Below are 115,824 nucleotides of genomic sequence, written 5' to 3' on the forward strand. Positions count from 1 at the left end.
GTGTGGACAGTGTATAGGTTCACCTTACCTTGTGCTGAAATTTTAACTTTTCACCTTACCTTGTGCTGAAATTTTAACTTTTATTTAGAAGAATGAGGATAACAAGATTTGAACTCTATAGTCTATGCTAGTATAATACATGGTTTTAGGGGTTTCGATACCATGTTATGGATCAATTAACCCAAAAGCTTAAGTTGGGTGAAAGCACATGAAGGGTTTTATATCTAACAAAATTAATGAGATTTAGTTCTGGTTTCTAGTGTTAAAATTTGGCACCCTTTTTTTATAATTTTTACTTGTTACTATTCTGTGCTTGATTCTACAAGGTTTTTGCGTACATCTGATAACCCTTCACTTGATCCTGTTGTAGGCAATTTTCCTTTCTAATCATGTAGAAGTTCTATATTTGGATGGAAGGCTACTTGCTGTTTGTAATTATTGTTAAAAAGCTATATGATATGATAAAGATTTGCTAACTCATTGATATAAGTATTACCCACAAACACAAATAGAGAAATCATACAAAACAAAGAAAAAGAACGAATCTTTATTAATGATTGAATATCAATCAGAAAAGGAGAGAAATCTCCTCCAAGAGTTTTCCCCTTACACTGAGCCACTGCTCTGTTTTTCCAGATTAACAAATCTGAATCCCCTACTCTGAACCCACTTCTCCTATTTGAGATAATTCCCTACACCTACAATTTTAACTGCCTAACTATTCTGAGTAACTACTCTTTGGCCCTATCAATTAAGCTTTTAAGTATTGTACTTTGCATGACAGCACCAGATCGAAAAGATTTATGAAGATGTTTCTTTATCTACTTTGCTTTTACATCTGAACATGTCATTTTCAGTTCTATACACAGTAATCTGAGACTTTGGATCTATTGCTATATACTGATCATATCTTTCTTTGTTGAACGTAACTTCATCATTTCAAAGTTAACCATGTAGGACTTAGATGAGGTAGTTTATGAATATTCAAAAAATTTCTTGCCATTCACATCTCATCTTTAACATTTTTTTTCTTTTTTTTTGTGGATTCTAGAAACTAGAACAGATTGTTTTGGAGGAAGTGGATATTTTCTCTTTTCAGCCTATGCATTCTCGGGATTGTTCACAGGTGTGTATCCTTTCCTATCCGTATACCGGTCCCTCTTATGAGCGTCCTAAATGGTATGGCCTAAAAGTGTTGCTATTTAAAAAAGAATAAGCACACCAAGAATTATTCATAAGCTTATTTCACATCAGTGCCTTTTGAATATGCCAGAAAGAATTTTTCATAAAAAAAATAAAAATTTGGGGTTTGTAAAAAAATAGTCATGAATGGATTCAGTGCTTGATTTGTGGTTTGATCTTAATTGATTTTGGGAAGTCACATTAGTGGCATAACTTTGGAACATTGGAAGAGTTTGGGATGGTAAAAGTAATTAATTTGTCCTGCTCTGGTGTCGGATACAAATATTACTGATTTTCAAGATTTCTGTGTGTTAACCACAACCATTGATTTTCTCCAAGAGAACAGTTGTATGTCAATTGTTTTTGCTTTCATATAATAGTTGGATTCAAGATCTTTAAATGCCATGTTGCTCACTTGACCTACCGTCAGGCTTTCATACCTGTTTCATGATATAATTTTTCATTGTTTTTCGTGAACCATCTTAGTCCTGTATTGATCTCTGTTCTGAATGAATATAGGTACAACGATTAGCAGCAATTTATCATTTGCAAAGTAGCAGCCAAGGTTCTGGGAAAAAAAGGTGAGGATGATCTTCCCACCTTTATGGAATTTAATCTAAGTGTCTGCAAATATAATAAATCTAGTCTGGATTTGTGGTGTCAGATTTGTGACAGTGATGCGAACGCAGACTACATCCATGCCATCCTCAAGTGGTAGACAGCGCCTGGAAAAGGTTCTGTAGTGTCACTAATTACATCGTGAAATTCATTTGTGCATTGCATCATTTATGCTTTTCCTCCTGTTTTCATCCCTGTCCTTGAGAAATAGAGTGGCCCATCCTCCTCTCATTTTTTTTCCCACTCTTCCAGGTCAATGGGATTGAAACTTTGAAATCTTAATTTGAAGCTTTTGATCTTTCAATCATTGGATATTTCTTTCGAAACTTGAGATTATTTTACTTGTGCATTACATACATGATCTTACATATTTGGTATAATCTGTACTGTAAGTTGCTATAGTTGAGACTGATTGTTACATGAACTTCAGTTGATGGGGATTGATGATGAGGATGCTGATTTTTCTGTCACTGACTATATAAATAAGAAGTCTGTGAGTGGAGACACAAGACTGGGAAAGAAAAAGGCTAAAAGGAATGATTTCAGACGGCAAGAACTTCAATCTGCCCAGAATAAGACATCAAAGTACTCAGCCAGCCGAGGCAGCAGTAATGTGAAGGACAAGAAAGGGAGTGGACAAAAGGGTGTATATGCTAATCAGCCTGTGTCGTTTGTATCGAGCGGCATAATTGATTCAGAAGCTGTACAGGTTACAGCTGTTGATTCTGAAGAGACTGATGATATTTATAAAAAGGGTATCACCAGCTCTGCTAATATAGGCTCATTTGAGGTCCACACTACTGGTTTTGGTTCAAAAATGATGGCTAAAATGGGATACATGGAGGGAAGAGGATTGGGGAAAAATGGTCAAGGTATGTCAGAACCCATTGAGGTTGTCCGAAGGCCTAAATCACTTGGCTTGGGTGTGGAATTCTCCAGCAACCCTGCTGAGCCACCTACTGAGCCAGCTACCGAGCCACCTAGGAGTAAGTCTTCAAGAATTGGTGCTTTTGAAAAGCATACCAAAGGCTTTGGATCAAAAATGATGGCAAAGATGGGCTTTATTGAAGGTGCTGGATTAGGTAGAGCATCACAAGGCATTACTGCTCCATTGACCGCTGTTAGGCTACCGAAGTCGCAAGGACTAGGGGCCAAAAGTTAACTTAGATGTCGTTTGTCTTCTGTGTTCCTATCTAATTGTATATTGGCTCAAATCTTATGATTCTCCCTTAGTCACCATGTTCAAATGCTGTATTTATTGGCTCTATTTTTTTTTATTTGGAATAATAAAAAAACTCAGTCCTGTAGATGACATGTAATTATGTTCAAGAAAGATACCTATGTTGAATATGGCCAGCTCTTGGATGACCACTTGGAATTTTATCTTTCTTTAATAGCTCGAATGATACTGAAGCCGTGCATATTGGATTTGTTCATCTTGTAACAAAGCAGGCATTTTACGTTGGAATATAACGGTGTAATAGGACCAAAGTCATGCTAATTGATCTCATGATAACTAGTTTTCGCATTTGTTAGAGCTGATTGAGGAGCTTGAATTAAATGTCATTCTCTTTATTCCTTTTTCCTCTATTTGATGTGGGCCTATTTCTTTATTCAATTGATGATATTTACCACCAGTGCTCATCTTCAATCGTTATTGAAATAAATGAAAACATGGGACATAATCATCAGACTCATCACTTGGATGAGCTACGAAAACATCAAATTTTGTGAGACTCAGAAACAGGAAGGGTCTACTAAACCTGTGGATCCAAATTGAGGAAAATGTGAGATAATATGACCACATCGGTTCTCAAATCATGAAAGCTACTAGACACCATGAAAATGATGTCATTAAAGGCATTCTCTCGTAAACCTTAATTCTTTAATGCTTTGGTTAATCTCTCGTTATCATAGGGTCTTTATGTCTTTCAAATTTCAATTTAAACCTGTCTTGTTTTGGATTAAATTAGAGAGAGGAAACGAAAACTTCATTTGGAAAATGGTACCACTCGGCTGTTTGATTATCGTTTTCAATGGTAATTAGTATGGCATTGTGTATGGTGCATGATATATCCAATTCAACAGACACAAAAACTAGAAGATTCCTTTTTTCTGCCAGATAAGTTATTTGCAGTAAGTCTAATACAACATTGTTTTGGGACGGAAATCATGATGTTTTTGTAATTTTAATTTATTTCAGAGTTATAACATTCTTTATATTTATAATTTTTTAAGATTTCAACACCAAAACGACATCGTTTTGGGAATAAATGCAGATAACTTATCTGCGGAAACATTTTTCCCTTCCCTTTTAAAGGATTTAATTATTTAAATGGCATTGGTGCTCTTTTTAATTTACTCTTACATATTTATAATGTAATTCACTTGGTCAATAAAAAGGGTTAGATCTAAGATCTTTCTCCTTTATTGGTATGGAAGCACTATACGAATGGTCAAATAAGATAACAGGGTGTCACGTTTACCAAACGAGCATTTTTTTAATTTGTCTCCATGTTCTGGTATTCCCCCATTTAGATCTAGAGTTAAGGTATTTGCATGCTGAAGTTTCGTAAGGCCTACCCTTTACGTTAGTGTCCCTTCAAAGACATTTATCAAATAAAGGGATGTCCAGGATCACGATGCCGTGAAACTTAACCACGTTCTGTAACTTGAATCACAATTTTTTGATGCTAACTGGAAGCTATAATTTGTGCTAAATAATAGCATACTCAAACATATACATCAATTTTCATCAGTACTTTTTTCTTTGCTACAATGTCTACGTAAAGGTATTACATAATGTTTCTGTGCTCTTTTTTATTATTCTCCATTTTAATATGGTATTAGCTTTTGTTTTTTAGTTACGGTGGAAGCTCTATGCACAAGGCTTATAAAAGTACGTCCGTGGCAAAATATAAGGCAAATGTAATTAAGTTTAGCCACTAAATTTGAACAACAAATAAAAAAAATGTCCAATTGCAAAGTGAAGTTGGTGTCAAATTTTTCCGACTAAACCGTGAATTCAGATGCATATGTCAAATTCAGGTGTTCACGGATTTGTTTGTATTTTGGATTACACGGCTCAGATTTGTGGTAAGAAAATATTTAAACCAATAAAGTTTAATTAGGTTGATTTAGTTTGATTTTTGAAAAAAAATTCAACAAATCCGAACCAAACTAATCTATCCAAGATCGGTTGTCATGTTAAATAAAAAACACAAATTATTATTTTATTTTTATTCTCATCTTTTGTTTTTTTAATCTAAAATTTTGAGTATTTTATCCATTAAAAGATAAAATATTAGTTGCTTACTTATCCATGATCTAAGATAGTAAGCAAAATAATTCTAAACTTTAATATTACATTTCAATAACACTTAAATTTGTTTACATTTTAATTGTTATATTTCAATTTTTCTTTACCCAAAATATTAAGTTAGATAGTAAATATAATCAAACAGATTTGGTATGGTTGGAGCATAACGTGAATATACTAGAATGAATGAAGAAGATGTGGGGGAAAAAAAAAATAAAAAAAGAGAGAGACCTAATTGTTAAAGTTTAAAACGCATAACTTTAAAAGTTCAGAAATAAATAAAAAAAAAAAATCAGAATGATCATATTAAAAATTGAGGTTTCCAATTGAAAAAAAGAAAAGAAAATATGAATTCAAGAATTGAACCAATAATAATTGATTTGATTCGGGTTTGAAGTGAAATAAACAAATCAAATATCATGGGGTTTTTGAGTTTTTTATTTTAAGTCTATTTAAACCAATAGAATCAATGGGTAAATCAAATATGATGTTATATAATATGATATGATATTCTTACACATACAGTTGAGAAGGAAGGCGGTTCAAAGAATCGAACCCATAGGAATACTGAAGAATTCTAATTCGCCTCAAAGAGATAATTAGGATCAGTTTCAAAAAAAGAAAAAAGGAGAGAAGAGGGAAAAGAAATCAGAAAATGGAATCCACATATAATTGTGTGTAAAAATATCATGTTATATGATATAACATGATATTTGATTTACCCAAAATTAAATACAACTAATGATAAAATGGTGTACTAGTATTACAAAAATAATTTAAAAAATAAATAAATTATGTACCAAAAAATAAATAAATAAAATAAATTGATGGGGTGTTATAGTCAATTGAGAAAAAGAACATGACTCGTCATAAAGGCAGTGAAAGACAAGCTATGAAATGTGCAGTTCCCAGCTTCACCGCCTTTATTACACGGTTTCCGCATTTCTTTTCCATCAATTTTAGATTCCCAGTGCTCGAAGATCTCTTTTTATGCCCTCAAACTCAATTCCCACGCAGATCTTCTTTCTCTTCCCTGAGGTGAGTAAAATTCACAGAACCTATTCTCGAAAACGCTTTTTATTTGCTTGTTCATTGCTTATATCTGCATTTTGTCTTTTGAGTTGTTTAGTTGCTTCCATGTTTTGCATCTGCATGCTACCTGAACTGAGAAACTAGTTAGAGCTTGCCCTTCCTTTTACTTTTACTTTTCCTTTATTGACATTTTCGCTACCTGGGTCTTTCAGATCTGACGCAAATCCCATATGAATCGTCCAAAGATGGAATCTTTTCATCAATTTAGGTTGTGGGTCTTGGCTTTCTGCTTGATATTTCAATCTGGGTATGGATTCTACCTTCCGGGTAGTTACCCCCACAAGTATGCTATTGGGGATGACTTGTCGGTTAAGGTGAATTCTCTTACTTCAATTGAAACAGAGATGCCCTTTAGCTATTATAGTTTACCCTTTTGTAAGCCTGAGGGTGGTGTCAAGGACAGTGCTGAGAATCTTGGTGAGCTTCTCATGGGGGATCGGATCGAGAACTCACCTTACAAGTTTAAGATGTACACGAATGAGTCTGAGGTATTCTTGTGTAAAGTGGATAAGTTGTCAGCAGATCAGTTCAAGATCTTGAAGGAGAGGATTGATGAGATGTATCAGGTTAATCTGATACTTGATAATTTACCCGCCATTAGGTTTACCAAGAAGGAGGAGTACTTTCTGAGATGGACTGGGTACCCTGTTGGTATCAAGATTCAGGATGTGTATTATCTGTTTAACCATCTCAAGTTCAATGTTCTTGTTCATAAGTATGAGGAGACCAATGTGGCTCGTGTTATGGGAACTGGTGATGCGGCTGAGATGATCCCGCCAGTTGGTAAGGAGGGATCTGACAAGCCTGGATACATGGTTGTTGGGTTTGAGGTGATACCTTGCAGTATTATGCATAATGCTGACTCTGTTAAAAGCTTGAAAATGTATAACAAATACCCATCTCCTATCAAATGTGATCCATCCACTGTGGCAATGCCTGTCAAAGAAGGCCAGCCAATTGTGTTCACCTATGAGGTCACCTTTGAGGAGAGTGACATCAAGTGGCCATCTAGATGGGATGCCTACTTGAAAATGGAGGGAGCCAAAGTGCATTGGTTCTCTATCCTCAATTCACTTATGGTGATCACTTTTCTTGCTGGTATTGTTCTTGTTATCTTCCTGAGAACCGTTAGGAGGGATCTGACCCGTTATGAGGAGCTTGATAAGGAGGCTCAAGCACAGATGAATGAAGAGTTATCTGGTTGGAAGCTTGTTGTGGGGGATGTTTTCCGTGCTCCATCGAACCCTGCTTTGTTGTGCATAATGGTTGGGGATGGAGTTCAGATTCTTGGGATGGCGGTTGTGACAATATTGTTTGCTGCACTTGGATTCATGTCACCTGCCTCTCGTGGAACACTTATCTCAGGTATGCTGTTTTTCTATATGATACTTGGTGTTGCTGCTGGTTATGTTGCAGTTCGGCTATGGAGGACAATTGGCTGTGGTGATCAGAAGGGCTGGGTTTCAGTTGCATGGAAGGCTGCATGTTTCTTCCCTGGTATTGCCTTTTTGATCCTCACAACCTTGAACTTCCTATTGTGGGGAAGCCACAGCACAGGAGCCATTCCAATTTCACTCTTTGCTATACTGCTTTTGCTTTGGTTCTGCATTTCTGTTCCACTTACCCTTGTTGGTGGGTACTTTGGAGCTAGGGCACCTCACATTGAGTATCCAGTTCGAACCAATCAAATACCTCGAGAAATTCCCCAGCAGAGGTACCCATCATGGCTTTTAGTTCTAGGTGCTGGCACACTTCCATTTGGTACCCTGTTTATCGAGCTCTTCTTTATCATGTCCAGTATTTGGATGGGTCGTGTTTACTATGTCTTTGGATTTCTCTTCATTGTTTTGATTCTACTCGTGGTGGTTTGTGCTGAGGTATCTCTTGTTCTAACCTATATGCACCTCTGTGTGGAGGATTGGAGATGGTGGTGGAAATCATTCTTTGCCTCCGGTTCTGTTGCCATATACATCTTTTTATACTCCATAAACTATCTTGTATTTGATCTCAAGAATCTGAGTGGGCCTGTCTCTGCAACTCTCTACTTGGGATATTCACTCTTCATGGTTCTAGCAATCATGTTGGCTACAGGCACAGTTGGGTTCCTCTCTTCATTCTGGTTCGTGCATTACTTGTTCTCTTCGGTCAAGTTGGATTGAAGACTTAAACAGTGTCAAGAATTAGCTCTGCAGAGTACAGTTTTTATCGGGAGGACCCTTGGAAATGTTCAATTTACATGTTACTTTATTTCAGTTCATTTTGTTAGGGAACGTAGTAAATTTTATAACAAAATAATTTTATCCAGTTTTGCTTAATTCATTGTTAGATGTAATATCATTGCATTCTGAATACTGTACTTGGCCGTTGATGTTGGGGAATGTAATTCAGATCTTCATGGCCTTGCATTCCAAAATTACAATTTCATTTTATTCATACGGTTGGTTTACCCCGTTGGTCATTCTGCATTCTATCGCACTATTTCACAAATAGTTGCCCCTTTTTTGGCACCAATTATTATTGGAAACCTAAAGTTTTCAAAAATAATCATGGGCAACTAGCTGCAATGATAACTATATGGTATGGTGGGTGTTTCTGGAAATCTTACACTACATCATATGGTACGACTTGGTGAGTAGTGATATTATTATTATTATGGTGTATTGTGCGACGCTGTTTTCATATATATGAGGTAGTAGGATCAACTTATAAGAAGATAAGAATAAGATTTGAACCGGATGAATTCATGCAGTGCTAAGAGACAACTTCATGATTTGCACGGTTGACCGAAATACATGTGTATGTGGAAGTCATGTGATCAGCTTATGTTATCCTTGTTCCAATTAATTATGGTTTTGAGTATATTTATCAATATTATATGATACATGATACAATTCATATGATAGGATATGATTCACAAGTTTAGCGATATGTATCACAAGGTGTATCAGTAAGGAGTTCGTATCGGATGATATGATATTATATCATAATATCATATGATACTATATGTATCGTGTATCATACGATATAGAAAAGAAATAAAATTTTGATTTGATTTAAATTTAAAAAAAAATTATTAATAAGAAAAAGAAAATAAAGATTTGATTTGTGATTTAATTTAAAAAATCAATCTGAAAAATTTGTATTAATAAAAGAAATAATTAAATATATATTTTCAAATATTTTTTATTATATTTTTGTATTTTATGATTTGATACGATATATGATATAAAAAATCGACCAAATTAAACATAATACATATTCTGATTCAACAACTTTGATTTCGAGGAAATAAAGAAAAGATAATCCATCTCCTACCTAAACTGCAACTGGGACAGCACCTAATCGTTTATATAATGATGTAAATATGAGAAACCTTTTTTTCATGACTTTTGTGGTGTCCCCCTATAATTGCTGTTTATATACATGAGAAGTTGAAGGCTTTGTATTTAGAGAAAAATAAGTGGGGTTGACCTTAAAAAAAATAAAAAATGAGTGACACGGATATTGAAACGGGGATGGTAGAAGAGAAACTTTTTATGTAACATGAAAAGTTTTTATATATCTCATTTTCACACTATTGTTTGAAAATAAAATAAAAAATACTCATTTCAACACCCGCATACTTTCTTTTTTATTTTTTGAAATATTTCAATCGGTTTATTGCTTCGCAACTAATCCGATTCTAGGGGGTCTAGGATTAAAACTTTAAATCCCTTCCAAAGGTAGTACTGGAGAGATTTGAACACATGCTATCATCTCAACTTACTTAACTCACATGCACTAACTGAGCTATCACCATTCGATCACGCATACTTTCTCTTCTTTTTATTTCCTAAATAAGATGTAAATACGATATAATTATTTTATTGAGCAAAAAAAGCTAAAATTAATGCTTTCATTAGACTTTACGCATGTACTTGGTTTATCTTAAATTATTAGAAATTATGGGTTTTTTAAAGTTATCTCAAATTGCTGAAAAATGATTAAAGTGTTCCATACTTATGTGCTTTTCATTTGTATTCTGAATTGAAACTAAACCACACTGCATCATGCCAAACATGTGTTGGTATATTCCGTCGCAAATATATAATTGCAATGGAATTTGATATTAAAAAAAAATATGGCAACACAAAGCATAAGAGTGACGAGATTTAAAGATAAGTTCCTTCACACACACATATATATTTATTGACTTCACTCACTAGAGTATACCTTGCCTTACAAATGATTATAATTATAAGTAAATGAGAATTTTTTTAATTTTTTTTTTGGTAAAAATGAGAATTAATTTTAATACATTGTTATTCTGATTTTTTTTTCCGCATTATTATCCAATCTTTTAGTGTTAAATCATTAAAAATCTTGATTATTACAAGAGATATTTAGAAAATCTTAATTTTTAATAATTAATATCCTGAATAATAAGGTAAAAATTTTACATAAAAAATATGTAAATTTTAAACTCAAATGAATTATGTATTTTGTTTACTCTTAAATTATATTATTCACTCACTTATTTATAAATCACTATAACAACTATAATTGATTAAAATAATTCAATACACAATATTATCTTTAAATAGATTATATCTGAATACATTTTTACAAGATCAACTCTTAAAATACGATTATTAAGATAAAATATACGGGTGTAAGTGTGTAACATCTATAATGAACCTTAATGGTGAGTCGAATAAAATGAGTTGCGTCGTTCAGAAGAAAATTCTTAAACAGCAAAATCTTACCTTAGTGTAATATGAGCTATCCTGAAAAAAGATCCGTGTCTCGGAAAAAAGGATAAATTCCTTTTAAATGGCCAATCGTTGCGGCATTACTCATTTAACATGTGAGAAATAATGGTTCGCATTATTTATTTTTATTAAAGTTACATTATTTGTATGGACTTGGATTCCAACGTCCTTGATCTTATTTGAGACATTATTAATTGTTTATAGACAAATTTAATAAGAGACAAGACAATAAGTATTAAGATAAAACATTACCTTTATCTCTTAGTTCTTTGGATCAAGATCCTCTCATATTAAAAAAAAATGTGAGAAATCATATTCATATAAAGATGATTTAATGATGATAAAGAAAGAGAGAAAAAATATTTAAACAATTTATTATAAAATTATAATCTTTGATTTACTTTTAAATAGTTATGATTTATTCACATAATTATATTATATTTTTTTCAACATGAGAAAATTCATATTTTTTTTATATTACTTTAAAAAAAGTAAGACGTTATCATTTGAGTTACAAATTCAATATGAATGAACTGGCTTTTTATTCTAAAAGTTGAAAATGTTTCTTAAGTGGGTTTCTAAAATTAAAAAAAGAGTAAATACCATTTTGGGTCCCTAACAAAAAATATAGTCCCCAAATTAGTCCATTACAAAAAAAAATTAGTCTCGAGGTCCCTAAGAAATTCAAAGTACACCCATTTTAGTCCTTTTGAGGGACTAATATGGACCTTTTTTGAATTTGTAAGGGATCACGATTTCAACTAAATGGGTCCACTTTAAATTTGTTAGGGGACCTCGAGACTAATTTTTTTTATAAACGACTAAAGTAGGAACCACATTTTTTGTTAGGGACTAAAAATGGTATTTACTCTTAAAAAAATTGGCGTGGAATATTATTATTATATATAAGCATATGATTCTCCTACAATAAAAATGAAGTTCAATTGCAACACTTTTAAATATGGATGATAATATTGTCAAAATATTAATCAGACAAATATGTTTGCAGTAACAGTTATCTGCATTTACTCCCAAAACGACATCGTTTTGAGATTGAAAAATTAAAACATTATAATTATAAAGAAGATAATAATCCTGAAATAAATTAAAATTACAAAGATACCAAGATTTTCGTCCCAAAACGACGTCGCATTGGGCTTACTGCAAATAACTTATCTGCAGTAACTGTAGAAAAAGTGAACCCAATATTAATTATGATAATAATTATTTCACAAGTTAAAAAAACACCAATGCCTTTTATATAAATTATTGAAAAATAAAATATAACTTAAATCATATTTTAACATCAAAGTGAATTACTCAATAAATATAAAAAAAGTTAAATATAATATTTAAATCTATTTTATTTTAAAAAATAAGGAAATGTTAATTATCTTTTAATTTGTTCATGTCGATTAACATATCTATGTAATAAATTTAAAAATATTAATAAAATAATAATATATTGAGTGCATAGAAAATATACAATCTAAGGCAATTATATTTTCTTATACTTAAATTTTTTTCAGAATATGAAAGTATCAATCATTTTATATCGATTCAACTTTTTTTATTAAAAAAAATAATAATTAAAATCTTAGTGAAGTTTGATTTCAAGCAATAATGTAAGCACACGTTAGCCATGAGGGCCCTGTCTCTGCTAATCCAAATACATACAAATTGCTTCCTAAAAACAGAGCTTCAACTTATCGCCCTATTTTCTGTTTGTAAATCAATATGGTTGCTTCCCTATTTCAACTTGGGAATAATGGAGAAGGGACCACAGATTCTGAATCAAATTAAGAAGCAGACAAATTGGACCTGACTCATATATGATGCCAAAAGTCATTAAAAGCGAGTAAATCCAAACCGAAGAAGATAATTAAACGCATTATCAAATTGGGTACCGCCAAATAGATTATTTGATATATTTCGACATCACCCAAAGACTACAATTTAAAGAAGAAGAAAAAATATGACTCAAAAGCATTCTTCTTAAAAAGAATCAAACTCACTTGCAAAAAAGAAAAAAAAAAAAAGAATCAAACTTATTTTGACATAAAGATACCTTTTACATTCTTTTGAAAAGCTTAAAAGAAGTAACAAAAATGATAACTAAAGGAACCAACAAAGAATTTATTTTTTATTTATATCTCTGTATCATTAAAAAAATTATTGCTATTATTATATTATTTTAATGGCACGATACAACATAATTAAATGACAATATAAAAATCTTAGACTAAAAATAAATTAAGTATATTCATTTATTTGTATATTCAATTGAAGTTTAATTTTAATCCACTATTAAATTATTTTTTTAACACCATTATTAGTTATGCATTTTAATATTAATATTAACCAATTTAGTTATATTCGAAATTATATTTAAATTCTTTTGAACATAACAATAATAATGATAAGAACAAGATCAATTTACACTATTATAATTGTTATGCAATCTTATCCATTAATTTTACTTACATCTCAATGCTAATTAGGATTTTCATTTCGAGACCCACGTAATGAGTCTCATATATTTTAGAAGATAAAAATTCAAAATAATCTTAATTCTAATACGAATTATAAATATATATTTTTTTTTTTGTATAACCTGGAGTATCTCCATTCAACCTCCTCCGGTCACCTTGTTCTTGGGATACGGCCATGTAAGCTAGCTCCTCATTGAATGCATTGAGCTTTGCTACCGGAGGAAGGATGAAACTAATCCCCTCGAAGAGAGAGACATATTTTTTTCCCATTAAAGAGTTTAAGTCTTATCCAAATTTTCTCATTTATTCTATTAACATTTATCTCCTACCTAAATATCATCAGTTTCACCTTCAACTTCTCGTTCTTCTAAAGGGTTATTATTATTATAATCCATAATAATATAATCATACATCAGTTAAGAGGCGGTCATCAGAATAGGCAACCTTGCAGGTAATAAATTCCCCTATTAATAGGAAGGAATTTTCTAAAGGAGGTAAATATTTTGTTTTTTTTAAAAAATAATTATCATCTACCATTATTGGAGCAAATAGGTTGGTAGTCTCATTTAGCTTGAGATATTTATAAATTCCAAGCAGCATGGCATGGTGCTGAAGGCCAAAAAGTACTCTCCTTTATATATATGCCTCTGAGAAAGGAGAAGAATTGAGGAAATGGCAGGTGGATCTTTTACAACAGGTACAGGTGGTGTGGCTAAGGCGAGGGCTGAGCAGTATAAGGGAAGAGTCACAGTCCATGTCATCATCGCATGCGTTGTTGCTGCTACTGGCGGGTCTCTCTTCGGCTATGATATTGGGATTTCAGGTTCTTCAATAATCCATACTCTCAATCACTATTTTCATTATTTTGTAGTTTTCACCTTCTTCTACGGTCGGGTTTCAGATACTTTTTGTCACACCATATATAGCAACTCTCAGTGTGATTGAAAGCTCAAAGAAGAAATGCATGTGTAGCACAGCTACAGCTACTGCATGTGTTGAATTTATCTAACAGAAGACCAAAAACTTAAAATTTCTGAATCTCTTTCATGTCTGATAACGACATGAGATCATGTCTTAGAAATTCAAGAGTACACAATTTTTCAATCTGTTATGTTCTGTCTCACTCTGCACTCTTGTTTATTTTCTAATCTGAAGTGTTTAAACCCTCCCTTCCCTGATTGTAAGATGCAATTCCCAATTATTATCTCAGTAATATAACTGAAACCGGGTCCATCATGTTTTTCTTCATAAAATCTCAAATGCCTAGCTATAACTTTGTAATGGTAAATTTATATCCCCACATTGAATTGCATTATCTCAGTTAATTTGATTCTGTTGCTCCAAATCGAATCACATCCCTCCCTGCCAGTAAATCATAAAGTCTTGTTATCACCCAACCCTTGCGCTCCAACTGAGATAGCAAATGTTCTGAATTAAGTTTGGTGAGAAGACGTGGATGAACAACTATCTCAACGACTCATGCTTTTATGATGAGTCATTATAGACTTACATTCTTTGTTCAAATCGACTACTCACACTCTTTCTTTGTTATCCATTGAATAACAATTGGAACCCACTTAAACTCTCTTTTTAATCTTCCTTATCAGAACATGTAAACAATTATAATATTTTTAGTCATTTATCAGAAAATTTCTTTGATGCATGTGTAATGGTTAACAGGAGGAGTTACTTCCATGGATGATTTTCTTCAGGATTTCTTCCCTTCAGTATATAAACAAAAAATACATGCACATGAAAACAACTACTGCAAGTATGATAATCAGGTCCTTGCAGCATTCACCTCTTCTCTATACATTGCTGGTTTAGTTGCATCCCTGATGGCATCTCCAGTTACAAGGAAGTATGGTCGACGAACAAGTATCATAGGGGGTGGCATCAGCTTTCTCATTGGATCGGCTCTGAATGCCTCAGCTGCTAATCTGGGAATGCTTATCATAGGTCGGATCATGCTTGGTGTTGGCATTGGATTTGGAAATCAGGTAGTAGCATTTTCCTATAACCTTTCATCAATTTCTTACGCAAATACAAGCTTTTTTGGTAGAAAAGTAGCAAAACAATTGTTTCCTGTTTAGAACCAAGCTCCAGAGTCTAGTTAACCGAAGTATCAAATGGCTTTGAAAAGTGAGTGACAACATTAATAATGTAAATGTTAACGTAAGTTCATTAAATTTTACAGGAAAAAAAAAGGTAGTAATGTGATGGAAACAGTCAATGGTCCAATAAAATATGTTTTGAGATAGAAGATAATCCAGTTATATCTTAATGTTGAAAAATTACTATAGCTACTCCTGATGGTTCTTTTGAAGGCTATTCCGCTTTATTTGTCAGAGATGGCACCAACCCACCTTCGAGGAGGCCTGAACATGATGTTTCAAGTAGCAACCACTTTTGGGATTTTTACAGCAAATATGATCAATTATGGAACACAAAAGATTAAACCATGGGGGTGGAGGCTGTCCCTTGGCCTTGCTGCAATACCTGCACTTTTGATGACTGTTGGAGGAATATTTCTTCCGGAGACTCCAAATAGCTTAATAGAACGAGGATCAAAGGATAAAGGAAGGAAGCTCCTTGAAAAAATCAGAGGAACGAATGATGTTGATGCAGAGTTCCAAGACATGGTTGATGCAAGCGAGTTGGCAAACTCAATAAAGCACCCCTTGCGGAACATCCTTGAAAAAAGAAACAGGCCAGAGTTGGTTATGGCAATCTTCATGCCTACGTTCCAAATACTGACCGGCATAAACTCAATTCTCTTTTATGCTCCAGTACTATTTCAAAGCATGGGATTTGGCAGAGATGCGTCTCTCTACTCCTCAGCCTTGACTGGAGGAGTTCTTGCCTTTTCAACATTCATTTCTATTGCAACAGTAGATAGATTGGGCAGGAGACCCCTACTCATCAGTGGTGGAATACAAATGATCACTTGCCAGGTAAAAAAAACAAAAATCTGTTTAGTGCAAATTCCAATGATGCTTACTTACTAGAAGCATAACCTTTGGAAATAATGCTAAATCAAACCAAATGCACCATTCATTTTGTCTGACTCATAACCACAGAAATCATGTAGATGAACGAACTTGTTTTCTTAAAAACGTAGTTTCCCTTATAATGAGTATGAAATTTCGGGAGGAAATGGTAGTATTCAGATACAATTTGCAAAGCAGAGGAGCACCTTACTTCATATTTGCAAACCAATTGATTACACTTTCATTCTTCACATGAGCAGGTCATTGTTGCCATAATTTTGGGGATCAAGTTTGGAGAAAATCAAGAATTGTCGAAAAGCTATTCAATATTGGTTGTAGTTGTAATTTGCCTATTTGTTCTAGCTTTCGGATGGTCATGGGGCCCACTTGGCTGGACTGTCCCAAGTGAGATATTTCCATTAGAAATCCGATCAGCAGGGCAGAGTATCACAGTTGCTGTAAACCTTCTGTTAACTTTCATAATTGCCCAGGCCTTCCTTTCCCTTCTCTGTTCATTCAAGTTTGGGATCTTCCTGTTTTTTGCTGGCTGGATTACCATCATGACCGTGTTTGTTTTTGTGTTCCTACCTGAAACAAAGGGAATTCCCATTGAAGAGATGACATTCATGTGGAGGAGACACTGGTTCTGGAAAAGGATACTGCCGGATGCAACAGATGGTATGGTAAAAAGTTCCAAGGAGTCAGGTGATGCAGTTTAACTATGACAGGCCCCAAGAAGTGAATAACTTAAGTAAGATGAACTGAAAATTTCATCGAGACCAATAAAGTTTCCCCTCCGTATGCAGTAATTAAGTAAACTACACAGCTACAAAGCAAGTTAGTTGTTCAGAAGGACAACGTAAAAAAGTCTAATGTATTTGTGAAAAATGAGAATAGTGAATTAGTAGTTATTATGCAAAAAAGAATCTCAATCTAAAGTTATCTATATCGATTGTTTTTCTATTCAACCTAAAAATAGCAAAATACTGAACCAAGCCATAAAATGAATAAAGCAGACACCCAATTACTCAAGTACTCGGCAATTATACACAAAAAGTTGGAGAGCTCGCCTGGTCAAAGGACAGAGCTTATGGGTCCAGTTTAATTTCCCATGCTCCTAGCCTTTATGGCGCAAAACAGCAACTTTGTAATGAATTTTCTGTGAAGATGCAATAAAAGACAGTGATTAGCTGAAAATTCTGCAAGATCAATGCAAAAGCAATATATCATTTAACTAGGAATCTAACTTCACCTATACCCAGGTAAAATAACCAAAGGAGGAGGAAAGAAGCGAAAGTTGCATACTTAGATACTTCAACTAGTATTTCCAGCGAGGAACTAAAGCTCTCTAGCAACAGGAATCCTGAAAAACTCACACTATTAACTTTTACAGAACAGAATCCAGTTACCCTCCATACACCGATCACATATGAATTAAATCAGGCAGATGAAGAAGATAAAATGAGAAACCAAACTGTTCTTCGCTGGTAATACCACAAAAGAGATGTTCCGCGATAAAGGTTCACCATCTGTATTCAAATCTTTTCTTCTTCTTCTTCTTCTTTTTTCTTTCACTTCCTTTGGATTTAGCAATTCAGGTAGAGAAGTCGAGTGGCAACGCCAAGTTAGGTTCGTCTGCTCCAGCAGATGCAATTTAAAATGCCTGTGTTGCGAAATAAAATCAAAAGCATTAAACATGAATGACGTCCTCTTATGGTAATTCCAAAAACACCAAACTCACTAATCAGATCTTGTGTTGTATGTCTGAAAATCGGTGCCTTCAGAGTTCAGACAACCCTGGAAATAATCGAGCAATTCAACATGCATTTGAGATTAAAACGCGATGTGTAATATTCAGACAAAGGATGATAATCAAAAGGTAATAATATATAAATATCTGACATTAAAGCAACTAACAATAGTGTTGCTGACACAAGTTTTTTTATTGTATTACAACTAGTTGAAAGAAACAACACACATCAAACTTCCTTCTTCCATATGAAAATCCAACACCGACACTACAGAAACAAACATTCTAAATTCAAATACTAGATAGATTCGCGTATATAAGACTGGCAAGGGGAATTTACAAGAGATTCATTCTTCTCTCAACCCTTCTGTCTTAAACATATGAACTAACGGTGGGGTACCTAACTGACTAAGCCCCCTTTCAGGAGCTGAATATCAAATCTTCATATTCCTACAACTTCTGCTTTGCTTTCAAAGTTTTCTTCATGTGCTTCGCACCTAACGGCTATCCTCTTGAAAAAATAAAGGAAGCGCGTTAGAGACCATGCGAGCAATTAACCATCCATCATCTACTTAGGAAGAAAGTAATCAAACTCCAAAAACAACGAAATCAACTAATCATTCCAAATCAAGCCTCAGCAACCGCCTCAAATCACTGGTGGCCGCGCCGTTCTTCCCCAAAAATCCAGGAACCGGAACGGAGCTCGGAGGCGGAGACGCAACAAACGCTGATCCAGCATAGATCCCATCCTTCGAATCCGAAACCCTAACCTGCTTCTGCACGGTCACGGGATCCGGACCCAACCGATGCGTCGAGCCTAAGAACAAATGGAGATCCTCCTCGCTCTTAACCTTCGCCTTGCGGTTCTCCGCCGGAACAGCAACCTCAAGTCCTCGGTGGCTATTCTCCGGGCTCAACTTCTCGCCTCTTTTGAGAATCCTAACTTGTCCCATGACAATATTCGCGGTGGCTGGAACTTTCGTCGGTGCCGTAAATCGATCTCCGGATCGTCTCCGACCGCCGTAATGACAGTTGGCCTGAACGGCGGCCACCGGACTTCGCTTTCGCCGGCGGTTCTGGTAGGCATAGGAATTGAGAATAGGGTTATTATTGGAATTTCTCCGCGATCTGACATGTGACGTGGCGATCGCTAAGGTATCGTTGCGGAAAAACCGACCTTGGAGGCAATCGTGAGAACGAATTATTGCAGTTCCCATTTCTAGAGAGAGAAAAAGTGCAAACAATTACGAAGAGATAAAGAAGATTTATTACAATTGAATGTGGATAAGAGGGAAGAAATGATATCGTATTTATAGTGGTGTCAGAGGGTTTGAATATGAATTCTTATTAATCACGTGACCCGAACCGCTCTTAATCGCGGGTTAGGTTCTCGGTTACGCTGGTGTGATTTGATTGGACATTTGAAAGGGTCAAGCTTATATTATTGGGGACATTCTTTGGGTGAAATAACGATGGCACCCTCACTGTGGACACGTGTCGGTAACTTGAAAAGACGATTTGTTAGGTGGTTCAAGTCTGAACCGCCTTTAAGTTTGTTGCTTTCAAAGGTGCATGGGATCTGAGCTGTACCTGCATATAAAATTGTTGCCTGCACCTAACTCATGCTTATCTTGTTTTTCTTTGCTTGTTTCTTATTGGTTTATCACTCCTTTTTTTTTCTCTTTAATATATTACTTTCATATTGGGAATTGTCGGCCATTTACACCAACCAAATGCTGATATAGCGTGTGGACTATATAACAATTTATTACTTGGAAATTAAGTTACTTTTTTGCATGAGAAGAGGGAGGAAGGACTAACTAAACTGCAGACGAAACGACATGGATTAAGTAACTTAAATTTACCTGAGTTTAGGATGCCAAACGAATGAGGGTTTTTTTTTAGATGTATTTGATATATAAGTCAAAAATTGATGGTTGAAACTAGGTTTACATTTATATAATAAAAGTTCGTTTAATAAAAAAAATCAGATTCCAATTCAAAAGTCTAGTATTAAACCTCTCACGCTGGCCTAGTCTATGAACTTTTATTTTTATTTTATATTTTTTATACTACTCATAATAATTCTCTTTTTCTCCTTAAGACCTTAATTCATTTTATTAGTTAAACAGACTTTTTGAATGATTTTGTACTATATTATGTTATTTAGATATACATTGAATTTATGAATCTTTATGAAATTATTAGTGCTATTGATCGTATATTTTGTTTAGATAACTTTTTGTTGTCTTCATTTTTTTGAAAAAATATTTGTCCTTTTAAAGATATAACATTGTGTCATTTTATATCTAACTGTTGATTTTCGTCGATCAAAACGGTTATAATATATTGGATCAAACTTATTATTTATTTGACCCAATAAATTATTACCGTTGATTGATGAAAATCAACAGTTTGAATCTAAAATGACACAATATTATTTACAAAAAAAAAGGACAAATATTTTTCCATTTTTTTAACAAGCTAAATCAGACTTTTATTTTTTGTAAATAAATTAGGCCACAGACCAATAATTATATTCATAACAAGTAACAAGTTAGACCAGACTGACATATTTAAACACAAACTTAATCTTTTAAAACCAAAATCCAATCTGGTTCGGTCCATTAACACCTTACTTGAGTTGCACCGATTAATTGCACAAATTATTTTATACGTATAGAAATTTCTTAAGTTTTTCATTTGATAAATCTTGTCTACCTTAAGATTGTGTATATCAATTTTTTAATATTTATAATCTACCATAATATGCAAATCAATACTCTTCCAAAAAATTAAGAAATTGGATTGTGCAATAATTTATATGTTTGTGCTCCGCCACAAACAATATTAAATATTAAAGATTTACTAGCGGAGCCAGAATTGTTTATCACCAGGGGCGAAAATAGAGGGAATGAAAATAAATTTGGGGTTGCTGTTGGTTTATGATTATGTCCCGCACCGAATCTAGCAAATTGCTTCCATGGCAAGAAGCTTAAACGGAACCTCGATATTGCTCTGCAAATGGCGATTGCAATGGAGTACCTTCACTTCTCGATGATAGTTCCCAGAGACATAATCTCATTAAGAAAAAAAAAAGTCTTCAAATTTATTTATTTTTGGGTGAGGAGTTGGTGGGGGGCGGGCCATCCCCCTTCGCCCCTGCAGTGGCGGCCTTGATGCTACCGGATCCTTTTATATATATATATATATATATATAGGGTCAGGATCATTTTACACCAGTGTAAGTTACACTCTCAATCTTGACCCTTGATCTCACTTACTTATATGTAAGAGCTCTAATTTTTTAGTAACTAAGTCATTAGATACAGGTGGATCAATGATTAAGATTGAGTGTAAGACTTCAAACTCTTACACTGATATAAAAATATCCTGTCATATATATATATATATATATATAGAGGCAGGATATTCTTACACCAGTGTAAGAGTTAGAAGTCTTACACTCAATCTTGACCATTGATCCACTTGTATCGAATGGCTCACATTACTAAAAAATTTGAACTGTTAGATATAAGTGGAATCACCGGACAAGATTAAGAGTGTAACTTACACTGGTGTAAAATGATCCTAACCCATATATATATATATATATATATATATATATATATATATATATATACACACACATTTACGACAATAACCTTAAAGAAAAAAATCACCAAATATTAATTAATTTAGGGGATAAAGTTATACTTATTATCATTTTAGTATACTACCCTTATTATTCAATTAGTTATCGATTGATCAATTTAAAATCAATAATAATTAATTTTTCCTATTTTTTAAGCATTAATTTTAAATTAATCAAATAGTAAGTAATAAGAATAACAAACCTAAAATAATAATAAATATAACCAGTCGTAATTTAGTAAGCAAAATAACATATAAGGATAACAACAACAAAAATAACAGACAAATATAAAGAAAGCTAAATAAAAAAGACACGTATTGACAAATAAAGAAAAATGATGGTGCTGCTGCCCACAATATAGCCATGATGCCTTTAAAGTAATCAATCTACCCTCTTCTTAAGCGTATTTAGGTTTTTGTTATATATTTTTTTTTTCTAAAACACGCGCATTTAACATTATTTAACACATTTCTTTTGCTTTTTTTTAATAAAAATTCAAATTATTAACCACATTCAAAAAAATTATGGGATGGGTTATATTTATAAATTAAATTATTTACAAATTCTTACAACCAAATTTTAATCGTTGATTTTTGTCAATCTATATAATGGTTATAATTTATTGAAAATTAACAATTAATTAATAAATATGATCTAATAAATTATAACAGTTAGATTGACGAAAATCAACAATTAAAATTTGGTTGTAATAATTTATAAATAATTTAATTTGTAAATATAACCCTTCTCTTTTTTTACATTCAAATACTTTAACTTTTAAATTTCATCAATTATACTCTTTAAATAATGACGTTCAGTTTTTTACTTTTTATATTAAATTTTTCTCAAATCCTAAAAATTTATGTTCTAATTTGTTATTTTTTAAATAATGATATATGTAATTTTTAACTTATTTTCTTATAAATTTTAAATTGATTTTTTTGAGTTATATATATATATATATATATATATATATATATATATATTGTTCAAATGTGAATATCAATGTCTAGCAAGATAGCTAGTATTTATTTCTATGGGTTTAATGGAATAGATAACTGACAATAGGAAGTCCAATACCTCAAGCCAAAGTCTGATGGTATGGATAGGAGGTGTGTGAGTCACCTACTTAGTGGATCGAATGTGCTTTGGGCACAAATGTGGAGGCTATAGTCACGGTGGCAAGCCTTGTGAGTACTGAGATAAGTTATAAGATGATCCACTCATTAGTTATAGGGTGTCTGTAATATATAGATGAAGTGCACTATGAGGTTGTGTATATTGTGGGTAGTTTAGTAGGTGGTTTAGTGGTGTTATACAATGTTTAGTGAGTGGTTATTTATATTGGATGAAGGTTGGGAGAGAGTAGTGGAATGAGACGTTCAGTGCATGTCATGTAGTGGTGGTAGGAAGTGGGGATTAGGGGTGGTAAACGAATCAGGGGCCTTTGACCCGACTTGTAAAGGTCTGGACTTACACGTCTAAATTTAGTGTTTAGAACTAAACTTGAACTTGTATAAAAGCTCGTTTAATAAAAAGGCCTCAGACTCCAATTCAAAAGCCCGGCCTTGGAGCCTCTCAGGCTGGTTTAGTATACCAATTTTTATTTTTATTTTATATTTTTTATACTTCTTTTGATAGCCCTCTCTCCTCAACCAATTTCACTTCATTTTATTAGTTAAACAGACTTTTTGAATAACTTTTTTCTATATTATATTGTTTGGATATACATTGAATTTATGAATCTTTGTGGAATTATTAGCGTTGTTGATCATATATTTTGTTTGGATAAATTTTGTTATCTTATTTTTTTTAACATGCTAATAGGCTAAACTAGACTTTTATTTTTTGTAAATAAGCTAGGTCACAGACCGATAATTATATTCATAACAGGTAACAGGCTAGTCTAGACTGACATATTTAAACACATGCTTAGTCTTTTAAGATCAAAACTCGGCCCGGCTTGGCCCATTAACATCTCTAGTGAGGACCATTTAATTGGTCCATAACATAAGCCCCCAGCCTGGCATTGCGAGAAGTCGGAATGCCTGGATTAAAGTAAAGCCCTTGTGCCTATCAAATAGTGTTTAATGTTGTGCAAAATGATATGAATGCTGGGAAAATTCAGCTTGTGACTGCTTCCGGGGTCCAGGTTGCTTTGTCGAGTTGTTCGTTGCTCGTAGTCGTCTCTGGGTTTGTACTTGCTTTCAAGTTTGAAGTCAGAGATAATAACTTAAGAAGTGACTTAGACCTATAAACAAATTAAAACAATAATTGTTTATTGCATACCTGACCAGAGTATAAGAACCCTATATGATGATTTTTTATGTGTTGGTCAGGATCATTCAAAATCATAAGGACTTAGGTGTTCGACTTCTGATGAATCTCGATCTTTTTTCTTTTATTTTTCATTCATTTTTACTTTATTTACCCGGATGCATTTATCCGGGTAATTATATATGCTTTATGATCGCGCTTCTGGCTTATTGAAGTCAAGTGCCCTTTGTGCCTTTACCCAGGCAACAAAAAATCTTTAATTTTCCTGCTTCTGACTTGGAAAAAGGATGGGTGCCTAATGAGCCATAACTGGCGACAAAGGATTTTGATTTTCCTACTTCCGACTAGGAAAGGACGGGTGCCCAAGGAGATATGGCTAGCAATAAGGGACTTTGATTTTCATGCTGGGACTTGATGTTTCTTGCCAGATTGTGATTGCTTTGTCATTGAATTAAGAACTTGATAGATGTCTTGCACCCTAAAAAATATAAAACATGCAAACTTGCAAGGAATATGTCACCTGTAGATTGTTAAATGATTGTAAAATTGTTATGATAAAAATAATAGGGGTTTTAGAAAGAACCGTGTATATAGTGCTTACAAACTAATCTTGTTGGTAGTCGAGGTGCTTGCTAGTAACCAAGATGGTCCACCGGTGGTTGAGATGGCTTTATGGGGTTGAGATGTTTCTTGGCTGAGGTCCTAAGGCATTGATGTGACTTTAGGAATAAGAGCCTAAAACAAAGAAAATTATTCTTGCCTCTTAGGGCATGTTTGATGTATAGTATATGACAAGGCCTGATCGTATAAGATCTGATAGTATAAAGTCTGATTGTATAAGACTTGATTAAATTTTAATACTATCCATTGTTTGGCATGCCATTGTATAAGATAATGTATTGTGTAAGATAATACTATCTAGTGTTTGGTAATGCATGGTATAATACTATATAAGATAAAAATAAATACTTTTGACAAAAGTACCCTTTAATAAAAAAATTATATAATTTTTACAAATATGTCATGTGATATTAATTTTTATAAAAATCTATTGATCAGTATGTCAAAAAGATAAAATAATTTTTGTAAAAATAAAAATCTTACAATATTAAAAAAATTCACAATTAATATATATATTAACTTAAAACAAATTTATTGTGGTTTCAGTGTTCATAATGTGATTAACATTTTTTTTAACTTAAATAAAAGGGATGAAAACATAAGAAACACCAAATATAACAAGATCTTTCTTATACTCATCAAATTCTCTTAATGATTTAGATGTTATTTTCTTAAACATAAAACAAAAGTACAATATATGGGAATACATTAGCTCATAAGACATTATGATCTTGACAAAAAAATTACCGAAGCACAAAACAAGTAAAATCACCAAGTGTACAAAACCAACAACTGGTAAAAAAATTGTCTATATGTAATAGCAAAATTAAAAATTAACATCAATTCTATATTATACAAGTACCACTTTTGAATTGCCCGCCATTTATCTCTTTCACACACAATTTGATACGACCATAATACAGCTGCAACAACTCAGGCGAATTGTCTATATGGCATACAAAAATTATCTACTTGAACAAATGAGCAATATCAGGATCATCTAAATCCACATCCAACCACCCATTCAACTTCATATATTCAACATAATGATATGGTGGTTTCACTGCACGAACACATCTTGGAGTAAAGCCTTGAATTCCTGCAACATCTTTGGCAAGCCATTTAACATATGCTTGATCCAAAGGAGGTACAATCTTAAGCAATATCACATATTCCCTTTCTTGCTTCCCCACTTTGTTTCCCATGGCAAAATAACCTAAATCAAGATTTGAGTTGTAAATGGCAAGAAGATTCAAATGACAATTTTGAATAATAAAATCCCCATTCAAATCAAAATCAGCCCTAATATTTTCAATTTGGGAGTGTGATAAGACAAGTCACAAGTTAATTATTCATAGGTCCCAATTCACATAGTTTCCTTCGCATAAATCCCTAAATTAAAATATCCATTTTCTTAATCGAAAGCAAAGCAACAATTGAAAGAAATCAATTTCAAAATTAAACACGAGGAATTCTGAAAACATGTCAAGTGGATACTCAAAAAGAAAAATCGAATTCGAATGGTGATTTGAAAACATAGCACGAAAAATCAATAGCATCTGTGTTGATATAGAGCGCATACCTAAGCTGCCACTAAAGCAGAGCGAATTGGGTCAGTGTAGGGTTCAGCGATCTACTTGCCAAGGAACTATTGAACGACAGAGATCTTCTGGCAACCCTCAATCTGAAAAAATCGTACATTTTCCTTAAATCCTTAACCGAATACAAACCCTCACCGCACAACACACTATCGGGTTCATCCAAATCATCGTCCCCTCCGTCCTATCATCATGCACCCCTCTTCGCCATCCGACAAGCTCACTCCCCTGGTCGATTTCTCGGCAAGGAACAGGTCCAAGTCCTCGTTGACCACGATCGATTTCGGTGTCGTTTGGAGGAGGAGGAATTTCAGATTCAAATCGCTTGGAACCTTGGACAAATAGACGTCGTATACGTCGTAGTAGAGGAAAAATGGAAGGGTTAGACTGGAAAAAAAATAAGGGACCTAATACATCAAACCTTATCAGGTCTAATCTCACCTCTCTGTACCTGTTTAAGTTATACATCAGTTTGATGTATTAAGTAATCTTTGTACTATATAATGGTCATGCCAAACAATTAAAAATGTCATAATATATAGTATAAACTTATATTATCAGGTCTTATACATCGTAGCAAACATGCCCTTAGCTATTAATGTTCCAGCCAGTCAATGAAGTTATGGCTGAAAAGGATGCATCAACTTTACACTAACATAATTGTTATTGCCATCTATTATGTTCACATGCTGCCACGAGGGTTGGTTCCTTGGGCTTGCTGCTACCCACATATTACTGGACAAAGAAGGAGAGCTCTTCAGCACCCTAGCATCTCTATATATGCTCCTCAACATGGCGGTAACGCTCCTCCCTGAACAAGTCAAACCTGCAAGAAACAAAATGCACACCTGCTATACGAAGAGAGGAATTAGCAATTTATTTGTAACAACATAGAGTTGCATCAGAGCATGTAACGCAACATTGGAATGAAAAGTTAGTGTGTTGTGCAAAGCCCAACATTTGCTACCTATATGGCTCATGATGTTGAGAGACAACACCAAGCCAACTAATAGTTGTTGCTATTAGAGATATAAACAGTGATTTTCATCTTGCGCAGTGCTTCAGTTTAACAGAGAATATTTACTGGTAGAAGATATGCATTGTGGGGAATGGAATGAAAAAAGCATGAAAAGAAAGTGATTTAGTGTCCATTGTATAACATGAATCAATCTCGGTAAGTCAACTTTTTTTTTTTTTTTAGAGTAAATACCCTTTTTAGTCGCAATATTTACGAAGTCCTTTTTAATCCTTGGCAATAAAAAAGGACCAAATTGGTCCCTAAAAGTACAAGAAAAGGGCCACTCTACATATTTGGGAGTTGACATAAGGACTAACATGACCCTTTTTTTGTAATTTCAGGGACCAATTTGGTCCTTTTTTATTGCCAAGGATTAAAAAGGACTTCGTAAATATTGACAGGGACTAAAAAGGGTGTTTACTCTTTTTTTTATATGTTAAACAAAAAATCTCATCATAAATAGTGCATAAGTGACTAAATTTTGGTTTGTTATCGTTCCGTAGATAAAGGTGGTCTCCACATAAAAGGGCTTTGTACCTTCTGTTAAAAGTATAATAGTTACCTGATAAAAAATATTAGCTTTTCCTTATTTTTTTTCACCTTTGTATTCATCGATTGCTTGGACCGGCTCCCTTTGGTGGTTTGTGAGGAATTTTTTGAGGTTGCTGTTAGTGTGGGACTAAGTGCATTGTTTTAGAGGTTGATGTTGTATCCCCTCTTTCGCGGCTCACGTTCTCAAGTTTCCCCTAGCTCACCTTCTATCTCTTTGACGATGAATTAATGATATTACAGAAAAATGAGTTCAATTCAAAAATAATAAGAACTCACTAATATCCACCAACCAATTATAAGTATAAATATAATTAATAGGCCGGGGTTTGAAAATCCATCTGTAATAACATATTCAAGTTTCAACACACATGTACATTCATTTTGCATGTAGTTGCATGTGGCAACAGTTTCAACATTGGCATATGGTTGAATGTCATTGTGACCATTGGCAGACCCACGTGTGGGCAAATGTAATATTTTGATTTTAGTTTTTTCTTCTTCTTATTATTATTATTATTTGTTGTAGGTTTTTATTTGTCTTTTGGTTCAATATTTATATTAGTCACTGTTAATTTTGCAATGCAGATGTTAAATACCTTTTTTCTGTTAAGATTAAATGTCAATAATTCTTATGGCAGAATACTATTTTTCAGGTAATAACTGAAGAGATAGGATGGCTTGATTTTCTGAGTTCGCACACTTCAATCGCTCAACTCAACAATCATTGGACATGCTTCATTGTCATACTTGCTTCATGGGTAACATTTAATTTATGGAAAATGTGTTTATTCTTTTAAATGACACAACTTGTGTCATTTCACTCCCACAAAAAGGTGGGACCCACACCTTTATTTTTTCAGTCCACTCTCTTTCCCATGATCTATCACTTTCTCTAGCTTAAAATGACACAACTTTACATCTTTTAAAATGACACACTCTTTTCCCTTTATTTATAATCATTTTTTACTAGTTTATGTTTCTATCTGCCTAGAATTGTTATTCACCCTATATGTTTCTCCTGCATTGATAAGTCAACTCCTCCTAAGTTATATCAAAATCCTTTTCCTTTACCTTTTCATTTTCTAGAGAAAGGGAAACTGCCAACAAGATGAATGGCGACACAAACACAAAACATAGGTGATGATGGTATTGTAGTAAGAGAATTATGTGTCTGCTTTCTCACTACAACGGAAAAAAATGGGGAAGGATATTGTAACAACCAATTAGTGTTACTATCAATGTTAGTACCAATCAATTTTACCGTTAGATCGATTATGTTATAAATCCAACGGTTATATTTATTTTCATCTTTATATGGTTATGATTTTCTGGATTTGATACTTTATATTTATTTTCTCCTTTGTATATGATTTCTCATATTTAATGCTTTCACATTAAATATGAGGAATTATAACGATACAAAGATGAAAATAAATATAACCATTAGATCAACATATCGATATAACGGTGAAATTGATTGATAGTAACATTGATATTAACTATGTAACACCGATACAACATGCGACACGTGACACAACACGACACGACACTCCGACACGTCAATCCTAAAAATTTATGGATTTCGACACGTTAGGACACGTTTTAATATTGAATAATATTTTTAATTTATATAGTGTATATTTCATTTAATATTTAATAATTTAACAAAAAATGAAACTAAATTAATAATACCCATCAACACGTTATAAAGATGGAAGATTTAATAAAAAAAATAAGAACTGGGATGGCAGAGATATATAATATCAAATAGAGAGATCAAATCATATTAGAGAGAGATCAGAGACAAGGAGATACAATAAGAGCGTTATAGGAATTGACAACAACGATGCTGAGATGATCTCTTATCTACTTAAGGAGAAAAAAGACAAAAAAATAAAATTGCTATGATCATGTGAAAGCTTTATTAATATATTTTAATTTTTTTTTTAAAAAAATTTAAAAAAAAATTACGAAAATGCCATTTGACCGTGTCGGACACGATCAAATTCGCGTATCGAAATGGTCAACGTGTCGAAAAAAGTTGACCGCGTGTCCGACACCGTGTCAGAGCGTGTCGCCGTGACGGAGCGTGTCGGACACGACTCTCCCTGTTTTTACAAGTGTCCGTGCTTACTTGGATAGTAACACTAATTGATTGTTACAATATCCTACCCAAAAAGAATACCATGTATTGGATGACATTTTAAAATAGGAATGGGTAGTGTAAAATCAAATCATGGGAATAAATTTATCTTGGCAAAATTTTAGTTTTCCTTATGCCAAATGCGGAAAAATAATTTTTCAATCTCATTTTTCGAGAATTCCTAAATAATACCATGTACCAAACATCGCGGTGACAATAAAAGAAAAAAATATAGTTTACTTGCTTCTTTAAAATACACGTGTAATTTTTATTAAAAAATATTTATATTCATTGAAATCTAGATGCTTTCCTCATCTAAATTCATTGCGATTATTAGAATTATATTGAGAAAATGAATTTTTTGAAAGTGTGATTAAAAAATTATTAATAGGTCAAAATATCATGAGAAATGTTGACTTAAAATTTTTGATTTTATGTTTAATTGTTTGTCAAATATTATTTAAAATATAAGATAATTTTAAAAACCACACTAAAAATTCTGTGTACGCTCGCTTTACATTTTAGTAATACGTAAGCCGAGGAAAGGTTTGTAAAATTGCTTCTTCCTTTCTACCAAAGGAGTGCCGTGATGATTTTGGAAGATATTCACACTGATTTCAATCAATGTGAATATTTATTAAATTAGACTGCTTTTTCAAGTATCACTTAATATTTTATTTTATTCTCGCTCAAATAATATCGTAATTATTCTTTTTGTTTTTATTTTTTATTTCAAATTCAAAATCTCTTCTCATTTAATATTTTATATTCAACATTCATTGAAAATAAAAACCCTAGATTTTAAATAAAAAAGAAACTTTGCAGATCCGCATGTCAACTGAAATCGTTGTTTTTAATTTTCTTTCCACTGATCCGTGCCCGGTTTGTTTTGCATTTACGGAGGCTGACTGAAATGTGATTCAACAGTATTTATAACTCAATGCAGCTTTTACTCTTTTACTGTTCAAAATTGATTTTATAGTTGACTGTATTACCAGATACATCTTTTACTCTTTATTTTTACATTGTCTTTTTTATACATTTTAAAAATATTATTAGTAAACACAAATGATTCCACCTGGAACAAAAATTATAGTTATTTTGAATCTAATTAATTTGAATTGGGTTAGCTAGATGGTGCCAAATATTAGTTCATCCTTCATAATGGTACCAAATATTAGTTCATCCTTCATAATGGTGCCAAATATTAGTCCATCCTTCATAATGGACGTTAACCTTAAAACCAAGGAAACTCGAGGACCACTTGCAACAACCTAACTATACAACTTATTTATTTTTAAACAATATATTCGAAGAAGTGAAGAACATACTTTCTTAGTAAAAAAAATCACCTCCCTTTTAATTTTACTCCAAAAACAAAAGGCCAAAAATGTTCTCGTTGAAATTTTCTTAAATTTTTAAAAGTTTGTTTTCCCTCTTTTTTATTTTTCTCATCCAAATTCAAAGCAAAAGTCACTTTACACAAGCAACAAGTTATATGCATACATTAAACTATTTATATTAAACAAAACAATTTAATTTCATTGATTTTCTTGTAGACAAGAAGAATCACTCCACTAACAAGGAAGCACTAAGCAGAATAAGAAAAAGCTAATCATAGGTGGCAAGTGACAACTACCAACTGGCAATGGCGTGGTTAAGCTAATAAGCTCAACCTCAACTAATTCGGACTTCACTATCCAAAAAGTAAAGTGGGACCCACTCACACCATCAAACTCCGTGTGCACTGAATCGGAGAAATTAAGGCAAAAAATAATGACAATAAAAAGAAGAGAGAAGAAGAATCAGATGAGTTTGATCTAAAGCTTACGATGGAAGCAGCAGCAGCTTCGTCGTTGAACAATTCCGGTAGTGGAAGTTCTGAGCGCAGCGAAGATAGAGGGATATTTGAGTACTTTGGTTGGGTTTATCACTTAGGAGTCAATTCCATTGGCCTTGAGTACTGTCATCTCCGATACCTCTTCATTAGGGGGAAATATGTTGCCATGTACAAGCGTGATCCTCACGATAACCCTGCCATTGTATGTTCCTTCTTCTCTTTCTTTTACTTGCAATTTTGTGTACTTCATCTTGCGGTCCTGGAATTTACGGTTACTGTGGATTAATTATATAATATTCTTTTCACTTTTAAAATTAATAAAATAAAATCAGCTCGAGTTCATTTGTTTCGGTAGATGCAATTTTGTGTGTGATGACTGCTGTGCTCATTCGAAATTAGAAATTATTTTTGATGAAGAACTGGGGAACTTCGTAATTTGATAAATTATTTGATAGTATGTATCAGTGGCAGAATGGAGATAGAAAAGAAAACAATGTTGATTATCCCAATTTAAAACCTTAAGGCTTATGCTTCATCCAGTCAGCTAAATTTTGACAAGGTTATTGGAAATATAGATCACAAGCTGGATCAAAGGCTAACTACTGCTGTATTTCACTAGTTGTCATCAGAAGGAATTTATGCTTCAATTCTAAATAGCACGGTTTTCATCAAACTTTCAGTTTCTTTTGTGCTAAAGATACTGCAGAAAGAAATAGGAGCAGGTCTTTATGTAACACCGCTCCTGTATGAGATCTATGGTCTCAAATCATTAACAAAACTAACCTTCTTCAAGTTTCCCAAGTAACTAAAAAAGATAACCCTTCTAAGAAGACCCAACTAACTTAGTTGCCAAGGCCTTTTTGTTGACTCTGTTCCCTGTTTGATCCTACCAGTTGAGCCAAGCCTCATTGTCACTCTTACTTTTTTATTTACAAAAGATTATTTAGTTTGACAGATTATGAGTCAGTAGTTTTTAATTGAACAATCTTTTGATAATTTTACAGTTTAGTTTTTTTCAAATGTGGGTTGTAATGCCATTTCACTTGTTGGTTTTCTGTTTTTTCTTTTCTTCTATCATCTCTATGTTGATAATAATAGTTAAATATTTAATGCTAAAACTATCCACTGTGCAGAAACCCATTAGGCAGGGAGCTGTAGGGCCCGCACTTATGGTGGAGGAGCTAGGTCGTCGAAAGGTCAACAGTGGGGTATATATCATCGCATATGTATTTCTTCGTGTGTACTACATTAGACTGATTGTATATTAGTTTTGATGGAATATTCTCTCTGAGGTTCAACTCAAAATCTGGTGTGATTTGGGTGTACATGTTCGATTACCTTGCAAATTTAACTGAAGCTAAGTATATTTTGTTTTCTTCCCCAGGATCTTTATGTTGTACGGTTTTACAATCGATTAGATGAGGCCAAAAAGGGAGAAGTAAGTTATAGTTTTGAAGTACTTATTCTAATTATTATTGATAGACATTGAAAGCTACTTTCCTTGCAGCATGGTTTTTAACAGGTATAACTAATGAAGAATTCAAGATTGATCTTGTAACTTGTTACACTCGACTAAATATAAGACAGAAGCATAAGCTTCCATCTTTTGTAGCTTGTAAATGTTGCATGCTAAGTTATTATAACTTTTTAAGAAAACGTGATTCTAGTTGCTTAAAAATTTTATTAAAAAAAAAAAACGCACACCCCTACCAAAGCTCTTTATACATAATTTATTGATTTATTTATTTTTTAATTACTTTACTTCCATTGCATTTTCCAGGTTAAATGCTAGTGAGGTAATTTGTTAATATACTATCAAGCAATAAGTGCAAAATCCCCAACCGTAAGGAGTGGTTCAATAGGCAAACTGAGTTCCATTTAAGGTGAACTTTACCTGCAATGCAGGGGTTCGGAACTCATTGGAAGCACCTTGTGGCCAAGGGCTAGCCAACATCCGATGGAGGATTTGTCCCAAACCTTGTGGTCTTACCAAAACAAAAAAAAAGTTGCCAAATCTCACAACACAATTTAATTCATGTAGAAATCTGTAAAGAACCAATTGGTTCGATTCTCTTTCTCTTGTGAGGGGGCTTGTTAGAGATATATAAACCATTAATGTAGCCTCACTCAACAATATTCAAGTGTGATGAGTCCCACATTGGTTGGTAACAGGCTAAGTGAGCCCTATGCTAGCAAGTGGATTCGACATCATGTCTTAATCCAAAACCTTAAGGCATTGGGTTCATGGGCCTATCCACTTATATCCACTTCACTTAGCCCATTACCAATCAATGTGAGACTCATCATATTTGAATATCCCAGCAATCTCTCCCTCAAGTGTGAAACCTAACATTGATATGCTCTCCCTCTTTCCGAGTACCCAGGTTCAAAGTACTTAACCCGCCTCCTAACCAAATATTTGGCTAGCCTGAACCCAACCCGACTCTAATACCACTGTCAGGAGAGTCTAGGGGAAGCCTGTGGTTGGGGACCACCACCAATGGGCTAAGCAAGACCACCATATCAAGTGGTTCTGACACCACATCTTAACCCAAAACCTTAAGGTATTAGGTGATGACCTTTTTAATGGTTTATATTATTCTCTAACACACCCCCTCACGCAAGAGCCCTTTGGGTTTGAAGCGTGGATATTGCATCAGGCCCAACTTACCTGTGCTAAGAAATTTCACAAGAGAAAGTGGGGGCGGTGAGTATCGAATTCGTGACACCCAAGCTCTGATACCATATTAGAAGGTAAAGAGAGACAATAATGATTAAAATTATGAAAAGAGAATTCAAAGGGAATATTGATATTATTAATTGGGTTATTTATATGGTATCAGAGCCTCGGTGTCACGGGTTCGATCCTTACCGTCCCCCATTAAATTAATAATTAATCAAGCCTTGTGTAATTTCTCAGCACAAGTAAGTGGGCCTGTGCTTTATCCACCTTTCAAGCAAAAACAGGAACTCTTGATAAAAGTATTACCATGAAGCATTTGATCACAACTGCCACTCAGAGTCTTTCTTTAAGCCAATTTAAGTCCAATATTATACTTTAACTAATAATCACTTCAAGTTGTTATTTTCTCTTCATAGTAAAATTTTTAGCTGGAGTTCCTTATTTAGAATTCTCCCTTGATTTTATCGTGGGCATTCTATTTGTTACCACGCCTGTTGTGGGGAGTGTCATCAAAATGGTTAACCAGGTTCCTGGAATTAAAATTTATAATATAAACTGGCCCTTGAATTTTGGTTTGAAAGGCTCGATATAGTTTTTGGATTCAACAATTGCACTTGCATGCAAATGTATCTGCATCTATGTGTCTGTACTGGGGAGCTTATTTATTTAGAATTTAATGAACCCCTACATACCATGAGTGTTATAAATTTTTTCCTTTTTTCCAGTATAAAAATAAGTTTTTTCATGTAATTTTCTTCAAGATTGCTTGCGCTACAGCTGGGGAAGCCCGAGGATGGATAGAAGCATTTGATCATGCCAAGCAACAGGTACGAGAAAATAACTGGAAGGTTGCGTTTGTAATCTGAACATTGCAATTTTTATTGGTGTTAGTAATTTTTATAACCCAAGTGTGATTGAGATTTAAAGTTTAATCTGTGGCAGGGGGTTTGAATTGGTGTTCCTATTATGAAATTTTCGAACATATAGGTTTTCCTTGAATGTAAAGAATGTGGAGTAGCCATGTTGCTAGCTAAAAGCATAGGGATATCATGGAACTATATTGGTATTTAATTTGCGTATTATTTTAAGTTACTGGATATATACTCTTTGCAGGCTGAGTATGAGCTGTCAAGAGGAAGTAGTGCCAGAGACAGACTAAACATGGAGGCCGAGTATGCTTTTCCCCCCTCCTGAAGTACACTCATACTAATATTTGCTAGTGTAAAGAACCATTTTAACCCAAAAGTTTAAGCTGTTGGGTGAGGTTACACTAATAGTTTTATATTTCTTTAACACACCCTCTACCTGTACTAAGAAACTCCACAATACTTAATTATTTATTAATTAAATGGGGGGCGGTGAGGATCGAACTCGTGACCACTTGGTCACAGAGGCTCTGATATCATGTAAAGAACCATTTCAACCCAAAAGTTTAAGCTGTTGGGTGAAGCTTCATTAATGATTTTATATTTTTCTAACAGATAGAATAACATTAGATGAATGGTCTTGTTTTCAATGCTGATTGGTAAATGATTAACAATGGTTTTTGTGTCATACGTAAGCAGGGGATTCCAATGCTTTTGGTCCTTTCAATTGTCTCTGTCTTCTTTTTTTCCTTCATTTTTTTCTTACAAAATTTAAAAATAATGATAGTTTTCTATACGTTCAAGGAATATTGCTTCCAGTTAGGTAATACAGCTCAGATTAATATTTTTGTAAGTTATGCTGAATGAGAGACCTGCATAGTTGTTGTTGGGATCACTATTAGGTGTTCTGCCTTAGACGTTGTCCTTTTATTAGATGATTTATCATAAATTGACATATCATTGCTCTTTATGTTGAGGAAGGATCAATCTTGAAGGACATCGGCCTAGAGTGAGGCGGTATGCCCATGGATTGAGGAAGCTTATAAAAATTGGCCAAGGTAAAAAAATGGTTTGGTCAATTATATTCATGAGGGGTTGCTTTTGAGGCATTCACATGCATTCATTTGATAATTTGTATAATTTGACAACAAATCCACCTGTTATGCATCTTAGCAGAGTATAATGGAGTATCCATTTTGTTTCCTATTTCAAAAGGAGAGACAAATTTCATAGTGTTGATATGCACCAGAAATTGTGGAGTGAATAGTGATAGTTGTGAAAGCATGATTCTGAATCAATGTTCGTTGTATTTTTGCAAGGAATCCCATGTTTCTTTTCTTTTTTCTCTGAGTATGGTGGGGGGTCGCTGAATTAACATTTTTAACCTTATATGAGTCTCTCTCTTTATCACTAGTTAACTGTACTCTTGCTCTTTCATTCTGAAAGGCCCAGAGACACTGTTACGGCAATCATCAAGGTTTGCTTGTAGGCCAGATGGGTTGGAAGGGGACAGTGGCGATGCAGTTGAAGCACATCAATGGAAATGTGTTCTTACTGTGGCTGGTATTTTTCTTCCGTCACAGACATACACTATGTTGCAGCTTATTAAAGGCAGTGTTTTGCTGCTCTAATACCCTTTTCCTTTTCAGTAATTTCTTAATATTTATAAATTTATTTAATTTAATAGCAAGTCTATCTTGACCATGTAATTAAAGATCCTTCATTAATTTATCATGATAACTTTTGGGTTAGAATAGAAGATGATGTGGTGGCCAGGGTCCTCTGAACTAATAATGGGACTGTGTGGCAATCAATTCAATTGAGTTTATCATGGGAGAAAACATTGGAGCGTATTATCCTTAACTCTTGTAGTCTTATTTTCTTTGCCTCATAAAAAAAAATTCATTTATCAAGAAAAAGAAAAGTAAAAGAAACTCTACAAAGTAAGAAAATCATTACTATATTTAGGATAGGGCAACTTGAGTAGCATCGTACGCTTTATCCTTTTCTTTGCATGATTTGGTTAGACTCTGACACAAACAATAATGCTTTTGCTTATGGTTTTTCCTACTTTTAATTCTTGTTTATATTAGTTATGATAGAATAAATTTTAGTTGGATCTATCTTTATCCTTCTTGATGCTTTTTGTTTGTGTTTTCAGGTATTAGAATTTTTGAGGATGTTTCTCATCACAAGGTGTGTAAACAATTCATTTCTTTGGGTGGGCGTGGGCTCCTCAGTGATATTGATTATCAACATATTTCTTGAAAACTAGTTAGATTTCTGTTCTTGTCTGTTATTCTAACAGAAGTCGTAAGAGTATAATACTTGACATGTTGCTGATTCATTTATTACCTAATACTTGTTTCCCTATGTTGATAGTTTGCTTGTAATGCCTGAACGGCATAATTTGCTGAACACAGATTTCTTCTGGTGCATGGGTGTATGTGTGTATTGACAACTGTTTTTTGTACTTGTAACATAGATTGTTAATTACCAGAACCATATTTGTAAGTCATTAATAGTAAATCAAGCAGATCCCATGACCAAAAGCAATGGTGAAATTTGATATGGCTAAAGGAATTCAAAGGAATGAATTCCTAAGTCAGGAGTCGTATGTGCAGCTGTTCTTCCTCAAATAGTTAACAATAACAATGTTCTTTTCTTCTTATTATGAAACTCGTCGTTGACATTGAGAGTTTTTCAAATAGTCAGTGTCGGAGCCAGCATGGCATTTTAGCAAGTGCCAAAAAATTTCAGCTAGTGCCAAAAAATTTCAGCTAGTGCCCAAATAGCCACGGTTGTATGGCTACGACCAAAACGTGGCTAATTTTCAAAAAAATTGAAACAGAATTTGCTACGTTTCAATTGTAGCTAAACGTGGCTAAATAAGCCAGTGCCAAGGCAACCGCTGACTTCAACGTGGCTCCGCCACTGCAAATAGTGGTATCTGTTCATAGCGGTGCAAGTACTATCATGATGTTTTCACTAGGTCATTTTTTTTTTTTTTTGTTCTGTTGGCTTTTGGTTAAAGGACACCTTTGTGTTACTGTTGTCCTTTATTCGGAAAATGGAGCGGCTTTTTTTTGCCATGCAAATAGGAAAATACTGTCAATAAAAGCCTTTCTTTCACGATAATGAATCATCTGATATTCATTGCTTGATTATGTTAAAATCTAACATATTTAAGTTCTTGTTTTGTAGTTCCATTCTATTTTTGTCACATTTATAACTATTGAAATCGGTGCTTTAATTCATTATGATAGGACAGATAAGTAACTCTGGTTTCTGCTTTTGATACTTTTTGTGCTTTGTAGAATGGTAATGTCCTTGCAAAGTCTGTTGGAGTTATTGATGCAACTGCAGATACCGTTTTTGAAGTGCTTTTGAACCCTGACCCACAAAAAAGAAATGAGTAAGTTGCCAATAAAAAGGGCTTGAGAGTCTTGATGACATATTGGGAAAATTAGTCTCTCCTATAATTATTTTTTGCAGGTGGGATATGTTGATGTGTGACTTGGAAATGGTAGATTCTTATGATGGACACTTCGATGTTGTTTATGGGACATATGATCCTAAGTATCTATCGTGGTAATCATTTGATGCTAACCTTTTTAAATTTCAAAATTATAACATTATTGCAACTGGATTGCTGTATTGGTATGCTCTGTTCTGTGAAATTCATTATTAATAATCTTGTTTAATTTTCTGTAATTTCTCATCTATGAATGTAAAATATGGATTTTTTTTCCATTCATAGAGATGGGTGTACTCTGGCTAATTTGATTTTCCTATTGACTTTGACTTCCATTCCGTTTAATTCATTATATCAGACATTGCTAACTTATTGGTTTTTTTTTTTATGTCCATGCTGTCAATAGAATTGATGAGCAGAATATTTGGCATTATTTGTGCAGATTTGTAATTATATCCTTAATTAATTAGCCAGCTGTAGGTTATGATTGTGTAATTATATCCTTAATTAATTAGCCAGCTGTAGGTTATGATTGTGTAATTATGATTGTGCTGTAGGTTATGATTGTATAGTTATGATTGTATAATTATATCATACTATTTAAATGAGAATTCTCCAAAGGAGAACATAAGGTTTTATCCCAATTTCTCTAAGTTTAACATGGTATCAGTCTAGGTTTCGTTACTAAATTTTTCGCTGTGCTCACAGTCTCTGAGTTCCCAAGTTCTGGTCTTTTGCGCGTACTGTTCACGTCGCGATTCTTGTTTTTTTTCCTCTCGCGATTTTTCTCAGCATCATGTCTACTGAAAAATATGATGTTCTTTTTGTTCGTCTTAATGGAAAGAACTACTCCATCTGGGCATTTCAGTTTCAGATCTTTGTCAAAGGCAAGGAGCTTTGGGGTCATGTTGACGGAACTAATTCTGCTCCTGACAAAACTACGCACCAAGCAGCACATGCCCAATGGGAGGCCAAAGATGCACAGGTAATGACTTGGATCATAGGCTCTATTGAGCCTAGTATTGTCCTCAATCTCAGACCCTTCACAACGGCAGCAAAGTTGTGGGACTATTTGAAGAAAATTTATAACCAAACAAACACTGCTCGCAGGTTCCAGCTTGAACATGAAATTTCTCTTTTTCAACAGGATAGTCTCTCAATTTCTGAATTCTATTCTCATTTCATGAATCTTTGGGCTGAATATACTGACATTGTCTATAAAGATTTGTCGACTGAAGGACAAACTGCAGTCCAAAATGTTCATGATACCACAAAACGAGATCAATTTCTTATGAAATTGAGATCTACTTTTGAGGGCATTCGCACCAACCTAATGAACATGGCTCCTGTTCCCTCCTTGGATGAATGTCTAAATGAATTGCTTCGTGAAGAACAACGTCTCCTTACTCAGACAAACATGGAACACCAGAAATCTGCCTCCCTTCCTGTAGCGTATGCAGTACAAGCCAAACCACGAGGTCAAGACATGAGTACTGTCCAATGTTTCTGCTGCAAAGGCCATGGACATTTTGCTTCAAACTGTCCTAAAAAGTTCTGTAATTACTGCAAAAAAGGTCACATCATCAAAGAATGTCAAATCAGACCACCACGGAGAAATGCAACAGCCATCACTGCCACTGTTGGCTCTTCTACTACTCCTGTTTCTGTGGATCAGAATCCGCCTGTTTCTGTGCCAACTTTAACCCCTGAAATGGTTCAACAAATGATTGTTTCTGTATTTTCTGCTTTGGGTCTTTCAGGTAAAGTTTCTTTATCCAGCTCTCCTTGCTACTTTGACTCTGGCGCATCCAATCATATGACCAACAATGTTGCTTCTCTTACCAATGTTACAAATTACTCTGGTAATTTACAAATACACACTGCGGATGATTGGTGATATTTCTTCATCTCTTACCAATGTTTATGTTTCCCCTGATCTCACCAGTAACCTTATTTTAGTTGGTCAATTAGTTGACAGTGATTGCAAAGTTGAATTCTCAAAGTCTGGTTGTCATGTGCAGGATCAACACTCAGGGAAGGTGATCGCGAAGGGGCCTAAAGTTGGACGTCTTTTTCCTCTTTATTCATTGTTGTCACCATGTTCTTTTCAGCCTTTTATTTCTTGTATTTCTGCAACTGTTAATTTTCAATTATGGCATAAGCGTCTTGGTCACCCAAATTCGAATGTACTTCATGCCTTAATGAAATCTGGAGTTCTTGGCAATAAACATTTCCCATCTTTTAGTGCTGTTCAATTTGATTGCAATTCTTGTAAACTTGGTAAAAGTAAAATTCTACCATTTCCAGTTCATCAATCAAATGTAAATCAGCCTTTTGACATAATTCACAGTGATTTATGGGGCATCACACCTGTAATATCTCATGCACATTACAAATATTTTATCACTTTTATTGATGACTATAGTCGTTTCACATGGGTCTATTTTTTGCGATCTAAAGCTGAAGCTTTCTCTGCATTCCAATTTTTTCATTCCTATGTTCAAACTCAGTTTGCATCAAAAATTAAAACTCTGCGTTCTGACAATGGGGGGAATACACATCTCATTTGTTTCAAGAGTTCTTGCAGAAAAATGGTATATTATCTCAAAGGTCGTGTCCTTCCACACCCCAACAAAATGGGATAGCTGAAAGAAAAAACCGTCATCTTCTTGATGTTGTCCGTACCTTAATGTTGGACTCTTTAGTACCCTCCCGTTTTTGGTGTGAAGCTCTCTCAACTGCTGTCCACCTTATTAATCGGCTGCCTTCTCCAGTCTTGCACAATGATTCCCCTTTCTTAAGGTTATTTGGTAAGCAACCCAATTATTCAACTCTTCGCACCTTTGGTTGTGTCTGTTATGTTCATCTTCAGCCACCAGAACGCACCAAACTCACAGCTCAATCTGTTAAATGTGCTTTTCTTGGTTACTCAGCCCATCAAAAAGGTTTTTTATGCTATGATCCTCACTTACATAGGATTCGGGTTTCTAGAAATGTCATCTTTCAAGAAGATACATATTTTTTTGCTACTAACCAAGACACTCAATCTTCTACATCCAAATCTGTCTTGCCATTGTTTCCTAACAGTTTTGCAGAAGACCAAGCTCGTCCTCCTGTCATTGTCTACCAAAGACGTCCGACTGTTCCACCAATTCAGACTTCAATCCCTTCAAGGCCCCCTTCTGATCATTCTCTGGCTGCTGATCCAGTGCATGCACTAGAACCTGCCCCTTTACGTCGCAGTACTCGCATTCGTAAACCACCGGAAAAGTATGGTGTTTCTGAATCTTTATCTTTGACAGCAACTTTAGCATCTATTCCTATTCCTTCTTCATATAAACAGGCAATGGAGCATAAATGTTGGCAGGATGCTATAGAGACTGAACTTCTTGCACTAGAGGAAAATCAAACATGGGACATTGTTCCATGTCCTTCATCGGTTAAACCTCTTGGCAGTAAATTTGTATTCACTATAAAGTTGCGTTCAGATGGATCCATCGATCGATACAAGGCTAGATTGGTTGTTCTTGGAAATAAGCAAGAATATGGCCTAGACTATGAAGAGACCTTTGCGCCGGTGGCCAAGATGACTACTGTGCGGACTATTATTGCCATTGCTGCATCTGAATCTTGGCCAATTCACCAGCTAGATGTCAAAAATGCCTTCCTTCATGGTGACCTCAAAGAAGAAGTTTACATCAAACTTCCTACGGGTATGCCCTCACTATTACCTAATACTGTTTGTAAGCTAAAACGTTCTTTGTATGGATTAAAACAGGCACCAAGAGTGTGGTTTGAAAAGTTTAGCACAACATTACTTGGTTTTTCCTTCATCCAAAGTAGCTATGATCCATCTCTTTTTCTACAAAGGACCTCCAAAGGAATTGTGATTCTCCTTGTTTATGTGGATGACATTATCGTCACCGGCTCAGATCAAGAGGCTATCACTACAATCAAACAATTGATGCATACAACTTTCCACATGAAAGATCTTGGACAGCTCACTTATTTCTTGGGATTAGAAGTACAATTCCAACAAAAAGGCATCTTTGTCACTCAGCACAAATATACTCAGGATCTAATTCAGCTAGCTGGTCTCACCACTGCAACTATGGTTGACACTCCCATGGAAGTTAATGTAAAGTTAAGACGGGATGAAGGTGACCTTCTACAAGACCCAACTTTATATCGAAAGTTGGTAGGAAGTCTCATCTACCTCACCATCACAAGACCTGATATCTCTTTTGCTGTCCACACAGTCAGCAAATTCATGCAAAATCCTAGACACTTGCATCTTACAGCAGTACAACGAATCATTAAATATTTGTTGGCCACTCCCAGCCGTGGTATCTTCTTTCCGACAAATGCAACAATACAACTTCAAGCATACAGCGATGCTGATTGGGCTGGATGTCCCGACACAAGGAAGTCTACTACTGGCTGGTGTATGTTTTTAGGAGATGCCCCTATCTCCTGGAAATGCAAGAAACAAGAATCTGTCTCTAAATCCTCCACTGAAGCAGAATATCGGTCCATGTCTGCAGCATGCTCTGAGATTATTTGGTTACGGGGCCTTCTTTCAGAACTTGGTTATTCACAAGCAACACCAACTCCGTTGTATGCTGATAATACAAGTGCCATACAGATTGCAGCAAATCCTGTATACCATGAAAGAACAAAGCACATAGAGGTCGATTGTCATTCAATCAGGGAAGCTTATGACCGTAGAATTATCACTCTACCTCATGTCTCAACATCTGTTCAACTAGCTGACATCCTCACCAAGTCTTTGACACGTCAACGACATAATTTCCTCGTCAGCAAATTGATGCTTGTAGATTCACCAGCATCAATTTGAGGGGGGATGTCAATAGAATTGATGAGCAGAATATTTGGCATTATTTGTGCAGATTTGTAATTATATCCTTAATTAATTAGCCAGCTGTAGGTTATGATTTGTAATTATATCCTTAATTAATTAGCCAGCTGTAGGTTATGATTGTGTAATTATATCCTTAATTAATTAGCTAGATTGTGTAGGTTATGATTGTATAGTTATGATTGTGTAATTATATCATACTATTTAAATGAGAATTCTCCAAAGGAGAACATAAGGTAGGTGGCATTCAAAGCAAGATTTTGTCTTCTCTAGGCGATGGTTTCGTGGACAAGATGGAACATACAGTAAGAATGTGGTTATTGTGATCACGTGCTTGGAACTTTTGTCATGGTCAAGAATGAGTTCATTTACTTTCGGTGCTAGTATAGTAGTATTATGTCTTTCAATTTGCCTGTTGACTTTTCAAGTAATTGAAGTTTTTACATAATACTTCTTATTGAAATTATAAGGATTTAGGTAGGGAAGGAAAAAGAGAAAAAATAATATTTTATATGAATGTGATACAAAAGACAAAGCACTAATTCTTATTTATACTAATAGTAGACTATGAAAATAAGAAAACAAATCATGAAATATGAAAACCAATCCTAAGAGATCTTATAGGATACTTTAAACTATTTTATGTTATGATCTTAATATTATACTATATCTTCTAGATATTTTAACATTCCACCTCAAGCTACAGCTTACTAAGCTTTAAGCTTGTTATAAATGACTCCTTTTAAAAATAAAAACAACCAAACTATGTAATTTGGGCTTAGCAAAACATGGTTTGAAAGACAACCGAGGGATTTTGGAGACGTTAGAGAGGTGAGCATTGCTAGGATGGCAACACATCAAGAACTACAACTTTCAAGTTCATCAAGAACAATGTTTGGATGCTTTAAACCATAGGTAAACTTAGAGACCCAAAAAATTGAAATTGAGGTTGGTGTGAACGAAGAACTTATTGCTGGCATGACTACTTAGTAAGATAAGAAAAATCACCTTTGGTATGATTCACAATGGGAGGCGGGTATAAATCCCAGCCAATTCATTCATCACTGTAAGAAGGCCAAGCTGGCAAGCTAGACTGCAATTCGGATGAAGTCCAACAGGGCTAGACTACACTGGGACAAAGTTCAATAGGGTTAAAGTGCATCCGGGGCATAGACTGAAAGTGTCATGGTGCATCTTCCAAATTTCTCCTCTTCATTGCTACTTGGCATTGGAAAAGACACAACGATATCAACACTATGGACAGAGACTGGACGCGAGCATAGAGGGACACTGTGCGGCTTGAGACAGAGGGACACTGTGCGGCTTGAGACAAAGGTCCACATGCAAAATAAACCAACTTTAAGAGCATAAGTTGCTATTTCAAAGAGTTTCTGCATCTGCCCACGACCAAAAGGATCAAGATTCGAGCAAAGGAAAAGACGAGTACTGCACAACCAAAGGACCACACCAGATCTGAGAGAAGAGCATGGGCTACCTAGGTAGCAACTGAAAGGGACGAGCAACAACCAACATACAATGGGTGAAGGAAGAAAATACCAGATCTGGGGAAAGCAGGCTAGGACAAGCACCTCATAGGTGGTTGCTGCTAGAAACACGGTAGCATGTGCGGGTGAGCGCAATGGAGATGACACCTGAGAAGATGATTCCCAAAGCAAAGAAGTGGGGTGTGAGGAAATGTTGGTAGGTGGTTCATTGTGGATTGCTTGGGATGGGCTGGACGAGAAGATCCGCTCCTGATCCGTGGGTCACTGGCCGAAAAGGTTGTCAGAAAATTTTTGGTGGTAGCAGACATTAGCAGCGGTGGTTAGAGAAGATATGTGAGACAGCCAAAAAGACTACATGCAATGGATAGTAGTGGTTGACAAAGAGAAGATTGCCGGAAAGACGACATGACGACCGACTGCGATGACAATTGCAGGAAAAGTGGCATAGATCATGAAAATAAACCTTTGGATTATAAGAAACTCGGGAGCGGAATATTGATGAGACATCTCATGAAAGATGATCCCGCTTTGATACTATGTTGAAATTTTAAGGATTTAGATAGGAAGGAAAGAATTTTTTTTAATAATATTCTATATTTACATGATACAAAAGACAAAGCACTAATCCCTATTTATATTAAAAGTAAACTCTTAAAATAAGTGGAAAAAATCATGATATGTAAGAAAATGTGGAAACCAATCCTAAGAGATACACTATGATACTCTAAACTATTTTAAGGTATAATATTAAAATTGTAAGATATCAGCGTAAATAATTGTAATTAGTTATTTATTTCTTTTTTTATTCTAGAATCTTTTTTGGGCTTAGCCCATCAGGTCATTTAGTCTCTTTAAATAGAGATCTCTTGTACAGTTGTAATATACAATTCAATAATATATTTTTCTTCCATTTTTCAAGTTGATATCAGAGCTCTCGATTCTGAGGGTTTTTCTTCCGTGACTGCCACCTTTATAGCAGAACCCTATTTGTTTGCCTCTTGCTGCCACCAAGCCATCACTGGAAAAAAATTCAGGGACTTTTTGGATCGAGAGGACCTTTGTTTGACTTTTTTTTCTAGATTTATCAGTCTACGGACGTTACTGTTCACCGTGTTACTGTTCATCGCCGAAAACACTGTTCATCGTCGGAGTTAGAAGTTGTTTGGATATGCATTTGATTGATTTTGACTTTTTCTTTGCATTATGGTCGATTTCGATGGTGATTCGACTATTACACAACCTCTACATGTCTCTTCATATGTTAATATTCAGCAAGGGGAGTTAGAGCAGCTTAAGGCTGCTATTGATAATCTGTGTAAGTCATCCGACAATTCTTTAATCTTGTCTGGTAAAAATGTACGTTCTACATCTCTTCTTGCTTCTCGCACTGATTTTAAAACCTCATGGATTTTGGATTTTGGTGCAACTGATCATATGACTTGTCTTGCTGAGTCTTTTCTTTCTTATCATCCTACTGTTGGTAGTCATACTATAGTCGTAGCCGATGGATCGCATAAATCAGTTATTGGTCCTGCTAACTTTCACATTCAACCTTCCATTTTTCTTAAAAGTGTTCTTTATGTTCATCAGTTTTTCGTTAATCTTATCTTCATAGCTTACAACTGATTTGAATTGTTCTATCACCTTTTTCTCTTCTTATTGTATTATTCAGGATCTCACCACGAGGAAGACAATTGGAGTTGCTAAGGAGTAAGGTATTATCTCCTTCCAGAACATGCTACAAAAGATACCAAAAATCAACTATTGATGACATGTCATCCTTCTACTGCAGAATCTATGATTTGGTTCCATCACCAGCATATGAGGCACCCACTATTTAGTCTATTCAATGTTTCCTTCTCTGTTTCTAAATCAGTCAGTTGAGACTTTTCATTGTAATGTTTGTGAATTTGCAAAACTCCATCAAGTGTCCTTTCCTTCTAGTGCTATCAAAGTTATTAAACTTTTTTCTCTTATTCATTCTGATATTTGGAGCACTTCTAAAGTGAATAGTGTTTCAGGTGCAAAGTGGTTTATTTCTTTTATTAATGATTGTACTCGGGTGACATGGATACTTTTGATGGAAAACAAGTCTGAAGTACCACAGATATTTATCCGATTTTATCACATGGTCGAGACTAAGTTTGGTAAAAGTATTCAAAGATTAAGATCTGATAATGGTACCGAGTACATCAACCAATGTCTGGCGCACTTCATTTCAGCCATAGGTATGATTCATGAGCTCACATGTGTTGATACCCGTCAACAAAACGGGGTTGTTGAAAGAAAAAGTTGTCGCCTCCTTGAAGTCGCTAGAGCACTACTTTTCCAGACATCTGTTCCTAGTTCTTATTGGGGAGGAGCCATGTTAACTGCAACTTTTTTGATTAATTGCTAATCTTCACGGGTCCTTAACAATACCCGTCCTATTCATTTCATGACTTCCTTATTTCCTTTTGTTCCCGTTATGTAGAGTCTTCAATGCGAGTGTTTGGGTGTGTTGCATTTGTCCATGTTCATAAACAACATCGCAATAAGTTGGATCTTAGGGTTCTTAAGTGTGTCTTTCTAGGTTATGCCCCTGATAAGAAAGGCTACAAGTGTTATCATCTTGCTAGTCAAATTTTTTTTGTTTCTATGGATGTTATCTTTTATGAATCTGAGTCCTTTTTCTGTGGTCCTCATCTTCAGGGTGAGAGCAGTTCTTCAGCAGACTCATCACCACCTTCTTTGAGTCTGGATCTTTTGTGTCTACTCGTACACCTCTTCCTCCTCTGTCTGATCCATCAAGTACACATGTATCTGATCCATCAAATACACTAGAGATACAAAAGATTGTGACACCTGATTTGGTATATCACTGGAGGAACCAACCCACACTGTTTCACCAACAACCTCAATCGTCTGAACCACTGGTAAGTCCTGAACTTCTTGTTTCTGAATCTAATATTGATACTTTTGATGACTCACCCATTGCCCTAAGAAAAGGAAAAAGATCTTCTCCCTTTTGTACCTAACACCCTATCTCCCATTTCGTTTCTTCTGCTAATCTTTCTGTGCAGCACAACAACTTTGTTTCAGTACTAGATTCTATCTCAATCTCAAAATCAGTACATAAAGCATTAGAAGATGAGAATTGGGCTCAAGCCATGCAAGAGGAGACGAATGCCTTGGAGAAAAATAAAACATGGGAGGTTGTTGATGGACCTGATGGAAAGAAAGCAGTAGGGTGCAGATGAATTTATGCCCTAAAATATAATTCTGATGGCACTCTTGAGAGATATAAGGCTCGGTTAGTCGCCAAGGGTTACACTCAGACCTATGGCATTGATTATGAAGAAACTTTTGCTCTAGTTGCAAACATGAATATTGTGAGAGCCTTGTTGTCCCTTGCCGCCCATCACAATTGGGATATAAATTAATTTGATATGAAGAATGATTTCCTTAATGGTGAGTTATTAGAAGAGGTTTACACGGAAATCCTACCTGGGTTTGACTCTATGGATGGAGAGAAGAAAGTTTGTAGGTTAAAGAAGGCCTCGTATGGATTGAAAGCTCTATGAATGGAGAGAATAAAGTTTGTAGGTTAAAGAAGGCCTTGTATGGATTGAAGCAATCTTCTCGTGCCTAGTTTGGGAAATTTACTAAGGTTTTATGATGACCTTAGGGTACAAATAGAGTCAAAGAGATCACACATTTTTCTTTAAGCACTCCCAAGATGGGAAGCTCATTGTGCTCCTTGTGTATGTCGATGATATTATTATAACAGGTGATGATATTGCGGAGAGACATGTTCTACTAGCACAATTGGCCTATGAATTTGAAATTAAAGACTTTGGGAGATTGAAATATTTTCTAGGGATAGAAGTAGCTCATTCAAAGAAAGAAATTTTTATCAGTCAGAGGAAATATATCTTTAATCATCTTAAAGAAGTAGGAAAACTTGGGTGTAAACCCTCTAGTACTCCTATTGAGCAGAATCACAATATGGGTTATGAAGAGGAGAGTCCTCCAGTTGATAAAAGACAATATTAGCAGCTAGTTGGGTGACTGATATATATGGCTCATACTAGACCAGACCTAGCTTATGCTGTTAGTATTGTGAGTCAGTTCATGCATAATCCAAAAGAAAAATACATGCAAACAGTTGAGAGAACTCTTCAGTATCTTAAAGCCACTCCTGGTAAAGGATTGTTATTCCGGCGTGTTGGGAATCTCTCTTTAGAAGTTTATACTGATGTTGATTATGCTGCATCCGTGACTGATTGTCGATCTACCACTAGTTATTGTATGTTTCTTTATGGTAACCTAGTGACATGGAGGAGTAAGAAGTAGGATGTGATTGTCAGGTCAAGTACAAAGGCTGAATTTCGAGCTATGGCTCAAGGCATTTATGAATTATTGTGGTTGAGAATTATACTTGATGATCTCAAAATAAGATGTGAAGAACTTATGAAGCTGCTTTGTAATAATAAGTCTGCCATTTGTATAGCTCATAATCTAGTCCAAAATGATTGGACTAAGCTTATTGAGGTCGACCGCCATTTCATCAAAGAGAAGATTGATAGCAGGTTGATCACCACTCCATACATTCCTTCTGGATGTCAATTAGCTGATATTTTAACGAAGGGACTTCCCTCAGAAAGGTTTCAAGAGCTTACTAGCAAGTTGATTATAATAAATATCTATTCCTCAGCTTGAGAGGGAGTGTAGTAAATAATTGTAATTAGTTATTTATTTATTTTTTCATTCTAGAATCTTCTTTGGGCTTAGGCCATTAGGTCATTTAGTCTCTTTAAATAAAGAGCTCTTGTACAGTTGTAATATACAATTCAATAATATATTTTCCATCCATTTTTCAAGTATATCTTCTAGAAATTCTTACACTTAATCAATTTATAACAATTCTCCAGAAGTGAAATTTCTCTTATTATGTATGCATAGCATCTGTGTTACTTAATTTTATGCAAACATGTTTTCAGTTCTTTAGTAAAGAAGTTTGGTATTGCTATGATGGTTGTTTTGACATTGATCGATATGGATCATCAACGGTAATTCTTGGGTTTGTTTTCCGTTTTAGTTGAAATCTTGCTGTATTTTGTCTTACATGAACAATATATGCTGATATATTTTATGTATTTAATTCATGCAGCTATCTTGCAATTTCCAGCTCTACATAAGAAAAAGCCTCAAAGATCTGGATATCGACGTGCAAAAATTAATCGTGAGATAGCAATTCTTTGCATTAAATTGACTGTAGTGGTGCTTGGTATTTGTGCTCATTCATGCAGTCAGTTATATGAATATGAAGATTCAATTTTTTCAAAAGCAACATAGAGTAGTTGGTATTAATTTATATTTATTTTTCTTTATTGTACACTAGTCTACCTATTTCTGGGTCCTGACATTATTTTGTTAGAATATTAGGGTTCATATTGTTTTAGGAATCTTATTATGTAATTAGTTATTGGGTAGGGCTTGTATTAGTTGTAGTCCACTAGTACTCTACGTAGAATGTTAATATAAATAGGTTATTGCATATTGGTTAGTGTTTTGTATTAGAATACAACTCATCTCATCACATTCAAAATATCATTACTCACCTAAATTAATGTTATTCAATGCCTCTTTATCTCTTTTTCATCTTTTTTCCTATAATTTCAACATCCTAATCAGAATTGTCTACTTGTTTTTCTGTGCATTTCAATTTGGTTCAAATTTTGGGCAACCTGAAGATTTTTTGGAACTCTCTGTTTGCTACCTTTCCTCTGTTTCTTCATAATGGATAAATTTTTAGGCTAAAGATTGTATCTTCTTTTAAAAAAAAAATAGTACAATCCATTAATATCCTTTGTTCTTCCTTAATAAGAGTCTTTCTTGTTAAAGAAAATGTTAGAAATATATAAAATTATTAATGTAACCTCACCCAACAGCTTAAGCTTTTGGGTTGAATTGATTCTTTACATGGTATCAGAGCCTCGTATCTCGGGTTTGATCCTCACCGTCCCCCACTTTCATTCTAGTGGAATTTCTTTCTTAGTACAGGTAGGTGGGCCTGTGCATTGTCCACACTTCAAGTCCAATGGGCTATCTTGTGAGGGGCATGTTAGAGAATAATATAAACCATTAAAATGGCCCTCACCCAATAGCTTAAGTTTTTGAGTTGAATTGACGCTTTACAGAAAATAAGCAGATTAATTGACATTCTTTACTGCCTTGAAGATTCATGGTTTGCTTGCTTGAATTCTATAGCTTATTTTGACAAGTTGTTTGCTTATGGTGGAAAATGTCTCTTAATCTTCCTTTAGTTTCAGAACTCTCTGGAAACTGATTGGAAGAAAGAAAATATTACCACTGACTTCTGTATTTTTGGCCATGGACCATTGACTAATTTTATCCTCGTATGTATTGCATTTTGGCTGCAGCATCTTCGTGGGAGATTAGAAATTTGAACACTCATACGGCATCAAATAGCCCAAGATGTCTTGTGACCCACACTTTAGAGATACACTCTGCATCCTGGCATCGATGGAGGAACAACCGATGTTCAATATTTGAGAGGAGCATTCCTTATGCATTATTGTGCCAAGTTGCTGGTTTAGTCTTTGAACTACTGTTTTCATTTTATATATCTCTCCGAGTTGTCTAGAATTTTTGGCAGTTTAGATTATCAAAAGTATTTGGTCCAAACTACTTGCTTCTAGTCGTCTAGTCATTTTAACTTGGTCACTCAGATTTTAATGTTGCTCTCAAGTCTTTCTCAAACTAAGTTCTTTTTTGGTGTGAGTAAAGCAGGTTTGTTAATTGTGACTTGATATTCACAATTACAGTAGAATTTTGAAAACTTCACTCTTAATAAATTTTTCTTTCCATTTCAAAACAACAAAAGAAAGTTGCTTGCCATGTGCTGTTTGTGTGCCCTGTATTCTCATATTGAACAAATTGTACGTGAATACTATTCCAGAATCCAGAGGAATTTGATATATGTTGTTAAATATTGGTTCAGGTCTGAAGGAATATATCGCAGCCAATCCAGCACTCCACCGTGAAAATGCCACCACAATTGTTCATCCCAAAAACTCTGATGTTTCCATTAGCAGCACTGAATATGAAGATGAAGTGCAGGATGAGTTTTATGATGCCGTTACTGCTGAATCATCATCTTCAGATGAAGAAAGTGGTGACGATGAGAAACTTGATCTGAAGGTTTCCTCGATTCTACTTACAAACTATAAAAATAGTCTACAATAGAACTGATTGTTATTTGTGTGTATGAAACGAAGAAAAAGTATTCTTTTTGTTAAGTTCTATAGTTTAATACCTTATCCGATTTATCAGGCGTCAAGAGTCAAACTAAAGAATGTTTCATGGGCCATCACAACCTTAGCTTTGAAGCGAACTGCAGGTTAGCTTTTCATCTATTTCTTGTTATTTGCTAGGGAAAAAGGGACTTCAATCTATTATAACTTTCTCTACATAGTTCTTTTTATTTTGACTATCTAATGAAAATTTACTTATTCAACATGAACTTTGGTCAGTGGTGAAGCACCAAGAGAAGACTCAAAAACACCTTTAGCAGGTCAAGAAAAATCGACCAGCCATCAAGCACTTTAAACAACTACGAACAAAACTAATTCTGACTTAGAAACTAAGTGAAAGCAGTGCAAACATTATACAAGGGAGTCCCATAGGAAGTTAGGAACTTAATACAGCGGAAATGATAACCACTCCTTGCAGTGGATGGTACCTCTCTAATATCATGTTTTAAAACAATAATGTTTTAGGGATATAAAACCAATGGGCTTTATGCCTCCGATATATTTATACGATGTGAACAGATATTCACCCTTAAAACCAGTCAATGTGGGATACTAGATTCCATCAAATAATGTTAACCAATCAAATAATGTTTTAAAAACAATGTTAACATTATTGTGGGATACTAGATATTCAGGAAATGATAACCAATCAAATAATGTTTTAAAACATCTATTCACCCTTAAAACCCAATGGGCTCTCGTATGAGGGGGTATGTCAAAGAAATATAAAACCATTAATGTAGCCTCATCGAGCAGCTTGAGCTGTTGGGTGAGATGGTTGCTTATCATAGAATTATAGTCGGGTGATCACAGGGTCACGAGTTCGATCCGCACCTCCCCCACTTTCTATTAATAAAAATAATTAAATAATGTAAAGAACAATGCAACCCAAAAGTTTAAACTAAGAAGTGAAAGCTCATCAATAGTTTTTATATTATATCTCTCTAACAGTTTACTCGAGTAAGTTTCATTTACTCGAGTAAAGTGGTTTAGTGAGCATACTAAATTGCAGAATTCGATCCCTTTCAATTTAAATCAATTTCTAACCTCTTATGCATGTGATTGGAAGTGAAGAACCCAATTCAACCCAAAAACTTAAGTTGAGAAGTGAAGGTCCATCAATGGTTTTTATACTATCTCTCTCTAACAGTTTACTCGAGTAAAGTGGTTCAGTGAGCATACAAAATTGCAGAATTCGATCCTTTTTGATTTAAATCAATTTCTAACCTCATATGCATGTGATTGGACTTAGAATGAGTTTTTGTAGGTTTAAAACATGTTAAAATAGTTCCTATCCGATTGAGATATCAAACCATGATTTTCATGTTCTTTTTCAATATGAAATTTTAGAAATGCCTTGAGCTCATTCAGTGTTATCTATCATATACCATTACAATCATATTCTAAGTTCTAAAATTGTATTCTAATATAATCTTGGAGTTTGCTTCATGGTACTTGGATCCTGATCTTCTCACTTGGCTTGTTGGATTTGCATAACTTTATATCATTTAGTTGAATTGTATCTTGGTTTCTTTTTTATTGTTTTTTGTCGATTTGCACTTGAATCTTCTTCTTCAAGCTTGTTTGTTATCATTAAAACTGTAATGACGTGGCACCATCAAAGACATCAACCTTGAGGCTACATAGGTTCCACATCTTCACTTTGTTGTTACAGACTTAATATTAAAGCCTCTATAACCATATGATCTAGAGTTTGACCTTTTTACCTCGATTCTTGTAAATAGAAGTTAAGTTTCAACACAAGACAGGTTGGGCCTATGTATTGTCCACTCTTTAAGCTCAAAGCGTTCTTGCGTGAGGAGATGTGTTAGATATAAAATCATTGATGTACTTTCACTTAACAGCATATGCATTTGGGAGAGTTGGTTCATGATCATCCATATACTCAATCCATATATCGAATCTACAAGAGTTAAAAAAAAAGAAAAATGCAAATATTAAAAATGAATGAAGCATTCTGTCATTTTTAAGTAACATGGTTCGAGTTATGTACAACTTCTTAATTTCTCGATGTCATTCAGAATTTCAGCCTAACATACTTGGTTATTGAATGCAGCTCCCGATCTAAGCGAAGAATTGGATCCTCATGTAAATCCTGTCACAATCCATCCAAGTGACTTTTATGGTTCTTTGGGAAAAGGAAAGGATGACAAGGACACAAACTGTTGGACTTCTCCAAGTGGAAAAGGATTTATGATTAGAGGAAAGACCTATCTTAAAGATAGTTCTAAGGTAAGTTGACCGTTTAAGTCCTTTAATTATAAAGGAAAAGGACAACAGACCTTTTTTTCTTTTGTACTTGGATGATAAGTAATGCTGTAGTAGTGTGCATGTGCTTCAATCTCCTTCAAATTTCCCTTTATTTCGGTCTTTGCAATGGAGGGATATTAGGGTTTTCAGGCATATTGGTCATATAAACTCTGCCGAATTTTTTTGCAATTCAAAGATCAATATCTCTCAACTTTTGAACTACATTTTTTCATAGTTTTGATGTATATGTTAGTTTCTTTTGTTCTGGCCATGTCATGGACATAAAATTTGTCGTGCAGGTAGTCGGAGGAGATCCTCTTCTCAGGCTTGTAGCAGTTGATTGGTTTACAATGGGTAAATCTGTAGATAAAATAGCCCTGCACCCTAGATGTCTAGTTCAGGTAACATTAAATTTCCTGTATTTTAATCTTTAATATTCAGATAAATTATTGTAAAGTAGAGTCGTAGAAAAGATGCTCAATTTGCTTTGGACATGTTGATTTAAGAAATGTTCTTGCTAAACCATCAATCAGCTCAAGTTTTTAAGTTCTCATTTTCCTACTTCTGCCCCAATTATACTTTTTGGAAATTAAGTACGAGATCAGTGTCTCTATGTGGACCTTGATTAAATCCTCATTCCAATGGAACTTTTATACCTCATCGTTCAGTTTGTCATTGATACAAGTTGTTGAGATTGAGTTTCTGAGCCTGGTTTGGCATAGTTTCACTGTTTTTGCCAATTATGTAACATATCATGTGTCTCTGTATGGTTGTGCTCCTTTGGTGTCCTTGGCTACACTTCGTTTATCACAGAAGATCTTCTACTTTTTCCTCTCCTATTTGAGGTGGTTCTAGATCATTTTTTTCTTCACAAAGCTACATCTTTTCTGCAAATTTCTATGTAATGTTGTAGCTCTTTAAGTCTTTTAATCCAGTGCATGCTAAAGTTTATATGGTTGAAAATAATTTATTTTAACTTCAAATTTTGGAAACCTTAAGCTGGAGATTTTAAGATTGTTAATCTTTTATATTATTGTGGAGATATATGAAACCATTAATATATCCTCACCCAACAGCTTAAGCTTTTGGGTTGAATTGGTTCTTTACATGGTATCAGAGCTTCGGTGTACCGGGTTCGATCCTTACCGCCCCCCACTTTCTTTCTAGTGGAATTTGTTTCTTCGCACAGGTAGGTGGGTCTGTGCATTGTCTATCCTTCAAGCCCCAATGGGCTCTCGTGTGAGGGGGTGTGTGGAGATATATAAAACCATTAATATATCCTCACTCAACAGCTTAAGCTTTTGGGTTGAATTGATTATTTACAATTATTACACTGTCTAATCCTTTCCTTCTGAATTTCAGTCAGAAGCCGGGAAAAAGCTTCCATTTATCCTTGTCATTAATCTCCAGGTGTGGATATTATTATCTTTATTTTTCATATGCACATGCATACACACGTCACTACAAAGTGAAGGTTATTAATTTGTTATAGTAAAAAAACCATTATTAGGTCCTTGATTATCACATGGTTCTTTGAAATGGTATCAAAGCATAGTTGGCCAACTGGAATACTACACTCCTTTTTACAATAACATTTATAACAATTCTATTAAGTGTTTACCAAATTTCGAGCTCCCTGAGCTTTAATATAAGCAGTCATGTTGCGAATCTTATTTGGGTTTTTAATAAAAGAATAATCCGTAAAGAAATTAAAGTTGTTGTAAACATTGGTACTGAACATTACTCTGTTGTTTTCATTCAGAATAAAAGATTACAATATATATAGTAGACTAGCTAGCTGACGGGAGGAAAAAAAGCATAACTACACCTAAACTTTAGCATATAGACAGAAAATTACCAAAAATAGTAAAAGGAATAAATTTATAGATAACAATCCCGTGATTTTTGGTTATACTTAGTAAGAAAAAAGTCACGGCAAGCATATTATTTTTGTAACTTGTAATTCTCTGATATTGAATGAAGAATTGAGTGGCTTTACTCAGTGTCAAGGCTCCCAACTTTGACTGAGGGACACAGTGAAAGGTTATTCAACTGAAATCATGAATACTGTGTGACATATTTTCTATTATTTAGTCAATCTCTGAACTTCACAATGTATCTATAATTTGTCTACAATTTATGTCTACAAATATAAATATTGCATTGGAAAATTTGTTTATGGTATAGATCATTTTCTCAAGGAGATTTTTTTTTTTAATTTGTCATCAATTTCAGGTTCCTGCTAAACCAAACTACAGTCTGGTTCTATATTATGCAGCTGACAGACCGATAAACAAAGATTCTCTATTGGCTAAGTTTGTTGATGGAAGTGATGTGTTTAGGGACTCAAGATTCAAACTTATTCCAAGTATAGTTGAGGTGCGTGATTCTCAATGAAGTATTATATGCCCTGTTTGATGCCTGATGGCATTGAGCAGCTAACAGTTTTCAATGGACACAGGGATATTGGATGGTCAAGAGAGCTGTTGGAACGAAAGCTTGCCTGTTAGGAAAAGCTGTGACTTGTAAATACTTTAGACAAGATAATTTTTTGGAGGTAACGCTACCTTAGCATTTTCTCCTGTTTGACTACTCGGGTTAGATGAAAATAAATAATTTTGTTGTGTCATTGGAATGTAAAGTTAAGAAGTAAAATCTTGTTTGCATTGGTTCTTTTAATGGAAGAACTTTTGAAGTAAAGTTTTTGCCTTATTCATATGTATACTGTATATTATTACCTGTTCTCTTGTATTAACTATAGTTTCAGAATATTGTGTGTTTTTCATGCTGATTGTTTGTTCATGAAGTTCTTATACAACTTTACACTTAAAAATATTATTTGAGTTCATTTTCCAAATTTGTAACTCTCAAATAATTTATTGCATTGTTTATGAGGATGGTGCTGTGAGCATATTGTAAAGAACCAATTCAACCTAAAAGCTTGGGTGAGGGCCCTTTTAATGGTTTATATTATTCTCTAACACACCCCCTCACAAGAGAGCCCATTGGGCTTAAAGTGTGGACAATGCACAGGCTCACCTACCTATGCTAAGAAAGAAATTCCACTAGAAAGAAAGTTAGGGGCAGTGAGGATCTTAGCACAGGTAGGTGGGCCTATGCATTGTCCACCCTTTACACGAGAGCCCACTTGGCTTGAAGGGTGGACAATGCATACGCTCACTTACCTGTGCTAAGAAATTCCACAAGAGAAAGTGGGGGCGGTGAGGATTGAATACATGACATTGAGGCTCTGATACCATGTAAAGAACCAATTCAACGCAAAAGCTTAAGCTGGTGGGTAAGGACCTCTTTAATAGTTTATATTATACTCTAACACGCCCTCTCACAAGAGAGCCCATTGGACTTGAAAGGTGGATGATGCTTCAAGCCCAGCCTACCTGTGCTAAGAAATTCCACAAACAAAATGGGGGACGGCGAGGATCGAACCCGGGACACCAAGGCTCTGATACCATATAAAGAACCAATTCAACCCAAAAGCTTAAGTTGGTGGGTAATGCTACATTAATGATTTTATATATCTCTAACACATACATTCTCTCATTTCCTTACTCGAATCCTAATGTCCATCTCAGAAGCTAACTCTTTTGAATTAAGAAGAGACACACACAAAGGCTCACATTAATGATATCTTTTTAGTCACTCCATATTATATATACTGTAGTAACACAAGCCTTCACAAGCTCAATCTTTCTAAAAACCAAACTGATAGAGTAGTCTAGTCTCTTTTACGGTACAGTTGGTTAGTCAGTCAGTCAGTTACTGTTCACTTAGTGGTTAGGGTTATATATTTATACGCACGCGCACACACTGAGTCATCTATCTATTGTATCAGATTTTTCAGATTCAGTAAGTTTCATTTCTCTCATATTCTCTTCTTAAAGAAACTTCATTTTTTTTTATTGTTTTTACTCAGTTTCTTAGATTTTTTAATCATTTTCTTCATATCCCTGATTTCTATCTCAAACTTTTGATAGGATCTGAGGATTTTGTAGCATATCCACTCCCTGAATGCAACCAAGCAATCCCAAATGATAATAGCATTGTTTATACAAATATAGATGATCTCAGCTTAATTTTAGTCGTCCTATGTAAATTCCATGCCCCACTGACTACCGACTACTGGCTCTTGCTTATGGAACTTAACATTCATTCTGAATTTGAATTTGAATTTTGGTAGTCATTGAAGATTCCCAATTAAACATTATTGAAATTGTGTGCAATAATATGCTAGTTGGTATACATGTTACTTTCCTGCATTTTCATATTGTCTGGTAATTTTTGTATTACGCAGATTGATGTGGACATTGGATCATCCTCTGTGGCTAGGAGTGTCATTGGTTTTGTTCTGGGATATGTCACAAGCCTAGTCGTTGACCTTGCAATTTTGATTGAGGTTTGTGCCTTTCTGGTCATAATATTTGTGGTCAAACTATCCACCTATGGTGTCTTCTTTCCATGTTTCTTTTGGTATAGGCTTGATATATGGCAAGAATGAGGAAGCTATGATTTTATGGAACAGTGCTATTTATGCAATTCTCGGCTGTATTTGGTTGGAAAGGGATGCTCTTAAATTTGTTAGAATTGAATATCCACACAGATGCAAGAGACAACCATACTTGTATCTACAAAAAAAACTTTTCTTTTCTATTCCTGCTCTTTCTCTTTTTCTCTTGATCTACATTTCATACAAACTATCAAAGGCTATTTATAAGCTATAAAATTGACCAACATAACTCCACACATAACACCCTCATTACTTTATAACTGACATAACTGACTCATTAATATTCTAACTGACATAACTGACTCATTAATATTCTAACTGACACAAGAAACTAAATAACCAAAACTGCTAAAAAACGGACATTTAAAATTTATCCCAACAAAACTCCCCCATAAATTTTAAATTCTTCTTTCTTTCTTCGCGTTGCTTCTGCTTTTCTTCAACTTTCTGATCGCGCCTGTTTTCTTCAATCTTGATCACTAGACAAAAAACATCTAACACCTTCCAACTTAATTAACTCAAAAAAAATATCTCCCCTGCAATTATTCTTCTGAACATATTTTATTTTATCCGGTGGCTTCTTCAATTTGATATTTTCAGTTTCATTAGCAGGACTTTTCTTGTTTTCATTCGCTGTATCTTCTTCACCTGCAAGTTTCTCGTCACCCAAATTCTTCTCAGTTTCATTCGCCACTTCATCAGTTGCTTTCACAATTTTATTTCCTCGTCCAATCCCAATTTCTGCATCATTGGTATTGTCAACAAAACCTCTTTTTCTCTTCAAGACCACATCCTTTTCTTCAAATGCACCTTCCATTTTTTCGCCGTTCTCTGCTCCTTCATTGTCGTCTTCCTCGCACCTCCTCAATGGCATCTTGGACCAGCGACCTATGCCGGTCGCCGACGTCGACCTCGTCACGCCGGGGTCGAAGTCTCTTCCAAAACATGAACTCGGTGATTTAGCCGGGATCTCCGCCATCCCGGTTATCAACATGAGACTCGGATTCGCAGTCTCCTCCAAGCTGGTCTCCTCCAAGCTGGTCTCCATCAAGCACCTCGGCTTCTCAATCTCCTTTCCGATTTTCGACTCTGTCTCCAGACACTCAGGTTCCACGAAGTCTTCTACCTTGACAATGGACTCGTCGTTCCCGTCCTTCTCCGCTTCGATCTCGGCTCCTTCGTTCTCCTTCTCTTCTATCTCGGCTCCTTCGGCCGCAGTCATCTCCATCGTCTTCTTCTCCGAGTCGTTTCTTACGCGTTCTGACACGTCAATCTCCTCCGCGGATGCGTTGCAGTTGGCAACCTCGGATTCCGCCATCTCGGTCTCTTCTTCATCCGCATCATTCTCCTCATCTTCATCATCATTGAAGATTTCATCTTCTTCATTAATCAGATCAAAACGTCCAGGCAAGTATTTTGTTATGAAGGCCATTAGAAAATCCTTCCACATATTATTAAAGTCGCGGCAGTTCCATGTACGGAACCATTTGATTGCGCTTCCTCTGAGTCTTCTCATGGCCACCTGCCATTTGTCCTCCCTCCAGGTTTTTTCTTTCCGAAAATGTTCCTTCAAACAGAGAAGCCAATCCAATGCTTCATCCTTATCTCCATAAAAGAGTGGCATCTCTAACTCGCTCTTTTTCTCCATAGCTCTGATCCCAATTTGTAGGATCGCTCAAATACAAAACCAACAAATCAAACAACTATTCAAGAATGTCGTGAGGACTTGTGGAGAAAGAGAACAAACTTCTGTGAAATATTTTACTAAACTTCGTTGCTTCTCAATTCTATATTTCTCAAACAATATACTAGACTATTTATAGGCTATAGTTTTCCTTTATAAAACTGCAAAAGAATGGTTGGCATGAAAGATGGCAGAAGCATTTAAGTTTACGGGGGAGTTTTGTTAAGAATAAACGTTAAATGTCAGTTTAGTTTTTAATGGGTTTAATTAAGCAGATAGTTTAATTTTTAATGGTTTTAAATTTGTCAGTTATGGATAGTTTATGAGTCATAAGTTTAGCATTTAATTTTAGGAGTTTTGAAAGTTAAGAGTCAGTCGTTATGTTTTGTTATTAAGTTTGACTTTAATTGTGGTTTATGGCTATTTAGTGTTGCAGTTTTATAAAGGAAAACTATAGCCTATAAATAGTCTAGTATATTGTTTGAGAAATATAGAATTGAGAAGCAACGAAGTTTAGTAAAATATTTCACAGAAGTTTGTTCTCTTTCTCCACAAGTCCTCACGACATTCTTGAATAGTTGTTTTATTTGTTGGTTTTGTATTTGAGCGATCCTACAAATTGTTTTGTTGTGGTGAGTATGGTGCTGTTAGAAACCTTCTTATCCCATGTTCCTCACAGAATGTCAGAAATGCTGTCGAGGTATATTCCCCACCTCGGTCAGAACGCACCGACTTGATGAATTTTCCTGTTGCCTTCTCAATCATTACTTTAAACTTTTTGAATACTTCAAACACCTCGGACTTCTCCTTCAGGAAATAAACCCAAGTTTTTCGTGAGAAATCATCAATGAAAGAAATGAAATATTTCTTACCGCTAAAGGATTCTGGGGTGATTGGACCACACAGATCAGTATGAATCAACTCCAGAGGCTGCTTGGCCCGAAATCTCGCCATCTTCTAAAACGTGGTCCTAGCATGCTTGCTAAGTACACAACTCTCACAAAACTTTCCTTCATAGTTGATGTCAGGCAGTCCGTCAACCATCTTCTTCTTTTCCAGCTCGATTAGACCACCATAATGTAGGTGACCAAAGCGGAGGTGCCAAAGTGACGCCTTGTCTTCCACCTCGGCTTGTAAGCAGTCGACCTGTACACATCTCAAGTTTAGTTTGTACATTCGATTTCTGCCCATTTCAACTCGGACTATCAGCCGACCTCTCTCATCTTTCAAATACAATACTCGGTCCTTCATCATAACCGAGTAACCTTTCTCCATCAATTGACCCATGCTTAAAATATTGCTTTTTAGGTCGGGTACATAGTACACATCTCGGATTGAGCCAATCAACCCGTCCTTTTGCAGGAAGCATACCGTACCACGACCTTTTACCTCAACCTTCGAGGCATCCCCGAACGAAACATGTCCGGTCTCCACCTTTCTCATCTCCTTGAAGAAATGCTTATGTCCGCACATGTGGTTACTCGCACCCGTGTCAAGATACCACTCCATGTCATCATCTGAGTTTCCTTCATTGTGTGTCATTAACAAGACACCATCCTTCATCTCCCCTTCTGTGGCTAGGTTGGATGTCTCCTCCACCCTTTTCTCTTCTCTGCATTCTCTTGCAAAATGTCCGACTTTTCCACAGTTGTAACACTTGTCCGAGTTACAATCTTTCGCAAAGTGACCAAACTTGCCACACTTGTAACACTCGACGTTGGAATAATATGATCGTCCTCCTCGTCGACCTCGACCTCTTCCTCTTCCACGCCAGTTCTGTTGACTTGATTGTCCTACCTCATCATTACAACCTTCTTGACTTCGGCCTCGGCCTCTACCACTACGGCCAGTGCCTCGTCCACCGCGACCACGTCCTCTACCTCAGAAGTTTTGAGAATAGAGAGCCTTCTCATCTTTAAGTGTTGCTTTGGTCTGAAGTGCTTGTCCAAGAGTCTCCTCCTTCTTCTTCTTCCGTTGCTCATGCGCTTCCGGCTAGCTCATCAATGGTGAGCGTAGCTAGATCTTTGAATTCTTCTATAGCACATACCACGTTCTCAAAGCAGTCGGTCAAAGATCTCAAGATTTTCTCCACCACTCTGGTGTCCGCTACATCTTCTCCATTTCGTTTCAATTGATTCACAATGGTTTGAACACGAGTAATGAACTCGGATACTCCTTCTGTGTCCTTCATCTTCATTCCCTCCAACTCGGCACGAAGGGTTTGAAGCCGAACTTGCTTAACTCGGTTGGCTCCTCTATAGACATTTGCCAGAATGTCCCACGCTTCCTTTGAGGTCTCCGCATTCGCTATCTTTTCAAAGCCGGACTCGTCTACAGCTCGGAAGAGCATGAACAACGCCGCCTTGTCCTTTGCACGTGTCTCTTTCAACGTTCTAGTTTGGGCCGCCGTGTATCCTGCGGTGGTCGCTGGTTCTGCAAAGCCTTCCTGGACGACCTCCCAAGCTTCCTGGGAACCGAGAAGAGCCTTCATCTGGATACTCCAATTCTCGTAATTTCCTTTTGTCAATTTAGGCAACGCCATATTACTTACACTCTCCATAATTCTGATACCAATTTGTTAGAATTGAATATCCACACAGATGCAAGAGACAACCATACTTGTGTATCTACAAAAAAACTTTTCTTTTCTATTCTTTCTTTCTTGCTCTTTCTCTTTTTCTCTTGATCTACTTATCTACATTTCATACAAACTATCAAAGGCTATTTGTAAGCTATAAAATTGACCAACATAACCCCACACATAACACCCTCATTACTTTATAACTGACATAACTGACTCATTAATATTCTAACTGACATAAGAAACTAAATAACCAAAACTGTTAAAAAACGGATATTTAAAATTTATCCCAACAAAATTACCCTTACTTTCATTATGGGATAACTTATTTGGTGTCATACTCATGGTTGTTTAAAGGGAATTTCCATTATGGATATGCAGATTGTATTTCTAATCCTCTCAAATGTGTTCTCTCTCCTTTCTTTCTAAAGTATAAACTTCTTTTATCACCATATATAGATACGCTGATACACACATTAATACCTCCACGGCTCCACACATGCATACTACTTTTATTCGTCCTATAAAACTCAGATAGAAAGAGGATTGCAAAATCTGAATAATTGGTGAAGTTATTGTATTACATCATTCTCCATCAGTATAAGCAATTGAAGAAAATCTTCAATTTCTACAAAATTTCTTTTTATTAGTCATCCATCTCTAGCCCAAACAAAACTAAGCAGTCGAACACAACTTTGGAATTTGTTATATTCTGTGGCTATCGATCCATGTTTTGCAAGTTATTTTAGCTGAGAATAAATGACTCGTGCAAAAAGATTGTCACTTATTTATCTTGCCTGATTTCATTTCTTGCATAGCTCATGTTCATATCTATTGCATTCTAATGGAATGTGGTCTAGGAATATTGAAGGAATCAATTCCTTGAATTTTTTTTATCAATTGCTAGTACATTCACTTCTAGAAGTGGGAAAATTTATCAATATATGCATCTCAAAGTATTCCAGATATTGACTGAAGCTATAATTGCAGGCAAAAGAAGAGTCGGAGCTGCCGGAGTACATTCTTGGAACTGTCCGATTAAACCGTTTAAAACTTGAATCTGCTGTGCCATTGGAGGTTTAAGGTGTTCTTCCAAAGCAGAGGAAGTATATTGGGCGTGAGAAGACCCTAAATGGGTCAAAGAGCCCTTGTTAGATTCTCAGATATTGTTCCCAAAAGAAGTTTCAAAAATATTTAGAAGTTGTTGCTTAAACAAATTTAATAAAACAAAGAGATGAATAGAACCTTGGAGCAAAATTTATAACAACATGCATTGATTGTTAAACAACGAAATTATAAACGTTTGAGTTTTTCCATTTTACTATACACTTAAACAACAAGATTAAAATGAGAAAAGTTATACTTAGTACTTTTTTTTTTCCTTACTATCTCTTAGTATCGGTTATAGTTTATTGAAATTTAATAATTAATTAATAAGTGTGACCCAATAAATTATAACTGTTAGATTGACGGAAATCAACGGTGGTTAAGATTTGAGAGTAAGAAAAAAAGGTAGTAAGTATAAACTCCCTCTATTAAAATCAACACAAATAAAATGAAGTTAAATAAGTTGAAGAAGACTGGTTGGAGCATAGTTTTCCTATTCCTAGAATCAATGAACTAATTAAGCACCTTCAACAATAATGGATTGTATCTCAGGTTTACTTAAATTTCAACATAGATTCATCTCGTACTAATTTTGCTCCTCAAAGTTTAATCTTACATATTTCTATGTAAGAACGCTTTTAGGTTCAACATTCTTTCTATTGAATATGTGTTGTCCTCTATTCTTAAAGCGACTTGTGAGTAAATATTATAACACATGATATGGATTAGGTTTCTAGAAATTGCTCCTTTCCATAAATCAATTCTTAAAAATTAAAATTGCTAAAAAAGGTCAATCATATTAGCAGATCAAAATAATAAACAGGCCATCAATTCATTACCAAAAGAACTTAATCAAGATATTAATTATATAAATAGGTACATGTATTTTCCAACCATCAAAGACTTAGTCCATGCTTTGAAGAATGTTTGAGCTCAAACCAAGAGAAGAGAACCATGGTAGACTATAAAAATCCTATTAAACCCTATTATCATGTACCACTTTAGGAAGAACTATAAACATCACTTTCACATCATATAACATTGTAGGCATAAAGCCACAAGGATGTATTTGTCACTTTCAAGAGGTATCATCCCAAAAGTTATTTTTCCGTTATTATTTTGTCACACACAAATTAGACCGATCCAATCTTATCACAAATCACATACTTGAAAAAATTCTCAAAGAGCTTCATAATTTTCACATAAATTATCAGGTATATATCAAAGGTAAGATTCATATCACACACATAATAAATTAACACATTAACTTACTATTATTAATAAATTAGGATAGTACCGAAGAAAATCCATATATAATTAACCTATGATTTCCTGAATATTAATATTACACCCAATAAAATTCATATATAATTAACCTATGATTTTCTGGATATTAAGATCACACTTAAAAAAATTCAAATATAATTAACCTATGATTACCATTACACTATCCAAATTTATATAAAACTAACCTACTAGAATTACCTGAACTTTTCACAAGTGAAAACGTAGTTGATAATTGAGGGGAAAATAATAGCAACGGAATTTGAAAGGGTTGAAAAAAATAAATAAAAATGAAGAGATACGAATATCGAAATAATTTAATTTGTTAGTTAAGCTCTTATTTATAGTCTATCATTTGTAACGAAAAAAGTGCATTAATTGCTATTAATATTAAAATGGTTAAATAATTATTTATTATAATCATGATTGCTTTAATTACCATTAATTCATATTTTGAAGGTTATAAATATTAAATAATCATAAAAATAAATGCTAATATAACTCATAAATCCTTAACATTAAGGGTAATAAAAATAATATTGCCAAGTTTTTTTCGAACATTACAGATTAACATTACAATTTTATAATCATAAGTTAGTAATTATTAATGACAACCAATATCAACATATAAATATATCAATACCTATTCTTATAACACCACCTTATGTCAAAGTTAACATGCCTAACATCATATAATGATATATATTATTATTTTTCTTGAATTATTATATAAATAAACACAGAAGGATAACAACAGATAAAGTGACTTTTGATATTTTGTCTTTTTCTATCTTTTCCTGTAGACCTTTCTGCCCTTGCTCGTTCTCAACTCTCAAGCATGCCTTAATTTCATCTCTCTTTTTAGTCTTTTCAAATTTCTCTTCCGCTAGTCATCAAGGTCTCATACTTTTTTTTTTTTAAGGGAATTTTGGCAGAGGAGATTTTTTTTTTACCGAAATTTTTTTTTCTAAGAATATGGTAAGAAATTACTTTTCCCAAGAAAATAATGAAAATATGTTTGATATGTCAAAATTTTGCTGAGAAAGTTGAGTTAATTTTACTGATACTACGTTTAGTTAATTGTAAAATATTGATGGGAATTTAAACCAAAATTATCAAATTATCCATCAACCGAAATTACCAAAGTTGGGTTAATTCATACATAAATATATGTTTCAGTATTTTATAAATCTTTATTTTTATACATTTTTTCTTCTACCCATCATTAATAACTAGTAATTCCTCAGCCACTAATGAGGGTACTTTTGTCTCAAAACGATAAAAGTAGATTCTGAATTCATAGAATTAAAAAATACCATGGATTGAGTGGGATTTTTTTTTAAGAGTGTGTAGTTGAAAATAGGAATATTGGGGAAAATTTTATCCTCAGATTTTTTTTCATTTCTTCGTATCAAACATGGTGAAAAAAACTTTTCCATTCCACTTCCCCATTATTCCAACCAAAATACTCATACCAAGTACCCCTTATAGTTTCTTTTTCTTTTCCTATCTACAAAACGAAAACATTGACACCTCAGCTCTCGGGTTGGTCCAAATATAAGTCAATAACGAAAATGTTCCTGTATAATTCAAAATTCCATTATTTAGGAATGCGATGTTTATCGACCGATCTAAATCGATTCAAATGGCGGTAAATGAATAAAAAACCGAAAATCGAATTAGTCAAAAATTGAAAAAAAACCGCAAAAATTAATTGAATTGGATCAATTTTTAGATTGGTTGGTAAAATCGATTTAATCCAAACTGATCCAATGATTCCTCAACCTTACCATCTACCTACTTGGACCTTTCTCCGATCATAACCCAAAAATCATATAACAAAATTCTAAATCCAAGACCCATTAACCTATCATGTTGGAGAAAGTGGGTTGTGCTTAATATATGTTATGCTTTTTTTTTATAAGATACATAATATATTTTTATTACATAAGTTATTGTTGTACAACAACTCTTATATATGATGAAAGTTTGGGTTACTTCGTATCTTAGATAACCATATTTTAATTTTTTTATTGGAGGTAAAAGATGATAATTCAACTTTTTGTTGTATAATGCTTATAGATTGCACAATAATCATCATACAAACTTTACAAAATCAATACATATAAAATATGTTATTTGTAAAATAATCATCATACAAATCTTAAAATTTTCAAAAAACCGAAAACCTATCTAATTCAAAGTTCAAACCGAATAAAATTGGATCGGATCGGATTTAAAAAAAATCCAAACCAAATAAAGAATTATATGATTAAATCAAAGGAATTGAATCAGATGACTTTTGCTTTCAAAATCGATCAAATCCAAACCACAAACACATATAATGCTCCGTCCTAAAAATAAGGCATATTTGTAATTGTATGTGCTTTAAAAAAAGTGCTTTTAGTAAATTGGCAGTCACAACTAACGAAGAATTTCATTTAAACTTTTTAGGATTTTTTTTAAACTTTTTTTCTCCTTATAAATAGGAGAGAGAGGTAAACAATTTTTACAAAAGCTCTTAAAAAAAAAGTTTTTTTTATAACAAAGGAAAAAGCCAAAAACTTAGGAGCTTTTTTCAAGTTATATAATTTTTTTGTGAAATGTGTGATTTTTTTAAAGTAAATATTTTTTAAGCTAAATTTTTTATATAATTATAAAAAATTGTAGTTTTTTTTTTAGTTTTAACTTAAAAGTAGTTTTTAATTTAAAAAAGAGATGTCGAATAGGCTCTCATTAAATCAAAGATTTATCGTTTCTCCTATAACACGAGATAAAATTATTTCAACAACTCCAAAATTATACAATTTTTGAGAGATGAGAAAATGAACGAAAGATATTTTAATAAAATTTATATAATAAAAAAAATAAAATTTCCTAAAATATCATTCATTATTTTTTTCAAATTATAAAATAATATAATTTTAGAATTGGGGGATAAAATTTCAAAAGAAGAAAAGCATGTATAAACTAAGGAAAATAAAAAAGTAGGAAATAAAAAAAATATATGAGGCGGAGGAAGAACGTGTGGAGTGATGTAAAAGTAAAACAGAGGCGAAAACAAAAAACAACAAATGACTTAATGTGGAGTGATCGAATCAGCGTTGGGTCACGGTCACGCATTATAATAAAAAGTCAGTGAGAGAGAGCGTGCTTGCTCACTAAGGAACTTGTTCCCTCCTTTACTCTCTCTCCTGAGACTCTACTACATAAACAACACTTTGGTAATTGAAGTTTTGAAGGTGAAGTCAAGAAGAAGAACAAGAACAAGAAGAAGAACAAGGGTCACTCTCTTTCTCTCTCTCTCTCTGCTCTTCCTTCTCACACGTACAAGACGACAAAACCTTGAAACCCTCGAATTGTCGTACATCTTGATCAAGCTCACACTCACTCTTTAAGTTTTGAGTGGAAAGATAAACCCCAAAGCTCCAAACTTTCTGCTCTTCAAGAAATGCCGGACGGAGAATCCTCCGCCTCCGGTGTCGGCCTACCACCGATGGAGCCCTCCTTAAGCATCTCCGATCATTTACAGTCCCTGAGTCTATCCCAAGTAGAAAATCATGAGGACTCCGTTAAGAAAGACCCCAGGATAAATGCTAGAAAGTAAGTAACTTTATCCCTCACTCACTCTCCCTTCCTTTTTTTTTTTTCTTCATTTTTATTTTTCATGTGGGTATTTGGGTTATTGTTGTTGTTCTTGTTATTATTTACCTGGGTTGGGTTATTTCTTCGTGATGTTGGCTGTTTAGTTGAGTTATTCTTTGTTTGGCTGATTAGAAATGGAGTACGGTAAAGAAAAATCTGTTTTTCAGAATTCTATAGAAAATGTCAGTGCTGAATTGAACTACATCAGCATGTTTTGTTGTTTGTGAACGTTTCAACTGAGCGTTTATTATTTCTATGTTTTTATTACAGAAAATGATTATTCAGTTATAGAAATTTTCCTAATGTATAATGCTCAGAAGTCTGAAGTGTGATGTTGGCTCTGCTCATCTTTCTGATTTCTCACTTTTCTTCTGAAACTCTTTTAAGAATCTTATGAATGTTTTGGTCTTTTGGATGGGAAGGTATCAGTTGGAGTTGTGCAAAAAAGCTATGGAGGAAAATATAATTGTGTATTTGGGGACAGGATGTGGGAAGACCCGCATTGCTGTTCTGCTTATGCATGAGATGGGTCATTTGATACGGAAGCCCCAGAAGAGCGTATGTGTCTTTCTTGCCCCTACTGTGGCTTTAGTTGATCAGGTGAGCTGCTCAACGTGTTCTTCTACTTCTTCTAGGAGATATTGGAAATATAAAATTTTTCTGGCAATAATTAGAAATATAATGGAAACTATGATTATTATTATTATTATTATTATTATTATTACTACTATCTTTGAGCTGCTCCGTGCTGTGGCCATTTCAGCTTGGGTAATTTGGTCTTCAGGTTTCTATTTATATTTTAACTGAACATGAAATTTGCAATAAGAGCTGGCCTATTGTTTCTTTGGTTGTAATCCTTGCAATCTGGACAGTCTTAATTTCTCTCCAATCTTGAATAAAACATTGCTTGAATGCTAAAATTGTGAATCTTATGTGATGTAAATGTTGTGTGAGGTATAGTCGTTTTATGTATAAATATGATGAAGTGATTTGTTTTGTACTTGTATTTAGTATTCTCCAATTTGAGCATGTTGTTCATTTCCATTGTGTATTTTCTTAAGCCTATTTTTTATTTATCTATAGCAAGCAAAGGTTATAGCAGAGTCGACTGATTTTAAGGTTGGGGTTTTCTACGGGAGCCACAAGCGCTTGAAATGTCATCAAGATTGGGAGCAGGAGATTGAACAATATGAGGTGAAAATGCTATTTGAATCATTTGGAAATTAATTATGTTCTCTAAAAAGGGGGCGAACCGGAGCAGTGGTAAAACTGTTCCTTCATAACTGAAAGGTCATGAGTTCGAATCCAGGAAACAGCCTCTTTGTAATTCTGCAAGGGTAAGGCTGCGTACAAGGATTTCCTCCACCCCACACTCGCTAGTCGGGTTTAACGGGGAGTGGTTTTTTTTTATATCCAGGCTTGTTACAGCAACTTTAAATAAAGGCTGTTGAATGTAAGTTGGTGATCAACAATTAAATTCTATTCAGGCAGAAAAAAAGTCAAAACTCAATTTGGCAGCAGCTTTTTTGAAATCTCAAAATCTGCTTAGTTAAATTTTAATTGTTGGAGGTTGCTGCTGCTAAAATTGCTTTGTGTTCTTGTTTTTCCCCTTCAGGTTCTTGTTATGACCCCACAAATATTGCTTCACCACTTATCCCATTGTTTGATAAAGATGGAGATGATTGCGCTTTTGATATTTGATGAATGCCATCATGCTCAAGTCAAAAGCAGCCATCCTTATGCTGAAATCATGAAAGTATGTTGCAGTTTTGCTCAACTTCACAAACACCCATAATGGAAAATGCTATTCATTAAATCTTTACATTTCCATAGCCTTCTTATTTCTTGACAAGTTTTCATTTGACAATTGATTAGGTATTCTACAAAAATAATTCCACAAAGTTCCCTCGTATATTTGGCATGACTGCTTCCCCAGTTGTGGGAAAAGGTAAAGTAGCACTCCTTATCTTCAAAAAGTTGAGTATTAACAAGAACCAAGATATTGGCTGCCTCAGTTGTTTTTTGGTACTGCTGAACTATAGGGTTTAGGTAGGGAAGGAGGAAAAGAGAAAATAGAGTCTCTGAATATTAAATTTATACATTGTATTATGATGCAATGCAAAAGACAAAGTACTAACCCTTATGTATACTAGGAATTAGGTTAAGTACTAGACTCCTAACCTTAATTAAATAAGGAACAATAACTTACTAAAGACAGGATAAAATCCCTAAACAGATAAGATTCCAAAAAATTATGTAGCAAAATTATCCTAATCTATTATGTATCATTCTCTACTTCTAAAATATTTTGTAGATATACTATTTGATACAAATATTTTGCGTCATTGTGCTTATTGATGAGATTAAGGCGGGTGTTAATAAAAAACTAGAATTGTGGAGAATTACGTTGAATTCTAAATAATTTATGCTAAGCCAAAGTAGACTGGGTATATGAAATGTGAGTTTGCTCAGGTAAGAGATGTAGATCAAGATTCCGTGCATTTGCTTGGACAAGAGGTACCCTAGAAATATTCTTTTAGATATTTGGGATCTATTTTGCAAAAAAGTGAAGAGATTGATGAGGATATAAACCATAGAATTAGAGCAGGTCGTATGAAATGACGAAGTGTATCAAGGTTTTTGTATGATTGCAAAATTCCACTGAGGCTAAAAGGAAAGTTTTATAGAACAACAATAAGACTTGCAATGTTATACAGAGTTGAATGTTGGCTTGAACATAGGTAACATAAGCATAAAATGGGAGTAGTGGAAATTAGGATTTTTAGGTAGATTTTTGATCATATGAGAATGCAAGATAAGAAATGAAGATATTCAAAGAAAGGTAGGAATAGTACTGTTGGCTGAAAATATGAAAAAATAGAGATTGAGATGGTTTGAGCATATAATACAAAGACCCCTAGATGCTCTGATAAGAACAAAAGTTTGTTACCAAGAACTTGACACGAAAAAAGTTAGAGGTTTGCCGAAACATGGGGGAAAGTAGTAAAGCGAGACTTAATGGAATGAGAATTAGATTTGCGAATGATGTCTTTGAACGGATTGGAGGAAAACTATAAATACTGTGGAGGGGTAGACCTATTTTTCTTACAATGTTCCATACGGTCCCTTTTTGATCTCCCTTTTCCTGTATATTTATTCATTTATTTATTTAATTATTTTCCTCTCTAATTTATTTTTCCCTTTTATTTATCTATTTTTATCTTCACTACTTTTCCCCTCATTCACTTTATTTTTGTTCTATTTTTTGTATTTTGATTTTTTGATTTATTTATCTATTATATTTATTTATTTATTTTGTCTTCTTTTCCTTCAATCTTTTCTTGCTTTTTCTTTGAGTTCATCTACCGCTTACCCCAATTAATTTCGGATAAAGGTGCTGTGGATGTTGACTAATTGATACAAACTTAAGTCTTCTATACAATACTTTCCCTTGTGTTATCATTTAGTAAGATCCGGGCCAAAACTACCCTTGTGGGAAGTTTTCCTTAAGCTATGGAGTGAGGGGCGTGTAATGGCTTTCATGTGAAGTCTCTAGGGGATTGTGCTAGATATCTGAATTTGATGCTAGCTCTTGTTAAAAGAGTTAATTATATCCACACAAAAAAGGAATGTTAAAGGTGGGGGAAGGGAAGTTGTCAGACAGAGGAATGTCAATGGGGTTGTGTTGTCTGTTAGTCCATTAGTTTACATGGCTGGCAAAAAGGATTAAAGATCTGGCCTTGAGAAGTCTATTTGATAAGTTCACCAAGGACATAACCTGTCATTCCAAATAAGCAAATTTTCAGAGAATTTTTTATATTATGAGAGGACGAGCCTTGGAGTAGTGGTAAGGTTGCTCCTTGTGATCGGAAGGTCACGGGTTTGAGCTTGGGAAACAACCTCTTTGTAAAATTGTAAGGGTAAGATTGCGCATAATTGACTTTTACCTCTACCCTCACAAGTCGAGAAACCTTGTGCACGGAGGTTTGCCCTTTTGTTTGTTGTATTATTATGCACAACACTGTTGTGCCTAGGTGCAGTTTGTAATTGATATGGTAACATATATGTGGGTCAACACATTCTTTTATCATAATAAAATGATTATAAATTTCAGCATGGAGGCTGAAAGAGACTGACTGCATGGATTTTGTTTGCATATAATTGAAGAAACCATTGTTTAAAATTGAAAGATTGAGACATTTAAAGAAAAAAAAATTATTTGGGTTGGGGGAACCTTTTTCTTTAGGGTGGGACCGGGAGTAGACTTTGGTGGAGGACGGGAGTGGGTGGGACAGCCTGAGATTACTGGTGTTCTATATAAATTTTGAAGTACTAACAAGAAATTCCCTTTTTTATGTTCAAAATGGAGATTTGAACATGTCAGTGTAGTCTTAAATACTTTGACAATCATTTATATTTTTCTAGTTCCATCTAATCCTGTGAAATGCTATTCTTATGTTATACATGGATGTGCAGATTTGAATATACTGGCTGATGTTCTGTTATACATATATGTACATAATTTCATTTTGTACTTGAAAAAGATTAACTGTTCCCTGCTTTGCTTTCTGGGATATTGATGTGCCATCATGTGAATGTTTTGTCATTCTTAATTTCTTATATCCCATCTTTGCCAGTTCTTCAAGGGTGTTACCCTATATAAAATTTGCCTATATTGTTGGTATTGTATCATTTCTTTCCTTTCTTATTGTGTATACATACTTACATAGATATAGTACATTTGCTGAATACCAGCTGTATAGTTTATTCTGAATAAGTAAATTCCTCTTTCCATTTTTTGAACTTGTGGGCTGTTTTAATTTTCAGGTGCTTCTAGTGAAGAAAATTTAACAAAAAACATCAATAGTCTTGAACATCTGCTTGATGCTAAGGTAGGGTTTATACAGTATAATACGTCAAATTGTTTAAAATTAATTTTGAGAACAGCATTTTTAGCTCGTGTCAAAGATCTTTTGTCAAACTTTTGCTTCCTGTCCTGTGCAAGAAAGAAAATGCTCTTTCCATTAAGTGTTGACTGTGAAATCATTGATACAATGGGTGAAGCTGATATATTGAACAATTGTTCTTCTGTATTAGGATTTGTTGAAATTGGTATTTGAACTCCACTAAAATGATATTTGTGTCAAAGCTTTTGTGAATTCCTTATCCTTACCTTATATGCATAGTTTATGGCTCTTGTGGATAATTTCGTAATTATGCTGGTTATATGCTGGGCTTTGTTGCTCATCTCTAATGATTTGGATCTCATTTGTAGGTATACTCAATTGAGGACAAGGAATTGCTATCTTTTGTGACCACTCCTGTGATTAATATATGTTATTATGATTCAACGGCAACTAGCTTGTACTTGATTTACCATGCCAAACTTGATGAGATTAAACATCAGGTACACTTTCGATATGGGTCTTGAGATGATTAGATAAACAAGGTTTACTGATCACTGCATTATTTTATATGAGCAGTGCATAGCAACACTGGGTAGGAGTAAAGAAGACCACCAGAGACGGATGAACACAAAGAAACTTCTGAACCGGATGCATGATAATGTGGTTTTCTGTCTGGGGAAACTCGGCATTTGGGGAGCATTGCAAGTAAGACTCTTGTATTTGATTCCAAGTCTTAGTTCTGTAATCATTTGGCTGGAAAATGATTAAGGTAATAAGTTTTCTAACAGAATCTATGAACAATAAATCAATAATACATCTAAGAAAGAAAAATTTGTCATCATTTGTTGGTGCCCTCCTCCCCACCCAAAGAAAAAAAACCCAGGAAGAAAAATATACTTAGAATAGGCTGTGGAGCATTTTGGTCATAGAATTAAGGTTACGTAAGTTAAACACAGTACCAGAGAGTACATAGATTCGTGAAGATGCTTGGTATAGCTTCTGCTCCCACTTAATCCTTATGCATGTAATGGATTAGATAGTAAGGCTTTAACTAATTACTATAATAACTCTTTTAGTACATCATCATTATATAGTACGTCTTGGGGGATGAATTCCAGCATGTACCATGTTCATCCTTGCTTATTAATAGTAATTTATAATGTCAAAACAGCTCTTAAGGTTATGTCCATGAATTCGTTATTTTGCTGGATACATCCTGTGGACATGCTGAACATAGAGTTATGGATGCTACTGTATCAAACCATGAGAAAACATGTAGTTGGAAAACCAATGAGTATTAGGAGAACAAGAATCTTGTGTGCACTTTTTGTTGCGATTAGGTGTATCCATTTTGATTATAATGCAATAATTTAATCAAGTGGTGATTCGCATATGTTCAGGGCAGCTGGATGATCTTGTTCTTTGGCGTGTTCCCTTCTTATACTTTTATTCTTGGATTTCTTTTAAATTTATTGGGGTATGTTTGTCCTTTGGTCTTGTTCTCTTTTCTTCAACAAATTTATTCTTTTGTATAAATAAATCAATCAAAAGAGGGAGATAAAGAAAAAGACATGAATGGATGTGATATAAAATTATATAGCTGTGAATAGGTGCAAAGAGTCTGTGTATTAATGCGGAGAAAGATAATCCTTATAAATATGGTAATTTATTTTGATATAGGATTAAGCGAGAGTTTTTTATCATAAAAATTTCAAAATTTTCAGCCATAGATGTTTTCTGTGGAATTCTGCTTGTGGTGATCAACTGTTCTCTTTTTCGCAATATGTATGGTATCTTTGTGGTTTTTTTTTTTTTTTTTTTCGGGAGGACATCTTATCCTCAGCCTTTGTATTAGACAACATTTTAGGATGCATGGGTATGCCTGTATGGTGATTGTACCCGTGGCTGATGCATTGGGTACTTACCGAGTGTACTTTTTTTTGGGCTATTGGGAATGACTTTACTTTTTTTTGTGGGTTATTGGGTATGACTTGTTCACTCATTGTAGTGGGCCAGTATTGGTTAAGTACAAGCTGGTAAGTTTAGCCACACAAATTCACAAACTGCAGTGTTTAATGCTGCCTGCTTCTTCATCCCTTCAATTAATATAGAGGGGGTTCGGTTCGATATTTGATCGATAGAAAACTTTAAAATATCTTACATTACAATTCTTACAGGATAATTACAATATAAAATTCATTTGATTTGCGATATTTGTGCTGCCTAGATGATATAAATCAAGTGATTTCTTTGATTCCTTCTATCTTTTACTTTTTCAACTTCTGATAAAAAGAAGGTATTGACAGATATTCTTTATGAAAGGGTGTTTTGAATCAATTCATGAAGTTCACTTTGCAAAAACATCAAAAGAAAAAAGAAAAGAAATGGAGTGTTTTGAAACATCAGAAAAAGCTATCCATTGAGCTATTTATACTAATAAAAAATATTTTTTGTTATTAAGAATAAGAACTCAACAGGACCCCTTGAGCTTCGCGTATCAAATATTTTCTTTTCATATTGATGCATACGATATTATTTTGTTATGGCAGATGCGATAATATACTTACAGTCTCTTATTCTTATAATAAATAAATTTCAGACAATATTAAATAATCTGATAGATAGACAAAAATAAAAAAGTAAATAGAAAAAAGATTCCAATTTCTTACCTCAATTTGCTAAAAAGTATACTTTGGAGATTTTTTTATTTTTCTTTTAAATCTGAAAAAGGGTAAAATCGAACAAAGAAGACAAGTAATTTACAGAAAGCTGACAAGGAATTCCATTAATAACTGGCCGTTTTGATCATTTGGAACAACTCGATAATTTTAGTAGATTTTTTAGGAGGCTCCAATGATCATAAATAGGACCTATCCCATTTTTATAATACAATGGTTGGCTGTTCATGGACTAGCGGTACCCACCTTTTTTTTATTTGGGATCAATATCAGCAATGTAGTTCATCTTCATCAAACAATAAACCTATATTTTAGACAGGCTGCATACTCTTCTCTTCAATGCCGCACTTTGCGGGTTGCTTTGAAGTTTTTATTTTTATTTTTGGTGAGGTTGCAATAGTGGACCTCTTTTTTTTTCTTCTGTAGTGGTAAAGTTGTTTTTTCATGACTGAAATGTCATGGATTCGAATCCAGAAAATAGCTTTTTTGCAATTATGCAAGGGTAAAGCTGCATACAAGGATTGCCTCTACTCCATACTCGCTAGTCAGTTTAACGGGGAGTTTTTTTTTTTTTTTTTTTTTGTAGTTTTAATCTTTCTCAGATTTATTGCTGAATGACTAGGGAAAATTTGAGGATTTGGTGGACAATGGTTAAATTGGATTGTAGGTATCTTTTGCTTGCTTGATGTACTTTATGAAGTTTAGTTCAAAACTCAGAAATAATATTATGAAAATAGTATTTGTTTTCTGTTTGATGTGTTGTGTTCGACACTTCCCGACACTCCAACTCGCGTTGCAGAGACTCAAAAGAGGTTCAAAGGTTGCGTTGCGTTTTTAGTTCCAACTATTAGATTTGTTGGATTACGATTACCATTTTATTGAGTTTAATATAAATATTTGTGATATCTTATGTTTCTTTGCAAAATTGATGGGTATTACAAGTTTAACTTCATTTTTTTATTAAATTATTGAATATTAAATATAATATATACTACATAAATTAAAAATATTATTTAATATCAAAACGTGTCTTAAGGTGCCGAAATCTAACATTTTTTAGATTTAACGTGTTGAAGTGTTGTGTCAGTGTCGGTGCAATATAACTTATATATGGCATGTATATAAAATATAAATCTAACATCACATGTAGTCCTTTACCTGTACTCGTAAGTATGTAACATTAAAAAGAGCAAGGATAATAAGCTATTGAAAGACATTTATTACTCATATCTTCTTTTACTATCTATATTATTTAATTTAGTGATAATCATGGTTAGTCATCAGATTCATTTTGGTTTCCTACAATATATTTTAGCTGACCTGTTCTTGATCTTTATTTTCTTCACTTGGGAACTTATTTTAAATTTTGTTCTTTTTCCTTCTCTAATATTCATGTTCGCTTTCCAAGGCTAGTCGTATTCTTTTGAGAGGTGATCGCTCTGAGAGGCATGAATTAGTGGAGGCAGAAGGAAATTCAAGTGATGATTCTGTGTGTGATAAATATCTTGCTCAGGCAGCTGAGTTCTTTACTTCACAATGCATGATAGGTATTTTAACATTGCTTGATGTTCTTTTAATTGTGTCACTGCTGTTGCTAGGTCTTCTGGTTGCTTCTGGCATATCATCACTAAATCCATATGCTGATACATGTGCTTCCATTTTGCATGATGTTAGGTTACCATTAGTCTGGCAATGAGTTAGTCTTTCTCATTATTGTAATTTTTTTTATGATATGTTTAAAACAGAATTCATGTAGTATGTTTGCTTCAATTGTAGTGCAGATAAACATGCTGATTTTTGTTTTGCAAATATGTAGGTGACAGTGTATCTGATCCATCTTCTGTGGAAATATTAAAAGAGCCCTTTTTCTCAGCAAAGCTTTTACGCCTCATTGGGATGCTTTCCGACTTTAGGTTGGCAATCATTTCACAGTCTCAATCTTAGACAAAATTATACTGTTTAAACCATTCCTTCCAAACATGTTTTGATATTGGACGTGCCTCATTTGTTTGTGACTTTCCATGGCTTGGTTGTGAAACTAATATATATGGACAAATTCTGATTACACGTTCCAATTTCAGGTTGCAAGAAAACATGAAATGTATAATTTTTGTAAATAGAATTGTTACTGCTAGATCCCTGTCATACATACTACAGCAGCTGAAGCTTCTAAGTAAATGGAAGAGTGATTTTCTAGTAGGAGTCCATGCTGGATTAAAGAGTATGTCACGAAAGACCATGAACAACATTGTGGAGAAGTTTCGCTCTGGAGAGGCAAGTGTTATGACTGGATGTCACTTTTTAATTTTTAAATGTTATTGAGAACTAAAAAAAGTTTTTAAGATTCATATGCTAGTTTTTGGTTCAGTTTAATGATAAATGACTTAAGCTATACATGTATGACTTGTTATTTGTTGTAGAAGATTCTGTAAATTTAGCAGAACTCTAATTATAATGAGAACAGTGTTCTTGTCCAGACTTAAGTACCTTGGCCTGGAAATAGTCACTCTATAGCTCATGGCTGGCCCTGGGTACTATGTTGATAGAAGTCCTAACTATGCACAGTGGCAAGTTAATTTTCATTATTTATGGTTATTTCCCTGGGAAAGCAAACGCAGAGTGAGGAGGTCTTGACTAATGTTGTTGATTACTTGATTGGATTCTTTTAATGTTGAATTTGATGTCTTTGTTGAAATTATAGGGTTTTAGGTATGGAGAGAAGAAAATGAATAAAATTATGTTGATACTATTGTGAAGAATGTGATTCAATCACTAATCCCTAGATATGCTAAATAGGAAACTCCTAAAATAAGGAAACAAATCATAAAATAAGGAAATACGGAAACTAATTCTAAGAGATTATCTAGTATACTCTAAACTATTTTAAGATATTATACGATATCTTTTGGATATTATAACGCTCCCATCAAGGTAAAGCTTATTAATCTCTAAGTTTGTTACAATTAAACCCTTTAAAAGGGAACAATAATCAAATATATCTTGGCTCCATAAAACATGGCTAGAAAGGCGACTTGGGGATGTTGGACATGTAGGAGAGATGAACATTGTTGGATTGACAACACAATAAGAAATAAAACTTCTTCAAATTCAACTTACGAATCACAAGAAAACTTAGGAAACCCAAAATGAAAATTGACATTGCAATTGGTGTGCATCACAGCCATGATTGCTGGGGAGAACCTACCCAATTAGCATCTGAATGGCTACACACTTTAGTATGCCCTTTATCTGTGTATAATAAGCCTTTTCTTGGTGCTCTGTTGATGTATAGGAGGATCCTGACCACTGCATCCCAATGAGAGTCATAAGGAGAATCAAGAAATTGACTTGCCACTCTAACTACAAAGAGATGTTTGGTCTTGTCACAGTAAGATAATTTCACTTTTCAGCCAGCGATATCGATCGGGATCTGACGATGGCTCCCCCTATCCTGGTAAGAGCTTTACATTAGGATCTATGGGTATATCGATGGGCTTACACCCCAACATACCAGTCTCTTCTAAGATATCCAGGGCATAAGTCTGCGAAGGCTTTTGGTCTGAAATTGGCTAAACAAGTACTGCTTTAACTGATCAATCCCAGCTTGATCGCTGCTAGTAATAATGATGTCATCAACATAGACTAGGAGGTAGATGCACTGATCAGAAGAGCTATGTCTATAGAAAACAGAGTGATCAGAACAGCGAAACTGAAATGACTAAACCAAGCTCGATGAGACTGCTTCAGACCATATAAGGATTTATGGAGCTTGCAAAACCAGGTGGTTGCTCCATGTAGACTTCTTCTTGCAAATCACCATGCAAAAAGGCATTTTTTATGTCAAGCTGAAGAAGGGGCCAGTGGCGAATGACAACAAGTGCAAGAAACGAGCGAATGGACATAGTCCAGTTTGAAAATCTGAGTGTATCCCTTGGTTACCAAATGGGCTGAGGCGGTCAACAGTGCCATCAGGACCAACTTTGACTATGAATACCTATCGTAAACCGACAATAGATTTCCCGAGAGGAGCAGAAACAAGATCCCATGTGCCGTTAGAGTGAATAGCTGTGATTTCATCAATCATCGCCTGGCGCCATTCCGAATGAAATAATGTTTCACCTGTGGTCTTAGGAATGACAACAAAAGAAAGACTAGAAACAAAGGTAAAATGTTGTGAAGAGAGTCAGTTATAGCATAAAATGGATAAAGGTTGCGAGTGGATCGAATATCATTGCGGAAGGAAATGAGAGTAGTCTTTGGTGGACAAGCCGGAGGGGAAGAGACGATCGGTGAAGGTGGTTAGTCAACCGGAGTAAGGTCCATAGTAGGGCTGACACCTACAACTGGTAAAGACAAATCAGGAAAAAGAATGAGAAGAATATGATCAATCTGTGACACAAGAGTTTTGGAATGGGAGAAAGGCTGGTGATCAAGAAAGATGACATTAGCAAACACAATGTAGCGCTTGAGATAAGGAGAGTAGCAGTGGTACCCCTTTTGAAATCGAGAGTAACCAAGAAAGAGACATTTGAAGGTTTTGGATGTTAATTTATCTTTTCCCGGAGTAAGGTCATAAACAAAGCACGTACACCCAAAAAATGGAGGCAGTGGATAGGGCGGTGTACTTGGAAATAAAACATTGTGCGGGACTTCATTGTTAAGCATAGAAAAATACGTGTGGTTTCTACCAAGTGTCTATTTTTACGTTAGGCCACTCCATTTTGTTGTGGAGTGTGAGGGCAGGTAGTTTCGTACAATCTCCTTTTTTTTTTCTAAAAAATTAGAGAATTCAAAAAACACGTACTCTTTAGCATTATCACTCCGCAAAACCAGAATAGAAGCACCAAATTGATTATGAACCTCAACACAATTTTTGATAGATAGAAAGTTATTTAGAACGATTTTTCATTAAAAAATCCCAAGTGCAACGAGAAAAATCATAACAAAATATTGAAAACTGAAGGCAGACATAGTTTGACTCGGACCCCAAATATCAAAATGGGCAATAGAAAAAGGAGCATCAGCTCTTTTATTGGCTCTACTAATAAAGGAGGAGCGAGTGTGCTTTCTTTGTTGACATGACCGACAATTTAAAGACTCAAGACTGGACGAAAAAGGAACCATCTACTGAAGTTTGAAGAGACTTGGATGACCCATTTGGCTGTGGATTAGTTTAAGAGACTCCGTTAGAGAACATGCCACTGGAGAACGAGGCATATCCAGATAGTAGAGACCCTGTGACTGACGACCCACTCCAATCGCCTTTCTCGTACTCGTATCCTGCACAAAGACAGTTTGGTTAGAGAAGGTAATGATGATGAAAGTGAACGGACCAATTGGCTAACATATATCAAATGAAAGGAAATGACATGTATATAATAAACAAAGGTCAGAGTCAAATAAGGAGCTAGACAGGCTTGTCGAACACCACGAGCAGGAGCCTTGGTTCCATCAACAAGAGTAACAGAATGTAGATGATTAGAATGAGGTAAAGAGGTCCTTATTATCACAAAGGTAATCAGTAGCACCTAAGTCAATTATCCAAGGTTCAAGAGATGATTGAGAAAGACAAGCAACATGATTACTAGTATCTATCTGCAACAGAAGTCTGGGAAGAAACCTTCGAAAGAAGAGCATCATAATCTGCACTTGAAATAGTTATTGATCTAGTAGAGGATGATGCAGTGTCGGTTTAAGCAAGGTCGGCAGCTGGTAGCTTTAAATCAGGGTACTTATGTAGCACGCTCTTCAACATGACCAAGGTTTTGGCAATAGTTGCAACGAGGCCTTTGTCCATGACCACTTTGTTCCCGACGACGCCCGTAACCGTGTCCACTGTTCCAGTTGGAATCACTGACATAAGATATGAGAGCAGTGGAATCGGTAGCTGGCACATGAGGAAAAGCAAGAAGAGGCGCGAGTGTTGTTTTATCTTTAAGGTTCAAGAGGTGTTGGAAAGTCTGTGACAAGCTAGGAGTCCTAACGCTAATTAAAATATTCTTACGAACACCATCTAACTCCTCTAGAAGATTGGAAAGGGTTACAACCATAAAGAAACGCTCCACCTGTTTCTTGTTCTCAGAGGCATCTGCAGTATAAGGTAGCATAGCTAAGAACTCCTGCATTAAAGAACAAATCTTACCAATACAAGCCTCCATTTGAGTATTTGGTGATTTACACAATTCCATTATCCAAGAAACAATTGAATAAAATTACTGGATGTCATTTGTGTAAAGGCTTTTGGCTTCCTCCTACGCCTTATAGTAGATCTCAAAGGGAATAAAAATATCAATAACTACTGGGTCAATGGATTGCCAAAGAATACTCAGGAGCTGGGCATTAATCTTCTCCCAATCAGATTTCTGATCCTTGGGAACATCAGCAAGCTTAGGCATGAGATGTTTCTTGTGTCCCTGGCCAGTAAACTAGATAGTAACGGAGGTAGACCAAGTCTTGTAAGCAGTAGATCCAATGAGTTTCATTGTTGTAATGGATGGGACAGTAGCAAAGATAATGTCGGCAGTACTTTTGACCGCAGTACTTGAGTGCTCCATACAAATCAAATTTAAAGGCTATCAGCTGCAAATTGATGATGAGCAATGGATGGTTTGGAAGAGATGATAAGTTGAGAAGGGGGCATAGAGTAGCGAAATTTGGCGGAGGAGGGAAGAACGGTGATGGTGGAGGAATTTAGGGTTAAGAAAAGATGTATTTGCCAAGTGAAAAGAGGGAAGATGGGTTGCCGATATGATGCACGACAAGGTTTTTGTGCGGAAGCAAGGTCTCCTAGAACGCAAGATCTGGTACCAACTTGATAATAATGAGAATTAAGAAAATGAATGACATATATTATTAGATTGTATTCCATAGGTATAAAGGAGTACAATATATAGAGAAACTGATGGATTTAAAGGAGAAACCCAAAGCCTAACTCAAATTCTAATAAAATAAGGAAACTAATTTTAGAGTATCTATGATTGAAATAGCGACGCTATCGCGCGCAATAACGGTTCTGGTGCGGGTTGCGGCACCCAGCCGCAACTTTCGCACCGCGACGCCACAGTTTTCGGTAGCGGCTGGTAGCGGACGGTAGCGGTGGTGGCGGACGACAACTCTTGCGGCGTTATTGAGCCGCTACAGGGAAAGGAAGAGGAGTTGCAGACGTTAATGGAGAAAACGAAACGTTGAAAGTAGGGTGGCAGTGTTTATTAAATTAGATTATCATTTAAGGGTATAATGGGAAAAGGGCAGGATAAATGAAGGGTAAAATAGATATTTAACTTAAAAAGCCAGCTTTTTTTTTTTCGAAAAAAGCAAAAGTTTAAATTTAAATCAGTCATCACTCTGTCACATGCACATCTGCTACCCTACCGCTGTGGGACCACACTCCTTGGCTGTCACATTTCCATCTCCTTTTTAGATAATAGTCTGTCTCTGCACGTTTTTTTTCTTTCTTCATTGTTAATAATATATTTTCAATTCCTCCATTTTAATAATTATTTTAAATTTTTTATGTGTTTTAAAAAAAGTTTTTGAAAACGTGTAAATATATCATTTAAATAAGGATATAAATTAGAATCAGATAAATTTTTTAGATGTGATATATAATTTAAAAAAAGTGTAGAAAAGATATAAAATTTTCACATATTTCACCTATTTAAATTAGAATCACATGATATTAAGTATCAGTTTAAAGAATATAATTTTTATATAAGAGTTTGTTTTATTAAAAATAAAAAATGTTTTAGAATGTAAGTATCAATAATCAAGAGAATAAAATTAAAAAATTAATTATATTACTTTTTACTAAATTTAATAAAAGATACAGTGAAGATATTTTCCAGTTTAAAGTAATATATATGCAGATTACCAAAGATAAAATAAAGTATAAATTTGATAGAGCCATTGAAAATTTGTATTTGACTCTTCCTAAAATGTTATTAATTTAGTTTCCTTCAATGAACTAGTATGTTGCTTCCTTTATGTTCCTTTAGTCCTTGTTTTGAATGTGTAGTATCATACTTTCCATTCCTCATTTCCTCCTATTTTGGGTGATTTCTTATCTTATAGCATTTATATATGTGATATAATTTATTATAAGTATTTATATGGACTCCACAGTAGCGGCTTTACCGCTACCCGCTATACCGCTATAGCGTTTTTGGGGTCAGCCGCTACCCGCTATTTAAAACTATGTATAGTATTCAAGAATGAATGTGTGTGGCAAAATTTGTAATTGCTAACCTAAAATAAATAAAATGTTATTAAACTTCCTATTACCCTCATTGACGTGGCAATAAATGTATTGGGAGAATGTAAAATGTCTTTTACGTTGCAAAACTATGATACAGCTGGGAGCTGATGGGAATTTTTGTGAAAAATATTTACTGATGTGGACGTGCTTTCAAGCATAAATGGTGTGAAGGTGGTGCGTGGCAGTTAAATGAGGATAAAGATAATTATGACAATGGCTTAAATGTGTATATGTTTACTGGCTTGTCAAAGAGTTGTGCTAGTAATGTGCTTATGTGGCTCATGCTGTGAACAGTTGAATCTATTGGTTGCAACCAAAGTGGGTGAAGAAGGACTTGACATTCAGACATGTTGCCTTGTCATACGATTTGATCTTCCAGAAACTGTTGCCAGCTTTATACAGTCAAGAGGCCGTGCACGCATGCCTCAGTCAGAATATGCATTTTTGGTGGACAGGTACCCTTACTATTAATCGAATTTAAAACTAATCTATGCAAATCCATATATTTGGTTATATTTGAGTTGTCTTTTTATTGCAGTGGAAATAAGAAGGAACTAGATATAATTGCTGGTTTTGAGAAAGATGAATGCCAAATGAATAAGGAAATCACTAAACGAACATCCAAGGAGATATACATCATCCCGGAGGAAAAAATATTCAGAGTTGATTCATCTGGTGCTTGTGTCAGTTCTGGATATAGTATCTCATTGCTTCACCAGTATTGTTCAAAGCTTCCACATGACGAGTATGGGCTCATTTTTACTTGGACCTTTGTTTGTTTCAAAATATATTATACTCAACTAAGGAGTTTACGGAAATAAAGTACAAATCTTTTGCAGGTACTTTGACCCCAAGCCAAATTTTTTTTACTTCGATGATTTAGGGGGAATTGTCTGTCACATTATTTTGCCTTCAAATGCTCCAATACACCAAATTGTCAGTACGCCACAGTTGTCTATGGAAGCTTCCAAAAGAGATGCTTGCCTGAAAGCAATTGAAGAACTGTATAAATTAGGTTCTTTAAGTGATTGTCTTTTGCCAAAGCAAGATGATGCAGAGCCTCAGGAGCAGGTTTCGGACTCTTCTGATTCAGATGAGAGTGAAGGTCAAACTTCAGCTACTCTCTGATAAGCAATTGCTCTCTTTGTCTGTCATTGGGTTGTCAAAAATGTAATGTATAAATTATATTTTGAAATAAAGTGTTGAGCATGTTTACTTGTCAACAAGGGTATTAAGGAGAGTGACTGATTCTACATGGTTTTATATGCTGCCATGCCGCTTATACTCAAATAGTCTATTTTTTGTAACTATTATTGTAACATACCTTTTCTTTGGACAGTTTAATGTTGAGCCACTTTCAGGGTAAAAACTTAAGCTTTTGGAACAGTTGGTTGCAGGACATAGTGTTAGTGCATCTGTGACCAAGTGGTCCAGAGTTTGATCCTTGTTGCCCACATTCTAATAATCTTCTAATAAATATTGCGGAACTTCTTAGTACAGGTAAGTGGGCCTGTGTATTAACCACCCTTCAAGCCTAATGGGCTTTTTTGTAAGGGGGTGTCTTAGAAATATAATATGAATATAAAACCACCCATCTGCCTTCACCTAATGGCTTAACCTTTTGGGAAAGTTGATTGCATGACACTAAGCTTGCATGGGGAAGGTTTTTATTTTGTTTTCAGCTGTAGTACTATTATTGTGTTGATTACAATCAGCTTATACTTCTAGAGATATAACAATATCATTATTTTGTTGTACTATATTAATTTTCCTTTATTTGCAGATGCCACTTCAAGAGGAGAATTATATGAGATGCCAGTTCCTTCTGCCTTTAGATTGTCATGGATAAACGAGGAGAAAATTGTCCATCTTAACTCTTACTACATAAAATTTTGTCCCTGTCCAGAGGACAGGGTCTACAAAGAGTTTGGTCTATTCATCATGACTCGTCTTCCAATGGAGGCTGAGAAACTCGAACTCGATCTTCATCTTGCTCGTGGTAGATCTGTGATGTCAAAATTTGTTCCATTTGGAGTTGTAGAATTTGACAAAAATGAGGTAAATAACATTTTTATTTTTGGAAAACAAAATGAAAATTTTAAGTTAATTCTTGGACTTGTCCATCCTGCAGATTAAGATGGCAGAGAAATTTCAAGAAATGTTCCTCAAAGTTATTCTTGACAGATCAGAATTTGTTTCTGAGTTTGTAGACTTGGGTAAGGGTGCTGAATCACGTACAAGCACTTCAACCTTCTACCTTTTGCTTCCAGTCATATTCCAAGAATATGAAAATAGCATGACAGTAGATTGGAAGACAGTGAGGAGATGCCTTGGTTCAGCAATTTTCAGGCATCCAGCAGATATGGTGGATAAAAAAGTTTTCCCTTTGGATATTCACCTGCAACTTGCCAATGGTTACAGAAGTGTAAGAGATGTTGAGAATAGTTTAGTGTATGCAACTCATAAGAAGCTGTTTTATTTTGTCACTAATATCGATCAAAAGAATGGATTGAGTCCTAATAAAGATTCGGGCACTTCAAGCTATATGGACCACTTCATTGAAAAGTAGGTATATGTTTACTAGTTCATCCTTGTTTCATTTCGGTTTTGCATTCATAATTTTTTTTATTTATAAAAAGATTGAGAATATTAATTGGACATTTTTTAAAGCTGCTGAGAACGTGTGCATATAAGTTGGAATATCATATATTTGTGCTTATGATCTTTGACAAAAAATAATGCATGCTTGGATGTCAGATTTTCCATTCAACTCAAATACCCTGAACAACCACTTCTGCAAGCAAAACCACTCTTTAATTTGCACAACCTGCTACACAACCGAAAGCTTGGGGATACAGGTACTGTGTAGGATATGTTATTCTTGGTGTTGGAGCCTATTTGACTAAGTGATTAGAATTTGATTGTTACCATTTAATTTTTTATTTTATTTTATTTTATTTTTTTACAGACTAGTTAATGTCTATACTCTTATCATTTGTCCACAATTCAGTTCCAATAGGTTTTTGTCAAGGGTGTGCTAAGAGTTCCAAATAAAATTCTGAAGCCTTGCTTAATAAGTTAAGCTTCTTGGTCTAGTGTTTTTTAAATGGTGTATGATCATTTAGTGAGATAGGAGGTTTACTGTTGTCCTAAAGAAGGAAGGGGGTTCGGGTATTGGTAGTTTGGTGTTTAAGATCCTTGCTCTGACTGCTAAATGGCTATGATGTTTTCCTTTTGTGTTAGGATCCTCAAAACACGGTCCGAATTTTTAGAGAGAAAGAACTACGAGTAGATAATAAAGAATGAGAAAGAACACTTTTCTATTGATTTAGCGAATCACAAAGAATAAAGGAGAGAATCTTCTCCAAGGGTTTCCCCTTCTATAACTCCTAATTTATAAACTTCCTAGGTCCTATATGTTAGAGAAGTAATATAGAAAATAATTAATATAGCCTCACCTAACAGCTTAAACTCTTAGGTGAATTAGTTCTTTACATGATATCAAAGTCTCTGTGACCACGAGGTAATGAGTTCTATCCTTGCCTCCGTGACCCCAGGATACGAGTTCGGTTCTTATCGTCAATAAATATTTATATATTATGGAGTTTCTTAGCACTTGTACATGCACCCTTCAAGCCCAATAGGTTCCGGTGTAAGTGGGCGTGTTAGATAAATATGAAAACCATTAAAAAAGCCTTCACTTAACAACTTGAGGTTTTAGGTGAAATTATTGTTTATCAAAAGTTTGATCGTCATCGCCTCCCATTTTTAGTGGAAATAAGTCAGCACAAGGTAGTATTAAAAAAATGGGCCCATGCAATATCCACGCTTCAAGATCAAATGGCTCTTGCGTAAGGGGGTGTGTTATAGAAAACCATTAATGTGGCCCTTACTTAATAGCTTTAAGCTTTTGGGTTGAATAGTTCTTTACACTATCAGTTGTCACCCTTTTGAAATTCCACCTTGGAAATAGGGGATTCCCCTTGCATAATTCTTCCGGTTATTCAACTTCCCACCTCACTTTCCGCCTTTGATTTTTTACAATATCTTCATCTAGCTGCTCATCCCGTGCCAGAATCATCACCCGTATGCTCTATTTGGGCATCGTTGCATTGGGCTGAACAGTTGGCAACACTGCAAACACTTTGTCTTTGTAGGTACTCATAATTTAGGAACTTGACTTACCACATTTACTAGAAATGAGATGTTTGGACAAGTGAGTGTGAAATAATTCACCTTCCTAACTAATCTTCTGTATCTCTCTAGATTGGGGAGTGGCTCCCCCTAACTTGGCAGTAGTTTGACCTTCGAATCCATAGGATTGTCAACGGGCTTTGCACTTACAATAATCCACGCTTCTCATTCTAGTCCTTGGAAATTTATTTCTCGTAGACCATAGTTATCCCACCTTTAAACTCTTAGCTTTCCTTGAAGATAGGTATTGATTCTCATATCAAGATTTGGGAGGACTATTGGCCTTGGTTAGAAGATTCCTCTTTAGTCTGATGTTCCCTTGTCCTTTTCGTTTATCTCTCTTGCACAACTCTCCTATCCAAAAAATTTGTAGTATTTGAGACTCCATTGTTTCTTGGAATTTCCACTTTTTCGTAACTTAAATGATGGGAGCCTTTGAAAAATGTAGATCACCAAAAATCACAGAAACACCAGGAGGATGTCAAAAAAGGACTGTGCAGGTCTTGGCATGCAATGAATAGTCCAAAGAACACCAAAATTGTGGGACCCACAATCTGAAACACCCTTGAATTGAAATGGCCAAGATAGGAGCCAAAAGGGCTTGGGATGTCTCGTGCAAATGATTTCACATGAGTCTATGGAAGAGCAGCGTAGGAAAAGTGGCTCATGCTCCCTCATGCTTTAGGCAGTATGTGGAGCTGCAGACGACAGCAAAACTTCAGATTTTAGGCAGTAGGGACTGGGAGCTTTTGATCCGTGGGGTTTCAGAATCAGATCTGAAGTTTTTGAGGTCGTTGAAAATTTTAACAATGACAGAAACTTGCCGGAAAGAGTCACAGTAGAGAGGGCTCACGGGTATTGACATTTGACATGCAGCTAAGAAGGATTTGATGTTGAGCAGGTGGCACAACAGATTTAGGGTTTTTTTGTGAGAGATGGGTCAAAACTCACTCTGATATCAACTTTAGAATTCTAAGAACAATCTGATTAAGGATAAAATTGTGTATTTGAAACAGTCCACACATGGTCTCTATCTATATTGGTGTTAGTATTAATTACAATGATCCAATCCTAATTATACAGATATACAATCCTAAATTAGTTCTTAAGATTGCTCCTTATTGATTCTACCATATATACATGTATGCTATCATTAATATCTAAAATATTGTAACAATGTATGTACATTTCTTTATGCTTTTGCATTTGCTATTTAAAAAGTGTGCATTGATTACTTTCAGGTTTTTATCTTGATTTTGGATTTATCTTGAATTCTGATAATTCTTCACACTCTTGACTAAATGATTGTAGCTTTTAATTGTAAATAACAGAACCACATGAGCTAGAGGAATACTTAATATATTTGCCTCCCGAGCTATGTGAACTAAAAATAGTAGGCTTTTCGAAGGACATTGGTAGTTCCATATCTTTGCTACCTTCAATTATGCACCGTCTTGGAAACTTGCTGGTTGCTATTGAACTCAAGCACATGCTATCTTCTTTCTTCCCAGAGGCAGCTGAAATTAATGCCCATAGAGTAAGGCCTTTTTAAATGCAACATATTATTTGCATTTTTTTTTTGTAAGTAGTATATTCTTTTTCATCCAATTGTTGCAATGCTTATATGGTACAGATGAATGTTGCTCCATTACTAACAATTGTGAACCACTACTAGGTTCTAGAGGCTCTCACCACTGAGAAGTGTCAAGAGCGCTTTTCCCTTGAAAGACTTGAAGTGCTTGGTGATGCTTTCCTTAAATTTGTTGTTGCTCGCCATTTTTTTCTCATGCATGACAGCCTTCATGAAGGAGACCTTACAAGAAAGCGTTCCAATGTTGTAAATAATTGCAATTTGTTTAAGTTGGCTATCAAGCGCAATTTGCAGGTAAAGTTATACTTTCAAATGCCATCTTCATTACCTAAATAAGAAAATATTATTATTATTCTTTAATCTTCTATTGGATTTATATGATATACATGTGAACTGTGATGCAACCAACTCAACAAGCTAATTAAGCTATTTGGTGAAGACACATATATATTTTTGTTATATTTTTAACATGCCCTCTTACACAAGATTCCTTTGAGCTTGAAGTGTGGACAATACATAGAACAATCTACCTTGTATTGAGATTCCACTTTTTGTTAGAAAAATGGGAGTGGCAAGGATTGAACTATAGACCACTTAGTCATAAAGGCTCTGATATCATGTCATGCAATCAACTCTCCTAAAAAGATTAAGTTGTTAGGTGAAGACACATGAATGACTCTTATGTTATATTTTTAACATGGACTAATTTCTGTAACTAGCTATGTTAGATAATTTATATATATGTTAAAATTATCTTGGCAATGAAAAACAAATTTTTGTGGGTCATTCCTAACCCTACCCTGTAATTTTGGGAGATAGATAGTCACATGACTCTGTACTAGGGAACCCCATTTCATGCATAGGGAGCCATTATTGTGTCTATCCTAAAATGATGAGATCATGTTGAGAGCTAAAATAAGAGGATCCAAATCCAGTAATATAAAATCAATTCATGCATTTGATGTAGGGTTTCCTGGATGCATTGATGGTGGAAATTTGCTATATTGAAGGGTTATTGTAGATAGGTAAAGGTGGGTGCACTTAAACTTTAGAGTTGAAATTTGAAATTATGAATATTATTGATTGCACTTGGACCAGTTTGGGGTCTCCCCTCCTTTGTTACACCAATTTGGGCATACATACTAGCCTTTGATTGATTGACTGTAGATGGTTTAGGTAAGGTACTGGGTATATTATGAGATACAAATAACATATTTTGAGATATTTTTTCATATATTTTAGGGTTTTATAATTCTCATTCAACATGAGAATTTAAATCTTCCTACACACCCTTCGATTTCCGTGCTGATATAGGTCCTACACATAATTTTTTCTAACATATGGGTCTCGCATGCTTTTTATCTCTACGACATAAGATTTCAATTCTCATGTAACTTGAGAATTATAAAACCCTATATTTTAACACCGAATATTGTTGATTGATTTTTTTATGTATAATGTAAAGAACCAATTCAACCCAAAAGCTTAAGCTGGTGGGTGAGGCTACATTAATAGTTTTTTATATATCTCTAACACGCCTCCTTACGCAAGAGTCCTTTAGGCTTTAAGCATGAATATTTCATATGCCCAATTTTTTATTTACCTTGTGCTTATTTAATTCCACTAGAAAGTGAGGGCGGTGAGGATCGAACTCGTGACCTTGTAGTCACTGAAGCTCTGATAGCATGTAAAGAACCAGTTCAACCCAAAAGTTTAAGTTGTTGGGTGAGGGCCTCAATGATTTATATTATTCTCTAATATGCCCCCTCACAAGAGAGCCCATTGGGCTTGAAAGGTGGATGATGCATCAGGCTCAGCTTACCTGTGCATTGTCCATCCTTTAAGCCCAATGAGCTCTCGTGAGAGGGGGCGTATTAGAGATATATAAAACCATTAATGTAGCCTTATCCACCACCTTAAGGTTTTGATTTGAGATGGTTCTTTACATATAATGTAATACTATGAACTTATTAAGAATCAATTTGGGGTTTAAAGTAAAGAAAATTCAATATCATTTTCCAAGAAAAATAGGATTGGGCTGGTTTAAAATTAAAAAAACACAATATTTGAGAAGAATATTCACCTCAACTTCACAACTAGAATTCAATCTCATCATGCAATAAAGATGAAAGCAACTTACAAGATAACACTTACATATTTATTTTCAAATGAAACTGAAAGAAAGTCTAAGATTTTATACAAGATGAGAAGAAAACAATTCTCAGTAGGCACAAACTCAATCTGGTTAGGCAATTGTATGTTTTTATATCTGGACATGACATACGAGGATACAAATAGACAAAACATGAAAAACATGCTGAAAGCAGCACAGGCAACCCAAAGCCCAACTTTGTATTAATTTCACTTCTTTTGGCATATTTTGGAAATAGACCTCCTCTAATTTATCCCCAGGGGTGGCGGACAAGGTCCTAATACTGTTAAGGATGTAGGCATCTGGCTTCCTACTTATATTACTAACCCAAGTTGGAATCTTAGACCTCTAGGCTGGCCAAATAACACTTGGGTAACATAAACCCAAACCCAAATACATTTCTTAAACAAGGATTGAAAATATTGAAGTATCCTTAGCACTGAAATATAGAAATTAACTTAACAACAACTTAGTAAGGCTAAAACCTTGATTACTTTTTTCTACCCTGATGTCAAGCTTTAGAATGTTACTGACTTTCATCTTGTTTCTATCTCTCTGCTTCCTTTGCCAGGTCTATATATGCGATCAGGCATTTGATCCCTTCCAGTTCTATGCATTAGGGCGTCCTTGCCCAAGAGATTGTAACAAGGAAACTGAAGAAAGCATACACTTATGTCTCAATTCTGTTAAAGAGCAAGGGGGGGCAACTGAAATCCGATGTAATAAAAATCACCACTGGTTATATAGGAAAACAATTGCTGATGTGGTTGAAGCTCTGGTCGGAGCATTCATAGTTGACAGTGGCTTTAAAGCTGCAATTGCTTTCCTTACATGGATTGGCATACAAATCAAATTTGAAGCCTCACAAGTGGTTAATATTTGCGCAGGAAGTGCGGGCTATCTCCCTCTTTCTGCCGATGTTGGCATTTCTTCCCTCGAAGGTAAGTTAGGATATCACTTTATTCATAAGGGCCTGCTTCTCCAGGCATTTGTACATCCTTCTTACAATAAGCATGGAGGAGGCTGTTATCAGGCAAGTGCTACTTTTCTTTTGACTCTCGATGTCCTGACTTCTGATAAGAACTATTTTCTCTACTTTACATCCTGCTATATATGTATCTTTTCTTGGAATTCTATTGAAACATTTGATCTTTAGTTTTTGAAACTTGATAATTCTTTGCAGCGATTGGAGTTTCTTGGAGATGCTGTATTGGATTATTTGATTACTTCATATCTGTACTCAGCTTATCCCAAACTAAAGCCTGGTCAATTGACAGATTTGAGATCATTGTCTGTTAACAATAAGGCATTTGCCTGTGTAGCGGTTGATCGCAGCTTTGATAAATTTCTTTTATGTGATTCAAGCTGCCTGTCTGAGGCAATAAAAAAGTATGTGGACTATGTTAGAAGACATGTTGTATCATATGGTGGCATCATTGAAGGGCCAAAATGTCCTAAGGTAGATGTAATGACCTTTTTATAATGTTGCAACTCATTTAACGGTTGTAAAGAATCATTTCAACCCAAAAAATTAAGCTGGTGACTGAAAAGTGATGATCACATTAATGGTTTTATTTTAATATCTCTAACACACCCTCGTACTGGAATCCTTAGGCTACCTTGTGTTGATTTTAACATACTTTTTAATTTTTTTTATTAGAAAACGGCGGCGGTGATGTTTGAACTCATGACCGCTTGGTCAAAAGCTCTAATATTATGTAATGCAACCAATTCAACCCAACAACTTAATCTTTTAGGTTATATTGGCGCTTTAAATGGTATCAAAGCCTCTGTAATCAAGTGGTCTTGAGTTCGATCCTCATCGCCTCCATTCTACTAATAAATAATTAAATATTGTGGAGTTTCTTAGTACAGGTAGGTGAGCCTATGCATTCTCCACCCTTCATGTCCAATGGGCTTTTGTGTGAGATGGCGTATTAGAGAAATATAATATAATAATCATTATTGTGGCCTTCATCTACCAGATTAAGGTTTTAGGTTGAATTGACGCTTTACACTATTATTCATTATATGTCTATTATATTTACCAATCGAAGATGAATTTCCCAAACTATTACGTCTGCATCCTTTTCAAATTTCTATTTGGGTATTTTACTTGGAATTATGCTACACAAACTCACACATCACTTCACAATCTGTAAGTTTCATCATTTGACTACAGCTGGTCCGACCTCATTTTTTGCATACCTACATTTTGATTCTGCCACCTATGCCTGATGTGAGGTGATGTGCACCCGCAAGATGTGTACCAATCATTATTCTTTTACTTGGAAGCCATAATAGTAAATTAGTGGAATATGACGCTGCATTTTCTGCTCTATGGTTTGGGTTATGGGCATGAGTAACTCTTATAGGAACATTAGGAGTTCTTTTAATGTCCAATGCAAGCAGCTCAAAAGTTTGTGATAGGTTTGTATTGCTTCTTAATTTTGCATCAAAAGGTATTTGAGCTCTAAACTGACATTAATGATTGCTTCAGGCCCTTGGGGACTTGGTGGAATCTTGTGTGGGTGCCATTCTTCTTGACTCGGGATTCAATTTGAACAAAGTTTGGGAAATTATGACATCATTCTTGGACCCAATCATGAAATTCTCATCAAGCTTGCAACTGAGTCCTATTAGGGATTTGCAAGAACTTTGCCAATCTCATAATTTGGATGTGGAGTTTCTGCCATCAAAACTGACTAAAAATAAAAAGTTTTCAGTTGAAGCCAAAGTGACTGGGAATGGTGTATGTGAGACAGCTTCGGCAACCAGCGAAAATAAAAAAGAGGCTTCTAGAATTGCTTCACAGCTACTATTTTCAAACTTAAAGGTAAAGCAAGTGTGCTTAGGTTACCTTTTTTTTTTTTTTTTTTTTTTTTTTTCAGTTTCAGTTTTTATGTTTTCATTCATACTTAAAAAAATACCACATTGTTTTCCCTTTATTTCCTGTATTCATGATTTTCTGAAGGAAATGCTTAAAATCAAAAAAATATAAGATATATTTTGCTATCCTTTATGTGTTGTTATACTTATAGCTACTGTTGCAGGTCTGTTGTATAAGCTGTAGGACTATTGCATTGGTTTACTGTACATCTGGTTGTACAGAATCAAATCACTGGTTCTGTTAGAATAGTTAGTTTGGCAAGTCAGATTTCTGTTATGGATAGAATCCTAATGATCAGCTCTATAAATAGAGCACTATGTAACTGATCCAAATGTAATGAATCACTCAGTTTTTTTCTCTCTCTAATTTCTTTCAATATCTTCTACTTTCTCGTCACTTTCTCTTAGATTGATTGTATTGAAGTATGATTTGAGCGGTTATGGGTCATGTGCAGGCTCAAGGCTGGAAACCAAAGTCAAAAACTTTGGAAGAAGTTCTGAAATCAACCTTTAAGATGGAAGCAAAACTTATTGGCTATGATGAAACTCCCATTGATGTAACAGCGACTACTACCATCCCGCGCTTAGTGGTTAATGGAGAACTGTGCAGCAAGTCTGACCCTGAAATTCGCCCTATCCGAATGGTAGTTGATACATTGTCCCCACATGCGAAACCTGTTGTCCAACTGCCTCAATCTTCTGCTAAGGGAGAGCTTAGTGAAACCTTTACAAGTAATGATTGCAGCGTTGACTCGTTGAGGACAGGTAATGTAAAAGATGTAGTAGTTTTAAAGTGCCTACTATTGGAAACGTTGCCTCGCAGTTATTTCTAAACATTTGTTTCATATATTTTGTACAATGGAACAGCAAGATCACGATTGTATGAATTCTGTGCTGCTTATTGCTGGAAACAACCTTCATTTGAATGCTGCAAGGAAGAGGGACCAGACCACCTGAAGTTGTGAGTCTGTCATTATCTTTAAATTTTTAATCTTTAGTAAAATATGTATCTCTACCCAGATTTTGTAGTCTGATCTGCTGATATTCTCCTCGAGTTTTGTTATGTTTTGATCTTTAATTTTCGTGCCAAACAATTCAGCCAGTGATAGTAGTAGAACATATTTGTTCAAATTTGCAATGGGTTATTTTCTGACATTCAAATCAGTGTATTTGCCTAAATTATTAATCTTTTTTGTTTAATATGGTTGGTCTGCTTTCGCATTAGTAATTTAGGATTGATTGCTTGGGTAACACTGCATGTTTGAAATTTGTGACTAAAGAAACTGGTTCCCTCTTTTCATTTCTGAATTTATTGGAAATGATTTGTGGTGACTGGATGATGATATTAAAGTTCAAATTCATAATTTTTTGCCAACATCTAGCATACAGCATGTCTGAGTTCATATCAGGCTACATAAAGACTTTTAAAGAGCCTTCATTATTTTGTTAATTTTTCTATTTTACACGACAATAGGGATCTAATTTGACTATACTCTTTCTGTTTGCCATTCTATTTTTAGATTCACTTGCAAGGTGACCTTGGAGATAGAAGAGACTCCAGATACGATTTTCGAGTTTGTTGGGGAACCTCTACCAAAGAAGAAAGATGCAGCAGAGAGTGCAGCTGAGGGTGCATTTTGGTACCTGCAACAGCAAGGTTACCTGCCTAATGGAAATTAAGGCGCTGCCGAACAACTTTCATGTCATATTAATCCCAAGCAATTTGGTATAAGAAATCTTTTTTGACCAAGGGATTAGACAAGTTCAATATCAATATCACCTTTATTCCAAACTAGTTGCGGTCGAATTGAATGAACCCATACAAAAGTAAGATACTGCTAACTTCAATAGTAATAGGAAAATTTGATATTTCTGAATGCCCTCATCGTTATAGGTTTAGTATATAACGTGATGGCACAGAGAAGTTGCATGTAATAGAGTTTTAGCATAACCCCACAGGGTCCAAAAATGGAAATATATTCTAGAGTATTATTACTTTTGTTGTAAAGTGGCATCTATCACCGTGTGTATACTGTCCGTCATTTGTAATTTGTAACAGTATATTTTCCATGAACTACACGTGACATTTGAAGTGCAAATATTTGCACTTGATGGTCTTTTTATTTTAAGGGAAAAGAAAATTGTTCTTTACTATAATAACAAAAAGGCCCAAGACAAATTTAATAATGTATTGCGCGAGGACAAGTTTAGATTCTTGAAGCCACACTCCCATTCAGAATGAGATTACTCATTGATGCCCCCAAATAAGTGAATTACTGTAAGAATTGTGTGAAATAATTTGGCGCTTAAGAATTGTTTTAAATAAAAAAAAAAATTACTAAATAAATTTTCATTATTTGTAGTATTTAAGGCCATATGGTCTTAAGTCTGAATTAAAAGTAATATAGTGAGAGGGATGCGTTGCAAATTAACTTAACAATATTAAGATAGATTTGAACTTTGGATTTTTTTATTTTTTTTTATTTTTCTTTTTAAGGGGAGGGGCGTTGTTATTGTAGAGTATTGTCATTTGATGGATTTGAAGCAATGTTTTAAAATCTCGCTCCACCTTGTGGTTTACCCTGCTGGGTCATTGACCTCCTTTTTTCGAGAATTCAGCTTAGTAGTTAGACTCTATTTGCAAGTTGATCTCTTTAACCTCCGGTTGAACCCGTGACTCTCGTGTTAGAGGGGTCACTGTATTTTTAAAAAATAAAATAAATTATACATGTAATAACATCATTTGATGTGTAAAAATAAAAAACAATAAAAACTTGTTGCCTAGATTTAAAACTAGAACTGAAATCTGAATCGTTCTTCTCATTCTCTTCCGATTTTCTCTCCCAGAATCATGCTCAGTCTTCCTGATTCGGTGATCTCCTCCATCGTGCATGTTCTTCTTTTCCCACCGTTAATTTGTTGTGTCTCCACCTCTACTCCGCTATTCTCTATTGGGTAAAGGGTCTCCTTTCACATACTGTTGTAGGTGCATGAGAAAGAAAAGAAGGGCCTGAGTTTGATGATATAATTTTTCACTAACTCAATTGGAATATGTGTTTTATACTTTGATTAGTTTGTGAATATTAACTTGTGGATGTAATTGGTTGAATTATGTTAAAGTATGTTTTGAATCTTTAATGATTGGTGGTTTGATTTTTTTTTTTTTTGAATTTTTCATATAGGATACATATTTAATTTTTTTAATGTATATAATCGGGTTAGCGAAGTGATCCCATGACCCTCCGGTTGAACCCGTGACCCCTGATCTCGGCCGAGTCGGCAAGTTTTTAAACACTAATTTAAAGGCAGACGTTTATAACTTTGTATGCTAAATATAAATTTAGTTATAATAATAATAATAAGGGAAATATGTTTCTTATATTGTAAGAAAAAAAGTATCTCATGTTATAGAAATAAAATTATAAGTGGAACCCACAGATAAGAGAAGAGAGGAAAAAGAGTGTTGAGCCCCAATCCTTTTTTGTGTGTGTAGAAAAGTTGTTTATCTCATATAAAATGAGATAAACATAACCCTAATAATAATAATAATAATAATAATAATAGCGTCAATCAAGTGACATATGCAGTATGACCTCGTGCTAACTAACAACATAAATCTCTTGTCACTAATCTATTCGTATTGGCTTTGGTTATACTTTTTCTGATACACGCATAATCTCAACATATCACGACATTACGGGAAGTTAAAGAAAATTCAATCCTAATTAATGGCTAAATTAGTGTTCAACAAAACTAAAAATGAAAATTCTAAAATGCTGAGTTCATTATTCATATTCATTAACTCCATTTATTTTTTGAAGGAAATATCTTTCTGCTCAGTATTCCACAGCATACACACAAAAAAAGAAAAAGAAAAAAGAATTTTCAATACTTTTGAATTTACTCTGCTAATACTAATACAGTAACACACACAAAGTCACGTGCCATCGCATCCCCCGCCATAATTTTCCCGCCATAGTTTTCCCGCGAAAAGCACCCTTCTTCTTAGTCCCTTTCTGTGCTTCCTTCCAAAACCAAAACCAAAACCAAAACCCTAACCGTCAGGAATCGGAGAAGATGTCAGGTTGGGACGAGGGAGCGGTGTATTACAGTGACCAAGCCCACTCCTTGGACGACGGCACCGGTGGCCGCACCGAAGCTGCAGCCTCCAATCACTCTCTCCTCCAGAAATTCAAGGAATTCATTCGAAACTTCGAGACCGACAGCAATGTCTTCCCTTACAGAGAGAGCCTCCTCCATAGCCCCAAGCTCCTTCTCGTCGACATGGAAGATCTCGATGCCTTCGACCCCGACCTTCCCGCTAAACTCCGATCTTCCCCCGCCGATTTCTTGCCCCTGGTACTTCCCATTTCTCTCTCACTCTTCCGACAACTATCGATCGTCATCTCATTTTTTCACGATTCTTTTTGCCTTGTAGCTCGAGACGGCCGCAGCTCAGGTTTTGGTGAGTTTGAAGACGAAGGTTGCTGGAGATACGGGAGTTTTGGAGGATCCGGTGACTGGGGATGTTCAGGTTTTGCTCACCTCCAAGGAGGATCCAGTCTCCATGAGATCGCTCGGGGTAAGTGGATTTGATCTAATCTGGAGTTTGATTATTCGGAAATTGCATGAGGAATGTGATGATTTTTATTTTATTTTTTATTTTTATTTTGATAGGCTCAATACATATCAAAGCTAGTTAAAATTGCTGGGATTACAATTGCCGCATCCAGGACTAAGGCAAAGGCAACTTATGTCACCCTAATATGTAAGAATTGCAAGAAGGGGAAGCAAGTTCCATGTCGGCCAGGACTTGGGGGAGCAATTATTCCTCGTTCCTGTGATCATGTTCCTCAGGTTGAGTTCATAAAAAATGTCATATTATCTTTTATTTTTTTGCGTAGCGTGGTCTACTTGTTCTTTTATTTTGTGGATATCTCTTACAAGAAAAGAAGGTTGTTGTAGCCTGGAGAAGAACCCTGCCCACTTGATCCATGGCTTGTGGTTCCTGACAAGAGCAAGTATGTTGATCAACAAACCTTGAAACTGCAAGAAAACCCGGAGGTAGTAATATGAATTTAGTTAAGAAAAGCTTTAACGAAACTTGCAATGATAATCATATAATTGCATTTTCACGTGGTGGCTATTGAAGGATGTTCCAACTGGAGAGCTTCCTAGAAACCTGCTTCTCTCTGTTGATCGTCATCTTGTTCAAACAGTAGTACCTGGCTCAAGATTGACAATCATGGGAATCTATAGTATCTACCAGGCTTCCAACTCTTCTGCATCGTGAGATTCATCATCTTTGTTTTGTTTTTTTGTTTTTTGTTGCATTTTTGAATTTCTTAATTGTCCAATCCAGAATTGATGTCTATGTCTTCAAATTGCTTGTATTTTATGCAGCCACAAAGGAGCAGTTGCTGTTAGGCAGCCTTATATCAGGGTTGTAGGAATAGAAGAAACAAATGAAGCCAAATCTCGAGGTCCTTCTGCATTTACACCAGAAGAGGTCAGCTTTGAAACTTGAAACAATTATAAAGTGATTACTTCTTCCTTGCTTTATACCTTGTTGGTTGCCTCCATGAATATCATATTTTAGTTTAATGTTAAAAGTGCTTGTGGTTCCATTGAAACTTTAGGCTATCAATGTTATAAGTATTTTACCTTTTCCCTTCAAATACTTGGATACCGGCTGTGATTTCTCAGTTCTTCTATGATTTATATCATTAATCTTTCCTCATTTTATAAACCTAGATTAGTAGATTGACTTTTCACTCCTGCTCATTATCATGGTCTCCATCTATAGAGGTTGCACACAAATAATGGTGTTGTTTGCAGATAGAAGAATTCAAAAAATTTGCTGCTGAACCTGATGCATATAAAAATATATGCTCCAAGATTGCTCCGTCTATATTTGGGCATGATGATGTCAAAAAGGCTGTAGCCTGTCTTCTGTTCGGAGGGTCAAGAAAGGTATCCCATTATCTTTTAGTATCCATCCATGTTGTTGGGGAATAACAAAAATCCATCGTGGGAGCTGAATATATGGTCAATTTCTTTGCAAGCAGAATTTGCCAGATGGAGTGAAGTTAAGAGGCGATATCAATGTGTTGCTTCTGGGGGATCCATCTACTGCAAAGTCCCAGGTTTGTTCTTACTACTTTTATTTCTGTAGACTAGTGCTTTATGTTATTATGTGGTGGTTGAGTTGTTAAAAACCCTAGTGTGCCACTTGCATTATATTTTGTTTGTATACAACAGTGAAAGGATTTTGCCAGTGTATATGCTTTAGGTTTTGATTATTTTGACATGAAATACTAAATCCTTTTTCCTTTTTTTTTGTTTAACTTACCATTTAATCATTCACCTTTGGGTTAAAGGTGCTGTTGATGTTGACCATTTAATCATTCACGTTATAGCTTGTATTTCCTTACATGAGGTGACAATTATTTCTACAGTTTCTGAAGTTTGTTGAAAAGACAGCTCCAATTGCTGTTTATACCTCTGGAAAAGGCTCATCAGCTGCTGGCCTTACAGCTTCTGTAATCCAAGATAGCAGCACTGTAAATTCTTCACCTCTTGCATTGTTTGTATTAGATTTAGGTCGTAAATTTCTATCATCACTGCTTATTTTTGAGATAACCATAAGCTAGTACTTCACCTATATTGTTTGATAAGCCTCTGATTCTTGTTCTGTGTAATTCAGCGCGAGTTTTATCTTGAAGGAGGGGCCATGGTCTTGGCAGATGGAGGTGTTGTTTGCATTGATGAGTTTGACAAGATGAGACCAGAAGATAGGTATTGTAAACTGTTTGGTATTTCTTTTCTGTAATACATCATTGTCGGTTCATGGTGAAATTTTTTAGTTTCTTTGGTGTAGGGTTGCTATTCATGAAGCCATGGAACAGCAAACTATATCCATAGCCAAAGCAGGAATAACAACTGTTCTTAATTCAAGGACTTCTGTTCTTGCTGCTGCCAACCCTCCATCAGGACGTTATGATGATCTTAAGGTCTACTGCTTATCTAATCTTTTTCAGTTTCTTAGAAAGCATATCTTCATCACAAGAGACTAACAGGAGCCTTAAATATTCCTCCAGACTGCACAGGATAACATTGATTTGCAGACAACAATTCTTTCTAGGTTTGATTTAATCTTCATTGTGAAAGACATCAGAATGTACAGTCAAGACAAGGTAACTTTGACTGTTCTGTACTTATGTTCTCACTGTGTGGTACCTTCTTTTTCAACCTTTGAGTGCACCTTGTCCTACGAAGAAATGCTATATCAAATTTGTTTTTTTTTTCCCGTGTTAGGGACATTAACATTTAAGCATGCACATTATCTAGTGTCTATATATATGGTAGGATCATTTTACACCCGTGTGTAAATTACACTATCAATCTTGGTCTTAAATCCCACTTATATTTAACAGTTCTAATTTTTTTAGTTATTTGAACTATTGGATATAAGTGGTGGCCAAGAACGAGTGTAAGACTTCTTATGAAAAATCTACCCCTATATATATATATATTAGGATCATTTTACACCTACGTGTAAGTTACACTCAATGTTGATCTTAAATCTTATTTATATTTAACGGTTCTAATTTTTTATTTATTTGAACCATTGGATATAAATGGATCAATGGCCAAGAATAAGTGTAAATTTTTATACCGGTACAAGAATAACCTACCCTTATATATATGTGTATGTGTGGGGCCAAGAATAAGTGTAAGATTTTCTTATTTTTATACCGGTACAAGAATAACCTACCCTTATGTGTGTGTGTGTGATTTTCGTATTTTTATACCAGTACAAGAATAACTATCCTTGTGTGTGTGTGTGTGTGTTTGTTTGCTACCTTTGAATGCACCTTTGTCCTTGGAAGAAATGGTATGTCAAATTTGAGTTTTCTTTGTGTTGCGACATTAACATTGAAGCATGCACATTATACCGAGTAAAATGTGTGTGTATTCCATGTGTTTAGACCATGCGGAAATATGTTTTACATATTCAATGGCTTGATTTTCATTACTCCTCAAGTCAGTGGTTGGCTGATTTTGTTTACAGGTAATAGCTAGTCATATCATAAAGGTTCATGCAACAGCTGATGCAACCACGGGTGAGAGCAGGTCTTCTAAAGAGGAGAACTGGCTGAAGAGGTATGCTACATCGTCGACTTAGTCATAGACTATTCATTCAGTTCTTTCAATTATTTGAGAGAATGAACTTTTGAGCTGTTATCTGAATAGGTATTTACAATATTGTCGATCTCAATGCCACCCTCGTCTATCAGAATCCGCAGCAACTTTACTGCAGAATAATTATGTGAAAATCAGACAGGTATGAGTATGTTATCAATTAGCGTACAGAAAATTATTTTTCCCTGTAGTTTTTTTCGTCTGGTTATTAGATGTTTAAGATGAAGATGGAGACCAGTTGTGTCTTTTGTTTCTTTGGATGTCACTGTCAGAAGCTTCCTGAATATTCATTTATTACTATTTGTTGCCATTTTTTTCCATTGAATGCTGATTTTGTGAAATGAATATGCTTTTAGAGACATAATTCACTTTAAAAAATAAAATAAAATTACAGGATATGAGGCAGCAAGCAAATGAAACTGGAGAAGCTGCTGCAATACCAATTACTGTAAGGCAGCTGGAAGCTGTTGTTAGGTTGAGTGAGGCACTTGCGAAGATGAAACTGTAAGTGTTGCTGTTATTCTTTATTACACTTGTACATTTTTCCAGAATTCTATCTGGTGCAATTTCATAAAAATATCAAAACACTTGGTGCCTACATAGAATATAAAATATTAACATATTCTGGTGCAAGCAGTTTCAAATACATTGATAAGGTTCATAATGCATGATGTCATCCCAACATGATCAGTGGTTTTTAGTGCACAACTAGCAGTCAGAACACATTTTTCGTAAGAACTATCCAGAAAAGGTTCACCTATATAATAATAGGCCTCAAAATTTGTTCAATGGCTTTCCTGGATTTTCTATATAGCGGCTGTATCAATTAATTCAACAATTTAGAAATTATGGGCCGATAGAATTAAGCATTACAGACCAATGTTTTTGGGTTGGAAGATAATTCCATTATTCAGTCATTGTATGTGATATCCCTTCAATATGCTTTGCTAAACCGAAGTTAATAAATTTATAAGACTGATTATCCTTTTTTTGTTTTTCTCTTTTTTGGAGTTGCTTTTTAGTTTTGTTCTTTTGTAGTCCATGCATCTTTCTTTTGACAAAATGTACCTTGATGATTAACTCTTGTACCAGATCTCATCTTGCTACTGAGGAGAATGTGCAAGAAGCAATAAGGCTTTTCACTGTGTCTACAATGGATGCAGCTAGGTCAGGAATAAACCAACAAATAAATCTTACACCTGAAATGGCAAATGAGATAAAGGTTTGTTTTGTGATGAGACCGTCTCACTTTTTCCATCTAGCCTCATATCTTGATGGATTAATTGTTTGCACTGTGAGCAGCAAGCAGAAACTCAGATAAAGAGAAGAATTGGGATTGGAAATCACATATCAGAAAGAAGGCTGATTGATGACCTCAGCAGAATGGGAATGAATGAATCTACTGTAAGTACTAAGTAGCCACTTACCTGTAAAGAGTGTCATGACTTCTAAACCAGTTCTAACTGTTAAAAGATGAACGTTTCAAACAGTGTTATGCTAGATTAGACTAAGTTGTGTCTTTTAGAGACTTAGCTGGTGTTTCTCCATCATAAACACACAAACACCAAAAACATAAAAAGACTACCAACAATGAATATATTCTTACTGTGGCAGCTGGCTAGTGCCAGTCCAGCGGATAATCAGGCTTCAGGCCTTCTTATTGGTTGAACAATAACACTGCTCAAAACGAAGTTACAGATTGAAGCAATCATTTGTGTTCCTTTTATTCTCTTGGGTCAAGTCTTATCACACTGGCTTATCTATATTTTTATTGTCGGTATTTATTCATACAAATATTTGGCAGGTGAGAAGAGCTCTTATAATCATGCACCAGAGAGACGAAGTAGAATACAAACGAGAAAGGCGTGTTATATATAGGAAAACATAATACATCAGTGTTTTCTTTACCCGTTACTGATGTAGAATGCCAAGACTCATTTAAGGGCAATTGGTTGTGTTCGTGTAATATTTTTTTCTTTAGTTTTTAGGTTTTTTCCTTTATAATGTTCGATGTTAGCTTTTTGCTTCTACATGCAAATCTTATGTATACCAATCGTGTGCTCCAAAAGCAGGGTAAATGTCTAACGCTAACCTTACGAAGTTATGAACAAAAAATGTTGAGTGAAGATCCGTTGTTTATTGCAAAACAAGTTAAGAGTGTGCATACCCTTATTATTGTCTTGTCAAGCCCGGGATAAGCTACGCTACTGATTGCCGATCTTCTATATTTCATCGGGATATATCCGTGTTCTGAAACCTAAGCATGTATTTAACTAATTTTAAAAGATATAAGCTTATATCATTTTAAATCTCAATCATTTGATTTTTTTCTATTAATGATTATAATTTATTGGATCAAAATTATTAATTAATTAATAATAAATTTATAGATTATAACCGTTGATGGACGAAAATCAACGGTTAGGATCTAAAATGATATAAGGTTATATTCTTTAAAAGAATAGATATTTTTTCCTTTAACTAATTATAATGGAATGGAACAAAATTAATATATAAATATTTTTTAGTATAACCTGTAAGATATTTCCATTCAACCCCTTTTTTTGGAAGCTCAATTGCTAATTGAACAAAATTAATATTTACCATTACAAAAGATATTTAGTTCTTATTCATGAATATATTGCTGTAAAAATTATTGTAGTGTGCTCTTTTATTAACAAGTACCTCTTATGATACTCAGTAAAGAGAATCACGACTAGACCAGGGGCATCCAAATTTTAACAAATTCTCCTTTCCCTGCTGTTTTTTCTTTTTCTTTTGATGTTTCGATATGCTATTACTAATTTAAAAATGTTGGAGCGTAATTAATTTAGGCTTTGTTTGGAAGTTTGGAGGGAAGGGAAAAGAAAGGGATTCAAGGGGGAGGGAGGGGAAGAAAGGGAAGAATATTGAAGGGTATTCCCTTCCTTTGTTTGGGAGTTAAAATGGTAAATGAGGCAAATTGAAGATTAATGATATATTTTTATCATTTTACCCTTTTTATAAAATAAATATAATTATTATAGTTTACAAATTAAATTAAATTTAAAATTTCTAACAAAATTATGTATGTACTTTTCACAACACCAAAAAAGATCATATTTTCGATGAAATTTTTACGTTGCTATCCTTTGTTTGCAACGTAAAAATTTCATCACAAAAATATTTTTTTCATCGAAATACTTTTCGTCGAAAAGCGTCGAAATTTTTCAACCGATGAATATTTTTACAAAAAAAAATTTTTAACGAAATTTTCGACGAAATTTAGTTTCCGTCAAATATTTTAAACGAAAAAAGAATTCTGTCAAAAATTTTGACGGAACGTTTTCTATTCAAAATTTCGACAAAAATTGTTCTGTTAGAAATTTTGAGAGAAATATTTCATTCTAAACTTTCGACGAAATTTAGATTTTGTAAAGAATTTTGACAAAATATTTTTTCTGTCAAAATTTTTGTCGAAATATTTTCCATCAAAAAATTTTACGAAAATATTTTCTGTCGAAATTTCTTGAGAGAAATGCGTTTTGTTGAAAATTTTGATGGAAATATTTTTTATCAAAAAACTTGACGGAAATATTTTCCGTCGAAAATTTTCGATGAAAATGTGTTTTGTTAAAAATTTCGACAGAATTTTTTTTTGCCAAAACGTTTAACGTAAATATTTCCATCGAAAACTTTCGGCAGAATTTAAATTCTGTTAAGAATTTTAATGAAATTTTTTTTCATCAACAATTTTCGATAAAAATGTATTTCGTTGAAAATTTTGAGGAAAATATTTTTCGTCAAAAATTTCGATAAATATGTTTTTTTGTAAATTATTTTTGTAAAATTTAGATTCCGTAATGAATTTTGACAAAAAAAATTTCCTGTCAAAATTTTTTACCGAAATATTTGTAGTCACAAATTTTGATGGAAATATTTTTCATTAAAATTTTGAGGGAAATGTTTTCCATAAAAAATTTTGACGTAATTGTTTTACGTCAAAACTTTTCATGGAAATGTGTTTCATCAAAATTTTGGATGGAAATATTTTTGTTAAAAGTTTCGACGAAATTTAGATTCTATCAATAGTTTTAACTGAATTTTTTTTTTTCGTACAAAATTTATGTTAGTGATTATGGCAAAATTTGGTTCTATCTTTAATCTTGTCTTTAGTTTTTACAGAAATATTTTGACATATATGATTTTCATCAAAAATTTCATCACTATTTTTGACGAAATATTTTTTGTCAATAAATTCTGTCGGTATTTGAGACTTTTCTAATAATATCACATTTAAAAATGATTCACAATTATGTAGTTTTAACATTTTAATGCTAAGGGTAGATAAGTAATTTTAAATATTTTTTCTCTCAAATCCTCTAAATTGGGGGAACTTTAATTTTAAGAAGAATGAGGGTTTTGGAAGGTTTAGTAAAAATCTTCAAACTATTCCCCTCCTTTTTTTTTTTAAACTCACAAACAAGGAAATGACTTACTAAAAACCTCCATTTCCTTTTCTTCCCCTCCTAAAACTAACTCTCAAACAAAGCCTTACAGTATTAGGGAAGAATAATTTACAGGTAGAAATAAGAAACAAGAATTTACCAAAAAAAAGAAAAGTAAAGAAAGATAGAAATTAGAAACAGGTGACGAAATAGGCAGTCCACAATCTCGAAAAATATAAATACTCATAATGCATAGTTTGAGCATAATTATCTATGCGAAAAAATAAAAATAAAAATAAATCTCTTAGGGATTTTTGTATTATTTTATATTTTAATAATATTATACTATTATATTTATTATTATAATATTGTATTATTATAAATTTTCCATAAATAAAAAAAGAGGAGTCTAAATATTCATCAATTTAAGATTTAAAAGAAAACGGAGAAAGAAGAGAGTTGGCCTGAGGCCGCTCTATGGGCATAGAAGAAAAAATGAGAATTGCCAAAAGGAGGATCTTGAGAAAACAAAGCTAAGGAAAACATTTATATTCAAACAAAAAACCTGTGACGGTATGTTTTTTCTTATTTGGTTTCACATTTTGTTTTGAAACTATAACAGATTTCTTTTCACTTGAAGAAAGGCTATGTATTTTAAAAATGAGTTTTTTATATATATTTTTTAACACAGATAAATTTGAGTTTAATATAATTCTGATTATTTATGATCAATATGAAACTATGACTTTAAACTACATCTATGCTATTACATTTGGAGCTACATCTATGTACGGAAGGATCTTAAACTTACATCAATAATACTATAATTTATAAAATGATGGAACATAAAAGAAGGGGTTTGCATTTGTCATTTAACATGACACAACAAATTTTCCTACACACACAATATTTTGTGGAGCCCACACTTTTTGAAGAAAAAAAGAAAATTATAGCACGCAAAACGAATCTCTATAACATTACACAATCACATTTCCTACAACATAACTCTTATAAAACCTATAAAAGAATTGACTCTGAAACTTTTCCAACGTGATTTCTGACTCATTTGGTATATGGAGTAAAACGTAAAAGAATTCCTAAAACTATGTATATATTTTGATTTAGCATAATTTAATAATTATTATTTACCTTGTCTTTATATCAATATAATATATATTTTATTTTATTATTTTTTATAATTACGAATTTTTAATTTGAATGACATTCTAAACTATTGATAATTTGATATTATAATAGTCCTAACCTATTTAATTAGCAAATTATATGTAATTAAATAATTAAGCATGTTTTAGTGAGTAAAATTAAGTATAAGGTTTAATTAAATGAATCTGAATCACTTTGAAGTTAAAAAGTGTACTCAGTGAAAACTAAGGAGTATAAATGGATACTGACGAAAGTGCCCAAAATATAAAAATAAAAATGGAAATATTCCTAGAAAAATATTTCAGACTTTTGGGTAAAGTTTGGTAATTAATGGAGTTAAATAGATAGATGAACCAATACCCACATAAGCCACTTAACTAAGTAAGTGACTTAGAAAGCAAATAGAAAATCCAATTCCCCCCGTTGACCCGCCGAACAGCAAACAGAAAGGAGGAGAAGAGAAGAGAGGGAGAAGATAGGAAGGTGAGGGGAAAACCTTGAGATTGCAAATCTCAACCAATTTGAGTGATTCAAAAGCCTAAATCGCTTAGAATCTCGCCCTCATCATTAATCCAAGCTAGGTTCTTAGTGGGGAGCTTTGCGTGGTGAGATATTGCCCCTCAAAAATTCGACCCTTTGGAGAAATTGAGGTGTTTGAGAGCTTCAACCTCCATTGAAGCTTGAGGAGCCATCAACCCTTGGTTGTGCAACCATTGGTGGTAAGATTCTACCCCTTGAACCTTATTTTCATGGAAAATTGCATGAGTTAGGGTTCAATGAATAGTAAATTGGGGTTTTGATGAAATGTGGTTAAATTAGTTATGTTCTAGGAAGAATGGAGCTTAGTGTATGTTGTGAAAAATGCTAGGAATGACATTTAATCGGTGGAAATGAACTTAGATAGTTATATGACTATACTTTGAAAATGGCAGGATTTAATGCTTGATATTGGATTTCCTTGCAGTAATGATAAATGGTTTGGTTTGGTTGATTGATGATTGTGTCGTAATGATGTCTAGGATTGAGGCATTTGGACCAACCGTAAGTGATCAACCATTGGAGCAAGCAATGGAGCTTGATTAGCTCTTTGGGATAGGTAAGTCCATGCCAATTGTGGTGTGGTATTGTTGTGTTGATGATGAATATATGTAGATATTCATTGAATTGCATGATTGATGCTATGACACCTGGATGTAGGTGTGTGTTGTGTAAACCATAGCTTGAAACCAAAGTTGATTGATTGTGGAACCGGTTGGTGGGAACAAAGGTTGGCTAAAGTTTGAGGTAAGCCTTCGGACCTTGGGTGTAATTCTGTAACACCCCGTTCTAGAACCGGTTTGTTAACATCGCATTATGATATTAATCGCAGTTACAATCACATGGGTTCAATTAAAATCCGGATAAATTTTTCATTTTAAAACATGCCGAATTTATAATACCCAATTTCGTGATCATAACCGTATTACCTTGCGGAATCAGATAAATTAAGCTTAACATCATTTTCTTATTCTATTTTTAAACCATTAATTTACTTCTTATTATTTCACAACTTCTGTTATATTGTAGATCTCTTCATTAGCTACCCGTGGCTTCAAACCGCGCTCAAATCGGAGCACTGTAGCCCAAGTTAGGACAATTTGAAGCAACACAAGAGAATGTTGGTCACAGGCCCCGCGCGCTTCAGCGCGCTACCGGGCGCTCAAGCGCGCGCTCTCGGGCGCTAAAGCCTCCACCTGGGCGCTTAAGTGCACGGAGGCAGGAAGCATCAGGTATTTCAGTGTGAATGGGCGCTTAAGCGCGCATCAGGGCGCTCAAGCGCGCTATCCTGGGCGCTTAAGCTCCCATTGTGACGTTTTAGCCCGCAGAGACAGAAGCATCTCCTCCTTCAGTGGCTAAGGGCGCTTAAGCGCGGACCAGGGCGCTCAAGCGCGCAACCCTGGGCGCTTAGCCCCACACTGGGCGCTAAAACACGAGGGGACAGTAAGCATCCCATCTTTCTGCAGCGAAGGGCGCTTAAGCGCGAGCCAGGGCGCTCCAGCGCGCAATCCTGGGCGCTTAAGCCCCCACTTGGGCGCTCCAGCGCGAGGAGGCTGAATGCATTGGCACTCACAGGGGCAGCAGGGCGCTTGAGCGCGCTCCTGGGCGCTGAAGCGCGCTGCCAGGGAATTCCAATCCCCACATTTTTCAAGTCCAAGTCTAGGGGAAGATGCATCCCCATACCAAACCCCAATTGTCCATGCCCCAAAACTAAATCCTAGCACTCATCCAACCTCTCCTCATGAGATTTAGCTAGGATTTGGGCAGCATAACCTTTGTTTTCTCAGCGTTTCCCAATTTAAACAAAAGGTACCTAATTGATTCTCAGCCCAACCAATTCAATAACTCAATACATAACAAGCATGCATATGTTGAATTTCAAGTAGGCATCATTTACATTACATATCCTTTACAACTCATGGAACTTAGCTTACAAAACACTATGATCATTCCCTTGGCTCCCATCAACAAAAGAGATGACCAAAGGCATGAGCATAGGCTAAGTTCATTCCAATATACAAATCATAAATCTAGCATTGCCTATTCATTACAATTCTATACATGTGAGCTACAAAACAACATGTACAATCTCAAAAGAAATGCCACATTTCATGCATAATCCAGATATGGCCACTTGCCACCAGAGGCTCCTGCAGCATCCTTACCTGAAAGGGGGTCCCCACAACACGGGGTGAGATATACGAATATATCCAGTAAACCAGGGGTCCTTGGAGCATCTCTCCACCCCACAGTTCCATATCAATGTAATAGCAATAACAATAATAATGCAGTAAATACATATCTATGCAAAGTGCAATAACATCTCCAGGAGAAATCCCTCGAGCTCTCAAGCTGTCCTAAGGAAACTCAGATGCAAATAGTCCTACTGGCCAGCTAACTACCAAGTATGATTTATGCATCGTCATGCAACATACCATATAGGGAAACACCATCCTATGCCACACCAAATGCATACACATACGTATAACAAAGCATTACACTATTTCATTGCATTTATATACACTATAATCACCACTACCCTTTCAGGGCTTGGTGGAACAATCAAGGGAATTACACCCAAGGTCCGAAGGCTTACCTCAAGCTTCAATTCGACCTTTGTTCACCACCAATGTCAACAATACTCTACTCCAAAACCAACACCTACACATGGTGTAATGCAATCAACACATTGCATCCAAGAGTATTTCACAATCAACCATCAACTACTCAATTCAAAACACTACACAAGTATGAGCTTACCAATTCCAATGAGCTACTCAAGCTCCATAGCTTGCTCAAGCGGTTGATCACTCACGGTCGGTCCAAATGTCTCAATCCTAGACATCATTAGGACACAATCATCAATCAACCAAGCCAAACCATTTATTAACAATGCAAGAAATCCAATATCAAGCATCATATTCTTGCCATTTTACAAGTATACTCATTTAGCTATCTAAGCTCATTTTCACCGATTAAATGTCGTTCCTAGCATTTTTCACAACATGCTCTAAGCTCCATTCTTCCTAGAACATAGCTAATTTTAACAACATTTCATCAAAATCCCTAAACACTATTCATAAACCCTAACTCATGCAAATTTCAAGGAATCATGAGGTTCAAGGGTTAGAATCTTACCACCAATGGTCACACAACCAAGGATTGATGGCTCCTCAAGCTTCAATGGAGGTTGAAGCACTCAAAACCCCAAATTTCTCCAAAGGGCCGAATTTTTGAGGAGCAATATCCCTCTCCACAATGCTCCCCACTCAAAACCAAGCTAGGATTATGAAAGAGGGGAAGATTTGGAGTGGTTTAGGCTTTGGAATCACTCAAAATGGTTGAGATTAGCTCTCTCTCTCTCTCTCTCTCTCTCTCTCTTCCTCCCTTTCCCTCCTTCTCCTTCTTCTTCCTTTCTTCTTTTCTCTGATGCTGGCGACGGGAAAATGGGGTGGGAAATGGGTTTCTATTTGCTTTGGCCACTTAACATTAGTTAAGTGGAATCAAGTGGGTATTGGTTCGTCTATATATTTAACTCCAATAATTACCAAACTTTACCCAAAAGTCTGGAATATTATTCTAGGAATATTAATATTTTTATTTCTATATTTTGGGTACTTTTGCCAGTACCCATTTATACCCCTTAATTTTCACTGAGTACACTTTTTAACTTCAAAGTGACTCAGATTCATTTAATTAAGCATTATACTTAATTTTACTCACTAAAACATGCTTAATTATTTAATTACATGTAATTTGCTAATTAATTAGGTTAGGGCTATTATAAATTCCCTTGATTGTTCCACCAAGCCCTGAAAGGGTAGTGGTAATTATAGTGTATATAAATGCAATGAAATAGTGTAATGCTTTGTTATACGTATGTGTATGCATTTGGTGTGGCATAGGATGGTGTTTCCCTATGTGGTATGTTGCATGACGATGCGTAAATCATACTTGGTAGTTTAGCTAGCCAGTAGGACTATTTGCATCTGAGTTTCCTTAGGACAGCTTGAGAGCTCGAGGTATTTCTCCTGGAGATGTTATTGCACTTTGCATAGATATGTATTTACTGCATTATTATTGTTATTGCTATTACACTGATATGGAACTGTGGGGTGGAGAGATGCTCCAAGGACCCCTGGTTTACTAGATATATTCGTATATTTTACCCCGTGTTGTGGGGACCCCCTTTGAGGTAAGGATGCTGCAGGAGCCACCAGTGGAAAGTGGCCATACTTGGACTAGTAGTGATGCATGATGATTCTGTCTTTTGATATTATACATGTCATTTGTAGATTTACATGTATAGGATTGATCATTGATAACATTGACGTATGTATAACTCGTTATATTTGATGGACTTAGCCTATGATCATGCCATTGAATATCTCTTTTGTTGATGAGAGCCAAGGGATGATCATAGCCTTTTGTAGCTAAGTTCCCCGTTATGTAATTAAACTTGTATTAATGCTATTTACTTCAAGGTTACGAATGCATGATGAATATTGGATTGTTGAGCTGGAAATTATATTAGGTACCTAGTTCTAAATTGGGAATTGTTGAGAAAACAAAGGTTATGCTGCCCAAATTTTAGTATAATTCATGAAGAGAGGTTGGATAAGTGCTAGGGTTAAGTTTAGAGGCATGAACCATTGAGGCTCATGAGGATGCCCTTTTCCCCTAGTTTTGGTCTTGAGAAATGAGAGGGGGTGAATTCCCTGGCAGCGCGCTCAAGCGCCCTGCTGCCCCTGTGAGAGCCCATGCTCACTGCCTCCTCGCGTTGGAGCGCCTCGAGTGGGGGCTTAAGCGCCCAGGGTTGCGCGCTTGAGCGCCCTGGTTCGCGCTTGAGCGCCCTTAGCCACTGAAGGAGGAGATGCTTCTGCCTTTGCGCGCTAAAACGTCCCAAATGGGGGCTTAAGCGCCCAGGAAATCGCGCTTGAGCGCCCTGGTGCACGCTTAAGCGCCCATTTATACTGAAAGACCTGATGCTTTCTGCCTCCGCGTGCTTAAGCGCCCAGATGGAGGCTTTAGCGCCCGATAACGCGCGCTTGAGCGCCCGGTAGCGCGCTGAAGCGCGCGGGGCCTGTGTCCAACACCCTCTTGT

At 34.9% G+C, this 115,824-nt stretch overlaps 8 protein-coding genes and 1 long non-coding RNA gene across 12 annotated transcripts in view; 6 read left to right on the forward strand and 3 right to left on the reverse strand.

The window, feature by feature from the left end:
• LOC133317879 (uncharacterized) overlaps positions 1-3,166 on the forward strand; it is a 6,575-nt gene extending 3,409 nt beyond the window's left edge. The window contains exons 5-8 of the mRNA XM_061519771.1: positions 1,052-1,126; positions 1,702-1,763; positions 1,847-1,916; positions 2,231-3,166. Of these exons, the coding sequence (XP_061375755.1) occupies positions 1,052-1,126; positions 1,702-1,763; positions 1,847-1,916; positions 2,231-2,962 (939 nt within the window). The 3' untranslated portion in view covers positions 2,963-3,166. The remainder of the gene's footprint in view (positions 1-1,051; positions 1,127-1,701; positions 1,764-1,846; positions 1,917-2,230) is intronic.
• Positions 3,167-6,029: 2,863 nt separating this feature from the next.
• On the forward strand, positions 6,030-8,605 carry LOC133317881 (transmembrane 9 superfamily member 11). Of its 2 annotated transcripts, XM_061519776.1 has the most exons (3): positions 6,030-6,157; positions 6,364-6,525; positions 6,610-8,605. In XM_061519776.1, exons 2-3 carry the CDS (start codon positions 6,382-6,384, stop codon positions 8,368-8,370), a joined length of 1,905 nt encoding a protein of 634 aa, XP_061375760.1. In that variant the 5' UTR covers positions 6,030-6,157; positions 6,364-6,381; the 3' UTR covers positions 8,371-8,605. The 2 variants fall into 2 exon arrangements, with proteins under 2 accessions (XP_061375760.1, XP_061375759.1); XM_061519775.1 differs by having other exon boundaries at positions 6,364-8,605.
• A 5,288-nt stretch (positions 8,606-13,893) lies between these two features.
• On the forward strand, positions 13,894-17,503 carry LOC133317863 (sugar transport protein 7-like). 2 transcript variants are annotated; one of them, XM_061519746.1, is made up of 4 exons: positions 13,894-14,277; positions 15,135-15,454; positions 15,782-16,408; positions 16,702-17,503. In XM_061519746.1, the coding sequence occupies exons 1-4, from the start codon at positions 14,127-14,129 to the stop codon at positions 17,161-17,163; spliced, it is 1,560 nt and encodes a 519-aa protein (XP_061375730.1). In that variant the 5' UTR covers positions 13,894-14,126; the 3' UTR covers positions 17,164-17,503. The 2 variants fall into 2 exon arrangements, with proteins under 2 accessions (XP_061375730.1, XP_061375729.1); XM_061519745.1 differs by having other exon boundaries at positions 16,705-17,502.
• An 84-nt stretch (positions 17,504-17,587) lies between these two features.
• LOC133317864 (uncharacterized) lies at positions 17,588-19,464 on the reverse strand. Its single transcript, XM_061519747.1, has 2 exons — positions 17,703-19,464; positions 17,588-17,603 (listed from the first exon to the last, which is right to left on the reverse strand). The coding sequence occupies exon 1, from the start codon at positions 19,409-19,411 to the stop codon at positions 18,812-18,814; it is 600 nt and encodes a 199-aa protein (XP_061375731.1). The 5' UTR covers positions 19,412-19,464; the 3' UTR covers positions 17,588-17,603; positions 17,703-18,811.
• A 6,250-nt stretch (positions 19,465-25,714) lies between these two features.
• On the reverse strand, positions 25,715-25,952 carry LOC133317868 (uncharacterized). The gene has a single exon (XM_061519749.1). It carries the CDS (start codon positions 25,950-25,952, stop codon positions 25,716-25,718), a length of 237 nt encoding a protein of 78 aa, XP_061375733.1. The 3' UTR covers position 25,715.
• Positions 25,953-31,819: 5,867 nt separating this feature from the next.
• LOC133317878 (protein ENHANCED DISEASE RESISTANCE 2-like) lies at positions 31,820-65,007 on the forward strand. The gene is made up of 22 exons (XM_061519770.1): positions 31,820-32,100; positions 33,032-33,106; positions 33,283-33,336; positions 35,343-35,408; positions 35,695-35,753; positions 36,429-36,505; positions 36,894-37,010; positions 37,609-37,643; positions 38,765-38,862; positions 38,943-39,038; positions 44,042-44,106; positions 50,459-50,530; positions 51,732-51,902; positions 52,313-52,512; positions 52,645-52,711; positions 54,703-54,878; positions 55,196-55,297; positions 56,259-56,306; positions 57,132-57,275; positions 57,358-57,453; positions 59,209-59,310; positions 64,677-65,007. The coding sequence occupies exons 1-22, from the start codon at positions 31,891-31,893 to the stop codon at positions 64,767-64,769; spliced, it is 2,223 nt and encodes a 740-aa protein (XP_061375754.1). The 5' UTR covers positions 31,820-31,890; the 3' UTR covers positions 64,770-65,007.
• A 4,284-nt stretch (positions 65,008-69,291) lies between these two features.
• Positions 69,292-98,511, forward strand: LOC133317880 (dicer-like protein 4). Of its 2 annotated transcripts, XM_061519774.1 has the most exons (26): positions 69,292-69,680; positions 70,145-70,322; positions 70,806-70,916; positions 71,338-71,478; positions 71,598-71,670; positions 74,550-74,614; positions 74,998-75,129; positions 75,206-75,334; positions 78,716-78,854; positions 79,124-79,220; positions 79,389-79,581; positions 85,856-86,016; positions 86,100-86,306; positions 86,401-86,666; positions 87,116-87,118; positions 87,345-87,619; positions 87,693-88,126; positions 88,319-88,419; positions 91,087-91,292; positions 91,431-91,640; positions 94,070-94,531; positions 94,682-94,957; positions 95,999-96,334; positions 96,843-97,152; positions 97,255-97,348; positions 97,908-98,511. In XM_061519774.1, the coding sequence occupies exons 1-26, from the start codon at positions 69,529-69,531 to the stop codon at positions 98,065-98,067; spliced, it is 4,911 nt and encodes a 1,636-aa protein (XP_061375758.1). In that variant the 5' UTR covers positions 69,292-69,528; the 3' UTR covers positions 98,068-98,511. The 2 variants fall into 2 exon arrangements, with proteins under 2 accessions (XP_061375758.1, XP_061375757.1); XM_061519773.1 differs by lacking the exon at positions 87,116-87,118.
• A 1,947-nt stretch (positions 98,512-100,458) lies between these two features.
• On the forward strand, positions 100,459-106,480 carry LOC133317889 (DNA replication licensing factor MCM5). Its single transcript, XM_061519790.1, has 18 exons — positions 100,459-100,746; positions 100,826-100,969; positions 101,065-101,244; positions 101,353-101,451; positions 101,540-101,676; positions 101,791-101,896; positions 102,226-102,360; positions 102,456-102,533; positions 102,846-102,950; positions 103,094-103,185; positions 103,268-103,400; positions 103,488-103,583; positions 104,462-104,553; positions 104,644-104,734; positions 104,987-105,096; positions 105,685-105,814; positions 105,895-105,996; positions 106,397-106,480. The coding sequence occupies exons 1-18, from the start codon at positions 100,465-100,467 to the stop codon at positions 106,478-106,480; spliced, it is 2,196 nt and encodes a 731-aa protein (XP_061375774.1). The 5' UTR covers positions 100,459-100,464.
• A 6,306-nt stretch (positions 106,481-112,786) lies between these two features.
• On the reverse strand, positions 112,787-113,537 carry LOC133317869 (uncharacterized). Its single transcript, XR_009752394.1, has 3 exons — positions 113,481-113,537; positions 113,317-113,381; positions 112,787-112,885 (listed from the first exon to the last, which is right to left on the reverse strand). It is a non-coding gene; the product is annotated as an uncharacterized LOC133317869 (long non-coding RNA).
• Between the last annotated feature and the right edge of the window lie 2,287 nt (positions 113,538-115,824).

This window comes from Gastrolobium bilobum, unplaced genomic scaffold (genome assembly GCF_033153095.1).
Source record: "Gastrolobium bilobum isolate Gb01-03AN ecotype WA unplaced genomic scaffold, APGP_CSIRO_Gbil_v1 utg3966, whole genome shotgun sequence".
Lineage (NCBI taxonomy): Eukaryota > Viridiplantae > Streptophyta > Magnoliopsida > Fabales > Fabaceae > Gastrolobium > Gastrolobium bilobum.

What these genes read in the sequence shown, in the direction of transcription:
- LOC133317889 (XM_061519790.1), top strand. Translation starts at nt 100,465, where the DNA reads ATGTCAGGTTGGGACGAGGGAGCGGTGTATTACAGTGACCAAGCCCAC. An exon ending in TGTTCGGAGGGTCAAGAAAG is followed by an intron (nt 102,361 to 102,455) that starts GTATCCCATTAT and finishes CTTTGCAAGCAG; the next exon opens with AATTTGCCAGATGGAGTGAA. An exon ending in ATTATGTGAAAATCAGACAG is followed by an intron (nt 104,735 to 104,986) that starts GTATGAGTATGT and finishes ATAAAATTACAG; the next exon opens with GATATGAGGCAGCAAGCAAA.
- LOC133317881 (XM_061519775.1), top strand. Translation starts at nt 6,382, where the DNA reads ATGAATCGTCCAAAGATGGAATCTTTTCATCAATTTAGGTTGTGGGTC.
- LOC133317863 (XM_061519746.1), top strand. Translation starts at nt 14,127, where the DNA reads ATGGCAGGTGGATCTTTTACAACAGGTACAGGTGGTGTGGCTAAGGCG. An exon ending in CTATGATATTGGGATTTCAG is followed by an intron (nt 14,278 to 15,134) that starts GTTCTTCAATAA and finishes AATGGTTAACAG; the next exon opens with GAGGAGTTACTTCCATGGAT. An exon ending in TACAAATGATCACTTGCCAG is followed by an intron (nt 16,409 to 16,701) that starts GTAAAAAAAACA and finishes TCTTCACATGAG; the next exon opens with CAGGTCATTGTTGCCATAAT.
- LOC133317878 (XM_061519770.1), top strand. Translation starts at nt 31,891, where the DNA reads ATGGAAGCAGCAGCAGCTTCGTCGTTGAACAATTCCGGTAGTGGAAGT. An exon ending in ATTATTGTGCCAAGTTGCTG is followed by an intron (nt 51,903 to 52,312) that starts GTTTAGTCTTTG and finishes ATATTGGTTCAG; the next exon opens with GTCTGAAGGAATATATCGCA. An exon ending in ATCTTAAAGATAGTTCTAAG is followed by an intron (nt 54,879 to 55,195) that starts GTAAGTTGACCG and finishes TTTGTCGTGCAG; the next exon opens with GTAGTCGGAGGAGATCCTCT.
- LOC133317880 (XM_061519774.1), top strand. Translation starts at nt 69,529, where the DNA reads ATGCCGGACGGAGAATCCTCCGCCTCCGGTGTCGGCCTACCACCGATG. An exon ending in CCCAGGATAAATGCTAGAAA is followed by an intron (nt 69,681 to 70,144) that starts GTAAGTAACTTT and finishes TTGGATGGGAAG; the next exon opens with GTATCAGTTGGAGTTGTGCA. An exon ending in AACATCTGCTTGATGCTAAG is followed by an intron (nt 74,615 to 74,997) that starts GTAGGGTTTATA and finishes TCTCATTTGTAG; the next exon opens with GTATACTCAATTGAGGACAA.
- LOC133317864 (XM_061519747.1), bottom strand. Translation starts at nt 19,411, where the DNA reads ATGGGAACTGCAATAATTCGTTCTCACGATTGCCTCCAAGGTCGGTTT.
- LOC133317868 (XM_061519749.1), bottom strand. Translation starts at nt 25,952, where the DNA reads ATGGGAAACAAAGTGGGGAAGCAAGAAAGGGAATATGTGATATTGCTT.